This window comes from Solanum dulcamara, chromosome 2 (assembly GCF_947179165.1).
Source record: "Solanum dulcamara chromosome 2, daSolDulc1.2, whole genome shotgun sequence".
Taxonomy (NCBI): domain Eukaryota; kingdom Viridiplantae; phylum Streptophyta; class Magnoliopsida; order Solanales; family Solanaceae; genus Solanum; species Solanum dulcamara.
Window position 1 is genome coordinate 81,318,218 of NC_077238.1, and position 142,426 is coordinate 81,460,643.

The 142,426-nt window shown below is 33.4% G+C and overlaps 17 protein-coding genes, 4 non-coding genes and 1 pseudogene across 25 annotated transcripts in view; 16 read left to right on the plus strand and 6 right to left on the minus strand.

The window, feature by feature from the left end:
• The first annotated feature begins 2,478 nt into the window (after positions 1-2,478).
• Positions 2,479-12,156, plus strand: LOC129881035 (probable sulfate transporter 4.2). Its single transcript, XM_055955351.1, has 17 exons — positions 2,479-2,940; positions 4,596-4,644; positions 5,089-5,290; positions 5,749-5,917; positions 6,563-6,628; positions 6,716-6,823; positions 7,093-7,200; positions 7,301-7,366; positions 7,780-7,840; positions 7,950-8,077; positions 8,870-8,911; positions 9,704-9,820; positions 10,280-10,331; positions 10,741-10,879; positions 11,043-11,131; positions 11,383-11,459; positions 11,563-12,156. The coding sequence occupies exons 1-17, from the start codon at positions 2,581-2,583 to the stop codon at positions 11,878-11,880; spliced, it is 2,151 nt and encodes a 716-aa protein (XP_055811326.1). The 5' UTR covers positions 2,479-2,580; the 3' UTR covers positions 11,881-12,156.
• An 894-nt stretch (positions 12,157-13,050) lies between these two features.
• On the plus strand, positions 13,051-13,221 carry LOC129881320 (U12 minor spliceosomal RNA). The gene has a single exon (XR_008765547.1). It is a non-coding gene; the product is annotated as a U12 minor spliceosomal RNA (small nuclear RNA).
• A 2,049-nt stretch (positions 13,222-15,270) lies between these two features.
• LOC129881042 (uncharacterized) lies at positions 15,271-18,247 on the plus strand. 3 transcript variants are annotated; one of them, XM_055955364.1, is made up of 3 exons: positions 15,271-15,413; positions 16,417-16,522; positions 17,477-18,247. In XM_055955364.1, exons 1-3 carry the CDS (start codon positions 15,411-15,413, stop codon positions 17,635-17,637), a joined length of 270 nt encoding a protein of 89 aa, XP_055811339.1. In that variant the 5' UTR covers positions 15,271-15,410; the 3' UTR covers positions 17,638-18,247. The 3 variants fall into 3 exon arrangements, with proteins under 3 accessions (XP_055811339.1, XP_055811338.1, XP_055811337.1); XM_055955363.1 differs by lacking the exon at positions 15,271-15,413 and adding an exon at positions 15,549-15,678; XM_055955362.1 differs by lacking the exon at positions 15,271-15,413 and adding an exon at positions 15,691-15,762.
• Positions 18,248-18,659: 412 nt separating this feature from the next.
• Positions 18,660-22,922, minus strand: LOC129881041 (glutathione S-transferase DHAR1, mitochondrial-like). The gene is made up of 6 exons (XM_055955361.1): positions 22,746-22,922; positions 21,345-21,435; positions 21,104-21,247; positions 19,841-19,958; positions 19,598-19,738; positions 18,660-18,949 (listed from the first exon to the last, which is right to left on the minus strand). Exons 1-6 carry the CDS (start codon positions 22,801-22,803, stop codon positions 18,863-18,865), a joined length of 639 nt encoding a protein of 212 aa, XP_055811336.1. The 5' UTR covers positions 22,804-22,922; the 3' UTR covers positions 18,660-18,862.
• A 4,101-nt stretch (positions 22,923-27,023) lies between these two features.
• On the plus strand, positions 27,024-31,699 carry LOC129881036 (uncharacterized). 3 transcript variants are annotated; one of them, XM_055955352.1, is made up of 3 exons: positions 27,024-27,234; positions 29,294-30,674; positions 30,755-31,699. In XM_055955352.1, the coding sequence occupies exons 2-3, from the start codon at positions 29,339-29,341 to the stop codon at positions 31,387-31,389; spliced, it is 1,971 nt and encodes a 656-aa protein (XP_055811327.1). In that variant the 5' UTR covers positions 27,024-27,234; positions 29,294-29,338; the 3' UTR covers positions 31,390-31,699. The 3 variants fall into 3 exon arrangements, with proteins under 3 accessions (XP_055811327.1, XP_055811329.1, XP_055811328.1); XM_055955354.1 differs by lacking the exon at positions 27,024-27,234 and adding an exon at positions 28,255-28,293; XM_055955353.1 differs by lacking the exon at positions 27,024-27,234 and adding an exon at positions 28,305-28,632.
• Positions 31,700-31,986: 287 nt separating this feature from the next.
• LOC129881037 (dirigent protein 24-like) lies at positions 31,987-33,440 on the minus strand. Its single transcript, XM_055955355.1, has one exon. It carries the CDS (start codon positions 33,347-33,349, stop codon positions 32,105-32,107), a length of 1,245 nt encoding a protein of 414 aa, XP_055811330.1. The 5' UTR covers positions 33,350-33,440; the 3' UTR covers positions 31,987-32,104.
• Positions 33,441-34,893: 1,453 nt separating this feature from the next.
• LOC129873759 (dirigent protein 25-like) lies at positions 34,894-35,469 on the minus strand. Its single transcript, XM_055948933.1, has one exon. It carries the CDS (start codon positions 35,467-35,469, stop codon positions 34,894-34,896), a length of 576 nt encoding a protein of 191 aa, XP_055804908.1.
• A 15-nt stretch (positions 35,470-35,484) lies between these two features.
• LOC129873768 (TGACG-sequence-specific DNA-binding protein TGA-2.1-like) lies at positions 35,485-42,211 on the plus strand. Its single transcript, XM_055948945.1, has 5 exons — positions 35,485-35,539; positions 38,508-38,615; positions 39,761-40,032; positions 40,904-41,152; positions 41,762-42,211. Exons 1-5 carry the CDS (start codon positions 35,485-35,487, stop codon positions 41,909-41,911), a joined length of 834 nt encoding a protein of 277 aa, XP_055804920.1. The 3' UTR covers positions 41,912-42,211.
• A 3,515-nt stretch (positions 42,212-45,726) lies between these two features.
• On the plus strand, positions 45,727-45,887 carry LOC129881302 (U1 spliceosomal RNA). Its single transcript, XR_008765536.1, has one exon. It is a non-coding gene; the product is annotated as a U1 spliceosomal RNA (small nuclear RNA).
• Positions 45,888-47,395: 1,508 nt separating this feature from the next.
• On the plus strand, positions 47,396-47,556 carry LOC129881306 (U1 spliceosomal RNA). Its single transcript, XR_008765539.1, has one exon. It is a non-coding gene; the product is annotated as a U1 spliceosomal RNA (small nuclear RNA).
• A 1,689-nt stretch (positions 47,557-49,245) lies between these two features.
• LOC129881307 (U1 spliceosomal RNA) lies at positions 49,246-49,404 on the plus strand. The gene has a single exon (XR_008765540.1). It is a non-coding gene; the product is annotated as a U1 spliceosomal RNA (small nuclear RNA).
• Positions 49,405-53,382: 3,978 nt separating this feature from the next.
• On the plus strand, positions 53,383-54,853 carry LOC129873778 (F-box/FBD/LRR-repeat protein At1g13570-like). Its single transcript, XM_055948956.1, has 4 exons — positions 53,383-54,025; positions 54,120-54,223; positions 54,541-54,699; positions 54,794-54,853. Exons 1-4 carry the CDS (start codon positions 53,383-53,385, stop codon positions 54,851-54,853), a joined length of 966 nt encoding a protein of 321 aa, XP_055804931.1.
• Positions 54,854-59,159: 4,306 nt separating this feature from the next.
• On the minus strand, positions 59,160-60,587 carry LOC129881043 (ALA-interacting subunit 1-like). The gene has a single exon (XM_055955365.1). The coding sequence runs from the start codon at positions 60,383-60,385 to the stop codon at positions 59,333-59,335; it is 1,053 nt and encodes a 350-aa protein (XP_055811340.1). The 5' UTR covers positions 60,386-60,587; the 3' UTR covers positions 59,160-59,332.
• Positions 60,588-62,168: 1,581 nt separating this feature from the next.
• On the plus strand, positions 62,169-64,354 carry LOC129881044 (60S ribosomal protein L35-like). Its single transcript, XM_055955366.1, has 4 exons — positions 62,169-62,266; positions 62,573-62,708; positions 63,257-63,413; positions 64,083-64,354. The coding sequence occupies exons 1-4, from the start codon at positions 62,263-62,265 to the stop codon at positions 64,155-64,157; spliced, it is 372 nt and encodes a 123-aa protein (XP_055811341.1). The 5' UTR covers positions 62,169-62,262; the 3' UTR covers positions 64,158-64,354.
• A 3,389-nt stretch (positions 64,355-67,743) lies between these two features.
• Positions 67,744-70,130, plus strand: LOC129881045 (exocyst complex component EXO70H1-like; annotated as a pseudogene).
• Positions 70,131-72,317: 2,187 nt separating this feature from the next.
• Positions 72,318-77,891, plus strand: LOC129881046 (ankyrin repeat-containing protein ITN1-like). Its single transcript, XM_055955367.1, has 4 exons — positions 72,318-72,461; positions 74,320-74,814; positions 75,612-76,021; positions 76,581-77,891. Exons 1-4 carry the CDS (start codon positions 72,440-72,442, stop codon positions 77,406-77,408), a joined length of 1,755 nt encoding a protein of 584 aa, XP_055811342.1. The 5' UTR covers positions 72,318-72,439; the 3' UTR covers positions 77,409-77,891.
• Positions 77,892-78,652: 761 nt separating this feature from the next.
• Positions 78,653-82,931, plus strand: LOC129881048 (uncharacterized). Its single transcript, XM_055955368.1, has 6 exons — positions 78,653-78,999; positions 79,503-79,552; positions 81,105-81,237; positions 81,710-81,816; positions 81,887-81,935; positions 82,374-82,931. The coding sequence occupies exons 1-6, from the start codon at positions 78,798-78,800 to the stop codon at positions 82,388-82,390; spliced, it is 558 nt and encodes a 185-aa protein (XP_055811343.1). The 5' UTR covers positions 78,653-78,797; the 3' UTR covers positions 82,391-82,931.
• A 3,936-nt stretch (positions 82,932-86,867) lies between these two features.
• On the minus strand, positions 86,868-87,956 carry LOC129873788 (probable membrane-associated kinase regulator 4). The gene has a single exon (XM_055948968.1). The coding sequence runs from the start codon at positions 87,954-87,956 to the stop codon at positions 86,868-86,870; it is 1,089 nt and encodes a 362-aa protein (XP_055804943.1).
• Positions 87,957-92,384: 4,428 nt separating this feature from the next.
• LOC129873803 (uncharacterized) lies at positions 92,385-92,992 on the minus strand. Its single transcript, XM_055948991.1, has 2 exons — positions 92,764-92,992; positions 92,385-92,713 (listed from the first exon to the last, which is right to left on the minus strand). The coding sequence occupies exons 1-2, from the start codon at positions 92,990-92,992 to the stop codon at positions 92,385-92,387; spliced, it is 558 nt and encodes a 185-aa protein (XP_055804966.1).
• Positions 92,993-112,120: 19,128 nt separating this feature from the next.
• LOC129881049 (receptor-like protein kinase HERK 1) lies at positions 112,121-115,200 on the plus strand. Its single transcript, XM_055955369.1, has one exon. The coding sequence runs from the start codon at positions 112,447-112,449 to the stop codon at positions 114,901-114,903; it is 2,457 nt and encodes an 818-aa protein (XP_055811344.1). The 5' UTR covers positions 112,121-112,446; the 3' UTR covers positions 114,904-115,200.
• Positions 115,201-134,261: 19,061 nt separating this feature from the next.
• On the plus strand, positions 134,262-137,826 carry LOC129881050 (ABC transporter G family member 6-like). Its single transcript, XM_055955370.1, has 2 exons — positions 134,262-135,378; positions 135,931-137,826. The coding sequence occupies exons 1-2, from the start codon at positions 134,623-134,625 to the stop codon at positions 137,437-137,439; spliced, it is 2,265 nt and encodes a 754-aa protein (XP_055811345.1). The 5' UTR covers positions 134,262-134,622; the 3' UTR covers positions 137,440-137,826.
• Positions 137,827-141,116: 3,290 nt separating this feature from the next.
• The window catches only part of LOC129878666 (stellacyanin-like), a 1,346-nt gene continuing 36 nt past the window's right edge, over positions 141,117-142,426 (plus strand). Inside the window, exons 1-2 of the mRNA XM_055953475.1 lie at positions 141,117-141,318; positions 141,962-142,426. The exon at positions 141,962-142,426 is cut by the window's right edge and continues 36 nt beyond it. Coding sequence (XP_055809450.1) covers positions 141,153-141,318; positions 141,962-142,347 — 552 coding nt within the window. The 5' untranslated portion in view covers positions 141,117-141,152 and the 3' untranslated portion in view covers positions 142,348-142,426. The remainder of the gene's footprint in view (positions 141,319-141,961) is intronic.

The following is a 142,426-nucleotide window of genomic DNA, read 5'->3' on the forward strand; positions in this document are numbered from 1 at the left end:
AAAAAAATTATGAATTAGGATAAAAAGTTAATAGGTAATTAAGTATTGTCTCATTTATCCTTCTATATTAGTACTCGTAATATTACTTTTGTGGTTTCTTTTTTTTTTTGTTACTGTTTGTTGCTTCTTGTACTTCGATTACCATGTTGTATTGTTGTAATTATTATTCATTTTTCATAATGCTTTGAATCCTTCTAGGTGACCAGGTGGTTTGAGCTTGAGACTTTCATATTGGAGGTCTCAAGTTCAAAACTCCTTGCCAGCGAAAGCAAAGGGTTTGCCTTCTGGGTCGAACTTGTCGCATTAGACTTGCCTAGTGCGGGTTATGTCTCCTATGTATTTTGTGAGCCATTGCATAGAAGTGGGTGTTTTACCTTGTGCGCACCAAAAGATAGCGGAGTCGAGGGTAATGATCGAGCCAAACATTTTATTAAGGAGTATCAAACTATAAAAACGTAAACACACGTAACAAATAAGAGGAGTCAACATAAAGTATTAATACATAAAACAAAATTTTTAATCTAACTAATTAATGTAATTTTTCAACGAATGAGTGTCAACTAACAATTCCTTATACTAAGATGGTTTCGCCACTAATCGAGGGTCTAGAGTTTATCTAAAACAATCTATTTATTATTCAAACTAAGAGTAATATCATCATATGCACTTATTCCTTCTTTAAACTCTATTAGTAAAATTACACGGAATATATTATCGTGGTTGTAACTATCTGATTAAATAGAGGGTGTTTGTAACTATCTGATTAAATAGAGAGTCAACTTATTACGTAATAATAATTAGGCTAAAACGTGCAAATGATTTCGTGCACGTCTCAACCCCCCCCCCCCCAAACACCCACCCCCACACACTTGAGGAAATTGAATTTTGTTGCTTTTTGTGTATATTTACAAGTGCGAATGAACCTGCCCAATTATGCGTCTACATGCTTTCTTTATCAATTATGCAATATTCCGATAAGCTTATTTATTTTTCACCTGATATTCAGTATTCAATCACTTTAAAATTTGATTAATTCAAATTAACATTAAAACAGTTAACTTTATAGTAAAACATTTCATCATATCAAAAATGATTTCACGCCCAAAACCTGAATTCGACATCAAAGATTATGGTCAGAGGCGGATTCAAAAATTTACCAATTGATTCACAAGAATTCAATAATTTTTACTCGCATCATATATATGTGTTAAAATTTTAAATTAATATAAAATTACCATATAAACCTATAAACTTCAAATCTTGAATTCGTCTATAATAGAGGTAAAAGCTCAGATACGATTTGGAAAGCTCAAATAACTTTTGCTCAAATAATATATATGTGTTAATTTTTTTTGTAAATGCGTAGATATGTTGAATTTAAATTTTAGTTGTTAGTATTTGAAGTCACATTTTAAAATCTAAAATTCATAAAATTAAAATTTCAACTTCTTCTTTTGCTTGAGACAACTAATTAATCGAAGGGGTAGTATCACTCCATTATAATTTTTAGTGGTATTATTTCGACAAACTAATTTAACCACATTTAATACTCACACCATGAATACATAACAAGCTTGAATATTTTCACATTTTTATCATTTAATTATACTTAAATTAATTTATCACTTTTAATTAAATAAACTCACAATGTAATTTAAATAAATAATAATATATTCAATATAATTTTTAAGCAGTGTCTCAATATTTATCTAAACCCACTTATTAACAATTTATATTTATTATACTTCCTTTTCAATAATTTATGTAAAAAGTACATTGACGATGATGTTTGTGGATATTCTTGACCTGACTTTTGAATTTGTCACTTCACCTCTTTGTAAGTAAAATCTATCAACCACTTACAAAATAAATAAAAATAATAATAATATTTCAATTTTTTTTAAAAGAAAAAGTTTAAAACTATTTATAAAAAAACATTATAAAATTATACAAAGTTTACAAATGACCTACAAAATTATTCATGCCAAAATTATAAACACATGATGAATATCTATTGAGATTAGTGGTAAGGTCTTCATATATTCTATCCTCCCAGATCATATTTGTAGAGTTTCACGAAATATGTTATTGTTATTGTATTGTGCATATAAGATTTTATTTAATAAATATTACTTAATTATTAGTTATACATTTCGAATTCAACTCTTGAAATTGAGTCATCTTGAATAGGAAAATGCTTTATCCCAAAATATGATTTTCCAACACCATCAACCGTTGTTATGTGGGTATAATTCTCCATGTTGAATTAAAACTTTTGAGTTCGAATTTTGAATATCAAATCTCTCTTTGATAAAAAATATCTTACCCAAAAAGTGTCTAATAGGTATATAAAACGCTGAATATGAAATAATAAATAAATAAATAAAAGATAACATAAATAATTTTTTTTTAAAAAAGAATAAAATAGTTAAATATGATTCCTAAATCAATTTGGAAAATGTATTTAAAAGTCCACAATGCGAATGAAAGTTGTAGTTTTTCCGCCAATCACCAGTTTTTCTTCTCTGACATTTTCAGGTGGGCGCCACCTGCCGCCGCCGTTCGCCGAGGTGCTCAGCCATGGACAGAACCTACGCTTCTCCGAGCTACCAAAACCTTACGGCTATAACTACTAATTCTGTAGATTTCGCTTCATCTTCTTCTCCTTCTCCTACTTCCATATCGACCGGCGGTAGTCGCTCGGTTAAAATCATCCCGCTGGAGCATCCGTCTGCTACGGCATCGTCTTCGTCGTCGTCGGCGTCTTCTTCGGCGTCTGTTATATCGAAATGGAAGGAGAGGATGAAAGGGATGACGTGGAAGGAATGGATTGAGCTATGTTTTCCTTGTTATCGATGGATGCGAACGTATAAAGTGCGAGAGTACTTACAACCTGATCTCATGGCTGGTATCACAGTCGGAATCATGCTTGTTCCTCAGGTATAATTTTTTCATTATTTGTTAAATTATGAATTGAATTATACAGAATTATAGCCTGTTTGTATTCTTATTTTCAAGAAGCTTATGAATTGAAAACTGATTATAAAGTTAAAAAAAAGTAAAGGCAAACTTTTTTTTTTGACTTATAAGCTGTTTATAATTTATAAACGGCTTAAAATAAGTTATCTAAATAAACCCATCTAAATAAAGCACAAAATGATTTTAAGTTGGCAACCAAACACTAAAAAAAAAAAACTGAGAACAACTTATAATAAGCCAATCCAAATGGCCTCTTAGTAATCTCTGTTACCCTATCCATTGCTGAGCTAAGTGTATGAAACAGTGAATTAATCCCAGTCTTTGTAAATTGTACTCCCTCCATTAGAATTTCTAGATTCAATCAAGTTTTTCTTTGATCGGAAAAAGTTGTTAATTGTTGTGATTTATACGCTAGTACTTTTATGCAGTTTCCAAATATAGAAGTTTTATTTTAAAAAAACTTGAAGCATTTATGTTTGAATTCATGTCAAAGTTTAGAATTTTAGTTTGAAAATTCCAACCGTACCATATAAATTGAGACAGAGGTAGTAATGGAATTCATAGGTTGATAATGCTTAGTTAATCACTCTCTCCGTCCCATTTTATGTGAAAAGGGTTCAGGGGACAAGGTCAAAGTTCTTCAAGATTTTTGAAATAAAGTTTACAGATTTGTAAACTTTGCAAAGAGTACTATAAGTTGCAACAGTTAATAATTTAATATATTTTAAAACATATGAAGAACTGTAGTCAAAGAAAAAATTGTTCTACTTAGTAATTACAGAGGGAGTACTTTTTCTTTCTTTCTTTTAAGTCAGAATCCAACATCCAGGCTATACTCACCTTGTGATGGTGGGAGGTGTGGCCGGACCCCTAACAGTAAATATATTTACCCAAAAGATATACACGGAGGAGGACATAAACCTTAGCCTCTAAAGGTACATGTAACATGAAGATCCTCACCCTTAGCATGGTTTTCTTGCTATATACATGCGAATTCAGCTTATAAACTGTGGGTGCATGTTGTCGGGTTCAGAGAGTGTGCATGTACGCGTGTTTATAAAATTGAAGGATCTCTTTTTCAAAATATACATATTAAGCAATGCACCACTGCATTTAAATTCTAGATCTGTCTCTAGTTATAAGCTTACTGTTGATGATAGGTTGGATATCTCATACCTTCCTGTATCCACTTTCCTTAAATGTTTTCTGTTTCTCAACAATTTTATAGACCAAAGTCACAATTTAAGATAATGAAGCTCTGGTTCCTCTTTTAACTTTTATGATTTGTTTTATCTTTTATGATTTGTAATCAGTATAATTGATGATGTGATAGAACTATAGACTGAAGGCCCTGCCGAGCTCACTTGTCCTCTTTAGTTGTTTTTGATTGAGAATGGGCATGTGGATACTAAAACCTTTTAGACTAATTGCTCTTATCAAAATGATGATTTGATAAAATGTCCTCAGTCCTCACAACAGTCTTTAGCGTTATATGAGCCATCATCTTATGCTAGACTGCTTGTCAAGTGTGCTTTTTTCGAGGCACTTTTGGTCTTTCAATGAGAATGAATAAATTGTATACATTTTCGTTTTAACTGATTATGTTATGTTTACAGTCGATGTCCTATGCAAAGCTGGCTGGGCTTCAACCCATATATGGACTTTGTAAGTACGCCATTAGAGCTTAATTTTCTTATGTAGGTTTCTTTTCTTCATTTCAATAAAGTGAAGTAGGTACTGTTCTCGATATGTTGATGAAGGGACCTTTGAATACTGATGCTGAAATTGAAATAAATCTCGATTCAAATATGGAGTTCTGCATTAGGTGCTAAGGTTATTTTCCTTGTTTTGAAATAAGAAGGCAATTTTTTTCTCCTCTTTGAAGCACTTTCTTCTTTCCTTCTTAATTTAGCATCCATATCTGAAAGAAAAATCTATGAGGATTAAAATGACCATGACCATTCCAGAGTTTTTCCGAATGTCTCGTTGTTTACGAACCTTTGTTTCCTATCTATGTTCATTTGATTCTTAAGAAGTACAAAATCTATCTTCTGCTTACTTGGTTATCTTCATAATTTTAGCTTTTCTTAATCTGACTTTGCTAAACAGATTCTGGTTTCATCCCTATATTTGTCTACACCATATTTGGGTCATCTCGTCAGCTTGCAATTGGTCCAGTTGCATTGACATCCCTTCTAGTCTCAAATGTCTTGAGCAGCATAGTTGAACCATCAGACAAGTTATACACGGAGCTCGCTATACTGTTAGCACTTATGGTTGGCATCTTGGAATGCACAATGGCGCTATTACGGTATTTCTTCTTTAAGCTTTGGTTCTTTCATATGATAAACTTTGAAGTATCTAAATTGTCATACTCTCTTCTGGTCACAGTGAGAATCCATGTCTGTCATCTCTTATACACACATAAAAAGTTATAGTTTCTAGGAGAATTTATTCGCCATTCCCAGCTTGACTGATTGAAACCATTCATAGTGAAGGGGATTGTAATATAAACCATGCTTAACACTGAGCTAGATCTTCTACTTCCTAAGAGGAGTATGATGCAAATATTGCCGTCCATATAGGACTTGGAAACTTGTTTATTAGCATTTAAAGAGTTGATAATGATTGCTAATAATGTGCCTTTTGATGTTCGTTGGGCTCTGATGAGTTCTGGTTCTCTTACAAACTGGTTGAAAATTCTGCATCTTGGTTTTGTTTCTGACTAAATTTGTTCAAAGTCTCATTCCCAGTTTCATTCCTCTCTAGGCTTGGATGGATCATACGTTTCATCAGCCACTCTGTGATATCTGGTTTTACAACCGCCTCCGCTTTTGTCATTGCCTTGTCCCAAGCAAAGTATTTCTTGGGCTATGAAATAGAACGGAGTAGCAAAATTATACCTCTAATCGAAAGTATAATTTCTGGAGCAGATAAGGTACTTTCCAGAATTAAACATTTGCAGGTTACTCCATCTTTATGCATGCTAAGAGAAACTCAATGTGAGTAATTTAGGTTGAAGTATGCAAACTGGATATTCGATTTCATCTTTTGGGTGGTTGGCACACTATTCACTGACGACCAGAACTTGCATGAGGCGATAATTTTCTTTGCAATGTCAGATGTACCTGTCTACTTAGCTTTTATGATGATTTTCCTGCAAAACCTTAATGTTGGGGTTGATTTTCGTTTTTAGTCAACGGTTATCAGATTGTATAAATGGGGAATATTCTACAATATTGGCTTGGAGAGACATAATGCCATATCTCTCAATCATTTATAGACAAAGGACATTCATTGAAAAAACTAGTCCATGAAGGTAATGTAAGATTGTAAGTTAGGCAGTGGTATGTGCTGAATGTCGTCAAAGAGGATTTTGAATCTTTTTGTTGGAGACTTGGAAACTGCTTCAAAACAGGCAGTTCTAAGTCAACAAAATTTCCTTTTTTCCTTTTCCAGAGTAGATTTTGACAAAAGGCAAGAGAATTACTCTGCATGTTTTAAGTCATTCAGTTAATTCTTTTTTTAATCGCTACAAGATATTTTTCGTTGTTTCAAAGGCTGATTCTATTTTGTTTTGTAGTTCTCATGGCCTCCTTTTCTTATGGGCTCACTGACGCTAGCTATCCTTCTGACCATGAAGCACCTGGTAGAAGCTTGCAACATTTTCACATGTATTATATACTTTTTGTCGGTAATATGAAGGTTTTATGTGTTCTAAATGTTTTCTTTTCAGGGAACAACAAGGAAGTACTTGCGGTTTCTGCGTGCAGCTGGCCCCCTCACAGCTGTTGTTCTGGGTACAACTTTTGTGAAAATCTATCATCCACCTTCAATTTCGTTGGTGAGAATGACATGAATTAAGCTCAGCCTGAACTGCAGGAATTGAATCTAAGATTACCCCCAAAAAACATTTCATGTGACCTAGTCTGAGAACACAGTAATATCGACTTCAGTTACATTTGCCACTTTTTTCCTCACATGGGACTAAGAGGGATAGTTGCATAAATTAATTTTAACATCTGACCTACAGGGTCAGCAAGACCTACTCTACATGGTGTGAATTGACGGAAATGTTATCACTATATTAAAGATGTTTATCGGATGGTTTAGGTGGGAGATATACCTCAGGGGCTGCCAAAGTTTTCTGTACCAAAGCAATTCGGCCATGTAAAGTCTTTGATCCCTACTACAGTTCTTATTACTGGTGTGGCTATCCTGGTAAGTAAGAATTTAAGCATCCACTATCTGTCCTTTTCCATTTCTTCTTTTGGTTAGACAATCTGTTTGTGATAGGTGATACCAGTTTCCAACATTATAGGAATCAGTGGGGATTGCCAAGGCACTGGCAGCAAAGAATGGATATGAGTTGGATTCAAATCAAGAGGTGTGTGACTTTCGATGATCTCCTCAATAACTGCTTTTCACTTATTTTGTATGGACAAGTCTGATTTATCTGTAGTCTGTTTTGAGATTGAGCAAGATCTATTGTTTAATGTGTATGAGTTAATGTTTTCACCAAATGTTTGTAGTTTGGATAGTTTACATTTTAGATGTTCATATTTAGCACATCTTACCTTTTCCTTTTCTCCCTTAATTCCATCGTTAGCCGAATGTTTTTTTTTAGAGCTTCTGATCACACTCTCATTCTTGACCAATTTCCACTAATTATAATAAACACCATCCGGTTACTCATTTCGTTCTCCTCCTTCTATTGTTGCTGTATAACAACCACAAGAAGTCTCATGCGAAATCAGAACACTTTGAACTAAACTTGTTGTGGTTCTGTTATTGTAACAGTTATTTGGTCTTGGGTTGGCCAACATTTGTGGCTCATTCTTTTCAATTTACCCTACAACAGGTGAGTTTGGAATATTATGTGTGGCTTGATCAATTTCATATTTGTATCTTTTCAAAATTTCTCCCAGATGGTTTCTGACAAAGCTCCTCTTTACGTAATGCCATGTCAGGCTCTTTTTCTAGATCAGCTGTAAATCATGAAAGTGGAGCAAAAACTGGCTTATCAGGGCTTGTGATGGGAATTATAATGGGATGTGCACTATTGTTCTTGACTCCTGTATTTGAATACATACCTCAGGTAAAGGAATTTGTTTGAAGGTGAAAGTTTTCACCTGATTGTCGGTAATTAGATTGTTTTCAACTAGATTGCCGAGGGTCTTTCGGAAACAACCTCTCTATCTCCATGAGGTAGTAGTAAGGTCTGCGTACATCCTACCCTCCCCAGACCCCACTTGTGGGATTCCACTGGGTTGTTGTCGTTGTTGTTTGTCACAGCATTTGGAGCAGCGTTTCCAGTCTGTTGGCCTCTATCTTGGCTCCAATTTGTAATATATGCTATGATAAGGGAGGATAACCTATTGGGGGTTTGAGTCTAGATGGAGCAAAATGGGGGAAGGGCCACTATTGGGCTCCTTTTTTTTTTTTTGGGGTGGGGTGGGTGGGGGGTGAGGGTGGAGTTCAGCATGTCCAGAAAAAAAGAGATGTAATCATGTTTTTATCTGCTTATACAACTTATATGTTTTATGTTCATTTCTGTATCAATGATCTAGGAAGTTGGACACAGTAGATCTTTTCATTATTGCATGCTTGTAATTTTGTGTTCAACAATTGACAATTTCCTGAAGGGGAGCCTTGGAGTAACTGGTAAAGTTGCTGCCATGTGACCAGGAGGTCACGGGTTCAAGCCTTGGAAACAGCCTCTGGCAGAAATGCAAGGCAAGGCTGCGTACAATAGACCCTTGTGGTCAGGCCCTTCCCCGGACCCTGCGCATAGCGGGAGCTTTAGTGCACCGGGCTGCCCTTTTTTAGTTATGATATGTTAAACTCTTCCACTGCTCACTGTTTTTATTTATTTTCATTGCTGTGGCAGTGTGCTTTGGCTGCGATTGTGATATCTGCTGTAATTGGACTGGTATGTGTGCCATCCTCTACCCCGAAATGATATGTTCCATTTTATATTTTCAAGGTTGCCATTATTTGAATGGGCTTCTCTGTATGCCAGATATAGCTTTTAGTTGAATTTAACAACATCAGCAATTAACTAATACTGTAATACATCAGCAACTACTCAATCATGCTTCATTTAGGTTTATCATGGCATAGTTCCCTGATGTATCTAGTTGTCTTGATTGGATTTTTGTATTATGTGCTTTGATAGATTGGTGTCAAATACTGACCAGCAAGGGAAGAACATCCTGCATCTTTACCCTTTTTTTCACTATAGGCTAATTAGTAAGTGTTATAGGAGCATTTTCCAGTTCATTGTTTGATTGTCCTGACACTCTATTGATGTCTTCCCTGGGAATTATTGCTGTATGATCAGGTAATATCGAGTCATACAGTAAAACACGGTAGCTGAAGAGAAAGTAATACTCTTTCAGCTGTCAAGGATCATTTGAGGATTTGCATTTATAATTTCTTGAACAGCTCTTAATTATCAGTTTCCTATTTGTTTTAGATGATTCGTATCCACTTCTTTGTTTATTTCTTAATTACTTTCACTAAGCACAACACATTCCTGTAAGATATTCACAACCTTGAAGCATCATGAATGAAATTCTTGTTTAGATGCCGACTGTTTTAGGATCAATTAAGACCACATTCTGCATTTCACTATTAACACAGATAAACGAACTTTAACTGCAGCAAATATCATATTCAGATTGTACAACTATATTCATGTTTCCATTTTTCCTCATTTCAGGTGGATTACGATGAGGCTAAATTTTTGTGGCGTGTTGACAAGAAAGATTTTCTGTTATGGACTATTACTTGCATGACAACCTTGCTTCTAGGCATAGAGATTGGTGTCCTTGTTGGGGTTAGTATTTATCTATAATCAGACCTAAATATATTTAAGATTTCATTCTGAATGTTCAATTAAAGTTTTTTCATACATTATAAACTGAGAACTATCTTTTCCTGTTCAACCAACTGTTTGTTGCTATGAGCTTGGCCTGCATGTAGTTACATAATTTTACGATGTTCAAAGTACAATCACTTAGCAGGAAATGCTTGAAGTTAAATTCATTGATAACTGAAATGTTTTGCAGTGTTTGCTTGTAGTCCAATGTCTTGTTTATTTTGAAATTTCACATAATGGGAGTGAAAAAAAAGACCTGTTGCTCTAATTCTATAACCAGAAAAAGAACCTGATGATATGTAATGAAGATGTTAATAGATCCAATATACTGGCTGATAACTTTTATATTGGAAAAATATATGTATGATCTCAAGGATAAACTCAGCTTGCCAACTTTTTGGTCTCATTTGTTCACAGGTTGGTGTGTCACTTGCTTTTGTTATCCATGAATCAGCAAATCCGCATATTGGTGAGTTCCTGCAATCGCCCCTACCTTGTAATTGAATCATTGACTTAGTTAATATATGTTTGTCGCCAGCACAATTCTTAAGCTTTTCTTAAGACTATCCTGTAATTGAATCATTGACTTCTTCATGTTGCCATTGCTATTCTTTGATGCGTCCCCGTGTCCTCTAAATATTCAGGTCAATGTAATGTTTTATCTGGGTTGTTTTCTCATCCCCCTTTCATATATTTCATTTTCTTGGTGACACTTCAGTCCTTACAAGCATTTCTTTTCCCCTAGTTGCTTGCTGCAAAATTTCCAATATAATTAAGTACTTGATGTTTAAACCGCAGGTGCTAAGTTCTATTATTGTTTTCCCTTAGATTAATGCCTTATAATTAATTTAATTTTTGATGACATGAGTTGCTTTCAGCTATCTTGGGGCGTCTTCCTGGGACTACTATTTACAGAAATACTCAACAATACCCCGAAGCATATACATACAACGGGATTGTGATTGTTCGAATTGATGCACCTATATACTTTGCCAACACAAGTTACATAAAAGACCGGTCAGAACACTATGTCTTTCTTTTTCTTTATTTTTCCAAAAGGACAGCAAGTTTTTCCCTTGAATTCAGTATTTCTGAAGCATGGACTAAACTGTTAAGGTTCTATTGCTTTCAGCAAATTATATCCTACATGTCACTGTGATCTCTTTTATTTCTTGCACAGGTTACGAGATTATGAAATTGAAAGAGAGGAATCTAAAGGTCGGGGACCAGAAGTTTCAAGAATTCATTTTGTGATCCTTGAGATGGCCCGTAAGTCTCCATGAGTTGGCACATTTTTTAGTTAGGCAGTATCTGAATTACTAAATGATGATGAATTTACCATGCCTATTTCCTTTGCTATCTTTTAGTAGTGCTAAAGCTTCTTCTGTCTCTTACAGTTGTCTAATATTTTCCAGTATTTGATATGAAAACTGAAGAAAAGTATTATGCTTTAAGGGTTGAGCATACTATATCTACCATTTGTTTCTTCATACTAAACACAATTCGTGTGTCTATTCCAGCTGTTACGTATATAGACTCCAGTGCTGTTCAAGCTCTGAAAGAGCTCCATCAGGAATATAAATCACGAGACATTCAGGTTGAGAATGTCTCTCTTTTGCTAAGACTGTACAAATATGCATCCCAAATTCTATATTCTAGAACTTACTTTCCAGCCTACGATAACATGTGTGATATTGCAGCTAGCTATTTCCAATCCCAACCGCGAAGTGCTACTGACCCTGGCTAAAGCTGGTGTGGTTGATCTGATTGGCAAGGAGTGGTACTTTGTCCGAGTCCATGACGCTGTGCAAATTTGTCTTCAGCATGTTCAGAGGTTAACTGAATTTCCAAAAGCACAAGACTTTTTGGCAGAAAACAAACCAAGCTTGTTCCAGAGGCTACTCAATCAAAGGAAAGACGATTTTTTTCAACCTGAGCTCGAATCTGGTGTCCACGAATCTCTTCTTTCCAAGGACACCAATCCTCAACTGGAGCCACTCTTGTCAAAAAAGACATGATGGGGACTGCTTCCAAAATGTATCAGTATTTATGTTATATTATGTATTCGATTTTTTTCGACTTTGGTTTGATTGATTGATTGATTGACTGTAATTAGCTTAGCCTCCTATTTGAACAGAGAGAGAGAGAGTTATTCATCATATGTAATTAAACGTTATTTGTATCGTTTTCCTAGCTGATGTATTCTTCCCCTAATTTGTAATCAGATGCCAGTGCAAAATTTCTCTACATCATAGCGGAAAGAAAAGAAAAGCATACTGTTGATATCATTTCAATTTGCATTTGCAAACCTTAATATTGTACAATTGAATGCCTAGACATGTAAAGCAACCCTTTCTATCAGACAAGGGGTGTGTTCGGTATGGAGGGAAATACTTTTCGATTTTCCACTATTGGTTAGTCAAATTTGTTTTAAAAGATATTTCTCTGGGAAAGCAAGTTCATGATATGAAGAAAATGACTTCCCTAATGAGAGTAAGAAAAATAAGTTTCATAATTGATATTCAACGCCTTTCCAACATCCAACACACTCCATCCTCTCACCCATGCCTTAAAACATCAGAAAATAAGCAAAAAAAATTACTTCTTTTTTACTATGCCAAGGTCCCAAGTGTTTCTACGGAAAACTACATTTGAAAGATAAATTTCTGGTAATGTTCAAATGCAAACAATAACAACATATCTAATATGGTCCCACAAGTTGCGTCTGAGGAGGTTGATATATACACAAACCTTACCCCTCCAATCTTTGTGGGGGTATGATGGTTGTTTCCGAAATGCCTTCGACTCAAGAAAAGAGGTAACTACTCAAAATCACTTAATAGTTAAACACAATCAAAATAAACAGAGGAAGAACAAACAGTTTCACTCTCTTTCAAGAACTACGATTTACAACTCATTCTCCATTCCACAAATCTTCTACCTAAAAACATGGACTAAATACCTCAATTTTCTAAAATAAACACTTTCACTTTCCTATTAACCGCGGCAAACAATCTATTAGTCTTTTCTTTTTTTTCTTTTTAATTTTCTAAAGGAAAAAAACCCAGAAAAACAGGACTTTGAAAAGTCAGTGAACCAAAGCAATTTTGAGTCCCACATCGAGGACTGAAATGTAATGAGAGAATATGTGAGTATTATAAATAGATAGGAAGTAGTTTCTGGAAAACTTGCCTTAAACTAATGAGTAAGGAAAACAAAGCGGGCGGTGAGAGCCGGCCGCAGCGCTTATGAAAGAAGCACTTCGGTGTTTTATTTGGCGCAAGAATTTATGGAGGGGTTATAGGCTGGCCAAGTGTTGACGCTGCCTACTTTGCAGAACTCACTTGTGCGGGCCTCCCAACTCCCACCCCAATTCATAGTTTTAAATTTTTATATTCTCTTTTTGTAGTATAATTTAAATTAGTAAGTATAAAAGTAGGTGTCAGAGATGGTCATGTAAGTCTCTTTATATATATGATGAATGGGGTTTCAAAAATATATTGTTATCACTCTTCAAATTTTAACTTATTAAGTAGACCTACAGAGCAAAATTTGTTTGACCAGTTAGGAATTCTTATAGTTGAGGTTGCTGATATGTGTGAAAATGAGGAATGTTGAGGATGTCAAGAGTGGGCGTATTAAGAGGATACATCTTTAATGCAAGCTTAGGATGAAGATTTTGGGACTTGAAGGTAGGAGTGATTTTGTGTGGGCGTATTAAGAGAATACAAGTTTAGGATGAAGATTTTGGGACTTAAGGTAGGAGTGATTTTGTGTGGTAGAAAAGATTTAGGGAAATTAGATGATTCGAACATGTATTAAGAGGATATAAGCTTAGGATGAAGATTTTAGATTTAGGGAAATTAGATGATTCGAACATGTATTAAGAGGATACAAGTTTAGGATGAAGATTTTGGGACTTCAGGTAGGAGTGGCTTTGTGTGGTAGAAAAGATTTAGGAAAATTAGATGATTCAAATATGTGAAAAAGAGAGATAAAAATGTTACTAAGAAGGTTGTAAGAAATTGGTTGTGGTGAACTTTAGGAATAATAGATGTAGGCCGAAGAAGCATCTGAGAGAGACCTGATTAGATAGAATATGATGTATCTTTTCAGTTTACAGAGTTATGGAGGTCACAAATTAGGTTAGTAGATAGTTGAGTATATCCTTGTTATTTAGTAAATTCAATACAGAAGATTATTTCTAAAACCACATGATATGACTGATTAACTGATGTTTCAAAATTTAATGTTGGTAATGAACCATATAAAGCAATACCCAAAACTCCCATTAACAGAAAAACAGAACCCCCGACCGTGTACAAAATACATTTTGTAGCTGAGTACACAGACGTTTCTTTCCTCCCCACATGGCTAGAAGTAGATAAACAGGAATTAATTCTAACTCTCACACGAGGAAAAAAAAGTAAATAGGTTTTCCCTAGCATACCAGTAGTATTAATACTATTCTTGTAATTTATGATCCCTTGATTTCTACTGCTACTACATGTTTTTTCTAGTGCTTCGGATTTATTTTATTGTGGTTATTTGCTTTAGCATAAATCTCCTATTTTCTTGTTTTTACCTTTTAAATTTGTTTTGGTATGTATTAGTTGAATTGATCTTTCGAAAATAATTTTACTATCTAAATCTACATATATTCTATCATCTTCAAATTCCACATATATAATTACACTAAATATCTTATTTATATAATTTTTGATCAAGCAGATTCAATTAAATTTACTCGGCTCTATATAGCTCCGCCCCTATGTTGAGTCTATGTCCCTTCAGTAGGACGGAGGTACTGTTCCTCACGTGAACGGAGTTGTCCCATTGACAACTTAATTTGTATATCTTTATTGCATGTGAAGTTAAAAAGGGCAGAAAATAGTACACATTAATTTTCCAGTTTAAATCTTTCCAGCTGAGATCATACACTGTTGTAGTATGTTGTATGTCTTATTTTCAATTACTATTGCCTTTTTTCCGTAATTAGCAATATTATTTTTATGTGATCAGAAGGTCACAATTTAATATGTGGAATACAGGATCTTACAAAAATATAAGATAAGATTTGTGGTTCAGTCCTTCTCTCCAAACCTTGCACATCATGAAACTTGGGAGTTGTTTGGTAGTTTAAAAAAATAAGTAATTCATGTATTAATTTTCGTATAACTTATATGACGTTCAGTAGGTATGAAGATAGAAAATAAGTTATTCATACATGACAATTTAGAAAACCACATAATTAATACATGTATAAATTATAAAGAAATCTATGTATTAAACCATGCAGGATATAAGATAGAATATCTAATATATACATAACTATTAATTTCTGTATAACTAATATTTATATAAAATAATATCTAGATTCATTCATAAGTAAATTTTTATATGCATAACTCTAACCAATTAAATGGTATTTTTCTTTACTAATGCCACTTTTACATGGAGTTATCCACTTATGAATTACTTGACTATAGGTGGAAAAAATCAAGTGGAGGCTGCTAGGCTATGACAATAATCCTACAAGACAGAGAAAATGGTCATTCACAAATCTCCTCTAATCCCCTCTGCACCAATTATCATTCATCTCTCACGTGGGATTATTGGCCCTACAAACTACTATGTTTCTCTTTTTGTACACTATATAATATAATAACACATGATCTTCTATCATATAATATAAAATATAATATAATTCTTGTGCATTTGATCTCTCATATAATATTTTCTTCAACTTGCTTTCGTGAAGATCAGATAGTACTAAACTTATCATGGGGGATTCCCCTGCTTCTTACATATACATGGTAACTAGAAGATTCATATTTATGATCTTTTTTCACAGTCATGGTGTCTGGATCAGTTTGCTTGCATCTCAACTAATTTACGTGGTACTTGTTAATTCCTAGAGTAACTCTGTCCATCAAAATTTGGACAAATGAAAAAAAATCACCTAATATTTCTAATTTTTGATCACTTATTAATAATCTCCAACTTCTCATCATGATACTTCAATGAATTTGCAAGTGTCATTTTTTCCCTTCTTCTTGTATCTATATTAGAAGCGTCAGTTGTCTTCGAGCAATGATAAAATTGTCTTTGTATGATATATAAATTGCGGATTTAAGCTGTTGAATCAACTACTGATTGTTGCATCAGCTTAGGTTGGCTGCAACCCTTCCCCAAACCCTATACTAGCACGAGATACTTCTCGCACTAGGCTGCTCTTTTTTCTTGGTTTTGTATTTGGAAGGGCGTCTTGGAGCACGATAAAGTTGTCTCCTTGTGAGTTATAACCTATAGGTCATGTGTCATGGATTTGAGTCGTGGAATCTCAGCCACTGATAGTTATGTCAAGGTAGACTTACTACATCCCAAAGGGGTGCGACCATTTTTGTATCCTGCATGAACGTGAAACGCTTGATGTATTAGACAACCTTTTTTTCTTGATTTTTGTATTTGAAATTTGTGAACTTCTCTTTTTGGAATATTTTCCTCTTTTTTTTGTTTTTATTATGTACTAACCTAATTGTCCTGTATGTTAGGTGCAACATTTGATAGAGAAATGCCTAATTTTTCATATGACTAAAGAGGAATGCATAGAGGCCCTTTCCAAGCATGCAAATATCAAACCTGTCATAACTATTACTGGTTAGTGTTGTAATTTTTTATAGTATTTAACTTATACACAACAACAGTATAATTTATTTTTTTACAGTATTAGTGTATTTTAACTTCTTGTAACAAACAACCTATCTTAGTTTTGAATTTACTAGTCCCACTTATTTGGGACGGTATAGGATTTCTCGGTAACCTAATAGTATACCAAAAAAAAGGTGGACAATCTAGTGCATTAAGGCGGACAATGAAAAGACAGAAAGGAGCGAATGATGCCAACCAACTCGACAAAGACATTCAGATATGAAAAAGACCTCCACTTAGTTTCACCCAAGCTTCATCCTGGTCATGGATAGATCACCCAGGTTCGGGTCTTTCACTGTGAGCGGAGTTCCGGCAGGGGCGGAGCCACCTTACATTCAGGGGAACCCATCGGCGAAAAGTTATATTAGTTATACATGGTTATTTTTTTTGTGTGTGTATATAGTACATGTCGAACCCCCTTCGGCTAGTTCATTATATTAGTCTACTTTTTCAGATTTTAAACCCCCTTACTAAAAATTCTGCCCACACCACTGGGTCCAGGGAAAGGTTAGACCACACAAAGCTATTGTATATAATCTTACCTTGCATTTTTACTAGAGACTGTTTTCATAGTTCGAACTCGTGAACTCCTGCTAAACTGATTGTATATAAAATTATGTTTTCATCTATGACAAGTTTTGGTAATTTAAGCTTCAGATACTTATCCCCTTCAAATTAACATATGAATATTAACTTATTCACTGCTCGTAATGATGTTGCTAATATGCAGTGATGATGTTTAGAAATTTTGTTAAGAGTGTTCAAAAATTTAAATATGCACAATAATTTTTTGACGAAGAATATTCAACCGACAATCTTTCGATCTATATAGTTACACCACTGCTAATATGTCATTTCATGTATATCTAACAGATCATTGTGATACTTATTTGTATTTTGCAGTGTGGAATGAGTTAGAGAAAGAGAACAGAGAGTTCTTCGAGGCATACGCTAAATCGCATAACAAAAATCGCACCACGGAGGCAGAGGCAAGTACGATGATTCAGAAATTGATATTGGATCGTGATCATACTAAAAATTCAGACAAGGAATCGTGTTGTTGATTATAATGTTAAAAAGAAGTTATGTTCAAACAAGAAAATATGTCATGGTTCGAGGAGTCTATGTGTCGCGTATATAGACCTTTAAGGGCATGATGGCCTAAGGCCCTAAGCATCAAAGGTGAAGTCTGGATCGACCTAAAAGATGTCAACAGTTTGTGTAGCAATAAATCCTATTGTATTCATTATATTCGTCATGTGGTGCCAAACTCAAAAGGCAACCTCTCAAAAATGTCATTAGGTGAGTGTCAGATCATCCAAAAGTATTACAGCTTTGGAGAATTCGGCATGGATGTGACAACATTTTAGAGAGTCATAGCCAGACAATAGTACCATGTGGTACCTCATTGAAATGTTCACTATGCTATATGCTAATTCAATCAGCTCTCCCCGAGCTGTCTTCTTGTGTTGTTGTAACAAAGAGTTCATGTGATGTGATTTTCTTGTAATTTAGCTTATGCAGTGTTAACATAGTGGGGGCTACTTTGTTCATTTTCACATCTCAATCATGCCCCTCTTCATTCGGAATCAGCCTCTTTACCTACTCTATCATCTCCACACCTTACTTGTAAATTTTCACTCTCTATATTATTGTTAATTATGCACTTTTTGGAATATGAACTTTATAATGGATGTAATTCTCTAGTGTGAAAATTCATCATAAATTATTTTCTCCTTTATCTTATCACCTCTTTTTAACTAAACTAAAATGAAGAGTGCATAAGCTTTACTATAATATTGTTTACTGAAAATAAAATAAAAGAGATAACGGTCAAAAATACCGCAATTGTCGCACCCTAACTATCAGTTGTTTCATTTTCCTACCTCTGAACTATCACCTATCTAAGTAGCTGGAGTGTGAAATTCACGAAAAAGTAAACATTTCTAGTGTTTTTGACCATTATTTCTAAAATAAAATAACGGAATGCCAATATAACATCCCTTAGCTGACTTAAGGATATCTATCTAGCAATTCTGCATAGCAAAGACTAGCAATTCTGTATAGCAAAGACTGAAACAAAAGATCAACAACCAACACATTACATTAGCTAATAAAAGTTTCAGAACATGACTCATTTATTAGACACAAGCAGTACAAGGATTGATCGATCTCCACAGATCACGATGAACGTTTTTTTTAGATCTTACTCTAGATCACATTCATAATGCTGCACCCATCGAACTGTTAGCTACCGAAGACAAAATGCGACTATAGTTTTGAGTTGGTTCATGGATTGACCTTTGGAGCCCACCCCGCGATGACATACTTTTCTTCAGCCTTGGTTTTCTGGAACGATTCTCGCTCAAAGAGCAGCTGTAGAAGGAGAACATAAGGTGTCACCTTTTGTGCCACTTTTGCTTTTGTTTCAAAGAATTGGAAGACATGACATCTTTAGCACAAACAAAGGTATGGACATAGAGAACCGAAAGAATATGCAATCGTAATTTCAGAAGCTAAACATGAAAAACTTGGTTGCTTCATAATAGAACTACACTACTAAGCCAGACACTTCAAAAATGCGTTCGGGTGTGTGTTTGGAGAATTTGACACGGCTGCAGCAACATATTCGGAGAGTCGAAGCAACAAATCAACATAGGAAGAAGCAGCAAACCGACAAATGTCAAGTTTCGTACCATATCCAAAAATTTTACACTTCGGCTCATTTAATGCGAGAAGGTTTAATGAGGCAAGGACATTGGAAAGTCAAGTTGATTTATACATTATACTAGTCAAGGGAAATACAAAGAAATTTCAGGTACCAGCCAAGGAGTTAAATTCATTATAAGTCTCTACTTCAGTCATTCATCAGGAAAAAGGGTCTCTACTTCCGTCATAACAATAACAATACGTCTAACAATCTCCATATTGTCTCTATTCACCACAAAGAATGTTCTCAACACCCACAGACAAGCAGATACCAACCATGAAACATGGGGACTCACAGAGAAACAGAGTGCATACCTTCATGTAATTACGCACGTGACTCAAGCTTTCAGGCACACTCCACTTCTTGAAGTGTCCAAGAGCCACCTCGAGATGGTACAGTTTTGGAGCCAAGCTCATATCAACTGAACAAATATTCTGCCCATTGACATATGGTCCCTGATGAAATTCACAACCAATAGAAGTTAACATCATGGTAAAAAATGAGAGGCGCATATTTTAAGTTAAACATATCAGACAGTTCAATGTAAAGCAGCATACATGAGCCTTGAGATGCTCTTCCAAAGCCTTCAATTCATCAAGCAGAGCCTGCTCAGTACCGTCACTAGAATCCTTGCTCTTCAGAAATGAGACAAAGGTAGGAAATATTTTTGAGCCCCTGCAGTTCTAAGCAAGTTACAAATGATATTCCAACCATTGACACCAATGAAATAAAAATCAAACCGCAACAGACACTAACTTATTACCATGATAAATTATACAAATACAGTATAGAGACAATCATGTAAAGGAAACACTCGATAGATAAACAAATTGATTACTCCTCTGTTCCAATTGAGTGTCCATTTTGACTTGGCATATGAAGAGATGAGAATCTAAAGGTGAAACATATGAAGCACAATGGTAACCTTTTTGCTTCTCCAAACAAGTAAGAGAAATGTGGTATTCAGTAACGCAAAATTAAAATGAATGAGGTGGAGTTTGGTTCAAAAGTTTGAAAAAGAGTCTCTTGAGAACTTCATTTAGATTGCTGTAAGAACTGTTCTTCAAAATTTTAAATCATATGCCACCTAAGACATTTGAGATAGACAACGAAGAAAAATATGTAAATTCAATTTGGAACACAGGAAGGGTTTTTGCTTGATCTAAAGAAACTCAAGCTACAAAAGTGAAGAGAACTAACACAAAGCTTCATTAAAATGTAGGTTGCAAAAACCTAAGACGAATTCACAAATCACTTCCCTCCAAGGAATAAAGAACAAAAGGTTGGGGAAGTAAAACCAAGAAACCTTTCTGCAGAATTTTGAAGAAAAAAATGTCATGTTAAAGTAATTGGAAACAGCAACTCTGTAAAACGCTTCCACTGTTGATTTCAATACGGAGTTCGAGAAAAGAAAACGTCAGTAATTTTCATCTTTTTTTTTTATTTTAATAACTTGTGCTGCATATAACATGAAGTTCCAACTTATAAGTATATTCATGACCCAAAACACAAAAATCTAAAGCAAATTATGTGATGCAGCCAATAAAACAAGCAGAGAAAAGCATCCAAGGGTGTGGCCGAGTGGTCAATGAAGTGTATTGAGAACTATGAGGTTTCAGGTTCAAATCCTAACGGAGATAAAAACGCTAGATGATTTCTTCCCATCTGTAGCCTTAGCCTTGGTGGACAGAGTTACCTGGTCCTTGTCGTGTTGTTGGTGGGATGTGGCAGGTATCCATTGGACTTAGTTGAGGTCTAGAGAAATGTGCACAATGTAGAAACTTATTTAAAGACATGGAGAAAGTAGGAAGGAAACATACACAGAGGCAAACTCAGGGGGAGCAATGAGAGATGGATTTGGGTATTTCTCTTCAATAAGCCCAACAATGACATCAGAATCAGGGATCCATTTGTCACCAAAATTGATCACGGGAACTTTCCCTTCTGGGTTCACCTCCAAGAACCTAAAATAATAACCCGAAAACAAAATTTTCAGTCTTCAGAATGAAAAAATGTAACCTTTGAAACAAAAAAAAAACACAAGTTTGCTTTCAATTTTACCATTTGGGTTTGTCACTAACATTGATCAAGTGCATCTTGTAGGTCACTTTCTTTTCCTCCAAGGTCAGAAGTGCCCTTTGGCTAAATGGACCTTAATATCACAAAACCATCAAAAATTCAGAAAAATTGAAACCAAACACATGAAAAATTGCAAAACACACACACAAACTAAGCTAGCGTTTGGCTGATTTTAAGAGTAGATTTGCAAAGAAATTTGATCAGATTTTGGATTTTTGGAACTTCCACTTCCAAAACTTCAAACTTTTTCCAAATAAAGTGCATGTCTAAACATAACTTCAAATTCCAAATATCATAACTTCAATAAATTCAAATTTTCAAGTTTCAACTTCAAAATCTACGACCATTTGGCCAAACGAGAGCTAAAACAATGGTATATATCTTAGAGATCACGAGATTACAGTCTCACAAGTACACTTTTGACTAAATGGACCTTAATAATATCACAAAACCATCACAATTTCAGAAAATTTGAAATGAAAACCATGAAAATCTGCCCCAAAACACACATACACAAACACAAACTAAAACAAGGGTATAAATCTTAGAGAGCAAGATATAACAGTCAGTCTTTAGCAGTACCCTTTGGCTACATGTACCTCAGAATCAAGAAACCATCTCAAATTCAGAAAAATTGAAACCAACCCCTGAAAATTCGCCCAAACAACAACACACACAAAAAAAACAAAGGTATAAATCTTACAAAGCAGGAAATTTACAGTCTTTAGAAGTACCCTTTGGCTAAATAAACCTCAAAATCAAGAAACCATCACAAATTCAGAAAAATTCAAACCAACACATGGATTGCCCAAAAAACAACACACACACACACAAAAAAAAAGTATAAATCTTAGAAAGCAGGAAATTTACAATCTTTAGAAGTACCCTTTGGCTAAATAAACCTCAAAATCAAGAAACCATCACAAGTTCAGAAAAATTCAAACGAAGCATGAAAATTTGCCCCAGCAACAACACACAAAAAAACAAAGGTATAAATCTTACAGAGAGAGAAATTTACAGTCTTTATACATACCCTTTAGCTAAATATACTTCAAAATCAAGAAACCATCACAAATTCAGGAAAACTGAAACCAACCCATGAAAATTTGCCCAAAAAACAACGAACACACAAAAGGGTATGCATATATCTCAAAAGGGAAGTACCCTTTGGCTAAATGGACCTCAGAATCAAGAATCCATCACAAAACTCAGAAAAAGTGAAACCAACCCATGAAAATTACCCTTAAGCTAAATGTACCTCAAAATCAAGAAACCATCACAAATTCATAAAAATTCAAACCAACCCATGAAAAATTGCCCAAAAACCAACACCACCACACACAAGTTTGGGTATGCAAATATCTCAAAAGGGCTAGAAATTACAGTCTCCAAGGACATTAGGGGCTCCCACAGCAGCCTTCACACAAATTTCAACAGCCATTTTTTATGAACAGCAACTTCACTGTACAATTCTGAAGAAAATAACTCACAAATCGAGTGTCAATTGTGTGTACAAAGTGTACAATATAACCTTTATTTAAAGCATTTTCAACATGTCTAATTCTTAAGTTGGGGCTACGTTGCAAAATTGTGTTCACAGACGTGGACGAAAATATTATTTTTTTCAAGTTGAATCCAAAAACTTATGAAAATTTGAAATTTAATTTGAAGTTAAATTTTAAAAAAATTAAGAATTTGAAAAATTATAAAAGGGAAACACGAGGTTTATCCATAGATTTTTTTTATCTTTTTTAATTATATGTATCAACTTTAAGTAGGAAACACATGAGGTTTTACGGTTTATTAAAATGAATGTGTAAAATTAAATGAAATGATATAGTTTATATAATTAACTTAACCAAAAAGATAAATGAATGAGAATATACAATTTTTATTTTATCAAAATTTTAATTAAAAGTGTCTATTATGAATTAAGATGTTCAATTGAAACACGACTTAATTTGAATGTTTAAATTAAATACTTTATCAAATTAAAGAAGTTGATTGTGTATTGAGTCATTGTTGTATTATCACAAAAATCATGGATCACTATCGACGATTATCATTATCAATCATCACTATATTGTATTTCCTTCGTCTTATATTAGCTGATCATTTTTTTTACATGCATATTAAAAAATCATAAATAAAAGGATAATTTTACTAATTCACTACTTAAAAACTTCTTTGGAACTTTACAAACAAGTGTTAACACTTTCAAAAAGAATTAATCGCAAGTATAATATGAGAAAAAGATTAATCAATGCTTTCTTAATTTAGTAAAATGATCGACTAATATGGACAACTATTTTTAGTATAGTGATCAATTAACATGAGACAGATAGAGTATTACCAATTACAATTATTCGTCATTTATTGCCATTGATTATTACTATCATCGACTATAGTTATAATTATTACCAATAATTATCGCTGTTAATCACCATTATCAATCATCATCACTATTAACCATTTTATATCTACAACCACCACCATTATTCAATACCACCATCAATCATCACTCTAGTCAACTTCTACCACTTCTACCACTTCTACCACCACCATTGTTGGCCACACCATCACTGACTACCATTTTTTAAAAATGTTTTATTTATGCAATCAAGAAATATTAGTATTTATATTTATTTATTTATTTTATGAAAATAATTTTACACATTTAAAATTTTGAGAAAAAAAGTTAATTTAACTATTTAGTATTTAGATTTTAATGTTATATTTTAATAAATATATTTATATTAAATTCAAACATCTTAATTTCTTATAATATTCAAATATATTTAATTTCATATGTTTACATATTTTTTAAAAAATAAAAAATCTAAATATAATTATATAACAAAATTCCTTTATCTAAATTTACATCAACTAATAATTAATTTGATTTCATACTTCAAAACAATCTAAATAAATTGATAGATAGGGAGTAATTGTTTTTGTTTTGTCTAGTCATTTTCTAGGCGTATAATGATTTAAGAATGAAAATGAAATCTATTAACAATTTTTTTGTGGCTAAGATCTATTTCAATATAAATTAAATTGATCTTGGACATTGAAATAACATAATATCATGAAATTGATTTTATTGGTATAACTTTAAAGGTATAATTTTGATGTGACTTAAAGTGCCACCATCATGAGAATCACACTTTAAGAATACTATCCAAAAAGAACCTTTTATATGCCTAAAATAATTTTTTTAAAAAGGACAAAATTCCCATTATTTTGTTGATGCTAGAGAAAAAGAAAAAGGTTTGAAAATGATTATTCCGTTTTTCTTTTCTTTTTTCTTTCTGGATCTTTATACAAATAATTGACTAAATTCATTATTTTTCTTAATCAATTTACAAAGATTATATATGTATATACATGTTATAAAATAAATTAACTTAACAAATTAATAAAAAAAAATGACAATAAGAGAAAGAGAGAGTTGAGAAATTTCTGCGTGTGTTCTTCATTGTTGAAAATATGGCTATATTTATAACCAATTGACAAAGACAAAAGGTGGGCAACTTGACCATTTAAGTGGTCCATTTAATTAATGGAACATCCACTAATAATACTTATATTATATACTTGTTAATTAGTTATACATTCAAGCGATTAGATGGATATGAAAGATAAGAATTATGATAAAATGTTAGTAAGTAATCGAGCGTTATCTAATTTCTTTATCAATATTATTATAATTATTACTCTTCTTCTATCTTATTCTTCAATTTTATTATTATTCATTATTTTTTTTGCTTTGATTATTGTAATCTTTATTGTCATTATTGCCCGCTTCTTCTTTTATTTTTAGCATATCTTCTTCACTATTAAATTTCCTTTATATGGTTGCTTTCAATATGCTTACTTAAGAATCAAATACCAAATTCTGAAAGTTGTATAGCACTAAATTCCCATAGAATAGACCCTTTAATATGCCCAATTTTTCTACTATAATATGACGAGAGACTAATCCTTCAAAAACAAAAGGATCAAAACCTTTCATTCCACGTCTAAATTAAAAGGATATATTTTTCTTTTTTCTTTTTTCTTTTTTCAAAAATCAAACCAAAAATTTTTGGGAAATCAAATACATTCCAAGATAAATTTACATAGAAATTAACACTATTGTTCTTCAATTTCAAAATGAACCCCAAAATACGTATAGATTATTCATTATCTTATAAAAGAATATTTTTTTTAAAACTATAATAATATTTTTTTTTTCTTTCTTCAAAATGAGAAATTTTCAGTTGATAAAAAGGTGACAATCGTTGTTAACATGGTTATAGTTTATATTACTTCTTGACTTTCGTTGAAATATATTAAGAATTTTTCTAATATCAAGCATATTGCAATCTAGCTTTATTGGCGATTGTTCATTTTTATTTGTTCAATTTGAGCTTTACACGACTTTTAATATATAATAATTGATAAAACTAGGAGCGGTAAAATTAAATCCAACTCGTCCAACCTAATTTGTTTAAGTATTGAGCTGATATGTAATCTGAATTGACTAATGAGAAATCTTGTTAAAATATATATATATTTTTTCAATTTGATATGTTATATATTGCCATAATAAAGAAAAAATAATTTTATTAGGTACTAAAATAGTTTAAAAGAAAAAATAAAAACAATTAAGCTTAATAAAAATTGGATTGGATTGGCTCTTGACCCGTTTTATAACTCATTAGCTAACCCATTTTGACTCAACCCGTTTTGACCCAAACTAATTTGGGTTGGGTTGAGTTGGGTTTTGACTCAATTATTGTCTTAACCCATTATGACCCGTCCAAACTCAACTCGCCTAATTGCCACCCCTAGTTGACATGAGTATTTTAACCGCAAAATTAATATTAACTTATGCTTTATCTTAGATTTTGAGATATGATTTAGAAATAAGTAATTAATACTGAAGATAAAATATGAAAATGATATTTTATTAATATAATAAATAAGTAAAAATGAATGAAAAATATTTTGAATATATATTTGAGAGAAGAGTTGAAAACACCTTTGATCTTGACGCGAATTATTAATTTCGTTCTTAAATTATTGATAGCCTTAAAAATAGATTTCTACTTGATTAACTAAATTTAAATACACCTCTCTCATGTCTTATACATAAACACATTATTCACGCATGTCCACATGAAATTTTCTACTAATATGACATATACAAAAGTATATATATACATATAATAATTAAAAAAAGAGAGAAATGGTGAAAATACTTCTTAACTTGACGCGTATTATTAATTTCGATATCGAACTATTGATATTTTTAAAAATAATATTTACTTAATTAATTGAATTTAAATATACCTTAGATCTAGCACTAGATTTCGGAGTATATATCTTTAAAAAAAAACAAAAAGATATTGTATGATTGGACATTTGACCGACCAAAATTTTGGTGCCACCGAGTGGCGGCGGCATGTTGACATTCAATTTTTTCATCAATGAAAACCCTAAACCAAAAACATATTATTATAATAATAGCTTTTAATAATAATATAGCAGTTTCTTATTTAGTATTTAATTAAAATTAATTAATCATTTCCAGCTAATTCTTCTTCATCACTCATTTTTTTCACACACAAATCCCCACAAGTTTATATTTTTTTACATATTTGTTTATTGGGATTTGATCCTTTTAATTTTTCCAGTTTTTTGGAGGTGGGGTTGTTGTTTTCTTGCTTAAATTTTCAATTTTTAATCAATTTTGGTTATCATTACTTTATAAAAAGTATCATGGAATAAAAAATATTTGATGGCTGCTGTTATAATATTGATATTATCAATTTTGTTGAGTATATCATCATCAATTACAAGGAGGAGAAGACCATCTTCAATAAAGGTAGAATCTTTAGTTTATGGGTTTTTGATATTCTTGATTTTTTTCCTGATTCTTGATTTCTTTTTGGGGTTTTTTTTCACTATGTTGTGTTGTGGGTCTGTAAGTAGGAGTAAGTTATTGTGTGAAATGAATTAGTTTGTATTTTTGTTAGTTTTAGTAATTGTGAGGATTGATGATGATATTATATGAGCTTAAATGAAAAAAAATCTGTATTCATATAGCTGATCCGAACTTGTTGGGGGTTGTTGTATAGTAATTGTGAGAATTATAGCTATGTGAGCTTTGCAAAACATAGTTCATTTTTGAGTTCAAATAAAGGAAGATAGTTGTGGTAGGACAATATGTGTACACAAGATTGATGCATAATTTTGATTTTCTTCTGAATTGGGTGTAGGGGAAGGGGAAATGGGAGAGGGGGTTACAAGATGGGGAATTGAACTCTCATCGACAAGGTGAACGTTCAGATAATCAACCAACGGAATTACTAAGATTTCCTCAATTGAGGCACAGTTGAATCTTCTGAATATACATAAAATTCGTATAACCGATTTCAACTAGTTTGGAATTGTGTCCTATTTGTTTGAGAGTGATGATAGGGAATGATTCTGTTGGGTTTTGAGTTGACTTTTGTGTTGTGTCTAATGATAGTAATTTGATGTCTTTTATGATGGCTCTGGGTTGGACTTTCTCAGTGTTGGGATTTACCCCTCCATTTCAATTTGATTGTCTATGGTACATTTAAGAAAATAAATAAAAATTTTGAATCTTGTGGTGTTAAACTAAAGATACGTAGAATGTACCAAAATGCTTTTTAATCTTGTGGTCTTAAACATGCTATGTGGAAAGTTAGAATTAAAGAGTTGACAAAAAAGGAAAAATGCATTATTTTTTAAATGGACTAAAAAGGAAAGTAAGACAAATAAATTGAAATGAAGGGGGTATACTTTATTGATAATGATGATTTTTAATAACTATGGTCTGCTGCTTTTGAGCTCTGGGAGAACATATTTGACTATGTGCCTCTACTTTATCTACACCTGTGAATTGTGATGTTTGAAGGTATACTATGTTCATTTCTTTGGCTAAAGCAGCAGAGAACATGTATTTTACACATCAGTAAATCTTTTCTCATTTTCTGTAAATCAAGATCCACATCTAAAGCTCTCTCATCTGTGTGATTTAGATGAAATAAGCCCCCCTTCTTTTCTTGGCAGCTATCTTACTGATCTGAATTTGGCTGGCTGTATTGTCTTTTATTCGAAAAGTGCTCCCCCTCCCCCCCCCCCCCCAACTCAAAACTAATGGTTCTGTTTAACATGGTGTGAATGATAGTTTTGCACTTTCCTAGTTTTAGTTTTAAATGCTGTCAATGGATATTGCCTCCTTGGGTGATTAAATGTAAGTTATGCTAAATTCACTAGAAACACCACTCTGAAAGGCATATGGTTAGCTATTGTCTCTGAATTTTTTCTTGTATTGTTTGTTTTGTGCAGAGGGATGTAGCCATTTGTGTGCAAGAACTAAGAACTACCATTAATGTGTCTTTGCTTATATTAAAATGCTTTTGTGATAGAAAGCATTATTTTATTGCATCAGTGAAAAGTAATAAGTTCCAAACAACATTCAATGTGATTTGGGATGTTTGTTTTGGAATTACAATTATTTATTTCCTCCATTTCTGCAAACATATTCTATTTCTGGGATGGTGGCATGCCTTTCAAGTCAGTTATATGTATTTGTTCAAATCTGCTAGAATGAAGTGTTAGTATGTCACAATGTCTTTAGAGTTGGTGTGTACAATTTTAGTAATTAGTTAATCCTTTAGAACATCGTTAGCATTCGTGTTAGATTTTAGCATCAAATTGATACTTCTTTGGTTAAATACAGAATATGGATTCTACCTCATACCTTGTTTGTTATATTCTATTATCACCAAGTCATTTGTATATCTCTTCCCTTCTGTTATTTTCTTGAAAAATCATGATTTGCATCTATTTTGCTCTTGTAGACATAATTGTTAATCTGGAAAACTAACAAAATTCTCGTCATGTCTGAACAGTGCCTGGTTTATTCAACCAGACGAGTTAAAGAGTTCTTGAAATAGATGGAAGGGAAGCAGCACACACCAAGTGTTATAGCAAGGCTGATGAGCCTTGACGAGCTTCCACCTAGGCAGCACCTCCCTGTTAAGAGAAGGAGAGTACTCTCTGAGAACTATCTCCAGAAAACGGCTTCTATAGGTTTGCGAGAGAAGAGTTCATTCTCTGTTGGCTTCTCCCGTGGAATAAATACTCAGAAGTGTCGAGTAGTTAAAGATGTATCTGCAGCCAAGTTGAAGATGCAGAAATATACTAATTCGAGTTTTACTTCAATAAAGGAGAAGCATTCTTATTTTAAGGACTCCAAAGGTACCTCAGAAAGTTTACTTTCAACCAAGCATTTGCGTGATCTACAGGCTTCTAAACCCTATTGCCAGCCGGTTCACTCAGTTGTTGCTAAGCCAATTGGCAAGATGTCTACTAGGACTATTGCTGAAGAAAAGAATTCGAGATCTCTTCAGACACTTGAGATTGGTACACCTAAAGATGACGTTGGAGAATGTTCTATTCATCACTTGAAGAAAATAAGCTTTCGGCTTGATCCAAATGCAAACATGCCTCATCCATCTACAAGAATTATTGTGGTCAAACCTAGTTCTGGAAAGTATCGTAAAACTAAACATCAGCCAGTTTCTCTTAGGCATGGTTTGGAGTCTGATCCCGTTGATTTCAAGTACAAGAAATTCACAGAACATGAAAATGGGGCAGTACATAATGAGAAACCAGGAAGAGCAGAAAGCATCAGTGACACTTTTCTGAAGGCCGAGGTTCTAAAGCTGCCTTCTTCAAAATTGTTTTGTACACAAAGAAAAGATAATACTCTAAATTTCTTTTCAAAGAGGTCATCTTTTTCCAAAGACATCAAGAAGCAAAACATTGAAAGATGGAGGCTGACGAATGATCTTCAAGAAGTTGAAACAACTTGTAGAAGCCAGAATCTTGGAGAAATGCTTGCTACGGATAACTTAGAAACTAGGCCTCAATTTTTGGACTCCAAGCGTGACTCGCATAGTTTTAGCAGTTCATTCAGTGTGAACACTCAGATCTCAGGCTCTTGCAGCAAGAATTCGCCAATTCCAAATCATTCTGCTGGTTCTAGGGTAGCCTCTGGAAGTCCTGAAGGTACAATCGGCCATAAAGCTTCTCTATATGGCTGGCATCTGAGGCAGAAAGTAGCTGTTACTGAGAAACATTCCAAGTCTATGAACCAAAAACAGAAAGATAATGTGGAATATAGAGACTTGAACTTGAAGGAAACCAATCAGCATAGTCCAAATTCAGTTCTGGAGCCACCTTTCCAGGAAGAGAAACCCTGTACCTCTGCATTCCACGGCTTATGTAGTAAGTAAACATAAACCTTAGTTAACTATTTTCTCAACAGCTTTCATCCAATCTCATTTTTGTTCTTCTGAATTTGTAAGGTGCAGCACGGCAACTTCAGTTTCTTGAGACCAACTCTGAGGAAACATATTCAGAAGGATCTGAAATGGATGTCTCAAGTGATGGAGACTCTGAGATAGGGTCTCCGGATCTCCTTCAAGATAGTGAAAACATATTGAAAGATTTCAAAACTGCAGATGGCAGGGACTTTTCCTACCTGATTGATGTTTTAGATGAGGCCAGTTTGCATGGCATGAACCTAGGAATGTGTTTTGAGACTTGGAATTCTTTGGAATGTCCTGTGAATCCCTCAGTGTTTGACTTGTTAGAGAAGAAATACGGGAAACAAACATCTTGGCTGAAATCAGAAAGGAAACTTCTGTTTGACCACATAAATTCAGGGCTAAGTGAGATTTTGCATTCATTTCTGGAGATCTACATAATGGAAAAATCTTTAAAGAGAAGGTGCTGTTCTACAATGAGGAGAACTGATATTGAAGAAGAGTTGTGGAGGATGCTGATTAGTCATGAAAATGAAATATGCAAGGACTTGTCTGGGAAGGCAATTGGAAATGAAATCAAATGGTTGCAGGTCGAGGAGGAAATTGGTAGCATATGCAGAGAAATAGAAAAATATTTGTTGGATGAGCTAGCTGCAGAATTAGCTTTGCATTGAGAGTGTATAAAATGGGATTTTTGGCCGCTAAGTTTTCTTACTATTTCCCTCCTCAAGTTACTGGGAATAGATATAGTTTTTTTCCAACAGCAGTTTCGATCTGAAAGTATAGAATGTTGTGTAAAGAATCTGAAAGATGTTGCACTATTTTTTCTTATATTCATTCAAACACGGTGTGCAATTCTTGAAGGATTATTTTTTCTGTAGAATATCCCCATGCTTATGCATGAAGATACATGTAGAAAGATTTGGTGTAAACAACTAAATATCAATACTATTGATATATTTTGAAGGCAGAGAGCCAGAAGTTGAAAAAGAGTTGTCATTGAGCAGGTGTATGTTCTATTAATTCTTGCTTTCAATTTACTATTTAAGGGCTATCTTTCTTTAAATAATGCTACAAGCTACTTTGCCCTTGTGCCTGTTTTTCTTTCTGCTGCTGTATTGGTGGAAAAAGTTTCCAGGTATAAGATTTTGGTTGTTCTTTCATTTAATTAGATATCTTTTCATATACACAATTAGTGTTTCATGCTATGTGATGGAATGAAACTCCCAAGTTGGATACACCTTTTTGTACCGAGTAAAAGAGCTCTGATATATCAATCAATAATATGACCAATACATTTACTAATTCAATTACATGCTTCAAAGTAGGAAATATAGAGATTCAGAAATACAGAAAACATGTTGAATTAATATCTAGAGGGCATGCTGTTTAAGGGGTAATGTAGACGGTAAAGTGGGTAATTGTCTCCAGTCCATCAGTTGTATGTTGGTCCACATGAGGAAGAGTTTCAATGGTGGCAAATCCTTTAGCATTCTCATACTTTCCAGTCCCTCCAATGATGGCAATGTGAGAAATTGGTGTGGCTGTCCTGTGAATTCCGAAGAAACTAATAGTATCATCAACTTCGTGATGTTCTCCATGGAAAAGTGCTGTCAAGGCTAAAGTGTGGCTGGTGCCATCTGAAGAGCTTGTCAGGTAAAATCCTTGTGCCTTCCCGAGAACAGCTGATCCCAGTTCGTGCCCCTCTGTTATTTCATTGTCAACGACAGTAATAGAGCCAAACATGAGCTGCTGAAGCGATAAGCCAGAAGGAAGCTGCCCGGCTGTTACAAAAGGTTGGTTGTTATCACCATTAACTATATTGTTGTTTCCGCTGTTTTGCAGGATAGTGTTAGCTTGTTGCTGACCGTTAAGGCCTGCAAGGAATGGATAATTGTTGTTGTTGACGATGTTGTTAATGTTGTTCAAAGGAACTCCTCCATTAATTGGGAAGATTTGATTGTTGAGCTTGGAGAAAGGCAGATTGTTGGCATCGGAAGTGGCTACAATTCCAGTGACCACTCTTCCTGAAGGACGTGAACCACCAAGGATGTCATGCATGAAAAAGGAGAATGTGGGGTGCTCAAGGATGGGACTTTCTACTTTAGTGCCTGAGGTAGCAGCGGCTGTGCCCCCACCTGGGGCTGCAGTGGCCACTCCTGGTGTTTTGGTGACAGGGGTAGTTACTGGTGCTGCATCAGCGACCGGGGCTGCTCCAGTATCTGTTAAGTCAGCAGGAGGAGCAACTGAAGCAGCAGGGGCGACGACAGGGGCTGAATCTGGTTCAGGTTCAGCTGGTAAATCTGCTGGAGGAGCCACTGTGTCTGCAGGGATGGAAGGATCAGCTACTGGTGTGACATCAGAATCAGAAGCGGTGACAGTAGCAGGGATGGAAGGATCAGCTACTGGTGCCACAACAGAATCAGGAGCGGTGACAGTAGCTGGTAATTGGTTACTCGGCAATGTGGCAGCTGGGGCAACAACAGGCTCATCTATTTCTGATGATGCGTCCGCCACTTGGCTCACTTCATCAAGGATTCTTGCTGAACTGGCACAACCAAAGGTGAGGACTAGCAGCAAAATGCAGAACATGGCTCGGATTGTTTTCGTGGTGAGTTGGGAAACTTTTCCCATCTTTTCTTGAAAACGATGATAGGGTGAGATATTAGAAGAAACTATGAAGTTGAGCAGGTGCTTAATTGATGAGGAAATACTGGAGCCTCAATGATTATATATAGTTCTATTACATCCTAATAAAAAGTGGAGCTGATAAGGTGGTTTTGGTAAGGAGTGAAAAGATACCTTTCTAGGTACTATTTTGTTGCAGAACACCAAATCCAATTAGACATTAGGTTTGGTTGAACCAACTCTGAAAACTTTTTTTCTGATTAACTAGACAGTTATATTACATTATCTAAAACTTATCAAAATATATTCTTATCAAATAACAAAATTAATTAGAACATTTTTAAGTGTGTAAACCATATTGATACTCATATACTTGGGACTTTACAGAAGCTTCCGTCTTTTCAACATCTAGAGGCAGAGTTGGCGAGTTGCCATGTCTCGTTCTTGCTGACTTGCTAGCTTAAGCAAAAAAATATAATTGCAAGCACATCTTCAAGAATCCTTAAATAAGTATTATCCATTAGTCCTCCAGCATTATTTGAATATATATTTTTCTCAAATGAAAGTTTCTTTGCAGTTTATTCTATTCTCTCTTTGTTCACTTTATGAATTTAGTCGATCAATTTAACAATTCTATGCCTGCCTCTACACGATTCCCCTTGAATCTGAGCAGAGAAAACAGTTTCATTGTGAGCAGTTTTGCTTATTCATGACTTCAATTAAAGGAAATTAAGCACTATACTTGTTTGATTTGCTTATCAAGTAAAATGTTTAAAAAGGGTAGCCCGGTGCACTAAAGCTCCCGCTATGCGCAGGGTCCGGGGAAGGGCCCGACCACAAGAGTCTATTGTACGCAGCCTTCTGCTCTGACGTCGGAATAATCATTATAATACGATGATAGCACGCTTGCTTGCAAGCGAAGGCATACACGCATCGATAGGGAACAGGCTTGAACCCGTGACCTCCTGGTCACATGGCAGCAACTTTACCAGTTACTCCAAGGCTCCCCTTCTTATCAAGTAAAATGTTTATGGTCAGAAAATTATCTGTGAATTCCATACAATTTTGGAAGTGGAGCCTTGGAGCATCGGTAGATTAAAGTTGTCTCCGTGTGACCATAAGTCACATGTTCGAGCCGTGGAATTGTCATTGATGACCTATAAGTCACATGTTTGAGCTGTGGATTTAGCCATTGATGCTTGCTTCAGGCTAGGCTGCCTCCTTTCCCTGTACCCGTGTGAAAGCGTATGCTTTATTCATCGGGCTGGCCTTTTTTTTTTCCTTATAATTTTCGATTTTTATTCTTTTGAGGATCTGTTCAACTTTCTGATGGTTTATTCTTAAAAAACATCATGGTGACACTAATAGCAGTTTAGGTAATATCTCCCTTTGTATTGACAGAAGCAAAAGTTCCACACGAAGTATGCAAGATAAATGATAGGAAAAATCTTCATCCTTACAATAAATAAAAATCTTGAACAATCAAGAATTACAATAGGGAAAGAAATTGCAAATTACAGCTCAATGATTACTCTAGCAAGTTACTAACTTTAACCAAGATAAACATTGAATGAAAGAATCTTGTATGCTTCTTCACTTTTGTTAGATGTTGCATTGACAATCTTGACAGTAGCATAGCCATTTGCATCATGATACTTTCCGGTACCTCCTATGACTGCTATATGTGATTCAAAAACATCGCCCCTATGCACTCCGAAAAACCTTAGACCATCCTCATACTCATTACCAAGAAAACTAGTAGTCATCGCCATCATATGACTGTTACCATCTGCAGAACTCGCTACATACATTCCTTGAGCTTTCCCCATCAAAGATGAACCGTAAATGGAACCTTCGTATATGTCCTCATTGATTGTTGTCACTGTCCCTAGTTCTAATTCTTGAAGTGTGGCTATAGCTGGGAATGTCATGCTGATTCCTTCCAAATCAAGCGTGTGAGTATGCAATCCGTTCATCCCAACATTTGGATTTGTGTCTGTCAAGGGAATGCCTCCTACGGGAGGGAAATAGCCTAATGGTTTTGAGAAGGGAAGTTGATGATGACTATTTACTCTTGTTGATGCAGGTCTTGATGAAGGGTGTTTTAGACTAAGAACATCTAGCATGTAAAAGGACGTTTCATGGCGTTCATGACGATGATGATGATTGTTCGTCTGGGAAGGATTGTTATACAGAGTTCTAGATGAAAATGATTGATTGATCAATGTCAAGAAGAAGAACAATAACCAAGAAATGACTAGTTTGCAAGGAAACTTTAACATCTTGATTGTTTGTAGAAGAGTTTTTAGGTTTTTTTTCCTCTTTAGGTTCTTTTAGAAGTAAGTTAAAAAAGGGGAAATTTCCGATAAAACTTTTTCTTTTGAAGTGGAGTAGTTAATGTATTAATGTAGTAGTTAACCTTGTTATGTTAGTTGACTTCTAAGGTCCTAAGGACCATTATCTCCTATCAATGGAAGTATGAAGAAAAGAAATATTTTCTCATTTCAGTTTCTTTGTCTGATTTTGATTTGCACGAAGTATTAAAAAACTAAAGAAAATTTCTCAATTTTGTGATTTTAAACTAAAAATATATAGAATATACTAAAATGCCTTTTGATTTTGTGGTTTTATTAGGTTTTAAAGGTTGGAATTCCTCGTAGGTATGAAGAAAGTCCCTGAATCTGACTAACATTCATCTTGGCCCACAAAAAGCGATATCTTCAAGCTCGGACTCTTTATTTGCTCTCAGTCATTATTATTATTAACGAGCAATTTTATTTTCAACAACAATAACAACAACAACATACCAGTGAAATCCTACAAAGTAGGGTATAAGGAAGGTAGAGTGTAAGCAGACTTGGGGTATAAGAAAGGTAGAGTGTAAGCAAACCTTACCATTATCATTACCTCATAAAGGTAGAGAGGTTGTTTTCGAAAGACCCTCGACTCAAGTGTGTCAAACCCAAGTAAAATAAGAAGAAAACGATAGAGAAAGCATAGCGGTCAAAAGAAAAGCAGTGTAAAGTCTACAAGAGAGAAAACAGTAACAACATCAAAATAATGTAATAGTAGAAATGCAATAAACAACAAATGACAAGAACTATAGGAACACGACTAGTCTTATGACAGACACTAAACCTTCACAAGGCAAGACAACACTCTACCACTAGTAGCCTTCTACCTTAATACGCGACCTCCACTTCCTATCTAAAATCATATCCTGATAATATGAAGTCGAGCCATGTCTTGTCTAATCACCTCTTCCCAATATTTTTTCGGCCTATTCTACTCCTCCGCGTACCCCCTACATCCAACCTCTCGTACGTTCTCACTGGGGCGTTATCGTATCTCCTCTCAGTCTCGTTTCCGTCATCTTTTCAACCACCGAGGCCACTCCAACCTTATCTCGAAAAAACATCTTGTCACTCCTAGTATGCTCATACATCCATTTCAACATCCTCATCTCTGAAACATGCATTTTCTGAAAAAGTGAGTTCTTAATTGACCAATAATCCACTCCATACAACAAAGAAGGTCTAACCACCACTCTATAGAGCTTACATGTAAGTTTAAGTGGTGCCTTCTTATCACACAAAACTCCAGAAACAAGTCTCCATTTCATCCATTCTACCCCAATGCGATGTGTGACATTATCATATCCCTACTTAATTATGCGTTAAATTCATCGGTAATAAATTGGTTAATTAAGAAAAAATTATAAACATACTCGTTATTACGTGGCAAGGCAGTACACTTTGCTCTCTCGTGAACAATAAATATTTGTGAGATTAAATTAGTGATTTCATTCAAGTGTGATTGAATTATATACATTATATATTAGTCTGAATTATAGTTCAATATTTAAAGAATAAATAGTAAAATAAAAGTTTGATTTACGAGTTCATAAGAAAATTTAAACAAAAAAAGATATGAAAGTATCATTTAAAATCAAACTAACAAAACTTTGTTCCTTTGAATAATAACTTTTTAGAAATTTAAAATGTCAGTGCAAACACATTTAAAGAAGGAAAAGGAAAATATACGCACTAAAGATGATTGCAAAATAAGTAACAGGATAATTATTATTTTCAAAAATATAAGCATAAAAAATGTTATTGCGGGGCTTCACCCTGCCCGGCTTCCATCACTATTTCCGGTGCAAAACATTATAGGTGTGGGATGGGGGGTAAGGAGTGGAGGGAAGTGGAATTGTCTATCGAAAACAACTTCTACCATTCCTACACTTTGCCGTAGTGGTAGACTTCCAAACTCATAGTCATAAAGTTCAAATTCTTAATTTGCCTCTAGTTATAGTCGTAGTATTCCTTACTTATAACTATAAAGTTCAAATCTTTAATCTGCCAGATTGTGGTAGAGTTCCAAACTCATAGCTAGGGCTGTACAGCACAAACCGATAAACCGCATCAAATCGACAAACCGAACCAAATCGGAAAAAAAACCCGACTAGTGGTTTGGTTTGACTTGGTTTGGTGTTTGAAAAAAAAAAACCCGACCATTATAGGGTTGGTTTGGTTTTAACTAAAAAAAGTCAAACCGAACCCAAACCGACCCGATTATAGATATACTACTTTTAAATTATGTTATACATAAAAATATTTATTAAAATGTAATTTATAAATATTTTTTAAATTTTTTTCATAATTTTTGTTTTCTTTCTTACATTTAGATTTGTACTTGAGTAGCCCATCTAAATAATATACAAAAAAAACTTATATTTTAAAGTTAAAACTTCAAACAGTGTTGTGCCTCCATCTTATATGTTGATATTTTGTACTAAAACTCTTTTTAAGAAGCACTGCTCTGTGCTTTTTATTAGATACTATGAGAAATCCAAAAAAATCTGAAAAAACCCGAAAAACCCGAGAAAAATTGATATCGAAAAACCCGACTTTTATTGGTTTGGTTTGGTTTATAGATTTAATAACCCGACACAAATGGTTTGATTTGGTTTGTAAAAAATTCGAACCAACCCGATCCATGTACACCCCTACCTTCAGCGAGCAGGTCAACAGGACGACAGTGGTATGCCTTTTTCTTGTAGTTGAACTTGTGTGCCCTTTTTCATATCAACAAACAAGAAAATTGCTGGGCTTCTTTTAGATCTGTTGAGGAAGTATCGCTTCTTGATACTAAATTGAGCTAGGATTGGGTGGTGGCACAGTGGTTTGGGCTTGGAACTTCCATGTCCCTTGCCAGCCAAAGCAAGGGGTTTGCCTTCTGGATCGAGCTCGTTGCACCGAGCTTGCCTACTGTGGGTTACCTCTCCTGTATGGTTTGCGAACTATTACATAGGAGTGGGGCTTTTACCCTGTGCGCACCCAAAGGGTAGCGGCTGCGTGTTTCTCGTCATAAAAAAAAAGATTTCATGTTTCTTGAATTTGATATCTGTTACAATTTGTTGTCTTTTGTGTTTCTGTTACCGTATTAATTGACCTGTTTTCTCCACTGCTGTATTTTTTTTCATAACTACTTTTATTTATTGCACATGAACCGAAGGTCTGTCGGAACAGTCACTTTACCTCTACGACGTAGGGGTAAGGTCTGGGTACACTTTACCCTCCTCAGGCCGCACTTGTGGGATTACACTGGGTATGTTGTTGTTGTAACTGCCGAAGTTTGTCAATACTCTTTATTGTATCAGCTATAATATCATTAAGATCATCTAGACGTGCCTCTCATAGGTGACAATGACAGTAGTTCTAGGATATTTGGGTGAAATCGGAATGGTTGGTTTCACTAGACAGAAAAGCGTCCACCATATTGAAGTTAAACAGACATTCATACATGATGGCTATCTCTATCTTAAACTCGTCCAATAGGCACTTCAGTCATTCCAGGAATAGTTCGTCTCTCATATGTTGTGTGTTGCGTGGTCTGTTTTTAGGAAGCAAATAAGACGGAAATAATGTGTTTTTTCTACTTGAAGGAGATCGTAGAACTTTAGTTTTCTTGATTTTCCCTGATTTACTGGACTCAAATAATGAGATAACTTGTGAAATCCATCTGTGTGTCGATACGCTGTGGATGACATTAAATTTTGCATTTAGGAACAATGTAAACTGCAACTTTCAATTGGTCCTCAATGTGCATGGACTTGGTTCGATGTTCATAATTCTCACACTTGTGATGGTTGCTATGATAAAGATAATGAATGAGTCAGTGGCTGCTTTATGCATTTCAGTTTAATACGTGATTTTTTTGTGTTTACACCAAAAGTAGAAGGGACTAAGACACTTCATCCTAATTTTATGAATGGAGCTGCTAGTATCTTCGTAAATTCTTGGGTTTCTCTCTTTCCAGTCTATCCAACGTTTACTCCCTTATCTAGTCTCTGATTGCACTCAAAAAGTTGTTTCCTCGTGCTAAGATAACCTTTCAGATGCTGATTTTCTGCAGGGACCTTAGCATTTGATGCAGAATATAGTCGATGGTTAGAAGAACACAACAAACACATTAATGAGTTAAGGACAGCTGTCAATTCACATGCAAGTGATCCTGAACTGCGAAGTATTGTGAATAATGTCACTGCACATTACGATGAGGTCTTTAGGGTGAAAGGAAATGCAGCCAAGGCGGACGTATTCCATGTCTTGTCAGGGATGTGGAAAACCCCTGCCGAGCGGTGTTTTATGTGGATTGGTGGCTTCCGCCCCTCAGAACTTCTTAAGGTGACCTTCTGCATCTGTTCTTCTATATTGCCCATCTAGACTTTCCCAGTATAGGATTATAAAAAGATGTTATACTTCTTGATCATGTATGAAAAGGTCCTGTTGTTAGCAGTACTAACAAGTTCTTAGTAGTATGTAGAACGTCAGTGATTTATGTTTGTGAAAATCTAGAATACTTGCTAAGGATTGGGTGGTTTCACTTTTCGAATGAATGAGGTGCCATGCAGTGTACAATTGCATTTTTATGTCACTATCTTCTATAACACCATCGACCCCACTTGTGGGATTACACTGGATTTGTTGTTGCTGTTGTATCTTCTATAACACCATCACTGTAGTTTCGTGACCTTGGATAGGTAAGGTCTGAGATTCTCCTTCAAATGGCACGGACTTGCCATTATTTGTATTGAAGCTCTTGGTTTTCTTCTTGTGTTCACTGCATAATAGCATCTCTAAAGAGACCTGATTTCTAGAAGCAAAAGCTTGGATAAAATTGTGTGGTTATTTCTATCCATCCCGGACGAGGTTTCCTGAGCTTCTTCAGCTTGGTGATGTTAGCAGACTTCCAGTTGCATCTGATGTTAATGTGCTTTTACTCTGACCGTTCATGGTATTTTGTGCAGGAATTATATGAGTTGTGTACAACATATTTGATTTCATTCGTGTCATTTTTTCATTTGTCATTCAGAAGTGGATAAATTAAGAACCTCAAGTTGCTACTGTAGATAACACTCTTTGCTAAAGTTGAATACATCATAATTGTATAGTATAAGTTCAAAATGCTGTTTCTAAGCTGTAAACAAGTTTCTTTATAACCAATTATGTGTTATTTTAGTATTTTTCTCATTGTATGATTTCTTCGGTAATGCAGCTTCTAGTCAATCAGTTAGAGCCTCTGACCGAGCAGCAGTTAGCTGGCATTTACAACTTGCAGCAATCATCTCATCAAGCTGAAGATGCTCTCTCACAAGGTATGGAGGCGTTGCAGCAATCCTTGGCGGAGACATTAGCCAACGGATCTCCTGCTACTGAAGGGTCATCAGGAGATGTAGCTAATTATATGGGTCAAATGGCAATGGCTATGGGGAAACTAGGGACTCTTGAAGGTTTCCTCCGTCAGGTAAATCTATTTTTTCTGCTGTTTCCTATTCTTTATTTGTTTAAATTGTTTACGATGGATATTCTGCGAAAGCTCGTTCAGTTGTTTGAACATATGGAAGTCGGGGGCAAGCAAAAGTTACTCTGGAGGTCTTGTAACTGCAAGTAGCGCTTTCACTGAAACTACATTATACGTCTTGTTTCTATTGATCTTTGAACTCTGGTACCTTGTCCTCTTTAATGTCCTTTAACGAGGTCATAAAATAGGCCAAAGTTTATGTTTGAAACCTCTAAAATCATCTGTAACTGCAAGTAGTGCCTTCACTGAAACTACAGTATACGTCTTGTTTCTATTGATCTTTGAACTCTGGGTACCTTGTCCTATTTTATCTCCTTTAATGAGGTCATAAAATAGGCCAAAATTTATGTTTGAAAACATTCTAAAATCATCAATTGGCCTTGTCATCTGCATGCGTATCAATTGTATGATTCAAGATAGCCTTTCATGTTCATTTCGCTGTAGCAACTCCACGTTCAGAGATTTCTGGTTTGTTATATTAGTTTTATGTCGTCTCTGGAGGCAAAATACATGAAGCTAAAAGTCTTTGCATCTTTCTGGCTCTTTTTACAGGCGGACAACCTGCGTCAACAAACATTGCAACATATGCATCGCATATTGACAACCAGACAATCAGCCCGTGCTCTTCTTGCAATAAGTGAGTACTTCTCACGTCTTCGAGCTCTCAGTTCTCTTTGGCTTGCCAGACCACGAGAGCAATAAGTATGACATGCATCGCAATATTCTACTGAAACTCGAATATACTACTTTGATACACTGGCCAGTATATGAGATGCATCTAATTCACTACATGTAAAGTGGTATTGTATGTGCTTGTGGAAGTGCAAAAATTGTGTTTTTTTTTCTCTAGGTTTTGAGAATGCCAAAATTTTACTTTGTGAATTAGGAACCAATAATGTACCTGTGTTTTTAGCTTTACAAGGAAAAAAGTTCAGTTAGGGATTTTAAAACGTGTGATAGATAATTATTAGATACTTTGAAAGTTTTATGCTGAAACAAATTATAGCATTTTATCATTTTCCCCATCTCTATTTCTGCAAGAAATGTTAAAATCTGTTGTTATTTATCTTCCATAAAAACAAAAAATGCATCAATTTATGGGAAAATCTCTCTCTCTCTCTCTCTCTCTCTCTCTCTTTTTTGGATAAAAACTGTAACAAGTAAACTCTTTAAGATATTAAATGTCAAAAATGACTTCGTCAAATTAACAAGCACGTACAATTATTTACTAGTAGAAATATATTGTAAACAGCTTATATGGATGATTGTTACTTATTGTATTACATTGTTAGTTTAAATACAAATTATTACGTAAATTTATTGTATTGAATCGTTAAATCATCGTTATGTAACGACTTCATTTACGATCGATTTGGTATGATCGCTTTATCATCTTTTATCTCCTTTCATTTTATCTTTACTTATTAGCTAATAATCTTATTTTATCTTTTATAGTATCTTTTTTTTAATAACAACTCTACCTTATATTCTATTTTTCTTGTAATAACGGAAAACAATGCAATGTACCAAGACATTGTATTCATCAAAACAACACAATACGATACATTATGAAATAATACGTAATTACCATCCAAACAAAATGTAAAAGCACTTGTTGAATCAAAGATACAATTCGTCAAGTAGAAAAAGAAAAAACTTGATTTAGAGTGATAAAACTCTCATGAGTTTCGTTCCACATCAGCATCTAAGAGAAAACCGGAGCAAAAGCTGCAGCATAACTAATGGGCTGAGCTAGCCGGTCAACATACTTACCTGGACGGGGTCAATGGGTGATCGATGAGATCCATAGCCTTGGTTGGTGACTTTCATTGATCTTTGGAGGGGTGCCCGCTTAAGTGAAATTATCAGTCCAATCCGGCCGACAAGCAGTCCCTATTTTTAACATCATCCTGCCTTCTCAAAAGTTAATTTGTCCAGTAACTATGCAAATTTTGTGGATAGTGGACATACTTTAACATTTACTTGGTTTCCGGCAACAAAATGCAAAGATGTGATGCGAACTTTCTTCCTTCTTCTTTGTGTCGGTTCCTTTATTTTTAATCTTTGAAGACTAACTTTAAAGTATGCAGGTTTTTGAAGATCTTTTTATGGTGGAACATATCTATATTTGTGACATTTAGAAGCTATATGCTAGAGGTGGTGTCTCTTCAGAAGTTTCACTTTGATCAAATGTGTCTACGTGTCCATTAAGAATTGAAGTAACTTCCCTATCACTTAAGTGTTAAAAGTACATTTGTTATGTATTACTGATACCTCTCTATGGTAATTGTTATTGCTTATTTTTTGTATTGTTAAATAATATGAGAAATGCTGACACCAATAATATTTTCATTTTTTTTACATCAAATGCTTTATTTCTCTTTTTTTTTATCAAGCTCTAATCTTCTTCTACGTTTCAGTATTTATTATGTCTAGAAAATCTAATCAAGATTCTTAAACCAATAATTTGAAATTCCTTAAGTGCAACACACTTTTCCTTAAGAACCAAACTATAATGTGAAAAATCTATTAACGTTGTTCTCATGATCTGATAAATCTTTCAATGCTTATTTTAATGTGAAATACGACTTGAAAGTTGATAGATTATTTTTTATAATGACAGGTTATGTTATGAGAGTCATCTGATTTGCATTGACATAGCGTTAACTTATTCCCATCAACAATGATTTTAAAGTCACGAACAACTCTATATATATTTGGGAATTAACAATATTTGTAACACCATTGCTCGTTTTGTTAATCTAAAAAAGTAATTCTTATGAAGATGAGTAAGTAATTTGTATGCCTTGCATCTGCCCCGTCATTCAATGAACTTCAGGATGATTGGTGGACTTAGAATGCAATAGTTCACAATTTCTCATCTTTTCATTCTCCTCTTTATAGATTCTATAACACTCTATTTGGATGGTTGTTATTTATTGTTTCATAATGTATTGTATTATATTATGTTATATTGTATCATACTGTATTATTTTAATGAATATAATATTTGAATAAAACTGTATTTTTCTCCGTTGTTATATATCGTCACACATCAGCAATTTGAATGATAAACCTAAAATAAAAGGAGGATACAGGTTGAAGTTACTACCATCTAAAGAATGTATAAATAATTCTGATGAAGATATTTTTAATTGTGATCTAACTACATAATTAATATGTTTAATTCAATAAATTTATAACACATTATTTCATCGACTTCCTTACCGAATGATAATGGAAAAGTCTACTGAGATCGTTCACCACTGCGCGAAGCACGGATAATTTACCTAGTAAGTAATAATATCAATTAGTTGTTCACACTTCAAAGTAACAACTAACAATATAAAGTAATAACATCGTGAAATTGGGTCAAAATATATAAGTAATAAAATTTTAAATATTATTTTGTATTTATTTAATAAAACTTCAATTCTTCGGTGCTCCGTAGAATTATTATCCTAACACCGAACATTTAACCGAAGAACTAAAGTTTTCGGAAAAAAAACAAACACCGAACCGAAACATCGAAGAATCGACACTGAAAAACTGAATTATTTCGGTTCGGTTCAATTTTTCGGTATTCTAACACTAAATTTAGGCATAAACTTTATTTTTTTCTAAAAAAAATAAATAGTTAATAACTTAAAGTATTTTAAAGCCATACAAGAAAATTCGATAATTTTTTTTTTGGTTGACTCAAATTTCAACAGTAATACTTTTAAATTGAAAAGAAACCCAAAGGACGAAAAGGAAATTCCAACTTGTGAGAAGTTGATTGCTTAATTCATTCATACAGATTCTTGTTTCCAAGAAAAGTTCTCCCTCTGTAAAAATGATGAATATCTCAGCTGCTCTGTCCCCAACAGCCATGGAAAGAGTTCTCAATTGAGAAAATTAAAACATGGAAAAAAAAGAAGAAAGATTTGAAGTCATGAATGCTGGTAATCACGCTCTTGGGGTCTTCTTGGTTATTGATCTTATGAATAGCGCTAGAACAGCAGTATTTCTTTATCAAATGTGTGAAGGCTCTTTTAAACAAGTTTTGATTATTACTGCAGTTCATATAGATGGTTATTTTGAGCATTTGGATGTATGTTTGAGCTAAGGCATAGGGGTGAATTTATTTCAACTGTTCTCCAGATAGCTGTTGTTTCTGAACTTGATTTTAATGCTTCTTGTATGTATTTTGTTCTTTGTTGGATTCTGATAGTGTTTGAAGTCATTATACATCACCAATGCATCACAGAACTCGGCCTTTGTCAGCTCTTCTATTGTGACATAATGTTGTTTTGTTCTCGACGATAAGTCCTGTCTATGATTTTGTATGCTTCCATCCTTATTGGAAAGGAAGAGTAAGACACTTTTTTTCCTTGTATCCCTAAGATGAAAAATTGTTCTTCCTTTCAGCAATCAAGTTGCTTACTGTACAGCTCTATATTCTCCCACATTGGCATGTAAGAGAAATATGGAGCAAAAGCAGTAGCATTAATAATGGGCTGAGCTAACTGGGAAACATACTTACCTGGACGGGGTCAATGGGTGATCATTAAGACCCATGGCCTAGGTTGGTGACCTCCATTGCACTTTGGAGGGGTGCCTGCCTAAGGTCGGCCCAAGTGGTCGAGCCTACGTCATAATTTGTTGCAGCGGGGGCCTGCGTTCGCGCGGCCCCTACCCAAATCAAAGTTAAAAATTATCTTATCCAATAAGCAATTTATGTGACAAGAGCAACTCTGGATACACTAGTGGTAGAGTAACTGTTAAAATAGCATTTACAATAACTGAAAAGGGCTGCTTTGGTTGAGCTATGCCAAACGAAGATCTGTTAAAACATGTAGAGGTGTAATGTAATGGTCCTGAACAGAATGACAAGGGTTGAGCTTATGGTCCGTCAGTTTGTAAAATGTCAATGCAGCGCACAGTTTGTATACATTTTCATGTAAGAAAAGGCTGAGGAAGTTGAAAACTAACACAACCTGTGAGCTTGAGGAAGCTGGTGATGTTTCAGCCAATGCTATATAAGAATGTAGTATTATATATGTTATGAGGATTACACATGGAAGGAAAAGGGAAGATGATATAGAAGTCTTTTATTAGCTGATACCTTTTTTTCATAGAGACTTCTGTTAAGAGGTTGTTTTGAGGAACCTTTGTCGTTAATTATCTCTAATTGGTGATTGTTGTTGTCAAACACCGTAGATTTTGATGTAATAACAATAGAAAAATTCTGATGGAAGTTGCGTTGCTGGCTTTTGTAATATGCACAACTAGAGTGTCATGCTTATAATTTTCAAAGATCAACTTATATAAAACAGTGTTCTTGTCTAACAAAAACTATGCCGATGTGTGAATAACTTTCACTATAAGTGTGGTATCCTGCTTATTGGGTGGTGGTGGAAGAAGTAATGGAAGGGGAAGAGAAGGTACTGGGGTAGGGGTAAAATAGGGTTATAACTACACTGTAAACGTGGTATCCTGGTTATCCAGCGTCAGGGTGTATGTTTGCGTGAACTATAAGAGCATGCAATGAGGGTTATTTGTGATTTTTAACAGAGGCACGGATGAATTTATTTAAATTGTTTCTTTTGATACCTGCTGTTTCTGAACATGATTTTGATGCTTCCTGTATATATTTTGTTCTTTGTTGATTCTGAATATGAGCTTGTGTATTACAGTGTTCAGAGTCATTATAGCATCCCCAATGCCTCACAAAACTCGGCCTTTGTGAGCTCTTCTGTTTTATGCTTCCATCCTTGTTGGGAAAGAACACTTATTTTGCTTGCATCCGTATAGAGCGTATTGTATATGTTTCTGATTACTCGGAGAACTTAGTTGCTGTGTTTTTTTGCCAAAACTATTCAGTAAGTTAAGAAGAGAGGTGGCTGCAATACCATGTGAATTCTCAATGTTTAAATCAACCAAATTCGAAGGATTATATGTGAGACTTTCTTTCCAGATATATTTTTCATCTGTAATTGTTTTAATTGTCAAAGCATAATTTTATAATTTACAGAAGTTCATCCTTTAAATTTAAGACAACTTTCATACTTCTTGTATTCAAAAAGAATCGAACATAGGCTTCGTTAATTAATTTTCTTTCGAGTAATTCTCCCACATTGGCATCTAAGAGAAAAGTGGAACAAAAGCAGTAGTATTAATAATGGACTGAGCTAACAGGAAAACATACTTACCTGGATGGGGTCAATGGGTGATCCATAAGACCCATGGCCTAGGCTTGTGACCTCCATTGCACTTTGGAGGGGTGCCTGCCTAAGGTCGGCCCAAGTGGTCGAACCTACGTCATAATTTGTTGCAGCGGGGGCCTGCGTTCGCGCGGCCCCTACCCAAATGTAAGTTCAAAATTGTCTTTCCTTTATAAAATTGATGAGAGAAAAGCAATTCTGGCTACCAGTTGAGACACTTGCTAATTTCAAGTTTGGTATAAGAATGCTTACATCTAAAGAACAACTCTTTAGAGGCAGAGAACAACTGTTTAAAAAAGGCATATTTTTTTTATTTTCAGTTTGTGAAATCAATTGAGTCTTGTTAGCTACCTACTGTATTAGACTCCTTATTGAAGGGAGATAATAAGATTCTGAACAAAATCAACCTGAGAAAAGGCTGAAGAAGTTGAAAACTATAATACGACCTGTGAGCTAGAGGAAGCTGGTGATACTGCAGCCGATGCTATATAAGAATACCAGAGGAAATTGCAAAAATAAAAAAAAATAGCTGTAGTTATAATCAGTTGCATAGGAGGAGAAAAGATTCCTACCTCATGAGCTAGGTCGTATAGAAATATATGTGGATAGAGTAGCCGTTGACGTTGCAAATGACTGGAAAGATGCCAATGATAATGTAATGCCTGTAAAATAATGGCTCGTTGAAAGAAAGATTTTACCAGGCATGTTAACTCTACTGTCATTGTATTTCTTTTCTTAGAATAAGAATTGTCATGTTGCAAAGGATGAAGGACATGAGCTAAAGGTGAGAAATGAGATGACTCGGAAATTATAATGACATCTTGATGTCTTGATTGCTCTGGAGAAATCTAGTTACACTTATAGTTTCGTGAGAAGACTCCAAATGATGTGCATCAGGAAGAGCCAAAGATGTTGTAGTTTTATAGGAAGCTCGTCATGAGAAGTATCAGAACCTCAAGTATAAAGATGAAGCTATTGAGGTGTATGTACTATCCCACTGATGTTGTGACCAGATGATATTCCACAAAACACACCCGCGGAGCATACCTCTTTCATTTTCTATCTCTTACTTCTAAACTTAATTGGTACAAAATATATAAGACGTTGACAAAGAAGTTTGCAATGTATGTTGAAATAGGCGATGGATATAGAGGACCAAAAAAGCATAGAGAAGTTGCAGCAAACACGTAAATGGCAAGGAGCATGATCAAAGAGCAAGCACAATGTGATGGTCATACACTTTCAATAAGGTGAAGCTCTTGATTAACCTAGTACGATCAAATGATCTACATATGACCATATTGTAGATCGTCTATATAATATTTATGTGTCGATATGAGCTGTGTACAACATATTTAAAGTAAGATCGTTAGAGCTTAGATCTTCCAGAAATAAAGACTATGTCATGAAGCAGATTGAGCCTTTATATAGATTGGTTCAGGCCTGATGACCTTTAGGCTATGTTGCTTAGACTCTCCAAAAATGTTGCTGCACTCGTATCGGATCCTCCAAAAATGCAGTACTTTTGAAGGATTCTACACGCACCTTTCAATGTTGTTGAAGAGTCCGAGGAACATAGTCTTTAGGTGGTCAAGTTTTGCAGATATGGAAATGCATCTGAAGAACTGTTCTCTAACAGCTTGTTTGTTATGGAGGGAGATTATCTTCTTGTATTGAAAGAGAAACAAATAGTATCCATTACACTGTTTTTCTTTCTATCTCCAAACAGAAAGCGATAGAGAGTAATAAGTGTTTCCCCCACATCAGCAACTAAGAGAAAAGTGAAGCAAAAGCAGTAGTATTAATAATGGGCTGAGCTATCAGGAAAACATACTTACCTGGAAGGGGTCAATGGGTGATCAATAAGACCCACGGCCTAGGTTGGTGACCTCCATTGCACTTTGGGGGGTGCCCACTTAAGGTCGGCCCAAGTGGTCGAGCCTACGTCATAATTTGTGGTGGTGAGGGCCTGCGTTCGCGCGGCCCTTACCCAATCCGAAGCCCAAACGTTTTCAGCCCAATGTGTGGCATATGTTTTCTTCAATTAAGCAAATATTGTGCATTTATTCCTCATTTTGTGTTTTTAAATCTTGTTGAACAATCATTACAAATACTATTGCATTAATTTTTAAATAAAATTGTCTTTTTCAAAATATGTATATTTGGAGGATTATAAGCAAAGTGGATATATATAAACTTGACAGTCATTGTTCCATTTTCTTATCTCGAGCTATATTCTATTCATACTTTAAGTTAAATATGGACGAATTTGTATATATGGAGGTTGAGGATAGCGATGACATGATTCTATTCTAGATAAGAAGATATAGAGTTTTAATCATACATTAAGTTAAATATGGATGAATTGGTATATATGGAGGTTGAGGATAGCGATGACATGATTCTATTCTAGATAAGAAGATATAGAGTTTTAATCATACATTAAGTTAAATATGGATGAATTTGTATATATGGAGGTTGATGATAGCGAAAACATGATTCTATTCCAGATAAGAAGATATAGAGTTCTAATCATACTTTAAGTTATATATGGAGGTTGAGGATAGCGAGAACATGATTCTAGATAAGAAGAGAGTGAGGATAAAAGTAGTAGGTAGTTGAACTCTTAATATTTCTATCATTGGGTTCATATAATGTAGAACTCTTAATGCTGCAAATCACATGAAACCCTTAGTGTTTATACCTTTTTAAATGAACCTTACAGTTATCATCCAATCTAAAATCTAGTAAGAATATCTTAATTAAAAGTGATTTTGGCCATTGTTGTTAATCCATTGTGTCATTGAAGGGGACTTTATTTTAGAGAACATCAATGTTATTTTAGTTGGAAATCTACTTTAATTTTTTTTCCGAGACTAGTAATTGACAGATTATTGACTTAGCATAAATAGAAAAAACTTCTTGACGGACTTGAAAGCAAACAATATTATGTGGAAGTCATACTCACAAGGCTACAAAGAATATCATGTTCCAATAACTCAATACTTGTACTTAAGCACAAGATATATCCCTAGTCCAGACTATTTGCTAAACACGTTGTAAAGCTTTATACTCGAATAACTCCAAATCATCACGGAGTACTGTTTTGTATCCTTTTCACGTTGTATAAAACACATACGAAAAATATCACCTCATATGACCTTTCTTCTGAGCTAATATGATTGGAAGTTAGTCAGAAAGTCCAAAACCACTCAACTTCACAAATGCACCTTTTGAATCGTAAAATTACTAGAGAGGAAAAAAAAAGGGATACATACAATTTGATTCCATTCACTGTTGCAAGATAAGTGAGTGGTGGGTGCTGTTTGGCGTTTATTCCTGAAAATGGATCTTTCAAAGAATAGGAAAAAGATGCTAATGAGTCTAAAATTTTATTGTAGTGGCAGAAGAAAGAGAGGGGGTGGCTGTGGATGCAAACTGATAACATTATAAGAAATGACCAAAGACGGGGAAAAGGTGTTTAAACTACTGGAATATCGAAACGCATTTTATGCTTTCGGGGAAGAGGTGTTTAACTTATGAAGGCATACCACTGTCGTCCTGTGGTAGAAAACGTGTTTTATGCTTTGGACATTTTTTTATTTATTTATTGGAATTTTAAAATACGATAAAAGATAAATGTAATGTGCTTAGATGCCCCATATCAGTGCATAAGATTCCTTTTTAAATATGGAGCTATAAAAGTATGAATGATTTTTCCACATCGGCGCGGAGGTAAAAAAAAACATTCTAATCTGGATGGCGTCTATGGTCGATATTGAAGTGCCATTGCCTAGGCCGATGACCTCCATAGCACGTTGGAGGGGTGGCTGCCGGCCAGCTCAAGTGGTCCAGGAATTGCAGTTGGAGCAGGACCTTCAAGTCATAGCCATAAAGTTCAAATCCTAAATTTGCCTACAAACTTGCACCCATTAAAGTTCAAAGAAGCTAGATTCACTATTAAAAATATTCAACATCTTATAAGCAACTTACCTTTCTTTCAACTACCAATGTGCGACTTGGTTCTCACACTCCCAACAGAATTAGGATAAAACAACACACCGACTTTCTGCTCGTCTATTCACTGGCAGGACAGGTCTAGTTTCTTCTGACAAGCTTTTGTTCTGACATACATTCACTCCTCATGGACTAATGTTAAGCATCATAAAGTATGTATAATTAACCATGTGTAACATCTTCATGGCATATACATACTTGGTAGAATACCATGCATAACTGGATAAATGTTTGGACATCCAAACTAGGAATTGGTCTAATAGCTATTGTGCATAATAAGCTTTGCTCTCACATACATGAGTCTGGATTGATCTACAAGTATGACATTACTTTCTTGACTAGAATTTAATGTTGAAATATGTTTGCACTTATATTAAAGTTCCCTTTATTTGTTCAAATGATGAGAATTCAGAGTCGCAATGACGGACAGCAACAAGAGTCTTGAAGTTGGAGGGAACAAACTCAATAGGCTTACAAATCTTCCTATTAATGTTATACACCAAATTCACTTTCTAGAGCATGGGGATATGTTTGATTGTTTTGTCTAGAGCATGGAGATATGTTTGGGCTTCATATTTGATGAACAATTTTGCAAGAAAAAGAGAACAACAGATCGACATATCATCATTAGTACAATTGTCTCGCAGCACCATGGAGCCATTAACAAGTTCCACTCAATAATACATTCTTCTTTTGATCACTCAGTTGTAGATGATTGGATGCTATTATTGTCAAGAAATGGTGTCGTTGATCTCACCGTTGATAATACAAGCAATGTCAAGGCTCCATATAAATTGCCTTCGTGTGTGTATGGTATGGAAGTAGAAAGTTTATACCTGCATTTTCAGACCACCGTGCAGTTTTAAAAATTTCCACTGGCTCAAAGAGCTTTCACTAAATCTAGTGTCCTTTGATAAATTACACGTTGCAGTTATACTATACTATATAATATATATAACATATATAGCAATATTGAATTCCCATGGCCTCTTTCTATGTTTACTTGTTTATATTTTGAATTTCTTTAGTAAAAAATCTGGGTTCGTCACTGATTGTATACGCGTTTTAGAAAATCACTCAATAACTAAAAATACTAGATTTTGAACCCTCTAAATTAGATGAGTTGTGGTACAATTCCGAACTCGCTCCCATAAAATTCAAAGAACACAATAGCTTTAGATCAGACGTTGTATACGTGTTAAAAGTCACTAAATAAGTAGAATATCATAGTAGTAAATTCAAATCCTGAATTTGTCTATGGTAAAAGTAGTTGATCTTGGATTATGATTTTTGAAGCCTAAGATGTGTAATATTTTATGTAGTCCAAAGTTCTAGTTGCAATCCTTGTCCAAACATGTAGTTTTTCATGGCACACTTGGTAGAGTAGTTTGTATAAATGAATTTATGTGGTGATTACTATCAAAGGTTGCGGTGGAGTGATTAGTACTTCTCCATCCTTAACCAGAAGTTTTAAATTCGACCCTGGATATGGAGTCGCCTTTGGTAAGGGGCATTTTTGCCCTCCAAAATAGGACTTTCCTGCACGAATCCAAATTAGTCGAGTCCTAGAGCATGTAGCGGACATCGGGTGTACGGTTGCTTTTTATCTTAGTCCTTGATGTATGTAAAAAAGGCGACTAATTGAACAAAAAAAATTCAAAACAAACTGTTCTATTCCAACCTATGGTAAACTGAGGATTGGTCTAACACCTATTTCGAGGGTCTATTGGAAAAAGTCTCTCAACCTCTCAAGGTAGGATAAGGTCTGCGTACACTCTACCTTTTTCTAGAACTCACTTGTGGTATGTTGTTGTTGTTGATCTAACAACTATTCTAGCTATCTGCCTTACAAGCTTTGCTTTGACATACATTCAAAATCTTAAAGTATGTTTTCACTTATGTTTAAGTTCCCTCTTCTTCTTCTTTTTTTGCAAATGATCAGAAGTCAGAATGGAGATGACAGATAACAGTAACATACTTGGAAATGGAGGGGACAAACTCGACAGACTTACGGATCTTCCTTTTAATATCATACACAAGATTCAGGATCACGTATCTATTGAGGATGCTGCAAGAACGAGTGTTTTGTCCGGTACGTGCAGATATATTTGGGCTTCAAACCAGAAGCTCGTGTTTGATAGGATGTTTTGCACAAAGAGACTGCCATCAAGCACAATAGACATCATTAGTACAATTCTGTTTCAGCATTATGGATCCATTAAGACATTCCTTGTGGATATTTCACCAATACATTCTTCTCAGCATCCAGTTATTGATCAATGGATGCTATTTTTGTCAAGAAACAGTCTCATGGATCTCACTTTTCAGAATGATAACAGTGGCAATGGTCTGTATAAATTGCCTTCCTATGTGTATGACATGGGACTAGAACATCTGGCCCTGTCGAACTGTATTTTCAGGCCTCCATGCAGTTTTAGGGGTTTCCATAAGCTCAATCAGCTTCAATTTACGCGAGTTTCCTTTGAATTAGACATTGCAACTTCTTCCCTCTGGATGCCAAACCTTGAGAGACTGGTTTTCAAACAGTGCAATGGTCTTTGTTTCTTGAATATACATGCCCCAAAAGTTGCTGGTTTATGTCTCTTTAATTGTGGAATCGACATCCTAAAAATTGAATCCTTTCATGAACTCGAAGAAGATGAGATTTTTTGCAATTGTATCTGAAGAAGAAGTTTCACTAAACAGACAAGATAAAGCAATGAAATTGACAGATCTTCTCAGCAGCTGGCCTAAACTTAGTCATCTTGTTTTAAGCAGAAGCGTCCTCAAGGTAAGTTGCAAAAAAGATTTGGATATATTTGCATATATTGTAAGGCATAATACATAAACAGACGCTCAAACTTGGTCTCAGCAAATTCCAACTCATCTCCACTGTGTCTCGTGGACACTCGACGTTGACATGACACTTAAATTTTGGAGGTGTCTAGATGATCATTTTGTAAGTTGGAGTGTTCAACTGCTCAATAGAGACAAGTTGAGGTATCTAGATGTGCATACTCAAACTTAGAGTGTTTGCTTACCAGCTGAGGCCATTAGGCCTATCTGTTAATGTTTAACCTTATTATTTTGTGGTTGTTTTCTGTCTAGTTTTTTGCTTCTGGTACCGCAGTAGAGAGTCCTCCAATGCGCCTCACCAGATTGAGAGGTCTCTATCTTAGTGAATATGATTTTGACAGTGAAGATCAACGATTTGCTCTTTTAAGCATTCTTAGAAGTTCTCTTTATTTAATGTTGCTTCAATTTCAAGTAAGTACGACATGACTTCATCAGTTGTTACTCAATTTTTCGAGTAAAGAGTTGAAAATGCCACTTGTTTCTTGCTTTTAATCTACTTGTATAGATGATGTCCCAGAAGAAGAAAGATTCCATGGAAGTGGATGTAAAGTACTTTGTTTTTTAAGGAAGAGAGCCAAATATCGTAAATAAGATATTACTGGTCAAGCATTTCGTGCTGTTTATTTCTGATTCCTAATGGCGGAGACACTCTTCTCCAAGGGGTGTCAATTACAGTATAGATAGTATATTATATGCTAAATCCCCTCGTTTTTTTCGTGTGTTTACCTTTTATGAGTTGACACCTCTTAGTGAAAATTGTGGCTCTGCTATTGGTTGAACCACGTGAGGAACAATCTCAATAGTGGTTTATCCTTTAGCACTCTCATACTTACTATGTCAGAAATTGGTGTGCCGGATGATGAAAAGTTCATTATATCAACATCATCATATGAAGAAGAACAGGCACATTTGGGCCACAAGAAGAAATCTCATAATCAATTACAGTAGTTTGTTTAGAAATACGCCTTCCATTTCCAACGCCACCCATTCCCAGTTTCACTAGTATCATCTTCAGAGTCAGTCCCCTGTTCTTCAACATTAATATTTTCGTCTTCGGAGGTGAATGTTCTTGATAGGGATCAGAGCTATGAGGATTGTAATGCCAATTCTCAGTGTTTTGAATGTTTTTTCCCATTCTTGAAGTTGCAGTTGGAAAGGAAAAAAAAGCTCAAAACTTTTTTTTGTTCAAGGAAAAGTTAATTTGAATGTAGAATCACAATGTGAGCTTGTGAGATTTATAAAGGGGGGAAGTTGGAATATTTCCTCCTTTCACTTTTACTTGATACATTTCACTTCAACAGAGTCAATTAACTAATTATCTTTAGAGTTAAATTGAATTAAATCAATTCAACAATTTAAATTCAGATATTCAAAAACTATACGAAAAATAATATAAATTGCAATTCTTTTGATATTAATATGATGAACAAATACATCTTAAAATATTGATCAAAATCCATGTAATTTGACTCTTGAAAAATGAAACCCGACAAGTAAAAGTGTGCAAAGTAAGTATGAGTTTAAAGTAAGTGTATTGTATTGCATGAGTCAGTTCATGCAAAACTTACTTGGAACAGACACTTTGAATATGCAGAGTTATTTATTGTTTTGGTCGTGGCAGAATAATTGAGACTCTTTTGTTTTTAATTAAAGATTTTGAGTTTAAGTTCTAATAATAAATTCTTTTTTATTGAAGGCAGCCGCCCCCTGAAAATAGACTCTGCAATACGCAATTTATATTAATTAAATTCAAATATAAATACTAAACATCGTGTAAAAAAAATCCTGCAATACACGAATTTAAATTAATTAAACTCAACTATAAATATGAAACATCACGTAAAAAATAATCTTCCATGTGAAATCTGGAAGTCACACATAATTAATGCAGTCAAACAAATCTATACAACTAAAGCAGTCAAACAAATAATTCATGGTAAAAGTTTACCTTTATCGGATATTTATAAGTGCGCTTGCTTTATAAAATTTTTACTTAACTATGATTAATTAATATTCTCTGTATTTTAATTTACGTATCATAATTTGAATTTCAAGAGTTAATTTTTTTACTTTTAACCTTAAAATTGATACTTAAATCTTTAAGTTTTTAAAAATAAAATAGGCATTTGGTCATAAATTTCAAATGTTTCACTTTATGTTAAACTTATGGAGTTAGTGTTAAAGATTTAGTTGTGTTTTTGATATAAAAAATATTCGAAATAATATTCACGCTTGCATGTGTTGGGTTTAATTGATAGGTTGAATGGGAAATTGAGGGAAAAAGAAGTGGAGAGGAAATGATATGTTCTCTCTTATTTTATTAAATAAGCTTTGGTCCCACATAGGTGGTGGAAATGAAAAGTCTCCTATTTAAAAATAGAAGCACTCCTGGACCAAATTTTCTTTAAATTTTTAATTAATTAATATTATTTATTTAATTAATTAATTAAGTGGAAAAAATCCTGACCCGCGACCCGCGACCCGTTTCTTCCCGGATTAATTTAAAATTTCCCTCCGTTTTTTTTTTCAACGGATTTTTGAATGGTTGCAACCTTGTCCGAAAAGTTGCAAACCTTCTCAACAGGCAAACCTTTTCCCAACAGGTGCCTTTTCTGAAAAGGTATAAACAGTCTATATATATCTGTAAAATCTTCAGAATGTTCGATACGAAATTCTGAAGATACCATCTTCTTCTTCTTCTTTCTGCACTTCCTAAAATCGTGTGATATACATCCTTCAAGTGGTTCGCTGTCATCAAAGATTTGCAGTACCTCTACTTTGGTGAGTAAATCGTTCTATCCTGGGAGGAAAATTCCAAAACCTCGGGTACTTTGAGGGGAATAATTTCCTTAAGGACACACTGTGCATTCAGTGGGCTTGATTCTGTTTCTGCATTAATTTTTCCAGATTCTGTGTTTTATTACCTTTACTTGTTGTTACTGGTTTTAATATTTACAATACAGTTTACTAACAGCATGTACTTGAATAAAACTTCAAAATTGAAAAGTGAGTTATGTTTGTATCATTTTGAAAATACTTTATTAAAAAAATAAATTGGAAAATACTTTATTTGTTCATTTTTACTTGTCACATTACGTTTTACTAAAATAAATTTGACTAATTCTTGAAGCGAAATTGAATTAGATTAATTATTTAAAATTTAAAATTCAAATATATAAAAGTAATACAAAAAATATTATAAATTGCAATTCTTCTCATATTAATATAATGAAAATATTCAAACGGCAAATCCAAGCAAAACTTTCACGAACCCTTAATACAGGAGCCAAATAATATGAAATAGCGTTTTTATATAATATTCAAAACAGACAAAATACATATCAGTTTTACGCTTGAACTTATGTGACCAATTAGACTTCAACTTGGCATATATAGGTGTGTCTCGTAGACATTCTTGGTTCAATTCACCTCAACAATAGAAAATAGGATTGAGAAATTATATTAAGCTCTGTATGTATATTTGAATAAACACTTAGCAAAGGAATGAATACTTCATATCATTGTTTGCTAGAAAAATAAATCTAAAACTATATGCAGAATATTTCATGAAGAACTTGTACACAGAATAATAGAGGACACAAGCTTTGCCTCTCACCAAACTAGATGGTAGAATGCTCAAAGCCAATATACCTTGTAGGCATGTTAGTTACCTCTGGGTAGCGGGATCCCAATCATCTCACCAAACCCCTCGACGGTATCTATAACGGTAACCTATAGATAATCTACTCGCACCATAATGCGTAAGACAAGAAATGACCAGCTCCATCGAGCAATTACTTCCGTGGAGAGTAAATACATCATTGCATATCATTGTTTCCTAGCAAATGAGTCAAAAACTATATGCAGAAAAAAAAAACAATAACAACACATCCAGTAAAATTCACAAGTAGGGTCTGAGGAAGGTAAAATGTATGCAGACCTTACCACTACCTCATGAAGACTATATGCGGAACAGTTCAAAAAAATAACTTGTACACAGATAGCTACAACAAGACGCAAGCTTTATCCCTCACCAACCTAGAAGGGTAGAATGCTCAAGCCAACAGACATCAAGGGCATACTAGTTACCTCTTGTGTTCCGATTCCACGACAAATAAGATGGATCTCCAAGTTGCCTTGGCTTAAACTAGATACGCAATCATGAAAACCATAGCCAGAAAGAAACATAATCCACCAACAGTAAGATAAGCAATACCAAGAAAATCATTCTTTCCACCAATCCAACTAGTTGTAGAAAGCACAAGCTTCTTCTTGCCATCAAAACTATACGTATTGTAGTTGTTATGCAACGTCATGTTTATAATCTACTTGCACCACAGTGCGCAAGACAAGAATGACCAGGACCTTTAGGCAATTACTTCAATTATATACCAGTGAAATTGAATGAAAAATCCCTCATTACATATCATTGCTTCCTAGCAAATGAGTCTAAAAGCTATATGCAGAACATTTCATAAAGAACTTGTACACAAACAGTAACTAGAAGACACAAGACTTGTCTCTCACTAAACTAGATGGTAGAATGTTCAATCAAACAGACCTCATGAGCATGCTACCTACCTCCTGGTTTCCGATTCCACAACAAATAAGTTGGATCTCCAAGATTCCTTGGCTTAACTAAATACACAATTATGAAAACTATAGCCAGAGAGAAACACAATCTACCTACTGTTAGATAAGCAATACCAACAAAATTGTTCTTTCCACCAATCATCTAGTTGTAGAAAGCAAAAGCTTCTTCTTTCCATCGAACTATATGTATCGTAATTGTCACATTTATAATCTACTGGCATCATTCAAGTTCTGTAAGCAATTACTTCCATTGTACATACATAAATATGAATAAACACTTACGGAAAATACTTCATTACATATCATTGATTCCTAGCAAATGAGTTTAAAAGTATATGCAGAACATTTCAAAAAAAGAACTTGTAAATAGATAGCTGCTACAAGATACAAGCTTTGTCAATCATCAACCTTAGATGGTAAAACGCTCGAGCCAGCAGACTTCATGTGCATCCTAGTTACCTCCTGGGTTCCGGTTCCACGACAAATACGTTGGATCTCCAAGTTGCCTTGGCTTAACTAGATACACGATCGTGAAAGCAATAGCCAGAAAGAAACACAACCCACCAACAGTAAGATAAGCAATACCAAGAAACTCATTCTTTCCACCAATCCAGCTAGTTGTAGAGAGCACAAGCTTCTTCTTTCCATCGAAACTATATGTGTTGTAATTATTCAGCAACGTCACACTTATGACTTCACCCTCCATCAGATCCACCTCTATCTTCCCATACAACTTCCTAAACGTCGGAAGTGCAGCCGTTCTCATCCAAACAATTAGATTTTCTTGCTTGTCCAACGATACATTATTTTCAAGCTTCCCACCCCCAATTAGCGGCCCATTCTGAAAGTTTGACGGAAAAACATCTTTTCCAAACTTATGATCCCTATCACTCTTCCAAGCTATACCCTTTTTGTTCACAACCAATGACTTATTATTATTACCACTAGTAAAACTATAAGTATCATTAAACAAACTCCAAGCAATCAACCCACAAGGCACAATTGGTTTACCATTAACACGATCTTCAGGTTCACAAGAACCAGTATCATCCATTTTACCAGCACTTTTCAATTGCTGATCGCTTCGACTTTTAACATACCTACGATGATTCTGATAATAATTTTCAAGCTGATAATAAACATAAATAGGCTGCTTCATTTTCTTAGGCACTATCAAAGTTCTAACACATGTTTTATCTTGAGAAGCATTAGTTATAAACGCAACTTTATCATTTGTCGAATTCTGTGGCACACATTCAGAATCATAACGATCAACAATTTCAACAACATCTCTAGAAGCTAAAAGGGAAACAACCCCAATTGGGATAAACACAATACCAACAAGTAAAAAGACAGAAATCACCCATTTTGGAGTTAGAATCGGTTTGCAAGCTGGAAGTTCTTGTTGAGTAAATCTTGAATACTTGGGTCGGTTTGAATTTCTTCTAATTGAAGTATTATCATCAGATCCAGAACCTCCAGTAGTTGAAGATGAAGGGTTCATTGTTTTTCTACTCAAAATCAACTAAAACACCAAATCAGTTAAAACCCAGATGAAATTTTGAGAATTTTTTGGAAAATCTGAAGAAAGAGATGAATTTGGGAAATGGATTATCACTATAATTAAGGAATTTTGATCGGAAATCGGAATATATGGAGAGAGATTAGCTGTATTTTTACTCGTTTTTAGGGATTTTTGTATATTCAAGAAAGGCCTGCTTTTGACTTTGAATAGTATTTAAAACGACGACGACTTGATCCACCTTTTTGTTTTTGGGTATGTTTCAATTGTTCTTACTACTTTTTTTTTTTTATGTTTTAAAAGTAATATATTTTGACATATTTAAGATTATAAGACTTTTTCTTCTTTCTTATATTTGAATATTTTGTATTTGAGTCGAAGGTCTTTCGTAAATAAAATTTCTATCTTCACAAGGTATGATACCTCCTCAGACTCCACTTGTGAAATTTCAATGAGTATGTTGTTGTTGTTAAGATCATAAAATTAAATAATATTTTAATATATTTAACATGTCTAATTTAAAACTACAATATTCAAAAATACTTTTTATTTTATGATCAAAAGAGTTTTAGTGTTTTAATAACTGTAAGTATACACTTGGCAAAATCATAAGTAGAAGGATCTAGGTAACAAATGAAGTCAAGTACAAAAATCTTCAAAGTTATTTCGCCTTTAAAAAAATCAGACGAATGAATTGAAACGAAACGGATATATTCTAGAAAGAGGGGCGAAGATTACAAGGAAGGTTCTTGTGTTTGACGAGTAGGTAGGGTGGCGTGGGTGGGCTGCCAAAAAAGAGTAATTTCCATATTTTTATTTTTTTTCCTCATATGGTATATGATTATTTGTGTGTTTACATTTAACTCAACTATTAATCTTAAGAATTGATTATTGACTAGTTGGTGTATATTGAGTAATAACAAACGTAGAATAATTTTGGTTATCTACTTGTTTAGGAGTTGACTAGTTGGTGAGTAACAATTATAGAAAACTAACAACAAAAGTTGGGTACTACAATCACAAACTTTACACATAGACGAAAGCTTGTAAGTTGGTACTATAATTAGATTTTGACAAACTAAGGTTCAGATGTTTATGCAAAATATTTATACGATTAGAGTTCAACTATTCAATTTTTCTTGTCTTTTAATACTATAATTTCACGCAAAACAAACAAAACTTTGCTTCTAAACTTTCAATCGAAAGTGTGGCAACTTCAGTCTCAAAAGTTCGAAGCTAATTACCAAGTGTCTAAACGTGCAAAAGTTTGTATACCACAATTATTGAAAATCCTAAAGTCGTCTATCTCTATACTTGCCCTCTTCATATTGATAGGGATCCTCAATACTGAAGCGCATCCTCATAGAGCGAGGGAAAAAAAGATTAATGAAAGACTAGAGCACGAGCTAGCTGATCTATCGACAAGTCCTTTGAGTTCTTATTCACAAAGGCACACTTGGACTCATTGAAGAAAACATTAGAAGTCAAGACCAATGAAATAACTCCAGATCCCTTAATTAGGTTACACTAAAATTATATAATTATACACATATAATATAAGAATCATACATATGTTATGCATCTATCATCTATTTTTTAAATCAAAACAATTATATGAATAACAATTTAGGTTAATTCTTCGATTAGAACTATTTGTGCACCTCGATCGACCAATATGGGCCAACCCCATAATTTAACTAAATGGGCCTACTATCAACCAAGTCCAGCCCAAAAGAGAACTTAAAGACGCAGCCCAGTATATAATAAAACCCCTAATTCCCTCCATATATCCAAATAGGGTTTCAGAGTTCAATTATCACGAGCAGCCGCCTCTGTAGCAACGTCCAGCAGCAGCAACAATGGGTACGTATACTCAAATTAATGTAAAATCGCTAATTTTGAATCCATTTTCACCATTTTCTGTTAGTTTTTCTTCATTTTTTTTGTGATTTATACGGTTGAAAATAGTTTATCGTAATGATTTTCAGTTGAGGTATAGTTTGATTGATTGATTTGCTTCAATTTTGTGATCTATGTATATAAATATGATGTATCTGAACGTAAACTAAAGGAAATTAACACAGAGGTTTCATATATTTGAAATTTTGATTAATCTGGAATTGAGGAGTAGTTTTGGTGGTTTATTTTGTGTTTTTGGTGAAAATGCAGCGAGAATCAAGGTTCATGAGCTGAGGAACAAGTCGAAGCCTGATCTACTGTCTCAGTTGAAGGATTTGAAGCAAGAGCTTGCTCTTCTTCGTGTGGCGAAGGTCACTGGTGGTGCTCCTAACAAGCTCTCCAAAATGTATGTGTGATGCGTTTCTCTTTTATATGATTGATTTGAATATTTGTTTGGATTTAGTATGATTTCGCCTGAGATTTGTATATTGTAAGCGATTAGAGAGTATGATTGCGAAAGCATACATTTGAAATGAGCTCCATGTGCATTACTATCTTATATCCCACTCCGAATGGCTTAACAATATTGTTCTTCGTAGTCTGATCTATTAATTGCTAATTACTTTTGAAGTATTTTTTTCCCACTTGACGTATATAGTCAGTCAAGTGACTTCAAGTGAGAGACCGTGAGGCATTGCTAGAAACTTTGTAATATGAAAGTGAAGCAATTCGTATGTTGTTAATTGCTTGTTATAAGGGAAACTTGTTATTCTAACATTGCACTAAGACTTATTATTGGTGATTTCTTGAAATGGAGTATTGGTGATTATTCTAATGGCATGCAAGAAAAGCTTAGTTGGAGGTGTCTTTATTTAGTTTGGTGACTAAAAGATAGAATGACTGTTATACTTTTGATAATCGGCCCTGATTATCTTAATGATTGTGTGGATGCAGCAAGGTGGTAAGGTTGTCTATTGCACAGGTTCTGACTGTGATTTCACAGAAGCAAAAAGCTGCTCTTCGGGAAGTTTACAAGAACAAGAAATACCTGCCTCTTGACCTGCGCCCAAAGAAAACTAGGGCCATCCGCAAACGTCTGACTAAGCACCAGGTATCCTTGATTTTAGCCTTCAAACTTGTGTTTATGCATTTTGAACTATTGAGTTAGTGGGGTCGTAACTTCGCAATGCATGTGCTACTCTTGGTTCTATATACGGCTTCCTCTATCCCAATAAGAATGAAACTATTACTATTTGGTGAGTAGAGTTTTTCCCTTTTGCTATTCTCTCCGTCCTAATTTATGTGGCACACTTCCCTTCTAGTCTATCCCCCAATGAATAACACATTCCTATAATTAGAAACAATTTAACTTTAAAAATTTTCGTTTTACCCTTAATGAAATAATTTATACCCACACAAATGGCTAAGTTTTGGTTTAGACCATAAATTTCAAGAGTCTTCCATTCTTTCTTAAACTGTGTGCCATGTCAAATGGTGCCACATAAATTGGGACGCATGAGAGTACTATTTTGCAACATTTTGTCAAATATGTTTAAATAGATATTGTATCCGGGTCCTAACAACTTGTTACAACGGAGGATCTTCTCTTTTTAAACAATGAATGTGGACGGGGGAGTTTGTGATGCTATGCTGCCATAGTTTACTTCAATATCTCTTGCATCATCTTCTTTTTATCTTCCCTAGCAATGCCATTGATACCTAACTACAAGAGTAAAATAACTAAGTTAATGGAATTAACTTGTACTCTTGATCCGTACAGGCATCCTTGAAGACGGAGAGAGAGAAGAAGAAGGAGATGTACTTCCCTTTGAGAAAGTACGCCATCAAAGTGTAAGCTAGGATCTACTTTGGCAGAAATTTTGGTGTTTGAATCAGGATATATTGGTTTAAACTATTTATCATGCACATTTTGTTTAGCTTTCTCTCATTTGGCTCGTATGACATTAGAAACATGACTTATAAGGAGCTTTATTTGTTCCAAAATATCAAGTGTTTGGCTATTTTATGTTCAAGAGTTCTTTGTTCATTGGAGATCTTATTAGGTTTTAAAAGATTATTTAGACTTGATTAGACAAATGATTCTTGATTAAGTGGTCCATGTTGCTATTAACATATTGAATGGAAATCATTCATATTAGGCACTTAATACCCCACAAGTTGATATGGACATGTCTTGGGCTCACACTTAAATTCTTCTTAGATAGTCTCTTATAAGAGTGCAACCACCTGAAATGTGTGGATTAGACACGTCACTATTTTGAATTGTGCGCCAACTAGTCCTGGGTGTTTCCTAGTTATGGAAACAAAAAAAATCATTTGTTTCTCAACGTCTCAACTTCGTATATATCCTCACGTCTTACAAATACAACATATTTACTCTTTGGTACTACTTATTCAGTCTGTTAACAAAGTAAATATATTGTATTTGTTAGACGGTGAGGATATATAAACACACAAAGTTTGGGGTATATTTGTCCCTTTCCTCTTCTTTTATCATTTTATCATAACTTAGTCATAGATTTGTGTCGATTAGTTAGTGTTTGAATAAATAAAAAACAAACATTTTAGTTACCATCAACGTGCCGTCTTTCTCAAGGATAATAAAAAATTAAAGTTGTAATCTGAGATTAATTATAGAAATGCAGTGGACTAATTCTGCATTATACGTGCAATACTCAAGATTTTCTTCTACTTTTCTTGTCTTTTATGCCTAACATTATTCAAGAATTATTGAATTGGTCCAAAACAAAATTTTTTTGGGTAACGGTCTAAAACAAATTCTAAAATATGTTATATTATATTAGAGCAATTATGAGGATAAGATATTAGTTAATTAGTTAACTACTAGTAAAATAACTCATGCTATTTATTAACTTAATTAAAAATAAATAGCAAGTTTGTTTAATCAACCAAGTTATTGTAGACATGTTTACGCGTAGCCCATGTGATTACTCATTAAACTAATGCAAACCAACATTTTTCAGCAATAACAATAAGATATTGAGTGAAATATGTGAAGTCTGAAGAGGCAGTATTGGAGCTAAGATTTTTGCTAACTAGGTTAAAAATATAGAAAAGTAAATACATAAAAAAGTCGAAGGGGTTCAATATTTAATTAATATATGTATAATAATAATTTTAAGCGTGTATAAATAATCTAATCTTCTGTCGAATACCAACTTAGTATTGAAATAGGATGGAGCAGCAGGTTGAGTTTGTCGCACGGAGCTTGCGTATTATAATTTACTTCTTTTGTGTGGTTTGCAAGCTATTATACAGGAGCGGGATTTACCCTCTCCGCATCTAAAGGTGTCATAAAAAAAAATGAAAATGAAACTTGCCAAATTCAGCTTGCATTACATTCCATTAAATAACCTTTTCCTTTTTTTCCAATCCATTAGTGTTTGAACTAGTTTGCTTACAATTTTTATTTATAAGTATGGGTGTTGGATAGTTATTTCTTATATGTATCGGGTAACTCTGGTTGTGTTTGGACCATGTATCAAGTAACTCTGATGGATATCCGAGAGAGATATCAGATAACTTTGGTGGTGTTTGTCTAGCTTATGCACAATTTCTCCCAACCCAACACATATACAAGATAATTCAACTCATCAAGGTTAGAACATATGAGCTGAAACCTTACGATTTTTTCACTTTATCGACTATTAGGTTACACCCTCAAAAGGCTGAAATAATTTTTTCCTTGAAATAAATTTCAACATTAGAAATTATTAGCTAGAAAAATATAGCTTTAGTGGAATAAGCAATTCGACTGTAAGAAATAGTTTTTTCCTTGAAATAAATTTCTAACATTAGAAATTATTAGCTAGAAAAATATAGCTTTAGTGGAATAAGCAATTCGACTGTAAGAAATAGTTTTTTCCTTGAAATAAATTTCAAACATTAGAAATTATTAGCTAGAAAAATATAGGTTTAGTGGAATAAGCAATTTGATTGTACTTTCCAATTGGAAGTCATTTTAATGAACTGAAAGTCGTTTTATTATTAAGGTGCACCCATGCTCCATAATTAGTTAGTCAACATGGACTATTTATTCAAAATATAATTATTGCTATTAGGAAAAGAAAATGGAAAAAATAGCAAGATGGAAACTTGAATCAACTGGATAAAATATGCCCATTTTATCTAGAAGACAAATATTTTCAACTGATAAAAAGAAAGAATATATGGTCATTTGCCTTTTTTCCCTGCTGAGTTTTAATTTATGCCCCTCGTAATTTTTTTTTTTTTTGAAAGATTTAAATTTATATTTTCGTATTATAACGTTTCACAATTTATTAGAGTGTGATTTTAATTTTTAAAGAACTTATGTTTCATAAGGTATAAATTCAATTGCTAAACGATGCAAATTAAAAGTTAATTCATTTGAAGAATAAAAATTAAAAATCAATTTATTTAAAAGACAAAATGTGCAATTTTATGGACAATATATATATCATGATGAAATGGTCACAACTGAAAAAACCATAATACCAACTCCCATTCAGCACCTTCCAGGTTGTTTCCTTAGTCAAACTAATTACATTATTATATGTGAAAATAGGAAAATAAAAAAATTTAATAAAGTGAGGATATTTTCATATTTTCTATTTAATATGTGAATATTAAACTAGTACAAAAATGCCGTGAAAAAATGTGGAAGCATCTAAGGTAAAAGAGGTGGATTGGCAGGGAAAAAAATGGGTGGCCAATGACTCATGTAAATCTAGAATCTAAAGTTTATGACTTTTATCTTGATCTGATCAAAATAATATATATATTATAAATATGGAGTTTACAGTTAAATATATACAAATATTCAATAAATTTTTTAAATACAAACAAAATGTTTATGAGTTTAAACTGTACAAGTGGAGTCTTGACACAAGAGTTATCGCCAATGAATTATTGGTCATGAGTTCAATCCGTAGAAAAAGTCTATTGGAGGAACACATAGTAAGACTACATACAAATTACAATATACAATATAGTCTGATCCTTCTTGCTTATACTGATAGCTTTGTGCACTGATCTACTCATTTTCATAAAATTCTATTTTAAAATAAAGCATAGACTATTGGATTATTTTTTGTGACATGTAATCATAGATTGGGATGACCATAGACTTTAAAATTGATTTGTAACCATACATTGGGATGACCAGTCAAGTTCAATGCTCAACCCAACCCTCATCTTAAGGATCTAAAATTTATTTTAATATTTTGGTGGAGTTTTGTCAAACAATATCTCATTTCAAATTAAGGACTAAAAATTCCACTTAGAGTCAATATGAGTTGTGATGGAATGGTTGAGATTCCTTCATCCTTAATTAGAAATCTCGGATTCAAGCTTCGAGATTGGAAAAAGAAATTATACTCAGTGGGAAACTAAAAAAAGGAAAAATATGCTCTTAGAATATGCAATTGTCAACAAATCCAGCAGTATTGGCTCTTTGTTACCTCAAAGTTTCAAAAAAAAAATAATCTTAAAGACCTATCAAGTCCATTTAGTGTTCCAAGTCCATTTTTCCCTCTTCTATTTAAACTCTCTTATCATAACTATTATTCTTACACCAAAATATTCACATAACTTTCTTTAGCTACAAGATCAAGAATCACTACTCTTTCGTTTCGATACAAAAAAAAGTTTCTTTTTTTCACAAAATGGCAATTCTTGACATGTCTAAGAGAGAACCATCATCACCATCGACACCACAAAGAGCCAAGAAGAGCCTATTCTCTTTCGCGAAAACCAATTCATCCCTCTCTTCCTTTTCTAGTCATATACCTCCTCAGAAACCTTCACTGACATTCTCACGATCTATCATGGAAGAGAATATTGATATCGCGGACACCATTATTGAAAAATGGGATCATAAAGAGTCGTCATATGAAAAATTCTCTTCACTTTTTCAAGAAGACAGAAAAGAGGCCAAAGAATACATTCAATGTGTCAAAGACTTAAAAAAAGCTATGCATTTTCTTGTTACACAACATTCAACTTGTAACAAACTTGTACTTGCACAAAACTTGATGCAAAAGGCCATGAAAAGACTAGAAAAAGAATTCTACCAAATTTTATCAACAAAAAAGGAACATTTGGATCCAGAATCAGTATCAAAGTCTAGTCGATCCTCACACTTATCGAGGACAATTTCAGTTGATTCGGAAGAATCAACTGACTCAGGAAATGAGATTCAGCATGCTGGTGCTGAATCCATATCCGAGGCTGAACGTCTTTCTGTTCTAGCTATGTCTGATCTCAAAATGATCGCGGATTGTATGATTGGCACTGGCTATGCAAAAGAATGTTGGAAGATATACAGGATCATCAGGAAATCCATTGTAGACGAAGGACTATATCGTCTTGGAATTGAATCGCGTAGCACAACCTATGTTAACGCGATGAAACCAAATGTTCTCGAGCATCAAGTCAAGCATTGGATCAATGCATCTAAAATCGCGGTGAAAACACTCTTCTATGGAGAGAGGTTTCTTTGTGATCACGTTTTCTCAGCCTCGAAAACAATCAGTGAAACATGTTTTACTGATCTAGCTAAAGAAGGCGGAATCAATCTGTTTAAATTTCCATTGCTAGTTGCAAAGACGAAGAAATCACCTGAAAAGATTTTTCTCTTACTGGAATTGCACGAAGCAATGACTGAACTCTTGCCAGAGATCGAATCAATCTTTTCATATGATTCGATCTCAGCTATCAAAGTTCAAGTCCTCTCAATATTAAATAAACATAAGATCTCTGTTCTAAATATCCTCTCTGATTTCGAGCTATCAATACAGAGAAATTCCTTGAAAACACCAGTTCCTGGTGGCGGAATTCATCCATTAACCAATTCTGTTTCCGATTACTTAGCTTCATTAGCAAGCTACAACGGAGTCCTCTCTGATATAATATCTGACTCCACATCTTCCACACAATCCATATTTCCTGAAACTTATTTCGATAATCAATCGATCAACGAGACATCCAAAAATTCATCAGTATCTGCTAAACTTGCTTGGATCGTTCTTGTCCTTCTTTGCAAACTCGATAGCAAAGCAGAGCTGTACAATGACATCGCGTTATCCTACCTCTTCTTAGCTAACAATATCCAATTCGTTATCGAGAGGGTACGTACAACAGGTACCCTCAAGGTAATATTGGGTGACGAATGGATATTGAATTTGGAGAGAAAGGTTAAGTTGTATTCAACAAAATACGAAAATGTAGCTTGGACTAAGGTGTTTATGTGCTTGCCTGAGAGTTTAGATCCCTCCATTTCATCCGATACGATAAAGGAACATTTCAAACGATTCAATGAATCGTTTGAAGAAACGTATCGGAGACAGAAATCGTGGGTTGTACCTGATGGGACTCTACGAGACGAGATCAAAGTATCCATTGCAAGAAAATTGGTGACTGTTTATAGGGATTTTTATGATTACTATATGGTTGTGTTGAGTGGGCAAAAAGATTTGGAGGTTTTACTAAGATTTTCACCTGATAATATTGGGAATTTTTTGTCTGATTTGTTTCATGAAAATGTAAGGTCAGGGAGTTTGTTGTCATTATCATCAACTTTGCCAAACTCATGTGTTTGGCAATGCATTTCTTATTAATTTGGTCATCATCATTGACAAGAATAATGTATACCAAGTATTGCATGTTGCTCGAAATTTTCAAAAATGTTATGTGATCCTTGAAAAGTTGTGTATTTTTGAAGGATTTGATACAGGTGTGGCGACGTTTCTGAAGAGCTCCAAGCAACATAGACTACAAGTTGTTGAATTCAATTCTAAAAGTTCTCTCCTTGAAAAATAAGTAAATTGTGCCCCTGATTGCCCATGAGTTCTATCATGAATCGAGAAGTATTAAACAAATAAATGTTATTGCCAAAGAGATATACTAATTGTGAAGGAAAACATTGTGAATTTAAAAGTGCTCATCTAGACACCTCTATGAATGAATTTGTTATTTTTTTTCAAGCACCGCCAGATATATCATACTAACAATATTAATACACCTAAAAGCAACAAATCATTTGTCCACCTTAGCAGGAAGGGTGCCAAGATGAACTAGGCCTCAAAAAGGTCTCAGATGACAAATAAACACTTTAACTTTGAGAGTGTATATTTAGACGTAATAACTGACAATTAAACACTCCAACTTGTTTTTACTGTGTCTCGTGGGCAATCAGTCGATATTGACGTGACACATAAATTTTGGAGGTACTTAGATGATCTTTTTTTTGTTAGTTATTGGAGTGTTCAACCGACATAGTGAAGACAAATTGAAGTGTCTTGATGTGCATATTCAAAGTGTAAGTGTTTAATTCTCAATTGAGACCAATTTTGAGTGTATGTTTATATATTATACCTATAAAAATATGCGTGATGCATTATGATTCGATATGAAGTTTAAGAAGAATTTTTTAAAAAAATTTATGATTTAAATCAACTAATAGATATTTATATGATTATAAATCATCTTATTAGATAAATAAAAAATTAACCTTAAATTAATTTCACATATATAAAATATATATCATATTTTAGATAACTAAAACGAAAAATGAATTAGTTGTTGCTGGCCGTCTATTTTGACCAAAGCTGGCATGATTGTGCTCTCTATTTGCTCAAAATGTTTTTTTTTTCCTTTCAAAAATAAAATAAAATTCTGTCCATACAAGAGAAATATTTAGTAGTAGAATTTCACATATTAATTAAGGAAGATTATAATAACTGAATTGTTTTCGGAATATCTACGAAAAAAATCTTATCATTGTCTAATTCATGTATTATAATTTTGGACTATTTTGTTCATGAATCAAACGATTTCTTAATGTATGTATTCTTATTTCATAGACATAATTTAATACATATATTATTTAAAATTGCTAATTACATATTAATTAATTAATTAGTGATACTATGATTATTTTTTTTCAAATATAAACAACTTAATACTCCATAATTTTATGAAATTTTTTTATGCTGAGATTAATTTTCTAATGCCTTCAAATGACAGGTGCTTGACCTTCAATCTACCGAGTTTGTATGAAGTAAAAATCGGACTTGAGATTTGAGAAAATTAAGACGCGATACGTAGCACGAAGAATATGTCAAAAGTGACTTAGAAGAAATAATATCAAATGTTATCCTCAGAACGTGACTAATAAGGGTAATTCTATTGATGAAAAATCTGAAGTTTAAGACAATTAGAATCGGTATCATATTACCAAAGCCCGAAAACTCCAAAAGAACGGAATCAAACACCAAGTTGCAACCGAACAAGATACTTTTGAGATAAGTTGAAGAGGCTAGTCCTGTGAAAGAGTCCGAGATCTCTTTCAGACTTTCTAAAGAACTTGAGATCTTCGCCAGACATTATATAACGAATCAGATAACAGACTTAATAGGGGTGAGATTCTCGAAAGGTGCTTCATAGAGAATACCTATAAATAATCTTTTACCTACTCCTTGTAAACCATCTCAACTTTATTCATTCACTTACAATACATTGTTATTCCTAAGTTCTTTAGCTTTGAAAACTCATATGATTCCATTAATTTGAATAATGTCAATAGAATCAAGCTTATTCAGTAACATATTAGCTACCAACACCGAAACTCAAGCTTATTTTATTTACTTAACTTATCATTTCATGTCAATTTTAAAATTGTTATTTTTGTTGCCTTGTTCATATTGATTAAGCTAGCTACGATATACAAATCACATATTTTTATTATTTCAGTCTATGTATTTTTATATCACGTCTATAAAATCATCCGTATCTTAAATTCGAATTTTAAGGGTAAATAATGTTTAGAGAGAATAATTATTGATTGATTCTTTTTACATAAACTAAAAAAAAGAATTATAAATAAATAAATAAATCATTTTCAACTTGCTAATTTCTCAGCACTTTCCTCAATTCTGTCTTCTAGTTCTTTTTTTTTTTTTTTGCTTTTTAATTTAAAATATGTTTTATTCTTCACTTTCCTTTGCTCTTTCCCTTTTTCTCATTTCTCAAATCTGAAAACTCTCATTTCTTGACTCTCCGTTTACTTCAATTCTTCTGTGATTTTCTTCTAATTTTTTTTTTCTTCTTTAAAGGATGGCTTCTCCTGTGAAAGAAGGTAACTCTAACCCAAATCTCTAATTTTCAATTAAATTGAAAAATAATAATTCATAATTAATTTGATCATCGAAATATCAGTAGCTAGTAGAATTTATTTATTTATTTATTTTTTTGCTTTTTTGCTGTATTAGCTCAAGATTTAGTTATAAGTATATGGGTATTTTGTATCATAGATTTTCATGTAGGAAAAATGCTTCTTTTTAGTAGCTAATTTTGGAAATTTCAGTGTTTTTATGCTTTATTAGCTCAAGATTTAGTTATAAGTATATGGGTATTTTGTATCATAGATTTATATGTAGGAAAAATGGTTCTTTTTAGTAGCTAATTTTGGAAATTTCAGTGTTTTTATGCTTTATTAGCTCAAGATTTGGTTATAAGTATATGGGTATTTCGTATCATAGATTTATATGTAGGAAAAATGGTTCTTTTTATTAGCTAATTTTGGAAATTTCAGTGTTTTTATGCTTTATTAGCTCAAGATTTAGTTATAAGTATATGGGTATTTTGTATCATAGATTTTTATGTAGGAAAAATGGTTCTTTTTATTAGCTAATTTTGGAAATTTCAGTGTTTTTATGCTTTATTAGCTCAAGATTTAGTTATAAGTATATGGGTATTTTGTATCATAGATTTTTATTTAGGAAAAATGGTTCTTTTTATTAGCTAGTTTTGGAAATTTCAGTTGTTTTTTGCTATATTAGCTGGGAATATAGTTTAAGCATATGGGTATTTCGAATTCGATATTAATATGTAAAAAAAAATGGTTCTTTAGAAAGAGAAAATGATCCATCGAATTATCAGTAGCTAGTTTTGGAAATTTCAGTGTTCTTTTTATTTCATAGATCAAGATTTAGTTATATGGGCATTTCGAATGATCCATCGAATTACCAGTAGCTACTGGGAATATAGTTTAAGCATATGGGTATTTCAAATTCGATATTTATATGTAAAAAAAATGGTTCTTTAGAAAGAGAAAAATGATTCATCGAATTATCAGTAGCTAGTTTTGGAAATTTCAGTGGTTTTTTTTAATTTCTTAGATCAAGATTTAGTTATAAGTGCACGGGTATTTCGTAGTGTAGATTTATATGTTGGAATGGTTCTTTTTATTAGCTAATTTCGAAATTTCAGTGTTTTTTTGCTTTATTAGCTGGAGATATAGTTCTAAGCATATGGGTATTTCTTAGTAGAGATTCATATGTAGGAAAAGTGGTTCTTTTTAAGTACAAAAAATTATCCATCGAATTATCAGTAGCTAATTTCGGAAAATTTGGTGTTTTTTTAGCTTTGTTAGCTCAAGATATAGCTATAAGTATATGAGTATTTAGTGGTATAGATTTATATTGAGATGAAGACTTGAATCTAGTGTACTATGTTATAGTAAAGTACCTTCCAACAACAACATACCCAGTATAGTCCCACAAGTTGGGTCCGTAGAGGGTAGAGTGCACACATATCTTACTTCTACCTTGTCAGGTAGAGAGGCATTGAGTTGTACCTTGCATATGTACAAAATCCTAACTCATGAGCGACTCACTGTTGTGTGATTTTTTGGATTATTTAGATGACAATAAATCAATCAACTATTCTAGTTGGGCTAAGCTATATCAATCCTTGAAATTGGGTCAATGTAATTCCAATTCTAAAAAGAATGGCCATTTGGATGGCAATTTAAAAAAAGGAGGAGAAATGAAGTTTATAAATTCAATATATGAGAATAAATTATAAGTGCTCATTATGCTTCAAATTTCAATAGTGTTCAGTTATGAAGACTTTGTGATGGAGTTGATTAGTTATAAGTGGTGTTACAAGATTCTTGATTATCTAATACTTAGTTCTGTTTGTGCATGTACTAGGTGAGAGAGACGTCGAGAAAGGATTGATTACTCCAACCCCAAGCCATAACCCTCTAGCTGAGCCATCACCAACCCCATCTCCATCTTCTGCAACAGCACCAGCTTTAGTGCTTTCCAATTCTGGCAAGAGAATTGACCAAGCAGGCAAAAAGAAATATGTAAAACAGGTGACGGGAAGGCACAATGACACTGAGCTTCATTTAGCAGCTCAGAAAGGTGATCTAGCAGCAGTGAAGCAGATACTTAATGATATTGATACTCAAATGGTCGGGACGCTGAGTGGCGATGACTTCAATCAAGAGGTTGCGGAGATCAGAGCATCTGTAGTGAATGAAGTGAATGAATTAGGAGAGACAGCACTCTTTACAGCAGCAGCGAAGGGATATCTTGAGGTGTTGAAAGAATTATTAAAGTACTGCAACAAGGAAACTCTTACTAAGAAGAATCGGTCAGGATTTGATCCTTTGCATATAGCTGCAAGTCAAGGACACCATGGTGAGGATCTTAGATTTCTTGATCATTTGACTTATATATATCCCTTTACCCTTCAGCTTAAGATTTGACAATGTACTTGTCTTACTTTACATCGAAAAAGGGAAAGTATGCCTTGAAGTTGCAATGTTAATAACCAGTCTTAGCTTGCCAACCAGGATGTTTCCTTAGTTTGTTGGTTCACTTGGTTCTATGTAATACTTAAACAAACACTCAAACTTGGCCTCGGTCGGCAAGTAAGCACTCCAACCTTGAGAGTGCATATCTAGAAAACTCAACTTGGTCAAAATTGGCAACTGATCACTCCAACTCATCCCCACTATGTCTAATTGACACCCGACGTGGACGTGACACATAAAATTTTGAAGGTGTCTAAATGAACTTTTTGTAAATTGAGTGTTCAATTAACACAATGGAGAGTTGAGGTGTGTAGATATGCATACTCAAAGTTAGAGTGCTTAGTTATCAGTTGCCCCCCCCCCTCCGCGCCAAAAAAAATTAAAAAATCCCTTACTTGTCAAAAGAGAGTATTAACCTTGAAGAGATCTTGTTTTAGAATCTCATGCCATCAGTCTGAGCAGAGCTGATGCTGGTTGTTATTGAAGGTTCGGACTTTTATTGAATTGACTTACTGCAACCTTGTATGTGCCAAAAATGCGTGTGGAGAATTATGCAGTAAAACATTCGGAAGAAAAATTCTGCAGTTCAGTAAATAACTAAATATTGAAGATGGATAAGTTTCATGGTGCCAGAAGATATTAATTATTGGACAAAGACTTATTTCTGCATTCTTATGACAGGAATCGTCCAATTGCTGTTAGAGCATGATACCGGACTAAGTAAAACATTTGGCCCATCAAATGCTACCCCTCTTATAACTGCTGCCTCAAGAGGACATATTTCAGTGGTCAATGAACTGCTGTCAAAGGATTGCAGCTTGCTGGAAATTTCTCGATCCAATGGTAAAAATGCATTGCATTTAGCTGCTAGACAAGGGCACGTCGAAATTGTCAAGGCCTTGCTTGACAGAGATCCGCAATTGGCAAGGAGGACGGATAAGAAAGGACAAACTGCATTGCATATGGCTGTAAAGGGAATTAGCTGTGAGGTGGTGATATTGCTTCTCGAGGCTGATGCTGCTATAGTTATGCTTCCAGACAAGTTTGGCAACACAGCATTACACATAGCAACCCGGAAAAAACGTGCTGAGGTATATAATATGTTACTCAAACATGAAATATTTGTGTAATGCTTCTTCGCCTCATCCTCATCCCCATCCACACCAAATACGACTTCACTATCCCTCTACTGTTCTCCTTTTGTAATGCATGGTGTGCTGCAAAGCATGACACAAAGTTACTATTGCGTGTGACGGATGAGAAGAAAATTATTCTTAAATTGTTGATGTTTCTCTTTCCTTATTAAAAATGTTATTGTTAAATTTGGTTTATTGAAGTATTATGGTCAAGTTTGTTGGTGCATGCCTCTAAGATTATACAAAATTTTGATCACCATGTGTGCGATTGTTACAACAATCGTGGTCCTTGGTCACTTTGTTTCATCTTGATAATGAAATAATGCATGGTATCCATTCTTTTGTGCTACCTGAACTACTTCCCGTCTTGCTTTTAAGATCTGATCGTTGCAATTTACTTGGCCTTCCCGTCTTGCTTTTAAGCTCTGACTGTTGCAATTTACTTGGCCTTTATCACCTCTTTCATCTAATGATATTGTGAGCGGTTTATCAATTTAAAACTTTTGCTGTGCAGATAGTAAGAGAGTTGCTACGCCTGCCTGATAGTAATGTTAATGCACTGAACAGAGATCACAAAACAGCCCTTGACATAGCTGAAGATCTTCCGCTCTCTGAGGAATCCTCAGAAATAAAGGAGTGTCTATACAAATATGGAGCTGTTAGAGCTAATGAATTGAACCAACCAAGGGATGAGTTGAGGAAAACTGTCAGTCAGATCAAGAAAGATATTCACACACAGCTTGAACAAACTAAGAGGACAAATAAAAATGTCCACGGAATTGCTAAAGAGCTTAGAAAGCTCCATCGAGAAGGGATCAATAATGCAACAAATTCTGTAACTGTCGTTGCTGTTCTATTTGCCACAGTTGCCTTTGCTGCTATTTTTACTGTGCCTGGAGGTGATGATGATCATGGAGTGGCTGTGGTTGTGACCACTGCTTCTTTTAAGATCTTCTTCATCTTCAACGCCCTTGCACTTTTTACATCTCTTGCTGTTGTCGTAGTTCAGATTACGTTGGTTAGAGGAGAAACAAAGGCAGAAAGAAGAGTTGTCGAGGTAATTAACAAACTGATGTGGTTGGCTTCTGTCTGCACTTCAGTGGCATTTATGGCATCCTCTTATATAGTGGTCGGTCGTAAGTATGAGTGGGCTGCAATATTGGTAACAGCAGTAGGGGGAATAATAATGGCTGGGGTTCTTGGAACCATGACTTACTATGTGGTACGATCAAGGAAGAAAAGGTCGATAAGGAAGAAGGAAAAGCATGCTAGAAGTGGTTCCAACTCATGGTACCACTCCGAGTTCTCTAATTCTGATATCGACAGGATTTACGCCCTTTGATGTGGAGAGTTTCAACTTGATGAGGAAACAAAATGGTTCCACTGTTCTATGTAGTGATACGCGAATTGTGGACGGATGAGCAACTCCTCATATCCTTCCTTCCATCCTATTATGAGCAAGTTAATCCCTGCACCTGGAGGGAACTGCAAGTTTCAAATGAAGATGATTGATCTGTTCATATTTGGAAAGGAGGTTCCATTTTACGCGTCATCCTGTCAACCAATAAGGTTCCTTTCCCGAGCTAGAATGATGGCGATGTATAATTCTAAGCTAAACTCATTGAACTGTAGATTGTAATTTTTGGCAGGAGATCTAAATTTTCCTATTTGATCTAGAATGGGAAAGGTTATGTATAAAAATATTCAAAAAGTTATCATCTGCCACTGTGTATTTAACTGGCTGACTTTATGGAAAAATTCCTATGTAAACCACATGTTGTATGAGTGCCTGTGTGGTCAATTGCATCTGAATTTTCTGGTGTGATAGACTGAGAGTTGCATTTGTCTTGAGAACAGAAAGCGGTAAAAACTTCTCTTATTCGGTCACCAAGGAGTGAGGGTATTTATGCTTGTCGTGTTCTTTATATAGACATCCGAGACTAGGGGTTCAATCCCTTGAGTTGTATGGATGAGAATTTGACTCCATGACCATTTGAACAAAAGGTGGTTATATAGTTCTAAATTTCTTCTTGTTCCTTTGAATTTGAAATAAAATATAATATGAAAATTGGTGTTATAAGGAACAACTGTTATAATAAAGTTTGACGATATAATAAATTTAAATTATTGAAACTTCTCATACAAAACAAAATGGATAAAGGGCAGTCCGGTGCACTAAAGCTTCCGCTATGCGCAGGATTCGGGGAAGGGCCCGACCACAAAGATCTATTGTACGCAGTCTTACCTTGCATTTCTGTCAGAGGCTGTTTCCAAGCTTGAACCCGTGACCTACCTAAACAAACACTTAAACTTGACCTCATCTAACAAGTAAATATTTCAATTTTGAGTATTCACACTAAACAACTCTCAACTTATAAAATGATCAACAGACTGTTAGAAATGTTCACGTAGAAGCTCCTCTTTCATCTGCAAGTATAGACTTCTTTGGATCTCATCTCCAAAATTACGTGTCATGTCAATATAGATTATCCATAAGATAAATGGGAACAAACTGAAGTATTTAGTTGCTAAATAAACACTCATATTAAAGTGCTTATTCGTTAGCAAAACTAAGTTTGAGGTCTGTTTACGTATTATGTCAAAAGAAATGTTTCACACATTTTGAAATTTTCCGGAAAAAGTGTATAGTACAATAGTATAAATACAAAAAAATAGATGGCGTTCAGAAGAAAAAATTGAGCATAAGAGTTCACTTGCCAAGGCTTCGAGGATGGTACTCGTACATGTGAGGCACAGCGGCGGCGGCGGCGGCAGCGACGGCGACGGCGAGTTTCTCTACGACACTGAAACGACTTCAACAATTGATGAAATCGCCAAAGACATTAACGAAATCGCGAATCTCCAATCGAAGATTCAATGCTTCGCCGTCGAATTCGAGCCTCATCTCTCTAAGCTTCAAGGCGATCCTAAAGGTATTTACAATCAAAATTACTAGTAATGTCGAAATAATCATTGATTAGTTGAAGTTGTTTATAGCTTTTGCTTCAGAAATTAACTGTTGAAATTCGAGCTTTATCTCTCTATGCTTCAAGGCGATCCAAGAGGTTTTTACGATCAAAATGCTAGTAATGTCGAAATAATCATTGATTAGTTGAAATAGTGACAGTTCTCGATCCTAAGCTTCAAGGCGATCCTAAAGGTTTTTACTATCAAAATGCTAGTAATATCGAAATAATCATTGATTAGTTGAAGTAGTTACAGCTTTCGATCCTAAGCTTCAAGGCGATCCTAAAGGTTTTTACTATGAAAATGCTAGTAATGTCGAAATAATCATTGATTAGTTGAAGTAGTTACAGCTGAAGCTTCAAGGCGATCCTAAAGGTTTTTACAATCAAAATGCTAGTAGTGTCGAGATAATCATTGGTTAATTGAAGTATTTAGAGCTTTCGCTTAACTGTTAAAATTGTCAATGCAGTTATGCCTCTGGTGAGAGCTCTCTCTGAAGCTACATTTTATGCTTCAAAGGTCTGTTTCTGTATCGCTTTATCATTTTCTCTGAAATGCTATTTATGTAATTAGGATATTAATATCATGATGTTTTTTCAGTTTGAGAAACTTATAGATTAAGGTGAGCAAATACTTATGATGTTATTGTGGACATTTGTTATCCCTCTGCACTATTCATATGTATGTTCAAAAATGTATGACATCACATAATTGTTGTTTATAATGTGCTGGTGTTCAGCCAACTTAAAATCAGATAATCCACTGAGTACTGGCCAGCATGCATATGCAGGGGTGATTCTATCCTCCAAGGCTTCAATTCCATTCTCCAAGGCTTCAATTCCATTGTTTATATATTCATAAAACGTTCACCATTTTTGAGCACCCAAGGGTGTGGCCTAGTGGTCAATGAAATGGGTTGAGCATCATGAGGTCTTAGGTTCAAATCCTAGCAGAGACAAATAACACTAGGTGATTTCTTCCATATGTCGTAGTTTTGGTGGACAGAGTTACTTGGTACCTATTGCTGGTGGGAGCTAGCAGGTATTCCACAAGGAATTAGTCGAGGTGTGCGAAAGTTGGTCTGGACATCATGGTTATAAAAAAAAGTGTTCACCATTTCTGAAAATTTAAATTCATTGAACTATTCATTCAACTAGATGTGGTGTTTTCTCTATCAAATGATGTTTTTGCTCTTATTTTAATATCGACCACTAATGTAATTAATAATATACAAGTCAAATTAACATAGTTGACTACCCAAGGGTGTGGCTTAGTGATCAATGAAGCGAGTTGAGCTCCATGAGGTCTCAGGTTCGAACTCCAACAGAGAATTAACATTATTGACTATGTATCTAGTCACACACTATCATAATATGAAACAAAGGGAGTTTTACAATGAGGTGAGTTTATTCCTCCTGGCTTTATATCCTGTTGTTTATTTCTTTACATACAAAGCAGAGACTGATGGATTAAGGAAACAACTGAAAAATGAAGCAATTGAAAAAATGAAGCAGAAAGTCTAGATGGCTGATCATCTTTAACAATGCCACAAATATTAAACTAGTTTTGACTTCTGATTTCTGTTATTTCTGTTATTATTTATTACTTTCTATGCTTTGATTACTCTATTTTACCTGTGACGCTTTCATTATTTATTTAATCGTTATTTGTTATTTGTATTTATTTATTTGTATTTATTTGTTATCTATTCATTATTTGTTTGTTGTTTTTCTCATAAAGCTTTTAATTTCCTATTCTTATCTAACATTTTTTTATGCATTTATGCTTTTACTGAGCCGAGGGTCTCCAGGAAACAGCCGTCCTACCTTGGTAGGAGTAAGGTCTGCGTACATTCTACCCTCCCCAGACCCCATGTTGTGGGATTTCACTGGGTTGTTGTTGTTGTTGTTGTTGTTGTTGTGCTTGACACTATCTTAAGGATAAGATGCATGTAAAGGTTTTGAAGATTTTTATCGAGTCTTGCAACAGATGTTTTTGCATCCTTGCATTTGGTGGTTCAAATGATGTATGATAGGTTCCTTTGATCTCTGTCTGTTGAAATGGATTACAGGATCAGGTTAAACATAACAAGCCTCTATCACTTTATGTGCTAAGAGATCACACAAGAAGCATTGAGAAGGAATTTTTGGTAATGCATTCAGTAATGGGATTATCAAGTTCCGATTTACAGCAGTTCTTGTCAGGTATGTTCATAATCACTTATTTTAGCTTCCTCTCTCTTATATGCTTTCGTTCAATATATAAAAGTTCAGGACAAGTGCTCATGTTTGAGATTTTATGAGTATATCGTATCAGTGACTTAAATTCAAGCTCCATGATTACATGTTATTGTTGGTAAGTAAGTCCATTGTTCTTCATACCTCTGGATAGAGACATAATCATGCGGTTGCTTGTTTATTTTCCTATGTCAAAATCAGTATGATGACAAGATTCTGGATACTTGCCCTTTTTCTCCAAAAAGAAAAAACATTAAAGCTTCTGAACCACTAGATTATTTGATCTCTGGGCAAATGAAAGTGAAGCCATTTAAACTCTCGAGTGAACAAGTGAATAGAGCAATTCTTTATTATGGTTCCTCTTGATATTTGTCCTACAAGCTTTTTAAAGTGAAACTCTAAACAATCAGCAATCATGAATGAATATATGATTCTACAGACTTGCAAATCCTTGAAGAAAACACAGTACAACTTTTATGGGCAGGAAAAGAGCTCACCAGAGGGAAAAAGTTGTGCGACTATATAGGAAGAAATGAGAAGACAAAGGTACATAATTTTTTTTCTCCACCTCACAAGGATATATCAGTACACTTAACACTCTATCTGCTGGTGGCAGATCGTAATCAGGTTGCAGTCACCTATTCCACCTCCTGCATCACTCTCTGGTACTTTCTTTTCCTTCCCAGAATGATTATTATTTTTTTGGCATAATACATAAACAGATGCTCAAACTTGACATCAGTTGGCAAGTAAATAACTCCAACTTTGAGAATGCACAACTAGACACCTCAACTCGTCTTCACTGTGTCAATTGAACACTCAATGATCATCTTGATACCTCCAAAACACGTCAACGTCGGGTGTCCATGAGACATAGTGGTGATGAGTTGGAGTGTTTAGTTATCAATTGAGACCAAGTTGAAGTGTCTAGATGTGCATTCTCAAAGTTTGAGTGCTTACTTGCCTTCTAAGGCCAAGTTTGAGCGTCTATATTTATGTATTATGCCTTCTATTTTTTGTTGACGTTTTTTTTTTCTGCGCCTTTTTTTTTTGCCAAACATAAAAAGAAAACTTGATGCATTACATTTTATTTTATTTTGAAGGTGGAGAAAAATCTTGAAATAAATGATGTTGTCTGGTCTTTGAATGACTTTCAAATCGGGAAACACACTCTTCTTGAATAGCCTTCTTGTTTATGGATGTGTTCTTTCCTGTCTGAGCTGCAAACGTTTGTGACTTATTGGGATTTAACTGCCTGCTAGTTGACTACATATTACTGCACAACATACTCAGTGTAATCCCATAAAGTGGGGTTTGGGGAGGGTAGAGTGTACGCAGACCTTAGCCCTTCTGCGTATTACTGTTGAATGGAAACTATTTATCTACCCCTTGCATCTCAACTACAACCACTATTCCGAGTGTTCTAAAGCTTAATACGCTTCAATTCAAACTCGGTGAATCCAGTCATTAAATCTCTCTGTAAATTTGTACCCGAACGTATATTGCTTTTGGAGTTTCTTCTTCCAAAAGGTGTCTTATTTCGGGTAGTTATGTCTGATTCCTTATCTTTATACTGTTGTGGTTTGTGCTCATCATGTTGCTTAGTTTGATGTACATATTATAAAAAGTGCAATGAAGATGATTTGAACTTTTAGTTCTTCTATCAATTGTTTGTGACTGAGTCGTAGGAGTTGTAGTTATTCTTTTGATTCATCTAATGGTCCTACTTCTTGAGACAAGGAATAATATAGATGTGTAGACCAATAAATTGTACTAATGCTTGATGAACTAGAGAGGACAGAGACATGAGTGAAATGATATCATAGCAATGTTTTGATATTCTCCGGCGACATGAACCAAAAATAATGTTTTGATTTTTCATTAAAATACCTTAATGGGCACCCCATGAGTGGCCTAATAGTTAATGAAGTGGGTTGATAATCATGAGGTCTCATGTTCAAATCTTAGTAGAGAAAAAAATACTAGGTGATTTTTTTCCATCTGTTTTAACGTTGGTTGATTGAGTTATCTGTTGTTGATGGGAGGTGACAGGTATTCCGTGAAATTCGTCAAGGTGTGTGAAAGTTGACTCGGACACCACGATTATAACCAAAAAAAAAAAAAAACTTAATGACCAGAAGAAGTGGTTCTATGGAAATATTGAATATTGAGTTCCATTATATAACAAACCAGACCCATTTTTTGAGTTCACAATTAAGAAAATAGATTTTGCTTCGATCTCAAACTTGTGGAGGCCAGCTATATAATAATCCTATATATTCATTGTCTGATTTAGGTCCATTCCAATATTATTCAGAGAACTCATAAAAATGGTAGTTCGGTGCACTAAACTCCAGTTATACGTGTGGTCCAACAAAGAGTTAAAATCACAAGGACCTATTGTACACAGTTTTATTCTGCATTTCTGTAAGAGATTATTTCCACAGCTCGAATCCGTGACCTCTTGTTCACATGACAACAAACTACTTCGATTTTTTAAATGGAAGTATGTCATCCTCTGGTAAATGAAAGGATGATATAAAAAATATCCTTAAAGTCTTAGCTTTTACGAGTGTCTTGAAAATTAGAATTAGTGGTGATGCTTGATCTAATAACTTGATAGAAAACACTCAGAAAAAGGAAAATCGACAACTTTTAGTAAACTTTTTTGGTATTTGATTCTCTAAACACTGAGGGATATTGGTGGGGAGAAAGTGTTTCTTGTAAAATGCTTATCAGTGTATTCCTAAGTGCTCAACATCATCAATGAATCTTTACAACAATGTTTATTTTGGGTCTAATTTTTGTTCAAAATCTGGCTGACATTTTCACTTAGTTTAATGGCTCGATACACACCCACTTGAAATTCAAAAGACGATTCTTATTATTCTCTAAAAGCAACCTTTTCTTCTATACCAGACCAAGATATACAAAAATTAAAGGTATGTTTTTTTTCCTCCTAATACTGTTAGAAAAGTTGTTTATAAAAATCTGGCCTTCCTTGTTCTCAAGGATTTGGTGTGGTGGTAAGGAGCAAAAACGTGATGTGTGGATAAGGTGCATGTCGGATTCAGTTCTTGATGTACGCAAAAAACTTGATATTAAGTGGAGAAGAGTAAAGAGGAACACCCATTATCCACGTAGTTTCCAACCATACATTAGTGATTTCTTGGTTGTAAGAAAAAAGGTTACAAAGATTTGCAAGGAATTTTGGATCGATGAAGAGGGATCAAAATATGGTAGGAAAACCCCAAATTGTTGTGAATGGGAGATACCATTGAAACTAGTTTTTCTCGATAAGGATAGGTACAAAGTCACTCGGCTAAGAGTAGAGTGTACAACCATAATCTTGATACTCTAAGCTATATGTAGCCCTTATAAATGACTTGCAAGGAATGTCTTGAAATGAACAATAACAAGAAATTCAGTGTAATCTCACAAGTCGGATGAATTTAAAAAAGTAGAGTATACGCTGAACGAACTATAAAAAAGAGACAGAAATAACAAGTAGAAACTACAACAACAAAATGTTGAACCCAAACATTTAAAAAATCGTACCGAACCAACTGATTATAAGTAAATAAAAGAACTCCTCCTTAAGCTTATTGCTATTGGAACCATTTGTTTATTTAGCTTTAAAATGAGTTAAGTAATTATAACATAATCTAATGCATAAGCTATTCTTGAGTGCCACACAAGTGGGGGCTTTGCAATCAAAATTGATGATTATTTTTTGGTATTTCATTTTATTATAGTGCCATCTCTATTAATATTTTATTTTATGATGACTCTAGACATTTTTTTTCTTCAATAAATAAAAAGATTTGCTATCATTAGTCTGTGATGATAAGAGATAATATATGTATTAAACAAAAAGTTATTATACACGAGAAATAAAGAGCAGAAAGTATTCAATATTAAGTTGACACAAATAACAGAAAGGGAAAAGCGTCAAAAATACTCACCAACTATTTAAAATAGGTCAAATTTATCCCTTGTTACATTTTTGGGTAAAAAATACCCCCCAACTATCGCAATGGACCAAAAATCCCCTTCCTTCTAACCGTTATTCACAACGGAAAATGGATCAATTTTTCCCTTGAACCTAGTTATGGACCTTTTTTATGATATCGAAAAAAAAGCTCAGCGACTTAATTTTTTGTTACGAAACACTAATTTAGTGACTCTCTATGATACTCAAGTAAAATTAAATAATTTATTTGTTGCCAAAAATTATTTAGTACCGTTAAGGAAATAAAGTAAAAATTTAGTAAACATCTATGAAATTAACCTCTTTAATTTAAATAGATTGCTGAAAGTACTAATCTGAAATTAAGCAAAGTGACCCAGTATGAAGGGAATCATGTATGATATTTAATTAAAAATAAATAATTATTGATGTACTTTAAGGACCATTAAGCAACTATCTTTTTTTCTGCCTTCATAGATTCTTATTCTATATAAAATCATCATTAGCTTCATTTATTTACACATTAAACTAATAACACTAGTAATTTATTACTTAAACTTAGTGTTGAAGCATTGTAATTTTAATTTTTAGCAGTCAAAAGACAAATTCATTCAACAAGGAGGATACTCTATTTTATTTTTTCATTATGCTCAAAATAGATTTTTATTAGTTCATCATTAAGAGTATTATTTTTGTTTAATCATTTCGTATTCAAATTTTATTGGATCGACTAATTTGAATTGCCCCGTGAAGGACCACTCTAAAGGGAAAGCCTATGTTTTTTTTACCTGTAGTTCCTCCATTCCTCGAACTCGAACCAAGAACTTTGGTTAAATTTGGAGGAATCTCAGAAACACCTCCATCTCGTGACACTCCTTAGCTATGCTGCTCAAACTCTCTAAAAATGTTGCAATAATCATGTCAGATACTCTAAAAACGCTTACCTAACCAACGCTTAAATCCGACTTTACCCAAAATTTTCTGGTTCACTCCAACACTCCCCACTTGTCCGACTATAAATGGATAGCTTTTGGAGGATGCAACACACATTTGTAATATTTTGAAGCGTCAAAGCAACATAGTGGTAGAATAATTCTTTATTAATGATAAGCAACTCTTTATTATTGTCATTTTAAATGACCACCTAGAGATAACGACTCTTTGTATGAAGTAATTGATTCAGGGTTCAAATTCCAACAAAGACAAATAAGACAAAGGCAATTTCTTCCAATTGTCAAGTGTTGATAGACAGAATTATCCAATACTTGTACTAGTGGCAAGTTGCTCGTACTCGATGGAATAATATACTAGAAAAACTTTCATCTGGCATTTATCACAAATTTTCTAACAGAGTTGTTCTTTGGAAAGCCAAGAATTGTTAATCTACATGGAGGCTCATGACAAAATTGTGAAAGAAAGAAGCAATCATATAATAAGATAAACTTAAAAAGTTTTTATTATTTCACTTCTTCTTGTAAAAGAAGAAACAATGACAAGAAAAAACACTAGATGATTTCTTCCCATCTGTCCTAGCCTAGATGGACAAGGTTACTTGGTATCTGTTGCTAGTGGGAGATGACAGGTCTCTCGTGGAATTAGTCGAGGTGTGCACAAGCCACGGAAAAATTTATCCCCTGCAGAGTCCAGGTCTTTCTTGTTCTTCAATGATCACTTTAGAGGCTGACAATGAACAAACTCCAATGTCACTTATTGTCTTTCTTGAATGCTGAGAATTTTTGCAATGAGCAATTGCTGCTTGAATTGAATTCTCTATATCTGAATATGAATTAGTGCTTCTCTTGAAAAAGTGCATTTCTTGAAATTCATTCGAATTATTCGAGCTTGAAGCTGACAAGGAACCAGAAGTAGACGATGAAAATGAAGACGAAGATGATTTAGCTGTCGAAAATCTCTTAATAGCTCCTGAGAATGACCTTCTATGTCGACCTCTAATATCTTGATCATGATCATTTTCTTTTTTTACCCCTTTTGAATTTGCACTACCTCTATGAATTTGCCCAAATGGCTCTTTCTTAGCTTCTTTAACTATTGGAAAAGGCCCTTTTTCGATGTTTCTTGAAGCAGCTGCAGAGTACTCGTTCGAGCAACCAGATTTAGAAAAGAAAGATTTGAGGTAAGTTCGTGAAGACTTAAGCTTAGAACCTAACGAAGAATTCTTTATTTGCTTGAGTTTCCTTGTCCATGAGCTTTTTCTATTTTCGTCGTCTACTGGAAATAGGTTGTTTACGTTATACTCGAACATATATTCATCCAGATTGAGTTCCCTGCTAACTTGACAAGACTCAACGGGAGAGATATTACATGATTCAAACGGAGTGTTATTACTCGTAGGAGTATTAGTAGTAGTTGTGAATAAAGGGGTACTAAAAGACTCATCAAAAACATCGTGTTTTCTAGTTCCATGAACAGGTATTTTATTTGGATTTTGAAGTAATTTCTCTACCATTTGTGTTGTACCAAAAGGGAGGTGAAGTGGGAGAAGTTTTCCATTATGGAATAGTTCATCAGCTGGTGAAGTTGTTGTGTCTTTATCAATAGAATTTGGAAACATTTGGAATTCGAATTCTCGAGTTTGAGAAGGAGAGTTTTTGAAGTGGGAAAATATGTTTGAATTTGAACTTACTTCCATGTCTATATAATCTTCTTCTTCTACTACTACATTGTCACATGAACGACGAATTCCTGCATATTCCATGGTGTTTTTAACTTTGTGTTTGTGAGTTTTTGGAAGTTTTGGAATTGTAAGTCTGAGTTTTGAAAGCAAATGCAGGTGAAGAGGACCATTTTATAAAGAAAATGGTTGTGTACCTTTTTATTTTTTTAAAATTTGGTTGTAAATAAAGTGACATAAGGCATATTTTAAATGATCCCAAATTGACATTTAGTACATAAAGGGGAAAATTGTTTATATTGTTATACATTTCTTATGTTACTTCTTTTAGTCTTATTTTCCACTACCCCTTTCTTTTCTCTTTTCTGGTAATGTTAGTGTCTGGTCCAGGTTGAGGATACCTTGACTATTTCATCAGATATATATTATTTTTCACCTCGTTTTATTTACCCTATTGGACTTGTGCCTTTGTGCATAGAAATAACGTCCATTGGTCACTTTTCGCCTCTGTCTTTCAAAAATAAACATTGTCATGGAATTTCAATTTTCATAGATGAAGTTCCATGATAATATCCTGGAGTTTCACTTGTAAATTTTGAAACTTCATGGCGGTGATTATTTTTCAATTACAGAGGTTGAAAAGTGGGTATTCGTAAATTTGACCCCTTACGTGTAGAGACATAACTTGAGCTAGATAAATAGTTGAATAATTTTAAAGAATATATACTTATAGTAAGTTCACACTCATTTATCTTAAAAGAGTAGTAGGTAGTGATAGTACTCAAGATCTATTGATTTAAAGTTCTAAATTCAATGAATGTCTTTATATTTCTCCAATTGTTAAACAAGAAAAAAATCTCAATGAATCATTTGATAGTTACGGAGATTTATTATCAAATTACTACCCGATAATGATTTCTCATTTTGGTGTTACGGCTCCCCCACCAGACTCATTGCTTATATCATTTGGATATGGAAAGAGATAAATCCTTGATTTATTTCATTAACTTTATTAGTTTATATACACAAAATATAAGAATATAATTAGGTTATAATTAAGGAAACTAAATATCTATATAATAGGAATTAATATATACAATCTGTCAGAATATATTTTCATCTATTCTAACACACTCCTGCAGTCGAAGCGGGAGATCGCCGAATGCTAATACTGTCCCGAAAATCCTCAAATAACACTAACAGAAGGCCTTTGGTGAAGAAATCTGCAATCTGATAACGAGAGGGGACATGTAACACTCGAACCTGGCCACGAGCCACCTTTTCCCGTACAAAATGTATATCCATCTCAATGTGCCTAGTGCGTTGATGCTGAACAGGATTACCAACCAGATATATGGCACTAACATTATCACAGTAAGCCAAAGTAGCATGTGCAATAGGACAATGAAGTTCCAAAAGCAAGTTTCGCAACCAACCTGACTCAGAAGCCACATTGGCAACCCCTCGGTATTCTACCTCTGCACTTGAACGGAACAAAGTAGCTTAACGTTTGGCGGACCATAAGATCAAGTTATCACCGATAAAGACACAATAATCCGACGTCGAACGCCATGTATCGGGGCACCTACCCCAATCAGCATCAGTATACGAGACAAGAGTGGTTGTGGAGGAGGGATAAAGGTGAAGACCGTAATCCAAAGTACCTTGTAGGTAGCGCACGATGCGCTTGAGAGTGTGCATGTGCTCATCCCATGGGTCATGCATTAATAAGCATACCTGTTGCACAACATAAGTAATATCTGATCACGTGAATGTGAGGTATTGTAGTGCCCCTACAAGACTCCGATAAAGAGATGAGTCCTCAAATGGTATGCTCGTAGTAGCCCCAAGCTTCAGTTTTAGAGCAACCGGAGTAGGAGATGACTTACACGATGACATGCCAGCTCGGTTAATGATCTCGACTGTATACTTCTTTTGAGATAAAAATAAACAACCTGTATGACGAGTGACAGCAATGCCCAAGAAATAGCTCAACTGGCCCAAATCTTTCATAGCAAATTCGGAGCTAAGAAGCGATATGATAGATCGGCAGAGCGCATAAGAAGAAACAGTTAAAATAATATCATTGACATACAATAAAAGATAAGCCATAAAAGTACCTCGATAATAAACAAACAAGGACTGATCGGTTTTACTGTGAGAAAACCCACGGGTATGGACATAATCAGTAAATCGCTTATACCAAGCCCCCGGAGCTTGTTTCAGCCCATAAAGAGATTTCTTCACCAAACATACATGATTGGGTCTATCAGGATCCCGATAGCCCAAAGGTTGATACATGTAAACAGTCTCCTTGAGTTCGCCATGTAAAAAAGCATTTTTGACGTCACGTTGATGAATCAGCCATGCCTTAGAGAGAGCCAAACTAAGAACCGTACGAATAGTTTTCGGTTTGATAATTGGACTAAATTTCTCACCACAATTCACGTCAATCTGTTGGGTTTTACCATCACCTACAAGACAAGTTTTATGTCGCTCAAATGAACCATCAGATTTTTCTTTATGAGCAAAAATCCGCATACACCGAATAACATTAACATTTGGAGGGCGAGGCACCAACTCCCACGTCTTATTTTGAATAAGAGCATTATATTCATCATCGATAGCCATTTTCCAATTCGGGTCACGAAGAGCAGACACAGGGTTACGGGGTAGAGGGGACTTCGAGACGGATGTAAGAAGGTTGAAAGACCTTTTAGGATTATAGATCCCATGCTGACTCCTAGTAACGGGACTGGTGGGTAGACTAGAAGGAGAGATGGGAGTGGGTGGAGGAGGAGAGGTAGGTGGGAGAGCGGAAGAAGACGCTGAAGTCGGCCTAGCAGGCAGCAAAGGAGCGATCTGCCCAGGTGAGGGGGCAGATCCGCTGGCTGGGCAGGGAAGAATGGGCAGTGATGTGGGAGGAAGGTGGCGATCCGATGAGTTTGTAGAGGTAGTGAGATGACGAACCACATAGGCAGAGGGTCTATCATTTAAAAATTGGTACGTGTGATTTTGAGGAGTATGTAACTTGGCAAAAGAAAATTGCGTCTCATCAAATATTATGTGGTGGCTAATGATGATTTTTCAAGATGACAAATCAAAGCATTTATACACACGATGATGTGGCGAATATTCCCAAAAAACACATGAGGTTGACAGGGGTTGAAGTTTGTTTATGAGTGTGGAGGGAATGAGAGGATAACATAAATACCCAAATACACGAAGATGGGAATAAGAGGGATCCTTCTGATAAAGAATACGAAGAGGGGATTAATAGTTTACCAGTTTATGAGGAAGGATGTTGAGAAGGTAAGTTGTCATTTGCAAAGCATGATGCCAAAAGTAATGAGGAAGGGAAACATGGGCCAATAAGGTACGAACAATGTTATTGATCGTACAGATTTGTCTTTCGACTTTCCCATTTTGAAGAGATGTGTGAGGACATGACAATCGAAACGACAAATCATTGGCTTTACAGAAGTTCCAAAAGGGGCCATTATCAAATTCCATGCCATTATCACATTAAACATTCTTGATGTCCCTCTCAAAGTGAGTTCGAATAAATGTGTTGAAAGTTAAAAATGTGGAAAAGGTTTTTGATTTTTGTGATAAAGGAAATGTGCACAAGAATTTAGAATAATCATTCATAAACAAGACATAACATCGATGACCTGAGGAACTCAAAACGGGTGATGTCCAAAGATCATTATGTATAATATCAAATGGCATAAGAGTACTAGAATTTGAAGCATAAAATAACAACTTAACATGTTTTCCAAGAGGAAAAGAATGACAAATACCAACATGTTTACTTTGATTACAATTAATCAATTTATTCTTCCTAAGGGAATTCAACACAGGTGCTCCCGAGTGACCCAAACGAACATGCCAAAGAGATGGTGCCAAAACAGCAAAAGTAGATGGTGAAGTGACTGGATTGTGATTGGCTAAATATCTCCCCGACTGTTATACCTCATTACTAGCCTCCCCATCTGAAAATCCTTCACAGAAAATCCAAAGGGATCAAAATTAACAGAGACAGAGTTATCAGTGATAAATTTGCGAACGGACACCAAATTTTTAACTAGGTGAGGGACATGAAGGACATTGTATAAGTGCAAGGAAGGACACGGAAAAGAAAAAGTCGTGTGACCATAGCTATGAATTGGAATTGATTGGCCATTACCAATAATTATACCACATTTATTGCTCTTATTAAAATAAGATGTGAGATTACCTTGTGTGAATGTCATATGAGATGTGGCACCGATGTCCATATACCAATTTGCATCCGAAGGAGTGATCCCAAGAGTATGCATAGCGGTTTCAATGTCCGTAGGAGTAGGGGCTACCGTGTAAGCCTGCTAAGGTCGGGGGCCAAGAACACCCGCTCGTGGTGGCTGCTGTTGTCCATAATTGGGCCGGGACTAAGAAGTTGAAGGAATATGGACATAGTGGTATAGCCTAAGGACCCCATGATGCCATCCACGACCACTGCTGCACGCCAGCCTATGGAGAATAGGGCGGAGGGTTCTGCCCCGCTGACTGCTGCCCAGTGCTGCGGCTGTTGCTGCCTCCTAGATGTCCACTATGACCTGCATTACCGCCGCTGTTAGCAGCTCTTTTGCTGCCTCCACGACTACCATTGTTGCCGCGATACTTTTCGCCATTATTTCTTTGATTGTGGTTCCTCTTTCCACTATTAGGATTGCGATTGGAAGAGAAATTATGAGGAACATCAGGAAGACCCTCGGACGAGCGAGCAAATAAGGTAGCGGAGGAGCTTTGGGCCGCTTTCTTAACATGGCCAGCATCCTCAAGAGTGAGCATCAAACGGGCTTGATAAAATTGAGGAAAGGGTCACGTTGGCGAATAAAAGTGGCCACACCTTGGTAGGGCTCGGTAAGGCCAGAGACCAGTTGAAGAACTAGTGGATCATTAGCGACCGGAGAACCGACATTCTTGAGTTGATCCGCTAGATATTTGAGATGTTGACAATAGGCAAAGACATTCGAAAAATCTGTCATATCTACATGAGTGAAGTCGTAGTCAAGGGTGACAGCACAAGAGTGTTTGTTATCCTGGAATATGTCACGCAAGTGATTCCAAGCCTCCATCGCTGTGGTGTCGGGTTCAAGAATTGTATGCAAAAGATCATGAGAGATAGTAGCATAGATCCATTGGAGAATGGTAGCGTCAAGAATGGACCACAACTCTTTGTCCTCCTCTTGTTGAGGCCGTTTCTCCGTGCCCGCTGCCGGAGGAATAATATAATCAATTACCCGATGAGATCATGCATGAATCTTAAAGAGTTCCGCCCATATGGAATATTGTACGTTTTTCATCTCAAGAGTGATAGGAACATGGTTCTTGATGTTGGATATAGCAAGAGTAGGATGAAAGGAAGATTTGGAGTTAGACATGGTGATTGAGAAGAGAGGAAGAGGGAGAAGAGAGGGGCGGCGGCAGCGGGAATCCGAGAAGAATGAAGAAGGTTGGATCGTGCCCTAGATAGCTGATACCATGAAAGAGATTAATCCCTTGATTTATTTCATTAACCTCATCAGTTTATATACACAAAATACAAGAGTATAGTTAGGCTATAATTAAGGAAACTAAATATCTATATATTAGGAACTAAATATATACAATCTGTTACATTCTGTCAAAATATATTTTCATATATTCTATCAGATATTAAGTCATGTACTTCATGGAACATGTTTGAAATTTGGTAATTTTCCTGATCAGCTGGAAGGATGGTCTAGTTGGTTGAGCAGGAATTTTCCAAAATGGAGGGGGCTTCTCAAATTTGAAATCCCCTTCATGCTTTGTCAGTCGAGCTTGTCGTACAGGACTTGTCTAGTGCGATTTACTTTTTCTGTGTGATTTGTAGGCTATTATACTAGAGCAGAGTTTACCCTGTTCACTCGAAAGATAGTAGCTAGTTCCCTTGTCATCAATTAATAAATAAATAATCTTTTTTAGAAATATATTAATCTTCCTCCTTTCCTTTTTAAGTTGTCAAACTAATTTTGATCTTGTATATATATTGGAATTCCCAACAAAAGAGATTTAATGAATCCCCTTGTGCCCATTTAGCTCCTGCCCGTCCTTTGGTGACAATTATGCAACATTTATAATAAAAACGATACACTTAATGAGTTGTCATCGTGTGATCAGAAAATCACTTTTAAGTCATGGCGACAATCACTTACAAGAATTCAAAGACAGACTCCATACAATAAACACAATATACTCTATTCCTTTTCTGAATCTCACATACACCAAGAGAGATTGTGCATCAGACTAATTTTTTTTCCACAAACACTTGATCAATTTTGACATTTAAACAGTTTCATTTCCCTCAAAACTTTTTTTAAAAAAATACAATTCTCATCACAACCCCCCCCCCTCCCAACCACCTAAGGATTTTGTGTGCATGGCGCTATAGCTAAAACAGTTATTTACTTTAGAGAAAGCACACTAAAAATAGATATAATAATACTTGGAGCTCACAAACCACTTTGCTTTGCCTAGTTTCCTGCTTTTTTTTACTGGATTCCAGGAGCTTTTTTTTTTTACTTTATCTTCTTGTCTTTATCAAGAAAATTTAAAAATGTCACTTCTCCATAGTATATGTATGTTGCCCTTTCACCTAAATTTGTTCACTTGCCTGCGTCTTTTTCAATATTAATAATAATTTACGCTCAAAATCAAGAAAATAATATAATAGTCAAAAACACATCTGAACACAGAACACGTTTTTTTTTAATATCAGTTATTCTCTTTTATTATCAGAATTATCATCGATTTCATTTTTCTATCTAAACTATCACCATTTATGTATTAAAATACACTTAGTTGTGTCGATGGTGTTAGTTCAAATAAAAAAAAGAAACAAATGATAGTTGGATTAATACAACAATAACAATAACATACCCGGTGAAATCTCACAAGTGAGATCTGGAGAAAAATCGAATATACGCAGACCTTACCACTACCTTATAAATTGTAGATCAATTGTTTCTAAAAGACACTTTATAATTGGATTAATGAACTTCGAAATATGTTTTAATACATAGATGATAATAATTATTTACGATATATATATTAACAAAATCAAGAAAAGAATATTAGAAAAATAATCAAACAATATATAATTAGATTGTTGACATTGAACTAATAAACAAAACAAAGAAACAAGAAAACACACGATCCGACAGTAGATAGTGGAGAAGAGAAAGGTTGGAACTCGAGAGACTCTTTCTTTAGTTCTTTTCAAGTTGACACTTCCCCACTTTCCCTTCTTCTTTTTTTTAATTTAAAAAAATTTCAAATATTATATATATATATTATTTGGTAACTTTCAATTTATCTATTGTTGTTTTCTCCTACTTTGGGCTGATACTTTCGAGCCAATGGTCTTTCAAAAATGATCTTTCTATCTCTATAAGATAGTGGTAAGGTTTGCTTACACTCTACCCTCCTAGATCCCACTTGTAGAATTTCACTGATAATGTTGTTGTTGTTGTTGTTGGTAACTTTCAATTTATGTGACACAGTTTAACTCTCAGACCCCACTTGTGAAATTTCACTAGAAATGTTGTTGTTGTTGATAGCTTTCAATTTATGTGATATAGTTTAAATATAGTTTAGCTATATTCAATTTTTTATTTTTTATTTTTAAAAGAGGTTGTTGAAACTTATGAATCCAAAAAAAAAAAGCAATCGGGTGCATTAAAGCTTTTGTTATGTGTGAGATCAGAAAAAAAGCTGAACCATAAGATTCTATATATTGTACATAGTCTTATCCTATATTTCTTGAAGAGGCAATTTGATGTGAAGTATTAAGATATAATAATATCATAATAAAATGTAAGATTATTTTATCCTACGCTTAATTTAAGATATTAGATAATCCTTAAATTATTTATCCTATTATTTATACTTTAGTGATTTATGATGGAATAACTTATCCTAACAACAACAATATTGATTGAACAGATGTTTAAATCAGTAACAATTGTCCTTCAGGCATAAACAAATGATAAAATAGTAACATTAAAAGCAATAATAATATAAACAATTAAAGTAGAGCAGGTTATAGATGGAGCATTTATGCATGTCATAATATTTATGAGGCTACAAAATTTTGTTGACAAGATTAAATAAATGAGAAGTTTAAGTTAAATTATATATTTTTAGAATAAACTAAAAAAATCGCTGTATAAACTAAAAAGGGGGATGTCTTAGCAACTCGTGTTTACAAATTTATTTGAACTCAATAATTTTGAAGCGAACTAAATAAAAAAAAGATGTCACATAAAAAAAGACGAACAGGGTATATATTAACAAGATCCACTAAACATGTTCAAATAATAAATTTAGAATCTAATAAATCAAATGAGTAATGATAAAAGGAGGTCTATAATACAAGGCTCCGGAAGGGGGAGAAGTAAGAAAAATTACCAACTTGACCCTTAGCTCGAGTATCATATTTGGTTATTTACTACAATCTCCCTTGGCCGGGAACAATGAATTGTTAGTGTGGACGATATAGAAGATGTAATTGAAGAATGGGTTGAGCTAGCTAGATTATCGTAAGGGAATTCATTCGTTAAAAAAACACACTATATAAAGCTAAAATTATTTTTTAGTTATTTATAGTAGATGTTAAATCTATATACTCCTTCATATATTTATTTTTCTGCATTTTAAATTTCTTTAGTAAAAATACTGATTCGATCATCAATTATTAAAGCCGATCGAACTAAAGCTATTATATTTAAATTTTGAATCCGTCTTTACTATTATTATTTGTGTATTACATATAACCATTGCTCTCAAATTGCACATAAATTGCCTCTGAGAACACCAAGGGGCACAAACTTTTTCTTCTTATTGAGACAAAAGAGGAAGTGAAAGAGCAACTCTGGATACATATATGACCCACCAATAGCAGAAATTCTGGATGTTGTTGTTCCATTTTTTCATGCCAAATATTACAAAAAATATTTAATGACTTTTCATAGTTGAAACAGTGAGGGCCTTCATTGTTGGATATCTTTCTTTCACTAGGAGCAAAGTTGATAGACACCTCCTTAGGCTTAACAACCTCAAAATATGCACGTTTGGCTAGTCATTTTCACCAAAAAAGTTGAATGACGGGTTCAGAATTTAAAGTTTATCATGAATCCTAAGTCAATCGCAAGTTAATATTGTGATTAATAATATTAAACAGTACTAATTGATCTTATAGTTGAATACTTACATATATTTAGTGAATTTGTTATTATATATATGTATACAAGGTATGAGCAAAAGCTAATAAGTTCTCATGAACTTTATGCATTCCTTAATATACAATAATAATTGAGTTCAAAATTTGAAGTTTATGAATCCTAAGGCAATTGCAAGTTAATTATAATATATATAATAATTGAGCTTATAGTTGAATACTAGCATATATTTAGTGAATTTGTTATTGTATATATGTATACAATGTATGAGCAAAAGCAAATGAGTTCTCGTGAAAAACCTGTATTTCTACAACGATCTCAAGTTAATACATAATTGTGTTCAAAGTTAAAAATTTAATAAATTTCTCATTATATATACAGGATACATATGACATCCTGTAAATTCATAGATTGTACTCTATATTGGTACCGGTATTATAAATAGGTAAAATTAATTTATGTATATAGAAAAATTATTGAATTTCTCCCTCTTTTTTTCAAAAATAAAAAAGAATTTCTCCCTCTTAACGTAAGGGAAGCTTTAAGCAGTGATAAAAAACAATAATAATTACGCTAGTGTTTGAGATTTGAATTTGAAACCTCAAAGGAGTTTGAACCCTCTAAACTGCAAAATAGTGAAATACTACAAAATGCGTTTTGAACGCGTAGTCAAAAAGGGAACAAAACGCCCTCTATTTATAGAAAATTAGAAATGCGTAAAATTCGTGTATTGCACCTCCCTTTTTGACTACGCATTTTGAACGCGTAGTCAAAAAGGGAGGTGCAATACGCGAATTTTACGCGTTTCTAGTTTTCTATAAATAGAGGGTCTCTTACCCTCATTTAGATTATCCCACAAAAAAAATACAATCCAAAAGAGTAAGAACACAAAGAGAGTTATACACCAAGATTAATATTGTAGTCTTTAGTGTCCCCTTTAGTGAGTTGTTCCTTTTACAAGAGAGAAGTGTTAATTGTTATTTCTCCTTGTATTTGAGAGCAATGTATTCCCATATTATCATAGTAAGATCCTTCTATCCCTTGTTTTTTCCCTCTATCTGTTTGAGGGGTTTTTACGTAAAATTCTCATTTCCAATTTATTTTCAATATTATTATCATATCAAACTTTAGTTGTAGTGCTTCCTCCCCCAACAGAGGTATCAGAGCCCTTGGTTATTCTGTCTGTTTTATGCAAAGGTACTATCTATGAATAGTAAATTCACGTGAATAGTAAATTTTGGTGACGGTACAGTTTGTCACGATTGTTCGCAAAAATAATCAGAAACAATCTAGAAGGGTGTAAAATAAATAACAATGTCGAGTACAACAAAGTTTGACGTTAAGAAATTCAATGAGACTAATTTCTCATTGTGTAAAATGAAAATAAGAGCGATATTAAGAAAAGACAATTGCTTAGATGCAATTCAAGGTAGACCCACAGACTTTACTGATGATAGCAAGTGGAACGACATAGACAACAATACAGTTGTTGATTTACACTTGGCACTAGCTAATCAAGTGTTGTCTAGTGTGGCTGAAAAACGGACGACGAAGGAAATATGGGATACTCTTACGGGATTGTATGAGACCAAGTCTTTTCATAATAAAATCTTCTTAAAAAGAAGATTGTATACTCTTTGAATGGCAGAGTCCGTGTTGGTTACTGAACACATCAATACTTTGAATACTCTATTTTTGCAACTTACAACAATGAGTTGCGAAATAGAATGGAATGAATGTGCGGAGCTTCTACTTCAAAGTATGCCTGATTCGTATGATCAACTCATTATCAACCTAATAAACAATATAGATAGTCTAGTTTTGATGAAATTGCAGTCGCTGTCTTAGAAGAAGAAAATCGACGCAAAAATAAGGAAGACAAATAAGAAAGTTCGCAGCAAGTTGAAGCTTTGATGATGGTGAGAGAAAGAACAATAGAACGTGGCCGCAGTGGGAGTCACAATTATGGTAGATCTCAATCAAGAAGTAAGAAGAATATCAAGTGTTACAACTGTGGCAAGAAAGGGCGCTTCAAGAAAGATCGTCGGTTCAAAAAGAAGAGTGAACACCCTGAGTCATCAAATGCTCAAAGGAATATTGTAAGTACCTCTGATGATGATGATATTTTATGTAGTGAAGCAATATCAAACAATGAAGGCAGAAAATATTTCACTGATTTCTGGATCATGGACATAGAAGCAACATGTCACATGACTTCCCAAAGAGAATGGTTCCATCAATATAATCCTATCTCAGGAGGGTCTGTGTTCATGAGAGACGATCATGCTTTGGATGTTATTAGTATTGAGTCCATCAAAATAAAAATGAATGATTGCACGATATGCACCATCCAGGAGGTACGACATGTAAAAGACTTGAGGAAGAATCTATTATCTTTAGGACAATTAGATGATAATGGATGTTCATATAAGACTCATGGTGGAGTCATGAAAATATCAAAAGGAGCGCTTGCAGTGATGAAAGCAGAAAAACTTGCTGCAAATCTATATGTTCCTAAAGGTGAAACACACCAAGAAGGAGAAGCATCAACTGCGTCAGCAAGTTCATTTGAAGAATCAATAATGATGTGGCATCGTAAACTTAGCCATATGTTAGAACGAGGTTTGAAGATTCTTGTTGAGAAAAGGCTTCTTCCAAGACTCAAAAAGGTTTCACTATTCTTTTGTGAGCATTGTGTTACCAGTAAGCAACATAAACTGAAGTTTAGCAGTTCCTCTGTCAAAAGCAAGAAAATATTAGGTCTAGTCCACTCTAATGTCTGCCAAGCATCGGTGGAGTCCCTAGAAGGAGCGAAATATTTTGTGTTATTTATCGACAATTACTCCAGGAGAAGTTGGGTGTATCCAATCAAAAGAAAGGTAGATATTTTTTTGGTTTTCAAAGAGTTCAAAACGAGGGTGGAACTTGAATTTTAGAAAAAAGATCAAGTGTTTGAGGACAGATAATGGAGGAGAATACACTGGTGATGAATTTGATAACTTCTGTAAACAAGAAGGTATTAAAAGACAGTTCACATTGGCATATACTCCACAAAAAATAGAGTAGCAGAGCGGATGAACAAAATCTTGTTGAAATGGATAAGAGCTATGTTGGCAACTGCAGAGTTGAAAAAACCATTCTGGGCAGAAGCAGTCAAAACCGCTTGTTATGTGATCAATCGGTCACCATCAACCATAATTGATCTGAAAATACCAATGGAGATGTGGATAGGAAAATCAGATGATTATTCTCGCTTACATATATTCGAAAGTCCTACTTATGTTATGTACAACACCCAAGAAAAATTGAAATTGGATCTGAAATCTAGGAAATGCATTTTCTTAGGGTATGCTGATGGAGTCAAGGGGTATTGCTTGTGGGATCCCACTGCCTACAAGGTGGTAATCAACAGGGATGTAGTAGTCTCTAATTTTAATAGAAGAAGCTCCAGTTTCTTCTGAGACAGCATCAGAGCACGAAGAACAAGAGCAAGCTGAGATCAAAATGCCACAAGTTCGACAGTCAACTAGGGAGAGAAGAGAACCAGCTTGGCACTCAGATTATTCTATGGAGGAAAATGTTGCATACTATCTATTAACAGAGGATGAAGAGCCTTCAACTTTTTACGAGGCTATGAAAGGCCAAGAATTATCTCTGTAAATGGTAGCAATACGAGAAGAAATTGAAGATCTTCATAAAAATGAAACATAGGATCTTGTTTAATTTCCACAAGGAAGGAAGGCCATTAGAAACAAAATTGGTGGTGAAAGGATTCACTCAGAAAGAAAGTATAGACTTCAATGACATATTTTCTCCGGTGGTTTGACTCACAATAATTCGAGTGGTCCTGGCGATGTGTGCTACATTTGACTTATACTTGGAGCAGTTAGATGTTAAAACTGCATTTCTTCATGGAGAGCTTGAAGAAGAAATTTACATGCTCCAACTAGAAGGTTTTGAAGAACAAGGAAAAGAGAACTTGGTTTGCAGGTTGAAAAAATCTCTCTACGGTCTCAAACAGGCGCTGAGATGTTGGTATAAGAGATTTGATTCCTTCATTATAAGCCTTAGATACAACAGACATAGTTCAGATCCTTGTATTTATTATAAGAGATTTGGTGATGATGATTTTGTTATTTTTCTGTTGTATGTTGATGACATACTGATAGCAGGCCCCAACAAAGATCGTCTCACAAATTTAAAGGCACAGTTGGCTAGGAAGTTTGAAATGAAGGACTTGGGACCAACAAACAAGATTCTAGAAATGGAAATTCATCGAGACAGAAATAATAGGAAGATTTGGCTTTCTCAAAAGAATTACTTGAAGAAAATCTTGCGACGCTTCAAGATGGAAGACTGTAAGTCAATTTCTACCCTACTTCCTATTAATTTCAAGTTATCCTCAAGTATGAGTCCTAGCAATGAAGCAGAGAGGATGGAGATGTCTCGAGTACCATATACTTTAGCAATAGGAAGTTTAATGTTCGTCATGATATGTACAATACCTGACATTGCACAAACAGTAGAAGTGATTAGTCGATACATGGATAATCCTGGTAGACAGTATTAGAATACTATTAAGAGGATCCTGAGATATGTCAAGGGTACCTCAGATGTTGCAATGTATTATGGAGGACCAGACTTTACTGTTAAAGGATATGTTAATTCAGATTATGCAGGTGATCTTGATAAAAACAAGTCCACCACAGGTTATGTGTTTACTCTTACTGGAGGAGTTATAAGCTGGATTTTAAAACTGCAATCTATCGTGGCTACATCTACGACAGAAGCAGAATATGTAGCAGCTACACAAGCTAGCAAAGAGGCAATATGGATGCAGATGTTATTGGAGGAGCTCGGTCACAAACAAGAGAAGGTTGCTCTATTTTGTGACAGTCAGAGCGCTTTGCATCTTGCAAAGAATCCGACATTTCATTCAAGGACAAAGCATATACGAGTTCAGTATCACTTTGATCGTGAGAAGGTGGAAGAAGACAGTGTGGATATTTAAAAAAATTCACACTAATGACAACCTAGCAGATATGTTTATGAAGCCGATCAACAGTAACAAGTTTATATAGTGTCGATCTTCTATTGACCTAGCAGAAACGTAACATTGCAGTAATTGGGAAGAAAGAATGGTGTGAAGACTTAATGATTCTCAATTAAATCTTCAAGTGGGAGAATGCAAGATAGTCAAATACTACAAAACGCGTAGTCAAAAAGGGAGGTGCAATACGCGGATTTTACGCGTTTCTAGTTTTCTATAAATAGAGGACCTCTTGCCCTTATTTAGATTATCCCATAAAAAAAATACAATCCAAAAGAGTAAGAACACAAAGAGAGTTATGCACCAAGATAAATATCGTAGTGTGGAGTGTCCTCTTTAGTGAGTTGTTCCTTTTACAAGAGAGAAGTGTTAATTGTTGTTTTCTCCTTATATTTGAGAGCAGTGTACTCCCATATTATCATAGTAAGATCCTTCTACCCCGTGATTTTCCCCTCTATCTGTTTGAGGGGTTTTCACGTAAAATTCTCGTGTCCAATTTATTTTTATTATTTATTAGCATATCAAACTTTAGTTGTAATGCTCTTACCCCCAACATAAACCATTGAGTAAATCTTTTATGTTTAATATATATATATATATATATATATATATATATATATATATATATATATATATATATATATATATATATATATATAGAGAGAGAGAGAGAGAGAGAGAGATAGAGAGAGATAGAGAGAGAGAGAGAGAGAAATAATAAAAAAATACCTTATATATACAATGTGATTTTTCGACAAGGAGATTTCGAACTGAACCCCTCATGACCCTCTAGATTTGCCCTGTCTAATGTTTACACTTTACACTAAATTAATAGATGCATAATATGTGTTTGTATATTGCCCTTTTATCACTTAACAATGGTTAATTAATTAACATGTTTTTTTTACCTTATTAAATCACTTAACGATAATAATTAGATTTATTCGATTTGACGTAAACGCCCGTCATATATGACTCACCAATAGCAGAAATTCTGGATGATGGTTCCAATTTTTCATGTGAAAAATATTTAGAGACAGTGAGGGCCTTCACTGTTGGATATCTTCCTTCACTAAGAGCAAAGTTGGAATCTCCTTAAGCTTAGCAACCTCAATAAATGCACGTTTGGCTAGTCATTTTCACCAAAAAAAAACTTACAAGAATTTGAAATTTGGATTTTTAAGGCTACATACAATAATAATTGAGCTTATGATAAAATATTTATAGATATTTAGTGAATGTTTTATTATATATAGAGAGTATGAGCAAAAGTCATTGAATTTTCGTGAACCTGTAGATTATACTCTAGATTTGTCACTGCAAGAGGCTTGGGGTGGATCTTGATCGCATATTGTATGTGTCTATGGGAATTCAGTAGTAATTTCGTTAAAATCCTGTATGTATTATTATATATAGGGTATGAGCAAAAGTTATTTAGTTCTCGTGAATCCATAGGTTATACTCTAGATTTGTCATCTCAAGAGGCTAGGGGTGGATCTTAGATTGTACAATGTCCATGGGAATTCAGTAGAAATTTCGTAAAGACACTGTATATAGTATAATAACAAAATTTCATATTTAAATGTAAACTCAATTATTAATGTATATTAACCTGAAGTTATTGTAGGTATTGATCACAATACTTTGCTTAGTTGTATCAAATACTTCTTGACTTTGATCATTTAGGAACTCAAATTCTTGAAAACTAACATGGTATGATAAAAAAACATTCAAGTTGATCAAACAATAATTTATTTAAGCATATGGTCTTGATTTGAAAGTAGGCATTTGAGATGAAATTTTCATACATTGCATCCTGCTTTATCAAACATTCAAACCTTCATAAAACGCATTCTTCGAATGCAATTTATGAAGCTTTGATAAATCTGCCTCATTGAAACTTTGTTATATAATGTATTTTATACCATGTATCTTATTGTGTTATTTAATTGGTATTGTATCATACTGTATTATTTTAATAAAATACAACTATGTTGTTACATAATGTCATACATCAACAATTTGAATGATAAATCTATAAGAAAAGTAGGATATGAAATAGAACTACTATGGAAAAGTAGGGTAAGTGATAAAATGAGATTATTAAATAATAAGTAAAGATAAAATGAGAAAAAAATATTAAAGGTAACAACTATCCAAACAAGGTGTTATTACTGAAATTTCACTTCTCCATAGTATATATATGTTGTCCTTTCACCTAAATTTGTTCACTTGTCTGCGTCTTTTTCAATATTAATAATATTTTATGCTCAAAATCATGAAAAGAATATTCTAAAAATAAAATAAAAGATAATGGTCAAAAACACATTTGATGAACACAGAACACGTCTGTTTTTTAATACCAGTTATTCTCTTTTCTTATCAGAATTATCATCGGTTGTTTCATTCATCATTTATGTATTAAAATACATTTAATTGTGTAGATGGTGTTAGTTCAAATAAAAAAGAAACAAATGATCGTTGGATTAATACTACAACAACAACATATCCAGTAAAATTCCACGAGTGACCACCAATAACAGGCACAATGTGGATAAATATATGACCCACAATAACAGAAATTCTGGATTTTGTTGTTCCATTTTTTCATGTCAAAAATTACAAAAATAATTAGTGATTTTTCATAGTTGAAACAGTGAGGGCCTTCATTGTTGGATATCTTTCTTTCACTAGGAGCAAAGTTGATAGACACCTCCTTAGGCTTAACAACCTCAAAATATGCACGTTTGGCTAGTCATTTTCACCCAAAAAAGTTGCACCATATATAAAGACGGTTTCAGAATTTATAGTTCATCATGAATCAATCCTAAGGCAATCACAAGTTAATTATATTATACAATAATAATTGAGCTTATAGTTGAATACTTACATATATTTAGTGAATTTGTTATTGTATATATGTATGCAAGGTATGAGCAAAAGCTAATGAGTTCTCGTGAAATTTCTGAATTTCTACAACGATCTCAAGTTAGTATATAATTGAGTTCAAAGTTAAAAAATTTAATAAATTTCTTATTATGTATACAGAATACATATGACATCCCGTAAATCCATGAATTATACTCTAGATTTGCTACCGGTGTTATATATATCTATGTATATGAATTATTGAATTTCTCCCTCTTAACGTAAGGGAAGCTTTTAGCAGTGATAAAGAACAGCAATAACTATGCTAGTGTTTGAGATTTGAATTTGAAACCACAAAATGAAGTTTGAACCCTCTAAACCATTCAGTAAATCTCTATTCTTATGTTTAGCGGATTCAATATATATATACTCTTTTAGATCAAATTGAATTTTTTTTCATTTTTGATATGCTAAAAGCACCTTTATGCAACAAATATATGTATAAGTGCATATAAACTGTGCAATAATAGTATGTATAGAAACTGTGTTGTAACAGTAGTATTATCGATTTCATCATATACATGAGCATATGTTTTATATGAACGATCAGTTCTTTTGCAAAATATGCAAGATTTCTTTTTCATGTAGCGTTTCAACGATATTTTTATATTCCCTATAGATACTTAGTATCATGTAGTATATATATATATAAATATACATACTTTATATATACAGTGTGATTTTTTGACGAACAGGTTTTAAGAAAATCTCTCACGACCCTCTAGATCTACCTGATGTTTACACTAAATTAATAGATGCATGAAATGTGTTTGTATATTGCCCTTTTATCACTTAACAATGGTTAATTAATTAACAAACTTTCTTACCTTATTAAATCACTTAATGATAATAATTAGATTTATTCGATTTGACGTAAACACCCGTCATATATGACCCACCAATAGCAGAAATTCTGGATGATGGTTCCAATTTTTCATGTCAAAAATATTTAGAGACATTTCCTAGTTGAAACAGTGAGGGCCTTCAGTGTTTTATTATATATATATACATATATATGGTATGAACAAAAATTATTGAGTTCTCGTGAACCTGTACGTTATACTCTTGTCACCTCAAGAGGCTAGGGGTGGATCTAGATAGCATAGTGTATGTGTCCATGGGAGTTCAGTAGCAATTTCATAAAGACCTTGTATATATTATAATAAAAAATTCTATTACATATTTAAATATAAATTAATTATTAATGTATATTAACCTAAAGTCGTTGTAGGTTTGATCAAAATACTTTGCTTAATTGTATCAAATGCTTCTTGACTTTGATCATTTAGAAACTCAAATTCTTGAAAACTAACATGGTATCATTTATCAACTACTCCACTTATGAAAAAAAAATATCAAGTTGATCAACAAATAATTTATTTAAGCATATGGTCTTGATTTGAAAGTAGGCATTTGAGATGAAATTTACATACATTGCATCCTGCTTTGTCAAACCTTTCATAAAACGCACTCTTCTAATTCGATTTATGAAGCTTTGATATATCCACCTCATCGAAACTTTATTATATAATATATTTTACATAATGTATCGTATTTTGTTGTTTAACTTGTATTGTATCATACTATATTATTTTAATAAATACAATTTTATCGTTATATAATGTCACAAATCAACAATTTAAATGATAAACTTATGAGAAAATTAGAATACGAGATAGAACTACGAAAAAGTACACTAAAATATTAATTTTCCAAATATTACTATACTCAACCACTAACTTAAAATCTTGGATTTGGATCCTTATTTTAAGTCCATCCAATTCTTGCACACTATTTATCCAGAAGCATAAGAGGTCATGGACAATGATTTAGCCATCCAAAAGACGAGACAACTTTCTAACTTATAAAATTTTGGACCATTTAATTATGTTTCACTATTATTAGTTTTAAAAAATAGATTAAATTGATCTACATATATCCTTGTCTTGTTCACACCATCTCCTTTAATTTAAAGTAAGCACTAAAAAGTCCCTTTCTTTCTATGGACCTATCATCCCCCATTAGAGCAACCCAATGAGACACCTCCAACAATAAGGCTTGGTAAATCCAACAATAAGGCTTGGTAAATCCAACATTAGCTTACGACGAAAAGTCTCATTTTGTGTAACGATTAGTTTGGTTTGATGATATCGTTATTTTAATATTTTCTTTTCGTTTTGTCTTCATTCATTGCTTGATAATTTTAGCAAGAAACTTTTTATTTCTAGAATTCGAATTTGAGAAATTAAATCTCAGATTTTGTATTTGGAAGTTAGTTAAGCTTCTCCGATCCTGAGAAAGTTGCTTCTATTTTTTTCGCACGCAATATTTAGTATTTCTTTATTTTATAAGATAATAACTATTAATTAAGTGATACATCTGAGAAATCAATCATTTAATCTGATTAAGGGTGGAGAGATCAATATATCTATCCAACCGTTGGTGAAGCTAGGGGGTGCAAGGGGGATTATTCTTCCATTCGTTGAATATGATATCGTGTATATAGAATTAAAATTATTTTTATTCATATATATATTAGATGTTAAATATTCTTGACTTTTATTTTTGTGCATTTACCCTTTTTTTATAAATTCAATTTTTTAATAAAAATTTTGGCTCCATCATTACATCTCGGACTGGCAAAATAGTAAAACAAACAAGTAACCATCTAATCCAAACCATTGAATATAAGTTGGATAACCTGATCGTTTGAAAAGCATCAAATATGGATATTATCCATATTATTCACTAAAATAAATATCTAAATAGATAATATGGAATGTCCATTTGTCTTCTTATTATTTTTCATGAGTTTCTTATTACTTGCATTAATTAATATATTTTTTTTCTTCCTTCTCCTGCTTTCTTATACTTCTTATTATTATTTGGTATTTTTTTTACTTCAATTATCATATATATTATTTGTTAGTATTATTGATATCATTTATTATATTTTATTTTTCTTCTTGTTTTGTTATGCCTTACTTAAGTCAATGATAAATTGAAAACAACATCTCTATCCTCGTAAGAAAGGGATAAGAATGCGTACATACCACCTTTTTCAAATCTCATTTTTAAGATTTTACTAGATCTATTGTTGTTGTTATCATTATTTTTTATGAGTTCTTTTTTTAAGAATCTAAGCTTATTTTGACTTTTAAGGTTGTACTATTATCACCTGATCATAAATAATATAAATATCCATATTATCCGTTAGTTAATCCATTTTTCATCCATATTAATTATGAATGGATCAAATATTTTATCCCTTTCTATTTGACTTATTTTTAACCTGTTCATATTCGATTTGATCCGTTCGATTGCCATTCCTAACTACATTCGTTCAATTCACTATCTCTTGTTTTTTTGGTTCAATGTTCTTTTGACAATTGTTAAAGTTTGCTTTACATAATATAAAAATAGTTATTCAAACTTGATCTCAGGATGTCGATAAGTAGATAATGTAGTTTTGAGAGTGCACGTTTAAATACTTTAACTTGATTTCAATTAGTAATTAAACACTCAAATTCGTCCCAATTGTATCTCGTGGACACCGAATGCTGATGTGACACATGAATTTTGAAAATATCTAGATGATTATTTTGTAAGATAGAATATATTTAACTCATGACACAATTGAGACGAATTGAGGTGTCTAGATATGTATACTCAAAATTAGAGTGTTTAGTTGTCAATTGAAACTAAATTAAATTTTTTATGTATTACCCATTTGCTTCATTTTCCTACTTCAATGTGCTATAAACCCAGAAAATGGAATAAAAAACACTTCTAGAACTTATTGGTAATTAGTACACAAAGAAGTGAAGGAGATTGAACATTTATTGTATAAGCATAAAAAATAATTTTAATCTTGTGCATACAGTGTAATTTTTCGCTGAAGAGAATTCAGATGAATCCCTTACCTCTATCTAGTTCCACCCCTGCTCAAGAATGCATTGGAAAAAATGAAATCCGACCATTCATAATTTGAGATCTTGAGTTTGAATCATAAAAATAATTTATTTATATATATATATATATAAAGACTATTTTATCATCTAAATAAACATAGCTAATATGAATTTAAATTAATCGAATTAGTGTACCTCGAATAATGAATATTTAACAAAATAAATATATGGTACTCTTAAGATAGCTGGACTCTATACTTAACATGGTCAATATGGGTGTCTCTTTAGGTTTTCAACATATTTAGTGGGATTAGTTTACTTCTTTACTAGTTGGTACACCAAATTAATATGTTTCTCTAACCACCTCAATTTTTTGTCACTAACATTTTAAAAGTATAATCAGTTAATAATTTAAATTTAAAATATCAATTTTATCCTTAATGAAATGATTTATAGCCAAACAAATATTTATGATTTATTTTAGACCACAAATTTAAAAAATCTTTCTTTTTTTCTTAAACTTTGTATCAAGTCAAACTAACTCATATAAAATAAGACGGATGGAGTATATTTATAGCGGATACTGAATAACTAAATGTATCGCGAATCATATTTACATTTAAAGTATTTTGTTACACTTTAATGATCACCTTAGGGAAAATACATATCACTTAGCTCATACTATCAACCTATCGATTTTTTAATATTCCGTCAAATTCAATTTATGCGGTGTAGTTTAATTGAGTATGAAATTTAAGCAAAAAGGAGAGAGTGTTTGAAAGTTGTAATCGTAAAGACGTAAACATGACATAAATCTGTATGAATATACAATAGTGTTATTAGGAGTACAATAAGAAGTTTAGAATTAATTTTTAAATATAAACATTTTTTTATGATAATAGACCTATAATAAAAATATAGTGACACTTAAGTATGCTAATCAAATATAAATGTAGTTAACATTGGCTAATCATAAAAAATTTTAAAATGAAAATTATCAAATAAATTAGGCTTAGAATAATAATAGGTATTAGTTTAACATTATTGAAATAGATTCCAAATCGATCAAACACTAAAAAAATCAAGAATTATTTAAAATTATCAATTTATCAATATGAAGTTTCTAAATTCAAGCAATATTGCAAAAGAACCACAATACACGCAAATCAAATTTTCTCCAAGTCATTTGTCCATATTAATAAATGACAAAAAATACAAATGAAATAAAAAAACCACTTGTTATTATATGTTGCTATCAATTAGTTGTTTGAATTTTCATTTTTATATATATATATATATATAAAACGCGTTTTAGTCACATCAGAAAAGGACATATTAGCATATGGTCCATCTCTATTTCACATATTATTCCAAAATTGAAATATTCAACCTAATTTCACTAATAATTATTTATTTATTTATTTATTTAACGAAAAAATAATCCAGCATATGCATCAAAGGTAGTGAAAACATAACTTGGAGACTAATTTGCCAAAATTTCTTTCGTAATATCCAATCGATGTGACACTATCTAGAAAATAAACATTTCATTGTTTGACCCACTTAAAAATAATTCAATAAAGATATGTAACATGGCAAAAATAATGTTCAAACTAGAAATTTCAGTTAGAAAATTTGATATTTTAAATTCACGAGTAAAAATAAGTCAACAAGTTTAATTAAATTTTCCTTCATTGGTTGTGCCTCTATCAGTGGGTGAAGTTGAAGATTATTGTTTTAAAATATCTTTTTGTGATGCCAAATATATATTATATAATGAGTATATTGTCGATGTGACTTCCTTCTTGTATTTTCTTTGGTCGAACTTAATATTTTTCGATTCTCTTTTTGTGATATATAATATGGTTTTCGTTATGAAAAAATAATTTTATAATTTTAATGTAATAAATAAAAAATTAAATGACCATCAATGAAATTAATTTTGAAGCATCTAAAAGGATACTTCCCTTACATCAAATCAATAGACAAATAATGTTAGTTAAGTAGGTGTGAACAATCAATGTCTTTTGACAAATTTATTGCCTGTCCTTACTTTCTACCATCAAAAAAAAGTTTTAATTGAATTTCGTTCGTTCAAAAATTATTTTATTCAAATAAAAAATTTTGGTATATTTGTAATTTTTACCTCAAATTAACATAATAATTGATTTATGTGATTTTGTAATAAACACGATAAATTCACCCTTGTTGTTGATGTAAAAAAAGTTTCAATTTTAGTGATAATGAAAATTCAATAATTATTTTAGATCATAAATTAATTTTTTTTAAAATTATTAAAATTTCCGACTTCGCCGATAATGGTTTTAACATCCTTTTCAAAGTCTCACATGTATGACATGAGAGACCCTTATCATAATAGCTGTTATCCTCTATTCTTTTCTTTCTTCAATTTTTTTAATTTTGCTTTTGACTGTTAATTTATTTTATTAATTTTAGTCCCTTTTAAATTCTTCCTTTGGAATTCTTCAAACACGATGTGCCACATTCAACAAATATCCGAGGATTGTTTTTGGTTGCTTTCACTTTCTTTACTTTTTCTTAATGTAATTGCATTTTTAGTCCTTCAATTATTAATAAATTTAGTTTTGATCATTGAAATATTTAGCTAAAGACATATTTAACCTTTAATTAACTAAAATATGTATTTTTGATCCCTTTGTATGAGAAATATGTGCTATTTAGACTAGTTTTTGAACTATAATACCCTAAAAAATGGAGTAATAAACAAAAACAATAATATATTCAGTGTAAGTGTAATATCACAAGTAAAATCTTAAAAGAATAGAATATACACATATTTTATTTCTATTTTAAGGGGAAGAGATACTGTTTTCTACCTACCTCCGATTGAAGAAAAAATTTAACACAACACATCAATAATCACTAAGTGATTCATTAAATTAAGAAGATATGCGATATAAAAGACTAAATTGAACGTTAAATATATTTAACTAAAAGTTACAACGATCAAAATCTAAATTTGTTGATATTTGAGGGACTAAAATTGCTATTTCCCTATTCTTAAAAAGCCAGTCTTGCTTGTGTTAGAAATGTGAAGAAGGGTAGTTGTGCTTTTCATCATTTTTTTCTCATCCACCAAATTGAACATAATTTTTTTTTCTCCATTCTTAAATTAGACTTCTTTTTCTTGAATGCTAAGTGCAAGTGTGCAACACAAAGTTTACAACTTTTTTTTTCACTTTTTGAAAGTTTAGTCCATTTGGTGTGTTGGGGTTCTTGTTATCATACATATTAAGTTTATTTCAAGATTTTTATTATTCTTTTTTCACTTTCTTGAAAGTTTAGTCCATTTGGTGTGTTGGGGTTCTAGTGATATCAAATTTTAAGTATATTTCAAGATTTCATTTTTTGGTCAATGGCTTAAAAATTGAGTCTTTTTTAGCTTCTCATTTCAAGAAATGAAAACCATTATGGATTTTGCATTACTTCATTTGTTTGTTTTGGTATTGTCTGTGCTGTGTTTGATGGTTTGTTCCTTAGAGTTTGATCCTGTTGATAACTATCTCATAAACTGTGGATCATTTGAAAATACTACTATTGGGGATAGAGTTTTCTTGGCTGATAACTTGAATTCCTCTCAAAGGGTATTTGTTAATACAACTCTAGAGTCCATTCCATCTACTTATAGTTCAAATCTTTATCAAACTGCTAGAATTCTCAATGAGACTTCGAAATTCACATTTTCGATCAAGAAACAAGGGCGCCATTGGATTCGCCTCTATTTCTATCCGTTTTCGGATGGAAATTTCAATCTAAGTTCTGCTAAGTTCACTGTTTCTGTTCAGAACTTAACTCTGATCAAGAACTTTCAACCATTGAGTGTTCCTTTAGTAAAAGAGTACACTTTGAACATTACTAGTACTAGTTTTGTTCTTACGTTTACACCTTTTTCTAGCTCGTTTGCATTTGTAAACGCGTTAGAAATCATTTCACTTCCTGATGAGCTTATTCCTGCTGGTGTTGGAACTCATAATTTGAGGGAACAAGCATTAGAAACAGTTGTGAGGGTGAATATGGGGAATGTTGCAGTGTTGCCTCGAAATGATACCTCGTGGCGATCTTGGGAATCTGATGAAAGATACTTAACAAGCAGTAATTATTTACAGTTTGTATCGAGGACACAATCTGTGAATTACACACGAGGAGGGCCTTCTCGGAATATTGCCCCTCCATTGGTGTATGGGACTGCCACGAGGATGCAAGTGGGTGATCCCAATACTCTTGTAAACATCACATGGTCGTTTGAAGTTAATCCTGGCTTTGATTATTTCATCAGGTTCCACTTTTGTGACATAGTAACTGGCCACAATGATCCAAACAAAGTAGGTGATGACCATGAACTATTATTCAGTGTTTTCATCAATTCCCAATTCGCTTCGAGGGACCTTGATCTTAAAAACAAGACATCAAATGTCCTTGGTTCTCCATATTACATGGATGTCGTTTCAAGGTTAGAGAACATTCACAGCATTGGCATTAGCATTGGTCCAGCAGATATACGTAATGCGTATCCTGATGGCCTCCTGAATGGTCTCGAGATCATGAAAATAAGCAATGTCAAGGGAAGTCTTGATGCCTCAGACGCTGAGATTCAGTCCTCGGTGCCTACTTCAAAGAAGACTAAAACATGGTTGATCATTGGATCAACCATTGGAGGATCGATCATTTGCATCGTATTGGTTGTGGCGTCTATTCTCTTTTGCAGAAGTAGAATACGGACAGCTGCTGATGACTCAACAGAGGAAAATCATACAGCAGTTGGAGCCAAAGAAGCATCTATCATTTCCAAGTTGAATATGGGGTACCAGTTCCCTCTTGTAGCAGTTCAGGAAGTAACCGATAACTTTAGTGAAAGCATGATCATAGGTTTTGGTGGTTTTGGAAAAGTGTACAAGGGAATTTTGAAGGATAACACAAAGGTGGCAGTGAAGAGAGGATTTCATCAATCACAACAAGGTCTTGCCGAGTTCAAGACTGAAGTCGAAATGCTGTCTCAGTTTAAACATCGCCATTTGGTCTCACTGATCGGTTACTGTAATGAAAAGAATGAGATGATAATCATTTACGAGTACATGGAGAATGGAACTCTTAAGGATCATCTGTATGGCTCGGACCTTCCGAATTTGAATTGGACACAAAGGCTTGAAATTTGCATAGGATCAGCAAAAGGACTTCACTATCTTCATACTGGTTCTCACAAGGCAATTATCCACCGTGATGTCAAATCTTCAAATATACTGCTTGATGAAAATCTCCGGGCTAAAGTTTCTGATTTTGGATTATCGAAAATTGGTCCAGAAATTGATCAAACACATGTTAGTACTGCAGTGAAAGGAAGTTTTGGATATCTTGATCCAGAGTATTTGACACGGCAACAACTAACCGATAAATCTGATGTCTACTCATTTGGTGTTGTAATGTTTGAAGTCCTCTGTGGAAGGCCCGTAATCGATCCTTCTCTTCCCAGAGAATCGGTAAATTTGGTTGAATGCGTGATGAAATGTTTAAGGACAGGAGAATCAGAGGCAATCGTTGATCTTAGGATTGCACACGAGATAACACCAGAATCCTTGATGAAGTTTGTAGAGACTGCTGAGAAATGCCTGGCTGAATATGGTGCAGATCGACCGACTATGGGAGAAGTTTTGTGGAACTTGGAATATGCATTGAAACTTCAAGGGAAAGACAAAAAACCAACACAAGAGAACGAGATATTGGATAATCAGTTGGATAACAGTGTCTTAAGTACAGAATACAGCATGGGGAGTATGGCTGATCTTGCTGGTGTTTCAATGAGCAAAGTTTTTTGCCAAATGGTAAAATCTGAAAACAAAGACTCATGTGATATAAGTTAGGATAAAATGCAGGTCCATCTAATGAACTCTGCTTATGGATTGTATATTTGTTTTCTCTTTTCTTTAGATTTCTGTGTTTATAACAGATACTTACATTGCTTCAATTGATTTGAAGCGGCAGTTATACTATACATACATAAGTTTTCATTAGTCTTTCTTTACCGAATTGTTCACAAGAACGATAGAGCAATTCAAACGCATGTGGTTGAGAGGGCGAATGATCATTTTATTTGAAGTGTTGTGTCTCTATTCATCATCACAAATTCACAATTCAATGTCATGATGGTGTTGCATTTATCATTTTTGGCCAGTTATTATGTTCTTCAACTATACAACAACAACAACATACCAAATGAAATTCCACCGGTGAAGTCTGAGGAGGGTAGAGTGTACTCAAACTTTACCCCTACCTCGTGGAGGTAGAGAGGCTGTTTCTGAAAGAGCTTCGACTCAAGTAACACATATCAAAGCAAATTTGATGTTCTTCAACTATACTTCCGAAAAATTCTCCAAGATTATGCACATATGAGATGAACATTGTCCATCAATATTAAAATGGAGCTTTTGCTGATATGTTAATTCATTTTGGTATCTAAAGTTCAAAAAGGTTCTTGCTATAACTCAAGGCTGATGACTCAATGATGCATATTGAAGATTATCCTTTTCTTCAAGTGAACTTTCATTTTTGAATAGTTCCGAAATCTCTGTGAATTGGATCAAATCTTATTCCGTGGTATTTACATGAGGTTTCTCTTTAAGAAAGTCTCTGAGAGGGCTTAGTTGATTCATGATTTATATTTCATCTTTCGTTTCCTTATTATTATTTTTTTGAAACTGGTAATGTTGTATTTCTCAGCATTAAGGTATGCTAGAGACCTCCAAAAAGGTAGCAACAAGCTAAACACAAGAGATTAATTACAATAATCCTAAAAGATCTACTAACTGTTCGGCATTTTCTATACAATGTTCTTTACACCAAAAGTAGAACGTTGCAATGCAGCTCCCTTTGATTTTCTGAATGTTGTAATCTATCTTCAAAGCTTCTTCCATTCCTCTCCCTCCAGATAGTCCACCATATACAGTGTGGGATTATTCTCCACCACTTCTTTTGTGTCTTGCTTCCCCCTCTCCTAATCCAACAACTTAACAAGTCTGCTGTGTGCTCTGGCATTGACCATCTAGTCTCTGCTAAACTGAGGAACATAGTCCAAAGCACTTTACAATGGAGAAATAGATGGTTATTTGTCTCTCTAGCCTCACTGCATAACATGCATCTGCACACAATTGGCAATCTCTTTTTACATGCATTGACGTTCCCTTTCGTTTCCTTATTGTTTTTTCGAGAAATCTATCGATCAATTTTGGTTATTTTTTTTTCTCTTGATTCTTTTTCGATTGAAATGTATAGATTTTTCTCATGGATTAATAGTAATGTGCAAAAGCTCTATTTGCCTCTATTATTCTATGAGTTTCTTCTTTTTTGCATATTAAATAGTCACTCCATTTGGGAGTATCTACTAATTCGAAACTTATTGAAAGTCATATTTCGATCCCGACATTTTTGGAATGTCGCTAATAACCAATGAATGGCAAAGTATGTGAATTGTGATGATAATTGTGTTCTACGATATGAAGTTAATTGGTTTCATCATGTTTTCACATCTCCTAGAGTAACTTTTATCAGAAGTAAATTTGCAGCAACACATGTAAAAAAAAAAAAGGGACCTAGGCCTACTATAACCTCAAAAACTAACTCGAGGTAAGAATTGTCACCTTGTGGAAACATCTTATAAGGTGACCACAAGTCGTTTCTTGAATTGATGTGACAATCAACACCCCTTTCCACTTCACTCAAAACTAGACATTTGTTACGTAAACAATATATAACATGGGGACCGAAGAATAGAGACGGGTATGCGTATGATTATAATTAATTGAGTCTCTTGATCTCTCATGATAAATACTGACGACATATTTAACATATGCAAGTTGTACCGACGATGCTAAGAAGACAATCGTAAAAATAAAGCCTATCACAAAGTCAGACCATTGAAATACTATTGGATCCCCTTCCCCTTTGTGATAGGCTTCATTTTAGTTAATTTTTTAAGTACAATCGTGACAAAATCTAGGTGAAACCCATCGGTGGCCCCTTAAAGTTGGCACCAACTTTTACTTAGACACCTAAACCTGGAGATGTTCATTTTAGACACTCAAGTAAGGGTCGAATGTGTCATCTTTACACTTTTTACACAATTGACACCTCGCGTGTTTTCTACCTATCTGAGGCGTGTAGAAGCTGTTTTTTCTTAATATATATATATATATTTTGTTGTTGTTGTTGTTCTTCTTCTTCTTCTTCATTTTTTAATATTGTTACATGTATCCATCAGTATTTACAGTTACTTGTTTTAGTTCTTGTTACTTTTAAATTCTTAAATTTATTTTTTATGCCCGGATTTCTGTCAAGATTTTCCGGCGACTTAACCATCTTTCAAAAAAAAAAAACTCGAAAAACGAAGCATATCGATTTTGGAGAAGACGACGGCAGGGTGGGTGGTGTTGGAAGACCACTGATAGGGTGTGGGGGTGGGGATTAATTAGTGAGTAATTTTAGATTTGTATTAATCTTGCCGGAAAAAATGGAGGTTCGTCGGATTTTTTGACCCAATTTGATTTATATTTTCGTTTGTCATTATAACTCCATATTTTCCTCTTTAGATGATATGGATAACGTTGGATGGGTGTTGGAGGAGAAAAGATCTGGGGGGGGGAGGGGTGGGGTTAGGGTGGTGGGGTTGGAGAAGATGACGGCAGGGTGGGGGAGGGGTTGGGGTTGGCGTGGGTGGGGGTTAATAGTTGTTAATTTTTATTTTTTTGGATAAAAAAATGCGACGTGTCATCAAATTATTGGTCATTTTTTTCTATTCAAAAGTCATTATTTGATAATTATTTTTGATATATATATGCCACGTGTTTTTATTTAATTAGCTGTTTTTGACACGTCATGCGAGTGTATTACTCACACTTAATATATTTTGGTTATTGTCAAAAAAGTGTCAAGATGACACATTTGATCCTTACTTAAGGTGTCTAAAATGAACATCTCCTGATTTAGGTGTCTAAGTGAAAGTTAGTGCCAAATTTAGGGGGCCACCGGGTTTCGCCCAAAATCTAATAAGTAAAATTTTAGTTAATTTCATAGTCGTAAATTTAGTAGGATTATTATATATATATATATATATATATATATATATATATATAAGTACTTAAAACCCGGCCCATCAGAGCGCCAAATCCCAATAAATCTATTCGAATTTGAAAAGAAAAAAACTGTTTCAGAATCCCTAAGAAAAATTGATAATGGAGAGGGAAAAATCTAGTAGGAGAGAAGGAGGATCCAGGGACGGCGACGACAACAATCACCGCCGTCATCTCCACCGTTCAAATCACCACCGTGACGAAGAGAACCGTCACCGATCCGGTGATTGGCAACGACAAGACTGTGATAGATCGATTGAACGTAAAGGAAGCAGAGATAGAGGTCACGATCGCGAGGATGAGAAACGACACCGATTTGATGATCGGCGACGACACAGTGAAAGGGAAGTAAGCAGAGAGAGAGAGAGCTTATGATCGTGAAAGGCGTGAGATTTGAGTTTCTAAAAAAATTGATAGGAAGCCAGTTAGCCAAAATATTCATTGACTAATACACACGAAAAATGAGCAAATCGTCTAATTCCGCTTCTGTGACCCCTAAATGCTATGAATATGATGTGGATCGTGTTGAGTCTACACATATTTATCCCACGGATAATACTGAGGGTCCCATATAGGTTTCATAAAAAGTTTGATCAGAAGTCAGTTCACTAAAAAATTCAAGGGCTACAACATACGAAAAATGAGAAAACCATGTAATTTTGCTTGTGTGGCCCTTAATTGTTATGAATGCATTGTAGACCGTATCGAGGCTACACGTATCAATTTATATGTACTTACGTAGGGTACATATAGGTTTCAAAAATTAATTGATCGAAAGTCTGTTCAGCAAAATATTCTTAGCTATTATACATGAAAAATGAGAAGATTATCTAATTTCGCTTGTACATCCCCTTAATATCGTAAATGCGTCATTGATCAAGTTCACGCTACATGTACTGATCCCCCATGTACTTACAAAGTCTCCTATATAGGTTTTAGAATTTTTTTTACCGAAAGCGAGTTCACCAAAATATCATGGGTTGACATACATAAAAAATGAGAAAATTGTCTAATTTCGCTTGTGTGACCCATAAATGTTATGATTGCTCCATAGATCATGTCGACATTGCACAAATTGATCATTCGGGTACCTACGGAGTGTCTCATAACAGTTTTGAAGAAAAATCAACTAAAACCTACTTCACCAAAATATTCATGACTAACACAAACGAGAAAATAAAAAAATTGCTTAATTCCACTTGTGTGGACCGTAAATGCTATGAATTCATCGTGAATTGTGCCGACGCTGCAGGTACTGACCTTCGAGTACCTACTAATGTCCCATAATAATTTTGAAGAAAAATCAACCGAAATCAAAAAATATTCATGGTTAACACACACAAAAAAAGAGAAAATCGTATAATTTTGCTTGTGCAGCCCCTAAATATTGTGAATACACCATAGATCTTACTGACGCCACACTTAATGATTCCTTGGGTACCTATGGTAGGTGCCATAATGATTTTGAAGAAAAATCGATCGGAAGCCAGTTCACCAAAATATTCAGGCTAACACATACAAAAAAATTACCTAATTCCGCTTGTGACGCCCCTAAAGGTAATAATTGCATCGTGTATTGTGTCGATGCCACACGTACTTAGACCAAGATGCCTACGGAGGGTCTCATAACAGTTTTAAAGTAGAATCGATTAGTAGCAGGTTCACCAAAATATTAATTGGCTGACACACAGAAATATAAATAAATAGCCTTAATTTTCCTTGTGTGGCCCCTAAAGCTATGAATGCATCGTAGATTGTGCTAATGTCGCACGTACTGATCCCCAGACACTTATGGAGTGTCCCATAATGATTTCAAAGAAAAATCAATTGGAAACCAATTCAGTAAAATATTTATGGCTAACACACACGAAAACATGAGAAAATCACTTAATTTCGCTTGAGCAGCTCCTAAATAGTAAATACTATAAATGTGTCGTAGATTGTTCTAACGCTGATCGTACTTATCCCCTAGGTACTTACGGATGGTCCCATAATGGTTTCAAAGAAAAATCGACCAGAAGTTAATTTACCAAAATATTCATGGGCTAACACACACCAAAATGAGAAAATCCCCTAATTTTGCTTATGCAGCCGCTAAATGATATGAATGTATCTTGGATCGTACCAATGCCTCACGTATTAATCCCTGGGTACCTACGGAGTGTCCAATAACGGTTTCAAAGAAAAATCGATCTGAAACCAATTCACCAAAATATTAATGAGCTAACATACAAGCAAAAATGAGAAAATCGCCTAATTCCACTTATGCGATCGCTAAATGCTCTGAATGGTGGATCATACCAATGTTGCATGTACTAATCCTCCGGTACTTACGGAATGTTCAATAATGGTTTCAAATAAAAATAGACCGAAACCTAGCAAACCAAAATATTCATGGGCTAACATACACGAAAAAAATGAGAAAATCGCCTAATTCTACTTGTGCAATCCCCAAAGGCTATGAATGTGAGTGGATCATACCGATACCACACGTACTGATCCCATAGGTACCAACGGAGGGTCCCATAAAAATTTCAAAGAAAAATCAATTGGAAGCAAGTTCACATAAATATTTATAGACTAACATACACGAAAAAAGAGAAAATCGCTTAATTCTGGTTGTGCGACTCTAAATGTTATGAATGCATCGTGGATTATGTCAATGACGCACATATTGATTCCCCGGGTACCTACGGAGGATCCCATATGGGTTTCTAAAAAAATTAACCAGAAGCTAGTTAACCAAAATATTCATGGGTTGACATACACGAAAAATTAGAAAATCGCCTAATTCCATTTCTACTGTCCCTAAATGCTATGAATGCGATGTGGATCGTGTCGAGGCTACAAGTACTTATTCTCGGATATTACGGAGGGTCCCATATAGGTTTCGTAAAACAATTTATCAGAAGTCACTTCACCAAAATATTTAAGGGCTAACACATATCAAAAATGAAAAAAACACTTAATTTCGCTTATGCGGCCCCTAAATGCAATGAATACTCTGTGTACCATTCTGAGGCTACAGATACTGATCCCCCATGTACTTACGTTGGGTCCATATAGGTTCCAAAAAAATTGACAAGAAGTCAGTTCACAAAAATATTCTTGGGCTATTACACATGAAAAATGAGAAAACTGTCTAATTCCGCTTATGCAGTCTCTAAATGTTATAAATACATCGTTGATCGTGTCGAGGCTACATGTACTAATCCACCGTTGACTTACTAAGTCTCCCATATATGTTTCTGAAAAAAATTGACCGAAAGCGGTTAACCAAAATATCATGGGTATCATGGGCTGACACTCACGAAAAATAAGAAAATTACTTAATTTCATTTGTGCGGCTCCTAAATACTATTAATGGATTGTGGAACATGCTAAGGCTACACATACTGATCCTTGGGGTACTTACGGAGGGTCTCATATATTTTTCAAAAAAATATTCAACCCGAAGCCAATTCACTAAAATATTCATGGCTAATACATACGAAATATGAGAAAAATATCTAATTTTGCTTGTGCGGCCCCTAAATGCGTTGTAGATCGTGTAGAGGCTACACGTACGAATCCTTTAGATACTTACATAGGGTCCCATAAAGGTTTCAAAATAAAATTAACCAGAAACCAGTTACCAAAATATCAATGGGTAACACACACTAAAATGAAAAAAATGACAAATTCTCCTTATATTTCCCCTAAAGACTATGTATACGCCATGGATCTTGCTGACGCTGCACGTATTGATCTCCTAGGTTCCTACGGAGGTTCCTATAATGATTTTGAAGAAAAATCAATCGGAAGCCAGTTCATCAAAATATTCATTGGTTAACAAACACGAAAAAAATAAGAAAATTGTCTAATTCCACTTATGCAGCCCCTAAATGCTATGAATATGCCATGGATTAAGCCGACGCCCCAGGTACTGATCCCCTAGGTACTTATGTGGGGTACGATAACACTTTCAAATAGAAATCGATCGGAATCCAGTTCACCAAAATATTCATGGCTCACACGAAAAAGTGAAAAAATCATTGAATTTTGCTTTTACGATCTCTAAATGTTATGAATGGGTCGTGGATCATGCTGCACAACACATATTGATTCTCTGGGTACCTACAAAGGGTCCTATAATGGTTTCAGTGAAAAATAGACCGAAAGCCAGTTCACCAAAATATTCATGAGCTAACACACACAAAAAATGAAAAAATTGTCTAATTTCGCTTGTGTAGCCCCTAAATGCAATGAATGCAATGTGAATCGTGTCAACGTCACACGTACTGATAACCTATGTACCTACTGAGAGTACCATAACAAATTCGAAGAAAAATCGACCAAAATTCAGTTCATCAAAATTTTCATGTACTAATACACACGAAAAAGTTAGAAAATTAGCTAATTCCGCTTATAGGTCCCCTAAATGCTATGAATACCCCGTGAATCATGCCGATGCCGCATATACTAATTCTTCGATTAATTATTGAGAGTACCACAATGATTTCAGAGAAAAATCGATTGAAAGTCAGTTCACCAAAATATTCATGTCTAACACACATGAAAAAAATGAGAAAATTACCTAATTTCACTTGTACGGCCCCTAAATGCTATGAATGCATTGTGGATCATGCCGACACTGCACGTACTGATCTCGTGGATACCTACGGAGTGTCCCATAATGATTTCGAAGAAAAGTCGAATATAAGTCAGTTCACCAAAATATTTGTGGGCTAACACATACGAAAAAAATGTGAAAATCACCTAATTCCACTTATGCAGCCCTTTAATGCTATGAATGCGTCAAGGATCGTGTCGTGCCACACTTGCTGATCTATTGGGTAGCTACGGAGGGTCCCATAATGATTTCGAAGAAAAATCAAACGGAAGCCAATTCACCAAAATATTTTTGGGCTGACACATACGAAAAAATGAGAATCCCTTAATTTCGTTTGTGCGACCCTAAATGCTATGAATGTACCATGGATCCTACTGACGCCGCAGGTACGGATCTCCAAGGTACTTACGTAGGGTCTCATAACACTTTCGTAGAGAAATAGATCGAAATCCAGTTCACCAAAATAATTATTAGCTAACACACACGAAAAATGAGAAAATCGGTTAATTCCGTTTGTGCGGCCTCAAAATGCTATGAATGTGTCGTGGATCATGCCGACGCCATATTTACTAATCACCCAGTTACCATAATGATTTCGAAGAAAAATCGATCGAAAGTCAGTTCATCAAAATATTCATGGGCTAACACACATGAAAAAACTTAAAAAATCATCTAATTTAACTTGTACGGCCTTTAATTGCTATGAATGTATCGTGGATCGTGCCAACGCCGCACGTATTGATTTCCTGGTACCTATGGAGGGTCCCATAACTATTTCGAAGAAAAATCGACTGGAAGTCAATTCTCCAAATTATTTATGGGCTAACACATACAAAAAAATGAGAAAATCACTTAATTTCGCTTGTGCAGCCCCTAAATATTATGAATGCACCATGGATCCTGACGATGATGCACTTATTGATCTCCTGGGTACCTACGATGGGTCTTATAATGATTTCTAAGAAAAATTTATCGGAAGTCAGTTCACCAAAATATTTATGAGCTAACACACGAAAAAAATGAGAAAATCGCCTAATTCCACTTGTGCGGCCCCTAAATGCTATGAATATACGTGGATTATGCCAACGCCGCATGTACTGATCCCCCGGGTATACCTACATAGGATCTCATAACGGCTTTGAAGAAACATCGATCAGAAGCCAGTTAACCAAAATATTCAGGGGCTAACACACATGAAAAAAATAAGAAAATCGCTTAATTTCGCTTGTGCGGCACACCGTGGATCATGTCGACGCCGCACCTACTGATCCCTCAGGTACCTACGGAGGGTCCCATAGCAGTTTCAAAGAAAAATCAATTGAAAGTCAGTTCACCAAAATGTTAATGGGCTAATACACACGAAAAATGAGAAAGTCGTCTAATTTGGCTTGTGCGGCCCCTAAATGCTATGAATGCACCATAGATCATGCCGATGCTACACGTACTGATCCCCCATGTATTCACGAAGGATTCCATAAATATTTCAAAAAAAATGATCGAAAGCCACTTTACCAAAATATTCATGGTCTAACGTTAGCTCACGAAAAGCGAAAAAAATAGTAAGTTCTCATATTTTGACCCATAACGCTAAAAAATAGTGGTGCGGATCCTGTAGAATCTATGAATATCATTCATTAGGTAACTACGGATGGTCCTACAAATTTTGGGGTCAAAAACTTTCGGACAATTATATTTACAAAATATTGATAGGCTAATATAAAATTGAGAAAAATCCTGAATTTCTATTTCGTGACTGCTGAACATTAAAAAAAAGTAGCATGAATCCTATAAAAAACTATAAATATCATTCACTTTGTAACAACTTATGTCATACAAAATTAGGAGTCAAAAAGTATTGAAAAGTCACATTTACAAAATATTAATAGGCTAATGCGCACAAAAAAAATTAAAAAATACTAAGCTCTTATTTTGTGACCTGTATACACTAAAAAATAGTGGTTTGGATCCTATAGAATCTATGAATATCATTACTAGGTAACTACGGATGGTCCTACAAATTTAGAGTCAAAAAAATTTGGACAATTATTTTTACAAAATATTCATAGGCTGATACACACAAAAAATTGTGAATGATATTCATAGGCTAATACATTCAATATGTCGTCAAATTTGAGCTGAAACAAAATTGATCACACATAGGTGAATTTTCGATTAAATAGCAAACTTGGAGAAAAGTAAAAATTTAGAAAATAGGATTTGTATTTAAACCTTAAAGTCATTATCATATAATTAATTAATATAGGATAAAAAGGCATCATCTTATTGGATTATCTATTTAACAGTTAATTAACAAAAATTTAAAATTCAAAACGAAATCAATAACCCAATAAAAAAAATTATAAAATCATTTAAAAATTATTAACCCAATATTAATAAATTAATAATATTTTTTTTAATTCGATTGAACCAATTTTGCACACCCCTATTTCATTTCTAGAAAATCTTATATATGGACTTTCCTTTTTGTATCAATCATGTATATAATCCATACCTTCTAGTGAAACCAACTTGAATAATGAACCAAAAATGAGTACTACTACTAAATTGTTCAACAAGTTTTATTTCTCAATTTTTTTTCTATATTTAGCACGTTTCGTGTGTAAACATCTTAAATAAAATCTTTAAAGTCAAAAAAAAAAGGCAACTTGGTAACATGTATCCCATGATGAGTAAAGACAAATAAATTTGGCCAATACTTTGTTGTTGCGTTTCATAATGCACATAAAAAGTTTGTTTTCATTTGGTTGATTTTTTTATTGAATTCTAACGTATGAATTAAACTTTCGTACTATAGTGTATAACCTACTTTTATTGACTCTATACTAATTTTCTTGCTAACTTGAGGAGAATATATATAACCCTTGTTTGAGAAGTCACCGCAATAATGTAATTCTATAAGTGAAGTTTGGAAAGAATAACATATACGCAATCTCACAAGACCTTCGTGGGGTACAATCATAATTAAATTCATGATTGTTCAGAATTTTAGAAAAGATGCCTACTGATTTTACATAAAAAAAATATATACATATCAATTAAGTACTAAATTTCTTTAATACAAATATAAAGTTCTCTTGGCAAAAGTTACTAGTTTTGTTGAATCATTAATTAGTGGCGGAGTCAAAATTTTCAGTAAATGGATTCAAAATATAAAAAGCTAAAGAAATAGACCAACAAGATAAAGTGAATTTAACATTTACTATATATGCACAAAAAAATAATTTTAACTTTATATACATGTAATTTTTCGACGAAAAAATTTAGATAGACTCTCTCTTGCTTTGATCCGTAACTAAAACTCTAGCTCTACACCGGAGGAAATTAAAGATAATATAAAAGTCTTTGAATATGGCAAAAAGTAAAGAAAAAGAGTGATCAATTTTAGTGCATTAATTAGTATATATATATATATATGTAAAAAGTCACTATGCCATGTGAGCTTTTAGTTAACCGCAGACAATTCATGAAATGCAACGACTATTCACCATGAAATTTTACATGAAAAACGAGCTTAATTATAATTTTTGGGATTTTAAAAAAAATATATAATCCAAACATAATATTTTGCAACAGCCTAGTTATAATTTTTTGTTTACACATGCAACAACAATAACAATAAGGTGGTGTGTATATATATAACGTTATCATTATACTGTGAAAGTAGATAGATTGTTTTCGATAGACTCTCAACTCAAATAATGGATATCATAAATCAAGTATATATAATAATTTAAAGTAAATGCAGAAAAGAACATTAGTAACGACAATTAATATCATAACATAAATAGTATCTTTTTTTGACAATAGCTAACGTTTATATATTTATACATTATCATACAATATTTATGTAGCAATAAAAAATATTTATCATGCATAAATTAAAGGTATATAAATAAGTGTGTATGCATTGGCTTAGTTACATGTTCACGCAAGATCAATAGTTTTTGTTCAAATAATATATATATATATATATATATATATATATATATATTAAAAAATCCATTTAATAACTATAAACATTTCATTATGAATTCAATCATTATTATAGTACTGATTTGAGGTCAAATTTTTAGGATTCCAAACTCAATTTGTAACTTTTTTCTGCACATCTACGATCAATGAATCTCCCGAATTATTGTTTTTAGAAAGAAAAAAAATTGAGGTCGATGTAGATTCACCTTTGTGTATAAATACGTATATTACCTTGTATAAAAATGATTTTAGATAATCATATATAACAAGATCGAACGTGCATTAATTAATAATATGAAAAGTAAGGTAGATAATTGATTAACTTGCTAGAACGGATAAAATAGATGCATTGCAGAATTATGATTTAGTTTCATATATCCATAATTCCATATGATATAAAGAATTTTAACAATATCAAGTTGCTTGAAAAACAGATACTTCATGTTCGAATTCTTGAGAAATTAAAAAAAGAATGTTGAATAAGCTATCTTCAAAAATGGACCTTATAAAATACGATTTTAAATTTAGTCGAACCTCAATATAAATATCGACAAAAATCAGACAATTCTTTTTACTTAAAACCCAATTACACGTCGATACAAACGTGGATTGATAATTATAAGAAGCTAGTACGTAGTTCCAATCATTTTATACTTTTATTGTATAGTTGAAATCAAATTGAAAAGCAACTTGTTACCAAATCTAATACCAAAGGATATTCTAAAAGAGCCCAATATATATATGCAAAAGGAATTTGGTCAATTTTAGCATATACATAATATAAATCACGATATACACGTGCCATTTTATAAATTGCAGAAAATTTATGTTAAATGCAACAAATTGTTCAATATGAAATTTTAACGTGATATGAAAAATATTCAATAAGAAAAACTTGTACGTGAGTTAAAAGATATGGACGTGTCACATACAGAAAAACTTGTACGTGAGTTATCCTTTAAGAGAAAATCGTACGATCAAAATAGTCTTTACTATATAATGGTGTTGTCTATCGATCGGTTCGATTCAATTTTGAAGTTTATCAATTTAACTTATCAGTAATCAGTTTATAGACATATTAAAGAGTTAGTGAACTATTATGATATTGGCTTATCGATTATCGATTTATCGGTTATTGATCATTATCTGTTCGGTTATTGATTTAATCGTTAAGATTTAATACCAAAAAAATCATTAAAAATCACTTAGAAACAAGGTGACAAACCAAATGAACCATGCACATTAGTTGACAAATTGCATCTTGTCAAAAGTAAATGTAAAACATTGTATAATAACCAAGAGTTTGAGACAACAAAAAATAAAAATATGAAAACTAAATCCTAAGTAAAGAACTTTATATGCCGAATGATAATAAATATAAATTATTAAGTTGTTATCGGATTATTTGTTAACTCGTTAAGAAAAAATCTTAAACCGTTAAGAATTGATAATAAAAAAAATTAAATCATAATCCAAAACTGCTAAATCAATAACTCATTACAAATAAATCAATAATTTTATTTTTTGATTCGATTAATTGATTTTGATTCGATTTTGAATAGCCTAGCGGAGCGTTAAAAAAGAGAAAAAAGTTGAGCGTTTCAATCTATAACCTTTTTGGGAATTTCTACAGTAATGACCAACTTTAACTATTTTTTTGTTCTAATAATTCGGTATTCAAAATTCTCCGATTTAATTAATTTGGATTTGTATGTATATTTACTATGAGTAAACACTTGTTTTCAACAAATTATTTTATTTTCAGATCTTAAACTCGATATCTAGTTAGGGGCGGAGGAATTTCAAATCATTTCTACATGCACACTTAAGGGTTTATCTGAATTCATTTTACAAAAAAATACGTTGTTTGTATATATTTGAATGTTGAATCTCCTTTGTTTATTCGTATCTTTATTTTTTCATATTTTAAATCTCTTAATAAAAATTATAACTTCGCCACTATGTATGTACACTCTTCTATGTGGGTAGAGCTAATGTCTATCAGAGGTTTATCTGAATCTCTTTTAACTACAAAATTTCATAACATATAGAAGTTAAAATATTTTTTCTAAACACATAATAAATACTATATTGGATCTCTGAGCTTTTTATTCGCTTTGTTCTTTATGTTTTACATTTCTTATATTAATACTGTTCGATAATGATATTATGTAACTAATTAAATTACACTAATATTTAAAAAAAATACAACTATATAACTCATTAAATCCATTTATCCAAAACAGGGACTCCATGCATGTGTTGGAATTTGAATTTTGATGTAAGACTTTTTATTGTATAGTTGAAGTATGGATATAAATTCAAATATGATCTAACTGCATTTAACCCTTTTTGACTTCTTCTTTTTTTCTATAGGTGACGGTGATAAAATAGGGTTGGCTTCATTTATTGCACATATATACAAAAAAAGTTAATTAAATTGTATACATTTTATTTTCCAATATTGCATTTTAAAGTTATCCGTTCACAAGGACGGTTATAGAAGTCGGTCTATTGTTTCATGTGAGCTAAATAATTTTTATTCAAATTAAGTATATTTTTAGTCATTATTAAATAATTATTATTTTTCGCTAAAAAATATTCGATGGCTATTTCATCAAGCAAGAATGGTTTAAGTAAATTGGTGACCTAAAGTTAAATCTAAATGGAGCCTTAAATTTCTAATACATATTTTTTATGAAGTTTATTATAGTCAATTATTTAATCTTTCTTGATACATTGTATCAAGATTTATCAAAAGTCGGTCTATTGTTTCACGTGAGCTAAATAATTTTTATTCAGATTAAGGATATTTTTAGTCATTATTAAACAATTATTATTTTTTGCTAAAAAATATTCGATGGCTATTTCATCAAGCAAGAATGGTTTAAGTAAATTGGTGACCTAAAGTTAAATCTAAATGGAGCCTTAAATTTCTAATACATATTTTTTATGAAGTTTATTATAGCCAATTATTTAATTTTTCTTGATACATTGTATCAAGATTTATCAAAAGTCGGTCTATTGTTTCACGTGAGCTAAATAATTTTTATACAGATTAGGGATATTTTTAGTCATTATTAAACAATTATTATTTTTCGCTAAAAAATATTCGATGGCTATTTCATCAAGCAAGAATGGTTTAAGTAAATTGGTGACCTAAAGTTAAATCTAAATGGAGCCTTAAATTTCTAATACATATTTTTTATGAAGTTTATTATAGCCAATTATTTAATCTTTCTTGATACATTATATCAAGATTTATCAAATTTCTGTTACTCCTTTCCTCTTATATGAAAAGTTTATATTTTCTACAAAATCTACTTGATATCTAAAAAAAAAAAAAAAAAAAAAAAAAAAAAAAAAAAAACCTTACAACCTATTATTTTTGTAAAAAAAATGAGGTCCCTCAAATTTAGGGCTAAGGCAATTGCTTTTTTTTTTTAAAGTTGTAGAGCCGACCCTACCGACAGATATTTTAATTAGATCAATGAGAAAATAAAAAATATTATGTGGTTATTCTCATTATTTCACAAGAATTTGTTTCCATACAATTAGTTGGTTCGATGAGAATGAGGTGGAAAAAAATTATATTTTATAACATAATTTTTCATTAATCCGCGACAGAAAAAACATCTATTTCTAATGTTGAGTGAGTTTCTTAATATAAATTTCAAATTCCGAATCTACATGCCTCTATGAACTCGTTTTCATTATTTTCTGTAATCTTAGGGACTGTTTGGTTATGGGATAAGCCCAAAGCTAATACATAAATAATTTTGATTATTCATGTATTCATTTTATACCATATTTGATTTGCAAATAGGATAAAAGTTATTCATATATTATTTTTGTACATTATTTAATTGGTAGGTTTCGAAATGTTGTATAAAAGTTATTTAGGTATTAATTTATATGGCGTTTGATTGTGTTTTTTGTAATCCTATATAATTGATACTTACATAACTTATAGGAAATTTATGTATAATTTTTGTGAAATAGAAAGTGAAATAAGTTATGTGGGTATTAGTTATGTATTAAAATAATAAATTATACGTTTACATCTATCAATTTACTTTTAAACGTATATTAATTCACAACAAATCAAATAATTAATATATATAAAAGAAGCACTACTAAATTTTTTCTTTAAATTTTTTTATCTTGTTAATTGCTTAATCCTACAAAATTATTATTATTATTATTATTATTATTATTATTATTATTATTATTATTATTATTAAGACAAAAACTCCAAACATCATCACACCATTTATTTATACCAAAAATACTAGAACGCCACAACACACTCAAATATGACATTTATTCATCCAAAGATTTCCTTTGAATAATTTCTTACTAGACCGCCATACCAATTACTTAATTATTTTTAGTTATTTATTATTTATTTTTATTATTTTTAATTATTAATATTTACTTAATTTTAATGAGTTATATTGGTAGTTATTTATTTTAATAAATATAATAAGTATTAGCTCATATTTAGAAATAAAAATTAGCATATTAATTTCTTTCCACCTTTACATAATTAAATTTTGTATAACTAATACTTACATAACTAATATCTGTGTAATAAAATCCTACATAACTAGTACTTGCAAAAAAAATTAAGAAAAACTTACACAAAATAGACCCAATTGTGAAACTATTTATCCAAATTGGACTTAACTCAAACTATTTATCATTAATAGACTCATCGTCCAAACTATTTACTCTTACCCCTACTTTCTCCCTTTTAATTTCGCAAATAATGTCACGCTGACGTCAACATCACTGCTATGAAATAATCCTATGTGATATTCCATCGGTATATTGATATCATACCGATATCATATAGAATTGAGTTTAATTCTTTGTGATACTCCGTCGGTATATTGATATCCTATCTATATCATATAAGATTCATCATTTTTTTAAGAAATAAAAATAAAACAATTAAGAGAAAATTATTAAAATCACAATCTTATTTATTAAACTATAAATTAATAAAAAAATATATTCTTTGTAATACTCTATCAGAATATTGATATTATATCAATATCATATACGATTGAGTTTAATTCTATGTGATATAACTTCACGTACATTATATATATATATATGTTTCGCGTTAAAACTATGAGAACTAAAACGATTGAATTTTTAGATAAATTCGACATAAATACTCTGCAACCGCCTTTGAGCACGTAATAATTTGAATTGAAATTAATTAGAAATTATCAAAAGAGAATTGGATGGAAGTTAGCTAGTACGTAGTTCGATTCATCTGTAATTTACCTAACCACTTTGCATGACCAACAATATTTCTATATATAGAAACAAAAAAGATTTTCAACATTTTTACTAATTTTTTTTACTGTTATAAAAGGGTCTATATATAAAGTTGAATAAAAATATATTAATTTATTATTTATTTTCACATTAAAATTTATTCCAATCTGATACACGTGTGTATCGAAATATATAGTAGTAATCAATTAATCAACAATATCTCAAATGAAAAAGTATTTTGTGATTAAAATGGATCCAAAATTTAAAATTTATATATTTATATATCAATTTCAAATTAATAGTACAAAAAAAGAATTTACATTTCAAATATTTATAAATATTTCAATAATTTTTAATACATATATAAAATTTAGATAATAGAAACATATAGTCGGTCCTCTAGATCCGCCTTATTTATATTTTGAGACATGAAATTTGGTATAAACAGTTTGGTTGACTATACATAAATTAACATACTAGATACAACACTATGTCATAATTACAAGGATAAAAACTCTCCTATTTGGATAATATTGCCCTTAAAAAATAAATCAAAAGCACATATTTCTTTGAAGGACTTATAAACCTTGGTAAACATCACTATCTAATACTTATATTAATGTGAAAGAACCAAGTATTGTTATACTTCAGATTCAGGCCAAATCGATAAACCGCATCAAATCGATAAATCAAATTAAATCGGAAAAAAATCTGACTAGTGGTTTGGTTTGATTTGGTTTAGTGTTTGAAAAAAAAAACCGACCATTATAGGGTTGGTTTGATTTTAACTAAAAAAAGTAAAACCGAACCCAAATCGATCCGATTATAGATATACTATTTTTAAATTATGTTATACATAAAAATATTTATTAAAATATAATTTATAAATATTTTTTAAAAATTTTTCATAATTTTTATTTTCTTTCTTACATTTAGATTTGGACTTGAGAAGCCCATCTAAATAATATACAAAAAAAGTCATCTTATAAAGTTATATTATAAAGTTAAAACTTCAAACAGTGTTCTGTCTCCATCTTATACATTGATATTTTGTACTAGAACTCTTTTTAAGAAGCATTTCTCTGTGTTTTTTATTAGATACTATGAAAAACCCGAGAAACCCGAAAAAAACTGAAAAACCCGAGAAAAATTAATATCGAAAAACCCGACTTTATTGATTTGGTTTGGTTTATAGATTTAATAACCCGACACAAATGGTTTGATTTGATTTGTAAAAAATCCGAACCAACCTGATCCATGTACACCCCTAGTTCAGATACGCATAAGCTGATATGAATATTATCATCATAAATATTTTTTAAGAAATCTAACTTCATGCATCAATTTTGAGCTTATTTTTTAAATTAGTAAACTAAAGCAAATATTTCAAATGACTTATGAGTAATTGAATATTCAAATATTATTTATATTACTTAATAGTATGAAATCATCTTCACTAATTTATGCCTCATTTTTCCACCAATAACTATTTTTTGGCAAAACAGTAGATAACCATCCATACCTACTTCCATGTATGACCCAAGAAATAGAACACCCTTTTGTATTTCTTGTGGCCAAACTTCCTCCAATCACATCCTTCCACATGTCCTCTCCCCACCCCCACCCCAACCCCCAACCCCCCTAGGGCAAAAAAACATTTAAAAAAAAATACCAAACGTGTAGATGTAAAGAATTAGGAGATTTAGGTCACCTTACAACTTATTTCAACTCCATTCCCCTCACCACAATTCAATTATAAACAAATCTTAGGATATCAAAAACAAAGAATTTGATATGAATTAATTATATACCATGTAGAATCATTATTACTTTATTAGTAATATTTATATATTGCTATAAACAAATATAGGATATACAATTAATGTAAATTGATTTTATTATATCAAATATCGAAATTTTAGTTTTTATATATATAAAATTAAGATTACTAAATATTTTTTCTTAAAGAACAGAAAAATCTTTAAAAAGAAAAACATATAATATGGACCAAATATAGTCAAAATTTGTGATATCCTTCTATTAAAAGCTAACCCCTACCCCACCATGGCACCATGACCTATAAGAATTAACTATGTATTATGAACATTATATAAATTAGATATCATCAAGATCATGAATCTTGGTCTATATATATAGCAACACATTTAGAAAACAATCAATATCCCATTGCTTTTCTTGAAGAGAAATACAAAGAATTTTAATAGTGTGGGGGCTTTTACAATTGTTTTAGACAATCTATTGAGTCTTTTTTTTCACACACAATTTGCTTACCTACTTTCAATCTACTACATAAGTCTCAAAAAAAAAAAAAACTATATATCAATCACACTACCATAAATTCCCAACAATAGTCGTCTCATTTCTTGCCATTGTTATAATGTTCTCTCTATAAACATACACCAAAACCTCGAGTTATTATATAATTCGTCGTTTAATAGAGCCTCTCAGTGTCAAAATTGAATATTTGGATCGAGTTTTTTTTTTGATAATTTTGAATTACCACTAAAAAAAAGATTTTTATATTGTCAGTGTGATAATAGATGTCGAGGATAGTAGCGGAAAATATATTGCAAGGGGGAGAAAGTGTACAATTTTATGATCAAAGAGTACAACAAGCCGTGGAGATGTCACAACCCAGCGCGTACTCTTCACCTACTCTAGGCCAAATGCTAAAGCGCGTAGGAGACGTCAGAAAAGAAGTCACCGGCGATGAAACTCCGGTACACCGGATTCTCGATACCAGTGATACTCAAAGCATATCATCTCATTCTCTTCCTTTTGTACTCTCTTTCAACAACCTCACCTACAGCGTAAAAGTCCGCCGGAAAATGAATTTTTCGTCGATACTCCGACGACCGGTCGCCGGGATTCCCATCACAGCCGCCGCCAGTGATCCACTCTCCGGAGAAAACCTGTTCACGAGTACGAAAGTCCTCCTGAACAACATCTCCGGTGAGGCACGGGACGGCGAGATAGTCGCCGTTCTAGGTGCATCAGGGTCGGGAAAATCGACCCTGATCGATGGCCTGGCGAATAGGATCGCGAAAGAGAGCTTGAAAGGGACAATAACTTTAAATGGGGAGCCACTTGATTCGAGATTGTTGAAAATAATCTCAGCATACGTAATGCAAGACGATCTTTTATACCCAATGTTGACCGTTGAAGAAACATTAATGTTTGCAGCTGAATTCAGATTGCCTCGTACTTTGTCAAAATCAAAAAAGAAAATGAGAGTACAAGCTTTAATCGATCAGTTAGGACTACGAAATGCTGCAAAAACTATCATTGGCGATGAGGTACGTAAAGTAATAAAGCTAAAAATTTCGTTATATAAAAAGTAGTCTGTGACGTATAGTATAATTTTTTGTCGATGAACTTTTTGCTACAGGGACAAAAGAACAGTACACTAGATTCTCTCTCACACACTTTTACTGTTAATCATACTTTTATCCATAAGATTATGTTTAAAAAGTTGGAAAATTTATTTCAAAATAAGTGTTAATTTATTTATCAATATATAGTCCAATATATATTTCGAACTTTAAACTTGAAATATAAAATTTGATAGAGATAATTTGGTCCACTTTTCATAAAATGTCAAGTTTAAATTTTATGCACAGATCGTACAAATAGTATTTGCTTTATCACATCATGTATAAGGTAGAAGTAGAACCTTACAATTGTTTTCGTGTGACACGTATGTTTTGAGTTTAATGCTTGTATTAGTACAGGTTACGGAATGCTTCCCTCTTTAGATCACTTATAAGTTAAATTCAATTAACTATAATCTGGTAAAAAGTTTAATGATTGTAGTATTTTTTAACATTTAAATTTACTATTTCGAACAGGGTCATCGTGGAGTCTCCGGTGGTGAACGACGACGAGTTTCCATTGGAATAGATATTATTCATGACCCCATCATCTTGTTTCTGGACGAACCAACTTCAGGTCTTGATTCGACTAGTGCATACATGGTGGTGAAGGTTCTTCAACGAATTGCTCAAAGTGGAAGTATTGTTATCATGTCAATTCACCAGCCAAGTTATCGTATTCTCGGGTTATTGGATCGGATGCTCTTCTTGTCTCGTGGGCAAACGGTTTATAGTGGGTCGCCTATGAACCTTCCACATTTCTTTGCTGATTTCGGTCACCCTATACCAGATAGTGAAAATCGGACAGAGTTTGCCCTGGACCTAATTCGTGAGCTAGAAGGGTCCCCAGGAGGGACAAAAAGCTTGGTTGAGTTCAACAAAACATGGCAAAATACTAAAAGGAGCCATCAGAATCCCGAAACAGTAACATCTACACATGGATTGTCATTGAAGGAAGCGATTAGCGCGAGTATTTCTAGAGGGAAATTGGTTTCTGGTACAACAAGTGATATTCATACTAGTCCTACTTCTATGGTTCCTACTTACGCGAATCCCTTTTGGATCGAAATGCTTGTATTGTCCAAGAGGTCATTTACGAATTCTTGGAGGGTGCCTGAGTTATTTGGCATCCGTCTAGGGGCAATCGTGGTTACGGGGTTCATCCTAGCTACCATGTTTTGGCAACTTGACGATTCCCCTAAAGGGGTTCAAGAAAGGCTTGGTTTCTTTGCGTTCGCGATGTCTACAACTTTCTACACTTGCGCGGACGCGTTGCCCGTGTTCCTCCAAGAGAGGTACATTTTCATGAGGGAGACAGCTTATAATGCTTATAGGAGATCTTCCTATTGTCTCTCCCATGCTATAGTTTCTTTGCCAGCATTGATCTTTCTTAGCTTTACATTTGCTGCCATAACTTTTTGGGCTGTAGGTCTTGATGGTGGATTTTCGGGTTTTTTGTTCTATTTCGGGATAATACTAGCCTCCTTCTGGGCAGGGAATTCATTTGTTACGTTCCTCTCCGGTGTAGTTCCTAGTGTCATGATAGGTTACACCATCGTGGTCGCGATCCTAGCCTATTTCCTCCTGTTCTCTGGTTTCTTCATGAATCGCGATCGGATTCCACCTTATTGGATATGGTTTCACTACCTATCCCTGGTGAAATATCCTTATGAAGCTGTGTTACAAAATGAATTTAATGATCCAACAAAGTGTTTTGTCAAAGGGATTCAAATGTTTGATAATTCACCACTTGGAAATGTGTCTAATGAATTGAAGGAAAAATTGTTGAGTTCAATGAGTAACACATTGAATGTCAAAATTACAAGTTCAACATGTGTGACTACTGGGGCTGATATTTTGGTGCAACAAGGGATTACTGATTTAAGTAAGTGGAATTGTTTGTGGATTACTATTGCATGGGGTTTTTTCTTTAGGGTTTTGTTTTACTTTAGCTTGTTGCTTGGAAGTAAGAACAAGAGAAGGTAATGTACTACTACTCAGATCGATCGGAGAGTGAATTCAGAATTTGAATACAGATCGAGTGATCACTCAGAGATGAATCTAGAATTTGAATACAAATCGAGATATATTCATTGTTTTTATGATGGATTTATCTTCGCGAGTGCTAAGGGTTGTGTTTGAATTGTAAACAAGGAAATGTTTGTCTTTTTTTTTGTTGAAGAAAAAATTATGTTTTTTTTTTCTGTTGAAGTATTTACTCTTTTATTGTAATAGAATAAATGTAATATTTTTTTGACAGTCTAATCAATTGATTATCGTTTCAAAGTTAAGTCTAGAATTTGAATACAGATCGAGTTCGAGCTTGAGACATAATATACAGCCTCACTACTTCTATGATGGATACATTTTCGCGCTCTAAGGGACGTTGTGTATGAATTGTTTTTTAAATATTTTTTTTTTGGTAATGTTTTTTTTGATTTATTTTTTCACTTGAAGGTACTCTTTGATTGTATTAAAACAAATGTATTTTTTTTTTGACAATTTGACTAAATTATTCTTATTATTATTATGTCAAAGCTTGTTTGGTGCAAAGTAGTTACTTGCTTGAAGCAAATGAATAGTACCCATGCCCATGTAGGTCACCAAACTGTTAATGAACTTAAAAAAAACTTTTTGAAAATCTTACATCATAGTTGACATGTAAATCACAAAAGAAAAAAAAATTAGAAGTAGCTACGAATTTTATTAAATCGCTCGTAGCTAATAGAAATTTTTAAAAATTTATCATTGGCTAAATAGAATTAGTGATAAAATATGTTGTTTATCTAGTCGCTAATTCTTATTTTTTTTCAGTAGTATGAATAGAGAAGGTCTAATTAGACAACAATAACAGCTCAAAAACTGTAACTTGTTATAGCTAGAGATGAGAAATTAAGAAATTGAGTTTATAAAGTGATTAATAAAATTAGAGAAATGTGTCACTATTCATTTTCATGCATCTTGTTCTAAAAACAATTAATCAATGTGACAAGCAAAAGCAATTACTATATTTCATCTCAACATTTTAATCGATCTTGTTTTCTTTCAAATCTTCTTGAAAATGGTTCTCTTGAGTCGGAAGTCGTCTATCTAAAACAATCTATTTACTCTTCAAAGCTAAGGGTTTCGTCTGCATGCATTCATCCGCTCTAAATTCTATTTATAGAATATATTGTTATTGTTATACATAATATTATAAAGTATAGCGTGGCGTGACATTTAGCAATCTTTTTTCTAGGCTTTGTAAGGAAACCATAGAATGTACTACATAATGCATATATATATATATATATATATATATATATATATATATAAAACTTTATTTTCATTCTTCTTTGTATTTTATTTTGCATTTATAATTTTCATGATTGTGCCTTTTGGGGGGTTTGTGGGGTGGGCGTACCCTTGTCTAATATTTATAGAGAAATCAATATTTTATAACTTCACTGAAATATAGTATTTTGTTGGATAAAAAATAATATTATAGACTTATAGCATACTTAATTATAGTAGTAATATTTACATGTTTGAAACTTTTTAATCATATATATATGTCTATTTATTGTCCACAGTACATTCCAACATATATCCCAAAAAAGAATATTTCCAGGCTGGAAACACATGCAATAATTTAGGTTTCTTGTTGGTTTCATTTAACTCATGATTGAAGACAGTAGCGTACGTAAAATTTTATGTAAATAGTATCGATTTATTATCATAATTCGATTTCGTATGTTGGTTTGAGTTTAGGGCTGTAAATATTCTAATTTTACTTTGTCTCAAAATAATGTTCAATCAGCCTCATTTCTCGAGCGATTTCGGTCATATATATATATATATATATATATATATATATATATATTTGAGACAAAGTAAAATTAGAATATTTATATATATATTTACTCAAAAATGTTATATGGATATGAGAGAGGCGAAATGGTGTATGGTGATGTATATCTTTTTTATCTTTTCAAACTTTATTTGTAACTCAATAAAAATGGAGACAACAAAGAAAATAATAGAATAGAAGAATTTTAAACCATTTGGCGATCATATATGTGTCTCAATATTAAAGTGACCAACATGGATCGTATGTACTGCAGTGGTAGGGCTGCTTCATCCTTAATCAGAGGTCTCGGATTCAATTTCTGGGTATAGAGAAAATCTTGTTAAGAGCATTACCTCTAAATGAGCCCTACAATGCGTGATTTGAACTTAGTCGGGGCTCCAATACGACTCCAAATACCGGTGGAAGACCAAAGAAAAGAGACTTAATATTGAAGTGGAAAGTACCTTTATGGCCTTTCTATTCAACAAAATATGTGTAATAGATGAGACTTATTGCACATACGTAGTTACGTACAATGAAAGAAAAAGATACCTGCAATTAGGGTTGTTCACAGTTTTGGTTAAAATCAAAATTAAATTGAAAATTTAACCAAATCGAATAAAAAAATCGATATTTGGTTTGGTTTGGTTTTAAATTTGAAAAATCGATAATATTTGATTTGGTTATGGTTATAATAAAAAATAACCGAACCAAACCGATAAATATATACATAAAATTTATAATTATTTATATGTATAATATTAGTTTTTCATAAATAATTAAAGATATTTTATATCTTTTAATTATTAATTTAAGATGGTCGAAGTACTTTTGATTATATTATAGATTCTCTAGTTAGTTTAGTTTAATTATGTAATTTTTTCATTTTAATGGACAAAATTGTTTGTATTTTGAAACCTCTGTTTGACTTGTTCTTTTAAATCTAAACTGCGTTGCAAGTTTGGTCCACCTGATTTGCCATCAGCATGTCTTTCCCTCAATATACAGCAAAGTTCGTTCTTGTGGGCCGTGAGGAAAAAAGAGCTTCACAAGAAATTTGAAGAATATAATGAGAGAATATTTAAATTGTCCCGACTAGTCATAAACCGAAAAATCGAACCAAACCGACAATAACCAAACCGGTGGTTATTATTTTACTTGGTTTGGTTATGGTTTTAGACATTTAAAAACCGATTAAATTGATTTGGTTATAATTTTAATCAATAACCGATCCAAATCGAACCATGAACACCCTATATGCAATACCAATTACCAAGTGTAAGGACTAGACTAAACATAACACATACTTATTATAGAACTCAATGAAGTAAATAAAAATTCTTTAATCCAGTACTATTTGGTTGATAGATAGATTCCTTACTAGATGAAACCATAATCACATTTTTTAAGACAAAATAAAGAAATTAGATCTAGTTAGGTGTTAAACTACCCTTCCAAAAAGTTCATCTATTCTCAACCACTCAAACCAAAATAGTCACTTAGAATAATCTACATTAGTCCATACAACATAACTCATTCTTAATCAGAAGTCTCATATTCAAACTCTCCAGTGTATAGAGTCGTTGTTAGGGAGAGATTTATCCCTTAATGTGGAACTTTCCAGTGTGAATCTGAATTTAGTTGAATCTCAACACGAATAACGAACACCAGGTGGAAAACCGAAAAAAAAAAAAGATAACTCAATGATCATAACCTATTTCAACTAAATAAGCTTTAATCCGTATGTAGTTATTAGTTAGGTAATCTAATCATAAGTTCACCTATAATATATAGTTGTGTGTGTGTGAGAGAGAGAATATGTATATATGTCCACTTTCTCATCTTTCTTCTCATAATTAATAATACAGTTATGGCAAAGCCTCTTCTAATTTTTGTAGTTTTGATTCTAATTAGTCTAATTATATGTTCAAGTTCAGCTACTAACTACATTGTGGGTGATAGTTCTGGCTGGGATATTAGTACTGATCTTGATACATGGTTAGTAGGAAAGAAATTCAAGATTGGAGATCTACTCAGTAAGTATCATCGATCGTACTATTTCAATATCAGTTTAAGTTATACATACTAACAATTTTTTTAAAAATCTATACTATCAACACAATTCAATCGATCATATATAATAGGTTATCACACTATTTTAGGTTATCTTATATCAAGCTTGATAGTTGATACAAAGATTTACTTGTTTTTGTAGGTCAACTTAACTTGATAGCGTAAAAGTTCTTGTAAAAATTAAGATAAAAAATACCTTTCCACTCTACGAAATGTCTTAGTTTTAGGATCATTCTTACCAAGTAAATCATCTCGTGTTTGCCCTTGACAATAACGGAACTCCAACATGAAGTATAATGAAGGTAATTTTAGATCATAATCAAAAGTAGAGGGCAAATTTGGACCTTTTTTTAAAAAGCATTCCGCCACGTGGAATCCGTCCAACCCACATTGGAGCTTCATTAAAGTCAAGTGCAAATACGAGACGATTTGCTAACAGCAAGGATATGAATAACCTTAAAAATAATAATATCTCTTATACTAGAAAGTAAATTTCAAACTCCCTTTTTTTATCGGTGTACATAACATAAACTCTTTCATCATCTGTCGATATCAAAAATCTCGTTCAATCTTAATTTCATCGATTATACTTTTTTATTTTTGCAGTGTTCCAATATTCATCGTTCCATAGTGTGTCCGAGTTAACGAGGGAGAATTTCGTGGGGTGCAACACGAGCAACGTGCTCGATTCGAGTAAAAATGGCAACACAACCTTCTCATTGGCAAAGGCAGGGGACAGATACTTTGTTTGTGGTAATAGGCTACATTGTCTTGGAGGAATGAAACTTCATGTAAATGTAGAAAACGCAAATGTTACAGCAGTATCCCCTGCTGCTGCACCACCAGAGAAAGGGCCCTCTTTTTCCCCTTCTTCAAAGAGCAAAAATCCATCAGTTGTTCCTAATTTTGCTTTGTCTGATATTCATGTTGGATTGGATTCTATGGTACTTGTAATTCTTGGCTTTTTGTTCTTAACATTTTCACTTATGTAAACTAGAGGATTTTTCATAATCAAAATAGATTATTTGTTTGTATATCGGCTCTTCTGGCAAGTCTTGTTATCCCTATGGT

Excerpts from the sequence above, each read along its gene's own strand:
- LOC129881035 (XM_055955351.1), top strand. The coding sequence starts at position 2,581 with ATGGACAGAACCTACGCTTCTCCGAGCTACCAAAACCTTACGGCTATA. Across the intron at positions 4,645-5,088 it reads TCAACCCATATATGGACTTT|ATTCTGGTTTCATCCCTATA; the intron begins GTAAGTACGCCA and ends TTTGCTAAACAG. Across the intron at positions 5,918-6,562 it reads TAATTTCTGGAGCAGATAAG|TTCTCATGGCCTCCTTTTCT; the intron begins GTACTTTCCAGA and ends TTTGTTTTGTAG.
- LOC129881042 (XM_055955362.1), top strand. The coding sequence starts at position 15,700 with ATGATCTTTTTTCACAGTCATGGTGTCTGGATCAGTTTGCTTGCATCT. Across the intron at positions 15,763-16,416 it reads CATCTCAACTAATTTACGTG|GTGCAACATTTGATAGAGAA; the intron begins GTACTTGTTAAT and ends CCTGTATGTTAG. Across the intron at positions 16,523-17,476 it reads ACCTGTCATAACTATTACTG|TGTGGAATGAGTTAGAGAAA; the intron begins GTTAGTGTTGTA and ends TGTATTTTGCAG.
- LOC129881041 (XM_055955361.1), bottom strand. The coding sequence starts at position 22,803 with ATGGCTGTTGAAATTTGTGTGAAGGCTGCTGTGGGAGCCCCTAATGTC. Across the intron at positions 21,436-22,745 it reads CCCTAATGTCCTTGGAGACT|GTCCATTTAGCCAAAGGGCA; the intron begins GTAATTTCTAGC and ends TGTGATATTAAG. Across the intron at positions 21,248-21,344 it reads GTTAGTGACAAACCCAAATG|GTTCTTGGAGGTGAACCCAG; the intron begins GTAAAATTGAAA and ends TTATTATTTTAG.
- LOC129881036 (XM_055955352.1), top strand. The coding sequence starts at position 29,339 with ATGGAAGGGAAGCAGCACACACCAAGTGTTATAGCAAGGCTGATGAGC. Across the intron at positions 30,675-30,754 it reads TGCATTCCACGGCTTATGTA|GTGCAGCACGGCAACTTCAG; the intron begins GTAAGTAAACAT and ends TGAATTTGTAAG.
- LOC129881037 (XM_055955355.1), bottom strand. The coding sequence starts at position 33,349 with ATGGGAAAAGTTTCCCAACTCACCACGAAAACAATCCGAGCCATGTTC.
- LOC129873759 (XM_055948933.1), bottom strand. The coding sequence starts at position 35,469 with ATGCTAGATGTTCTTAGTCTAAAACACCCTTCATCAAGACCTGCATCA.
- LOC129873768 (XM_055948945.1), top strand. The coding sequence starts at position 35,485 with ATGGCGTTCATGACGATGATGATGATTGTTCGTCTGGGAAGGATTGTT. Across the intron at positions 38,616-39,760 it reads TTGCACCGAGCTTGCCTACT|GGACCTTAGCATTTGATGCA; the intron begins GTGGGTTACCTC and ends GATTTTCTGCAG. Across the intron at positions 40,033-40,903 it reads GCCCCTCAGAACTTCTTAAG|CTTCTAGTCAATCAGTTAGA; the intron begins GTGACCTTCTGC and ends TCGGTAATGCAG.
- LOC129873778 (XM_055948956.1), top strand. The coding sequence starts at position 53,383 with ATGGAGATGACAGATAACAGTAACATACTTGGAAATGGAGGGGACAAA. Across the intron at positions 54,224-54,540 it reads TAAGCAGAAGCGTCCTCAAG|TTTTTTGCTTCTGGTACCGC; the intron begins GTAAGTTGCAAA and ends TTTTCTGTCTAG. Across the intron at positions 54,700-54,793 it reads TAATGTTGCTTCAATTTCAA|ATGATGTCCCAGAAGAAGAA; the intron begins GTAAGTACGACA and ends CTACTTGTATAG.
- LOC129881043 (XM_055955365.1), bottom strand. The coding sequence starts at position 60,385 with ATGAACCCTTCATCTTCAACTACTGGAGGTTCTGGATCTGATGATAAT.
- LOC129881044 (XM_055955366.1), top strand. Across the intron at positions 62,709-63,256 it reads CCTAACAAGCTCTCCAAAAT|CAAGGTGGTAAGGTTGTCTA; the intron begins GTATGTGTGATG and ends GTGTGGATGCAG. Across the intron at positions 63,414-64,082 it reads AACGTCTGACTAAGCACCAG|GCATCCTTGAAGACGGAGAG; the intron begins GTATCCTTGATT and ends TGATCCGTACAG.
- LOC129881046 (XM_055955367.1), top strand. The coding sequence starts at position 72,440 with ATGGCTTCTCCTGTGAAAGAAG. Across the intron at positions 74,815-75,611 it reads TGCAAGTCAAGGACACCATG|GAATCGTCCAATTGCTGTTA; the intron begins GTGAGGATCTTA and ends TTCTTATGACAG. Across the intron at positions 76,022-76,580 it reads CCCGGAAAAAACGTGCTGAG|ATAGTAAGAGAGTTGCTACG; the intron begins GTATATAATATG and ends TTTGCTGTGCAG.
- LOC129881048 (XM_055955368.1), top strand. The coding sequence starts at position 78,798 with ATGGTACTCGTACATGTGAGGCACAGCGGCGGCGGCGGCGGCAGCGAC. Across the intron at positions 79,000-79,502 it reads GCTTCAAGGCGATCCTAAAG|TTATGCCTCTGGTGAGAGCT; the intron begins GTATTTACAATC and ends TTGTCAATGCAG. Across the intron at positions 81,817-81,886 it reads GAAGAAATGAGAAGACAAAG|ATCGTAATCAGGTTGCAGTC; the intron begins GTACATAATTTT and ends TGCTGGTGGCAG.
- LOC129873788 (XM_055948968.1), bottom strand. The coding sequence starts at position 87,956 with ATGGAATATGCAGGAATTCGTCGTTCATGTGACAATGTAGTAGTAGAA.
- LOC129873803 (XM_055948991.1), bottom strand. The coding sequence starts at position 92,992 with ATGGAGGCTTGGAATCACTTGCGTGACATATTCCAGGATAACAAACAC. Across the intron at positions 92,714-92,763 it reads CCTTACCGAGCCCTACCAAG|CCCGTTTGATGCTCACTCTT; the intron begins GTGTGGCCACTT and ends AATTTTATCAAG.
- LOC129881049 (XM_055955369.1), top strand. The coding sequence starts at position 112,447 with ATGAAAACCATTATGGATTTTGCATTACTTCATTTGTTTGTTTTGGTA.
- LOC129881050 (XM_055955370.1), top strand. The coding sequence starts at position 134,623 with ATGTCGAGGATAGTAGCGGAAAATATATTGCAAGGGGGAGAAAGTGTA. Across the intron at positions 135,379-135,930 it reads AAACTATCATTGGCGATGAG|GGTCATCGTGGAGTCTCCGG; the intron begins GTACGTAAAGTA and ends TATTTCGAACAG.